This window comes from Acipenser ruthenus, chromosome 26, assembly GCF_902713425.1.
Source record: "Acipenser ruthenus chromosome 26, fAciRut3.2 maternal haplotype, whole genome shotgun sequence".
NCBI classification, from domain to species: domain Eukaryota; kingdom Metazoa; phylum Chordata; class Actinopteri; order Acipenseriformes; family Acipenseridae; genus Acipenser; species Acipenser ruthenus.
The window spans coordinates 14,565,413-14,675,496 of NC_081214.1; the positions used below are offsets into that span (position 1 = coordinate 14,565,413).

General features: G+C 40.7%; 1 protein-coding gene across 1 annotated transcript; it reads right to left on the reverse strand.

The window, feature by feature from the left end:
- Window positions 1–3,527: 3,527 nt before the first annotated feature.
- LOC117430814 (mastermind-like domain-containing protein 1) lies at window positions 3,528–86,572 on the reverse strand. The gene is made up of 5 exons (XM_034051312.3): window positions 86,205–86,572; window positions 40,776–42,428; window positions 8,879–9,025; window positions 8,208–8,298; window positions 3,528–7,875 (listed from the first exon to the last, which is right to left on the reverse strand). The coding sequence occupies exons 1-5, from the start codon at window positions 86,247–86,249 to the stop codon at window positions 6,935–6,937; spliced, it is 2,877 nt and encodes a 958-aa protein (XP_033907203.3). The 5' UTR covers window positions 86,250–86,572; the 3' UTR covers window positions 3,528–6,934.
- Between the last annotated feature and the right edge of the window lie 23,512 nt (window positions 86,573–110,084).

Here is a 110,084-nt window from a genome sequence, read left to right on the forward strand (position 1 = left end):
ACAACTCAAAGTGTTTAATCACTAAAACAATAGTCAACAGTGACTTATTTGTACCCATTAAACACTTACTGATATCAAACAGAGAATGAATACAGTATGAACGAGTCCTGATTTGGGATTTACATTTACAAGCCTCTATCACGCAGTTACACTAATCTAGGTTTAGGCTCCTTGAAATTTCAGGCAGCAAATGCATGGAAGCCAGCAGAAGGATTTCCCTCTCCTGCACCGTTTTTGTGTGAGTTTCCTGTATGATTTGTTACTGTGTTTCAACGATAATAACTTTACACCATGCTGCAGTGTGTCAGCCTAGAGCCTGGAGTCTGGAGTCACAAAGTTTCCTAATGATAGTAAGTGAAGGTAGATAAACATGAGCTGAGCATCACAAAGCCTTTAATCTCAGGACTGCTGGCGATGGCACGAAGAAAACAGAAAGACACAATTCACAAGCCATTCACAGCACATACTAAATAAAAAAAAGCCAGTTGAAGCCATTTAAAAATGATATTCTGGCTTCTCAACACATACTCGCTGGACTACACTGAGTTAATCCATCTCTTATTGTAGGAGAGAGGTCATCACATGCAGTTCAGCAAGTGAAGCTGAGCAAACTGAAATGATGGATCACGTTCCCAAAGCGTTTTCTCCATTCTTAAATCACTTAATTGAATTTAATGTTATAAAATGAAAAACAAAACACACTGAGAGTGCTTAAGAGAGCCTGAAATATATAACTACAATTACCAGTTGTTTTACCTTTTTCAGAAAAATAGGAGTTAATTTAATACTGGAGTAAACGCTTTGAAAATATGGCCCAAAGTCTCCCGAGAACACCCAACTCCTTTCTGACCAGATCCGGGCTGTCACCCTGGCCTCCAGGCAGTGAAAAAGCCTGCTCTATACTATGTGTGTGTGCGCATATTCATTCTTCCCAGTTTGTGACATCACAATAACAGCTTCCATAAACTTTGAATTCAGAGATCCCAACAGCAACAGCAATGGTGAATCTGTAAAACAAAACTAAATGACCTAATTAAATCTATCTTGAATGGTTAATTAGTAATTATGCGTGGCATAAACAGAGAACATGATTGTTCCTCCTGGGTAACTCAAAAAGAATCAGTTTGAGTGAATGATTGTCCCTCGCTGGTTATTATGACCTACTTAGAACCATTCTCTATCCTCTCTGTACCACCTGTAAGTGATTTCAAATTTAGGCTTGCTAAACTCTTAAACTCTCCAATAGCCAAAAGTAATTTACCTGCCGTCTAATTTGAACTGCTTTGTGCCAATCAGTTCAATTTTTGTTTGTATTGTGCTACAACCATTCCTGCGTCAAGGTGAAGTTCTGTGTTTAATACTCTTACCAATTGAGACTTCTCTGTTTGAAGTTTGGATTTGTCTCACATCAGCTACTGTTTCCTGCTTCCTGTGGTTTTCTTTATGCATTTATTTTTATTTAAGTCTTTCCTGCTTAACCAGGCAGACTGAAGAGATGCAGACCGATTCAATTCTTTGTTTTTCTAGCAGTAACTTACTCCTAATTAAATAAAACCATGGGGCATATTTTTCAAGCTTCCACTACGGCCTTTAACAAACTCCTTAAATTCCACATTATTGTTACAAAGGCTGAGAAACAAACATCATAAGAGTGCTTATAGGCAGAAACAAAAAGGTTTAAAAATGAATTATTCTCTTTATTTTCCTGCAATTCATGTAATTTGATTTACAATTGTTGTCTTGTTTTTATCACATCATTGAAACATTATTATTTTTAAGTTTAGACTCTGTCTGGTTCATTGCCCCAAGCTTAGCTTTTCCACTAGCCTAGCTTCAGTCATCAATGTGAGATTAAAGGTACGACAGCAAGACCAATTTGATTAGTCTTACCTACACCTGTATGAGCTTCCCTGCTGACAATTGCCCTGTGATGAGCACAAGCCAGTTGGCAGCAGTGACACTTGCACAGCTGTAGAAGGTGCGACTAATACATAAATGAATCTCACTAAAGAGGGTAGGAGACACTTCTTTATACAGTGTTGAGGGGATGGAATGGATTACCTAACCACGCTGTTGATGCTGAAGAACTGGGATCCTGCAAGACCCAACCTGACAACGTTCTGAGATGAATCAGTTGCTAGGAAACGGGCGTGCGTAGATCAGGTGAAAGCCTCCTCTCGTGTGGAAACGTTCTTACCTTTCCTTTCCACCTTTATGAGGCCTTCAAGGATATTACTTTGTTATTTGGTTCTAGTTTTGTAAAAAAAAAAAAAAAAAAAAAAAGTGTTTTCCTCCTTAAAAAAAAAAAAAAAAAAAAAAAAAAAATTAGATGGCTACAAAGCAGTTCAGAAGTGGGGAAAAGAAATCCAAAATCCCAAACATCTTTTTTTCAAGGCAGTTTATTTTGGTATGAAGAAAACAAAACGTTTTACTCTTGTGTTTTTTAAGCCAGGAATACAATACAAAATATCTGCTGGAAGTACAGGTGTGACTAATTGAATAGAAACACGCAAGGATACCATAAAACCCTGCACCAGTACAGTGCAGGGTTTTTTTTTTCTTTTTCCTTAGAAAAGAAAACAATTAAAATGTACAAACAAGAGAACTGCAGAATTTTCAAATTTGAAAATCATAAAACACATTGGAGACAGTTTGATACGTGTAAAGGAAAATGTTGTGTTGAACCCCAACCAGAAAACAAAATCCAACGTGCTGCGACAGCAAGCTGTGAAAGCAGGACTCAATTACCTGGGCAGTACTAATATGCATGGCTGAGGAGTGGCAACAACTAAAAAGATAGCTGTTCTGGTTTTAAATGTGTTCCAAAGCCATTGAACCAGAGACATGAAGGGTTCATCCTTATAAAATAGCCCTGCTAAATGTGTGCAGTTCATTTCAAAGCTTTACATTTACAGTTGCATGGCAATGGCTTACCATCATATTCACCATTGCAACTCCTGTACACAATGGGTTCTGGTAGTCAATAGGAGACAGATCATGGGAGGATATTTTGACTTTGACTGGGTTCCCCCACAGCAAATTCAATCAGAGATGTTCTTTTATGTTCTTTTTGTCAATTAAATGACACAAATAGGCCTGAATATTTTCTGCCTTGAAGACAGGTGGCTGGTTGCTGTGTCTCAGTTATTTGCATTGGAAAAATGAAATATGCTCCAGAGTTTACTGGCTGAAGAGAGTAGGTAAATATTTGCATATCTACTTACAAATTCACCTCTGAATTTTAGGGGGATTTGAGTGTGTAGGTGTGTGTGTGTGTATGCCAGTAAAAAATAGCCCGTGGATTCAAATGTTTACCAGAACCATCGATCTTTCTCAAAGCCCAAGGAATCCTTCTCGTCGCCACTCTGCGCACACGCATTGTGTTATGTCAAAAACATAACAAATATTTCAACATTGTAATACACAGTATTACCAAAACTAACAATATTGTCTGCATATTTTATAACAAATTAAAATAAATGAATTTCCAATTATAAAAACAGAGAATTTGTTTTTTAAGCTATAGGTTTTTTTTTTTTTTTTTTTTTTTATTTACAAACGATTTCAGCCAAGAAGTATATACACTGTACTTCTCTTACACACATAGCTTAAGAAAAAAAAAACATAATTTACAAAATAGTTTAATATTTACAATCATCTGTTAAATGTCCACAATAAATGTCATTGCAGCGGGTAGCACACTTCTATACTGGCTTTGACCAGTCACCTGTGAACTCAAGCGTGTCGAGATTACAAGTACGTTTTACATTGCCATGGTGAATTTGGTGCTGTAGACAAGTTGTTATAGCAACAGTTTCCAAGCATCACCCTTTAATGCCCTTTCCTGTGGAATCGCCTGTTTCCGACAACTAAAGTGTCCCCCCTGCAACCTACTTTAATTCATACATATCTTTTCAAAGAATGGTCTTTCTTCACATAGATTATATTGTTGTTGCTTGTCAAAAACTGTTTGGAGGATAAAAGGATTTAAAAAAAGTATAAAAAAATCCTTACCGCTCATTAGCATAATCCCCCCCCTTCTTTATTTTCATCTATTTTTCCTTGCACAGCACTACAGGTTAACACAAGTACTTGGTTTCCTGTCCCCCATTCGCTTGCTTCCTGTGTAACAAGAAATAGGATCCCCCTTCTGTCCCTGCTTGTACAGGCAGCAAGTGTAAGACTCGGGAGGGGTCCTATTACCTGCAACACAGGATGGAAGTGAAACTTATAGTGCTGTGCCAGGATGAATGGGCTTTACCTGAAAAACAGTAAGGACACAGTGAGCCTGTTAATGCTACTGGGAGGTAAGAAATGTTTTTTAAGCCTTGTTGTTTTTGCAGGTTGAAGAGTTCTGAAATGTTAGACCTTCACATTGAGATCCATTCCTCCTTGTTTGCTCTCAAAAAGCAAGATGCTGATCAACAAACAACCATCCCGACTGTGCTCATCTTTCCTATCTAACGGGGGAAGCATTATACAGAACCCTGCCGTAAAAAAACTTTAAAAGCCCATGAGGGTCTGATCCTATTCCAAATCTACTCAACACACCTTTATATAAAGGATAATCCCTCACTAAAACTTCAAGGAGAGCCATTCTTCTGGTATCACGCTATCCTGCCAACGATCTTGGAGGATATGTGTTTACTTGAAACTTCGGGCTGTGTAACAACCATAGAGAATTGGATAGGGGATCTTGAGTGTTGAGTTTCAAAGAATGGCTGACTTGTGTCTCTTTGTTTTCCCCTTTAGCAGTTTGGCAGCGATCTGTATCATCTTCTCATAACCTCAGCAAAGCCAGTTCAGTGACTTGCAATGAAACTTCAATGCAGAACCCACCTGCAGCTCATTGGGGTTTCCTGATCCAAACCAAAGGGCAGTGAAACATCACGTCAAACTTGCATTCATACACACAACAAAATGAACGGGCTAGTAGTAGCATTAACCCTTTGCTGCCCAGTGTCCAATATATTTGACAATAGGCAATAAATAGGAATTGGAACATACCCAGGGCAGTAAAAGGTTAATATGCTGCACAGCAGTCATTACCGGTAGAAAACTGACCTTCGGCACGGCACAACTGTCGCTGGGCATTAATGCTTAAATAAAAGCTTGCAAAACTGGTGGGAGAATAATGGATAATTTGATACATTGTGGCTTCGACAACTAACTTTTTATAATAATGCCTTTTTTTAATTATCTTCCTGGGAGATAAAAAGTGTAAATGCTATTCTAGTATATGATTCATTGGTGCCCCAATCAAAGTATAGTCTGCATCCTCCAGTACATACTTAAAATGATGAAGTTAGCATGGGTGCCCCCATTTTGTTTTCATTTTCAGTCATGGTATGGAAAATAATAGAAAATAAAATGCCCTTTTCATAAACAAGCATAGAGACTCCCTGTTACTTCGGATTCTTTTTGACAGTAATGTAAATTAAATATCATCACCAAAATGAAGACACAATAGAGCTGTTGTTTAGTAGTCTTGCTACAGCTATGACTACAATTACTGATTAATACAGCAATCATTTCAGCTGTAGGTATCTCAGAAACAAGGCTATTCTGTATGGAGGGATAGGGGAGCATTTCTTCGGTTTCTAATTTTTACTTTTTCAATTTGGACAGACTGAAAAAGGGGGGATTCAAATAGAAGGTACACGAATGTCTGTCTTCTGATTTATAATTAATATCATAAGTAAGCACAGGCATATCAATTTTCGTATTTTTTATTTTTTTATGCGTCAATATTTTGACATCTGTGATGCAAGTTTGGACTGTGAAGTCACACTGCCCTCTAGGGGTTAGGGTCCTCAAGCAGTCCACTCAAGATATCCACATTTGAATTCAGCACACCGACCTGATATTTGAACTGCTATACTTTTTGTATATACTGCATTGTAGCCTATCCAAATGATGCCACTTTCCCATTTAGTCCAATATCCACACGAGTTGCACTTTTTCCCTTCAGAAACGTCTGGCCTCCTTTGTTTACAGTTCACAGAGACGCCTGCAATTGTGGGTTGTTTACTAAAATAACCTCCTGGGCAACATCAAAACACAGTTGGGTTAAGGAGGAAAGGTTTCAAGCTCAACCTGAATGTAGCTTAAAAGACAAAACTGAAAAAGATCCCAAAGTCACACCCTCCCTCCCCTAGCGATTTGTTTTTAACTGTGACCACCAAGCTTACAAACACATGTCTTACTTCTTATTGACAGAGCAACCTTCTCCCAAATGCCTTTTTACTGTTTCATCTTTTTTTTTTATTTTCAGATAGAAGCAGATTTATCCTGCCATAACACCACACAGTCACATCCTGTGTTTCACATGATAACACCCCACCTCAGCCTTACAACCAAGGGGCAGGAAGTGGGGACATATTAGCTGTAACACAAGAAGATGAATGGGGTGAGACAACGAAACTCAAGTACTTGTAGTTATAGTGTTGTTGCAAGATAAATTAGTTTGAAAATAAATTAGAGAAGATCAACAGCATATAAATGAACGAGGGTGAATTATGTTATACTAACAGGAGGCAAGAACATTTTTGTATTTTTTAAAGCCTTGGTTATTACTCAGAAGGAGGACGACTCCAGCCTAGTATTTCAGTCCAGGTTTAACATGTTAAATAAATGTTTAGTGGCAATAATAAATACTTTAAGACTATCCCTGGACTGAAGTGGCTACAGAAGTCTGGATCTGCCCGGGACTGATGGAAATGCGGCCATCTGGAAGTCAACCCAGACACTGTTTTATGGTTCATACACCCATCAGGATTCAATGACACCAGGGGAAGATAAGCTCAGACAGGTGACACATCCATGACACGACCCTGATACAGGCTTTTGAATGTTGACCTTCAAAAGCAATGTCTCATTCATGTGGTTCTAAAAATCTCAAAGTACCCCCATCCCGACCACAGCTGCATTGTTTTTACGAGTGCTGTCCTAGGTACTCGTCGATCACGTTCAAATGATGCATCCACTCTTCACCCATGAAAGAGTCAATGAAGTCCACCTCCCCGCCTGTGGTTTGCAGGGGCCCGCTGTTCTGTTGCTGAACAAACTCGTAGGGAGGCAGCTTGGGGCTCACCCCGCTGTAGGCTGCTGTGTGCTTCCCCGAGGAAGGGTAGCTAGGAGGTGCTAGTCCTTGGGGTGGGTGATGGACTTGACTCAGGCTGGCCATGCTTGGCGGAATTGGCTTCATCCCAGCCATAGCCGTCAACGGTCCTCTGTTCCTTATTGGCTGGTTGGCCAGGGGGTTACCCTGAGCAGGGTTCAGTTTTTGCATGTGCCTGATCAAGCCTGGTGCCATCTGGTTGGGCGGTGCCCCAGTTTGCACAAACTGAGAAGGTAGAGCCGGCCTCATGGGTGCCTTGGAGAACATTGGGCTGCCTGGGAACTGCTGCAAGCTTGGGTCCATTTGGCCGGCGCCGGGCATCCTGGGAACTCCTTGTTGGGCTGCCCACATTTGAGGTGGCATCCCAGAGACGTTGGGTATCCGTGGCATGCCGCTGGCTTGCTGGCTCAGCGATTGTCTTAATTGTTGCTGGAGAGCCGGAGTGTTGGCCAGCTGGTTGAAGCTGGAGGATGGCATCCCAGAGCGCACTGCAGGCTGGGTAGGGATGCCCATTCCCAGCATGCCCCGGCTGCGGTGGGGCATGTTGAAGTCGGAGTGGGCAGGGTGGTACAGGCCAGGCTGGCTGCCCGTGTTGCTGGGGAACACACCCATCGTCCGGCTGCTTTGGGGGATGGTGCCTGGAGGAATGCCCAGCCGGTTAGGAAGCATGGCAGGGTTGTGGGTCATCATGGCTGGGTTGGCTGAAGGGTTGGGCATGGGGTGCCCACAGTCTTGGGGCAGAGGCCTGGCTACTCCTGCAAAAACAGAAAAAGTAGTAAAAACGCACTGCTCTGTTTTGTTAGTGCTTTGCAAATTTGAAGCTTTTAAATTGATTGCAAGCTAAAAATGTTTATTAAATCAATGTATTAAACCTGATGGAGTTAAATATAATAATCAGACCTTTCTCATTCAAATTACAAATCAAAAGAAAGGTAGATTATTACTGCAATTCAATTTGATATGTATAACATATGTGATGAATTGATTCTTCACATGCTCTAATTAAAAGGGGAAAATTAAATGATGCTTTTCACAGACTTGGCTTCAGATTTCAAAACGTGATCACCAATCAGTGGTGTCTGGTTACCTGGAAACGGTGTGAGCTGCTGGCCTCGGAAGCCCTGCTCCTTACACTCCATCCGATTGCCATTCAACTGGTCCAGCTGCCGCTGCTTCTCCTGCAGAGAGACAGGCTAAGCTGAGTTCATTGTGAAAAAATACCTGAAGACAGTGCAGCTTATCTGGAGTGTTTCGCTTGCGATTACTGACCACAGTTCAATGTGTCGGGCCGGGGAGATTCTTGCAATTAGGAAGCAAAAAACTAGTTCTTCTATAAAGAAGGTATTATGAAATTGAGTGGGTTTTTTTCTCAATTAAGAGGGGGAAATAGTACTGGCCACCGTCAGGCAGAGTACCAGAAAGCTTGAAAACGGAGCTAAATATTTTATAAATACAATTGACCTCTAAAATCAATTTTCGAAATTTCTTATTAGCACTATCAACTTATAAAAACTAAAATTAAGAAACTGCTGCTTCCTGCTATGTAATCCCTTCCAGTGCTGTAGGTCACAAGGTCTGACTGCAGATAGACTGCTAATGTAAGAACTACCCACAGCACAGGAAGTGGTAGCAACTTTTAATCTATGATGCTATATATGATATAGTGCATATCCAGAATGAAAAGGGTAGAGGTAAGAAGCTACATTTTAAAACCTTGGTTGCTGCTCCTAAACAGAATTTCAGATTTCAGTTACCGACCTGCAGTAGGTGCTGTTGCTGCTTTCTTATGAGCTGCTGTTTGAGCGCTGCGTGTTTCATGTATCCGTTCCCCATCCCTGCTCTGGTCCCGGCGCTGGGGATTGAAGAGGGGTCCTGGAGCCGGGGTACCATGCCTGGAGTCTGCTCCTGACAGGGACAAGAGAGGGACGCGTCACTTAACCAGGGAAACATGTACAACATAACATTTCCCTTGAACTTACATTACAAATGCTGGTTTACCTGCTTGCTATTGTTCTCATATTGTATGGATTTTTATGAGCTCAAAAAACATGTAAAACAAAAACTCTAGAGAAACAGCCAAACCTCTAATGGTTTTCTAGGGGCACATATTGCACGAAATCTCCAGGTGAAAACAGGCCTAAACACTGCCAGTCTCAAACAAGCCCGAGGTTGGGAGGGTTCAAAGACCATCAATAACGCAGCCTTCAGAGAGTTCTTCAAATCCTTTTTGTTTGGATTGGCTATGGCTCCTTACCATCAATCCCATTCAACATCCCTACATGGTACAGGCTTCCTTTGTTTTGAGAAAAGCTGTGCATATCCTCTGTGCTAGGAGTCTAGCTGCTATCAGAATACAGATATACAACAGCAGAAAGGAGTCGCATTAACACTGCACTGACAACTGTAAAGTGTGTGTGTGTGTGTGTGTGTGTGTGGGTGTCGAGGGGTGGGGATAAAACATGAAGGGGCGGGTAACAGTAAAGGAAACAGCAGAAAATGTTTCTAAATTTAAACCCTTCTCTCATGACTTGGATTCAGTTTCTACTGACAAACTCTGCACTGGATCAAAAGCAAATGTACCCTAATATTGTCTACCATCTAAACTGTTAATACATAGGGTTAGCAGATTTCCAGAGTGAAAGACAGGATATTTATTTCTGCAATTCATTGTAGGAACTCTAAAGCAGTTAAAATAAGTAAGTATATAATAACACAATCGTAATTTTAAAATTAAACATTAGGTGCATATATTTTTTAAATGGCTATTAATCAAAACAAAATAGGGACTAAATGAAAAAGGCCGACTTGGCTGATGGCACTTTCAATCAGAATTATTAAACAAGTGCGTTTCTTTATTTTGTTTGTGTATAATAAATTACAGTACTGTCAGTGCTAAGCACACAACTACGAATTAAAAAATGTGCTGTTCCTGACCGAGACAAAAAATGAAGGCTGAAAACTGGGCCAATCCCAGTTGTTTTCCCGGGATGTCTGGAAAACCTGTTAATACCTTGTGTTTGGTGTGTCTCTTATTGTTTGGGTGCTTCTGGCTGCTCAAACTGTGCAAAATGATTATGATAACAGAGGCCCTTAGACATGACATATTAACTTATTATAATCACAATCACTAAGACTACTGTTCATATTAAAACGTGTTGTTTTAACTAAGCAGAGGATCTACACACAGGATAAGATGTACTGGAAATCTGACAAACCTGAAACTGTTACCGTTTGATTTCTCACAAGTGATTAATGCTGCAAGTAGAAATATCAATAGCATATCAATCCAGCATAACAAAAACTACAATTCGAAAGAAAAAAAAAATCCTCCCCAGCACTTTGGTTTATAGACTCACTTTGTTTTGCTTCCCTGATCTACATAACAGCAGACCTTGCCGTTGAGCTTTTAACCCCCAGCTGCTGCAGGTATAACAGGAGAACGTGTGTTTAGATCAGAGTGACAGACTTGTATGCTTCCTGCTGAAACCACATTGAGACAAATGGAAACAGCACAGCACTATGAGAGAAGGTAAAATACTGCAGAATTATAGATTGTACACAATTATGTGACGATGCAAATTTATAACAAATCCACTGCAGTTTTTGCACTACAGACTGTGCTGGAGATATTATACTGATCAAGATGAACATCTTTTTAAACTGAGCAGGGCAGCTGTATCACACACATAGAGAAAAATGATGTCATAATCTAAATGGGTTTGCTGGCCTCACTGCACACCCTGAAAAAGGGTGTGCCACTTTCTGATAGACTGGCTGTCTTTCCAGTGAGGATACATTCCAGCTTCAAGCAAAACCAATCCTTCTGAAATTGCACGGATTGTGGGGTGATAGTAAGGTTGAGAAGCATGTTAGTGCTGCACAATGCTTCACTAACGAAAAAAAAACACAAGCAGTTCCATTTACAAATCACAGATTTGTTTTTGTAAACTCTAGACAAAATTACAACAGACAAAAGAAAAAAGGAGGAATTACAAAATAAATTCTATAAAATAAAACACATAAAAAGGTAAAAGAAAGTGCAAAGCACTTCCTGTGTCCCTTGGACTAGTATCCCTCCCTGAACCATCTCCACAAGGTCAAGCCTAGTTCTCACTGAAAACACCTGGAGTGAAGCAGGCTATCTTCAGACACAGGCTTCACTTCACATCGCAATGCTAACAGTCTTACAGGGCTAGCTAGCATTAAAATACAATCGCATGTTCCAAGAGCACCTCTTTTTTTTTTTTAGTAATAAACGATAAACTATATCTAGTGGTATGGACACTCATTCTCCGTTTGCTTGCTTTGTGATGTGGATTACTGTAATGTGCACTGGAGGTGACTAATTTCAGCATGATTCGAAGGTGAAAAGGTGAAAGGCTAGTGAATTCTCGCTGTCTGTGCCCCCAACCACCACCCAAAATAAAGAGCAACAGGAACTGACACCCACGGCAGGTAATAAATCTCTGGACTGCACACACACAAAACTGTGTTTTACACTATATACAGGTTTAATGTATCCTTATTAAAAACCTTGGGCAGCTGATTTTAATGGGAGCATGATTGAGAACATGGGGAGTGGATTCTAACAGCACAGCAGATAAAGCCATGTACACTGCTAAATGTTAGACGGATATCCATCAGGTACAAGTAACTATCTAATCCAAATAGCAAACGTTATTTATTAAAGGCAAATGCAATCTGGAGAACAGGCCGTTCCAAGGTTCTGTTTAGATCTTTCTTGTTTTGTCTTCCCCCTGGGTCAGAATCACCATGTCCTATTTTCCCTGATCCCCAGTATAATGAGATGCCCTGGGGCGGGCTCGTCGGAAGCACAGGGATTCAAGTCAGTGTGTTCCGCACGCACAGCGAGGCCCACAGCACTCATACCATGAAGATCTCCACAGCTAGCTTCACGTGCCGCCACTCTGCTCACTCAGGCGAAGGGGGGAGTTTAATGTGACTCTAATTGTTGTGATGTTCGGCTCCAGGCTATTGCTTGGGAGACCAGAACGGCGGTGGCTGCCGTTTTCTTCTTCAATAATAAATCACGCTCCAACAGGGTAGAAAAGCAACAGAGTTTGATGGGATTTACAAGCGTTTGGATAACGCAGCGCCCCGCTGCCCGGTTCAGCATTTCACCTTCAAACCGCTCACAACTTGGAATACGGTTTTGTCTTTTGCGGTACACCACTCAAGATGCTCAGCTCAGATATGTTGTGTCTATCTCCATCATTCTCTGTTTTTAATCGTGATTTACAGTACCAGGATTAGACTGGATTGACTGCTACTGAAGAGACTCCTAAAAGCGAACATTCTGATGGTTTTCGCAAACATCAGGTGCAAATGGCATTTCTGCCCCTTTGGCAAATGAATGCTAATAAAATGCGATAAAGGGACAGAACTGTGTGAGCGTGTGGTGCTGTAAAATAGGTGGATTTAATTAGGTAATGCAAAGCAATCACGCCCTCAAGTTTATCTTCGATCACCCTGTCTATACAACCTGCCAGCTGTGTCCTGCTGAAAGCAATGAAAGCCGAGAGGTACCATTCAGTGCAGTGTCCTACAATGATCTTCAGTTTTACATTAGAATTCTTTGCCATTGGTTCACGGCTTCCTTACGCAACCATCTTGTTGACTGTCCAGTTGGTTTGCATTACTCGGCGGCAGTGTTACCCGCAGGGACACAAACTAAAAGGCCTGAATTAAATCAAAGTTTATGGTCCCACCATAGCCATACATTTTGATTGAATCCAGACGTAGTTCTATTTTATGATGGTGTTTAAATAGAGCCATTGTAGCCAGTACTTTTCTTCACCTTCCTATATAATCAATGCGCACTGCAGAGAAATTGTGCTTTGTTAAGCCCTCCTTGTCTCTCCCAGTCATACAGGATCAATCTGGTTGCTATCTGGGGATTACTCTGGCTTGCCAAATAGTGCTGGTGCACTCAACAGCACCATTTGGCTTTGTTATTGGGTTACATTCTTCTAAGCACAATGCATGGCTTGCTACTGTGAAGTAGAAATGAATGCTGCTCCACCCCCAGCACTTCCTGCCTGTCAGAATGCACTGCACTTGAGGGAATAGGATGGGATGAATTCAGTATACCGATACTGTCATCTACCACTGCAAGGTTAAGGAGAATGCCACTTTAGCTGTGTGCCATAGGTATTTCACTTCTCTTTGTTCTAAACAAAACTTGTATTGATTGTTTTTACTAATATTAATATTTTTATAACCACTATTATTATTACAACAACAACAACAACAACAACAACAACAACAACAGAAACCCTCCCTGGATATCCAGCACGCTGTTGCTGCAAATCCTGAATTACTGAGCCTGAATCCTCAGCAGTAATGCAGCCAGGGCCTGCTTCAGGGCTGCGCTCATCTCAAGACCTGCCACAACACTAGAACTTCTTCCTAGGACCCTACCTGAACCTTGCACCCTACCTTCTGTACCGCGCATAAGGAACAATGTGGGATTAGGAGTGTTGTGCCAAATGAGCTTCACCCAAGACAAAACAGACAAAAAAACAAAGCAAAATGAGTGATAATGCTGTAATGTTAATTCGGCAAGATGACCTGGCTGTCCCATATTTAAAAACTGCTACAAATGAGACCATGGCCATTGTTTCATTATACAAGCATCTGTAAAATGTGCAATCCTTCTGTACTGAAAAATGACATCATTGGATTCAACTGGGACTTCTAACTAAAACCAAAAAGGTCACATTTCATGAGCAACTCTTTACTCACCAGGCAAAATAAAAAGCTGTTTTTCCTTGATTTGTCATCTCAAACTTCACACCCTGACTGCTGAGGTCATTGATTTAGTTTTCTAGGAAGGCACCGTCATAGCCTTACTCAGCCACAAGATGGCACCCCTGGCTCCGTTTGACACAAAGGCATTTTCTAGTGCTTGGTGGCTAGCATTACCCCAGGGTGGCACACACACACATTGTGCGAGGCCAGGGGCTGGACAGTTCATCTGAGGTTGATGAATAAAAGTCCTTTCATCATCAGTTTGACTGCCTTCTCCCTCCCTTCCTTCAGCACGGGTCCAAAGAAAACAAGGTGTAGCTTTGAAAGTTTCCTCAAAACCAACCGCTTCACTGTAACAAACACTGCCTCCGAACAGCTGCCAGAAACACACTCAATAACAAAGACAGCCACAATGTTTCAGGGTCTTTGGGTTTTAAAATCTTTGGCATGCTGAGGGGTCCCTGACGACTGCTTCCCTAACTCCTAGAGCTCCTGCTATCTGAAACCAGGTATTGGCCTACTGTATCTATTTCTAGATCCCCCATTTCAATGGTTCCCAGTAAAGTACATACATCCTAAAAAAGATACTGAAAGAGAATTATTTGAACTATACATTATTCCAGTTTAGGTGGCATTGCCTAAACCGGTGCCAAAGGACACATTGCACGCTAATTAAACACGCCAATTAAATTCGCTTCAATTTAATAAGCTGCCATCTACTTCGAATGCCAGTTTCAAGTCAGTATTAGTAATGGCCAAGAAAAACATTGTGTATTTTTACTGCAGCAAGCAGGCAGTAACACAGCACACCAGCAGAATCTTTCACTACGTTTCCATCTGTGAAACCAGTCTGTAAAACTCACCTTGATCCAATATCGAACTGGGGCTGCATGGTCAAAGATCGCCTCATGTTTGTTATTTTTATAATGGACATTTATAAATCCACTCCCCTACCTCCAATTTATATATATATATATGGGCCACTATGGTATTCCGCTCTGTGGAGTTCTCGGCAGACCGTTTTTGATGAAACTGGCTGCTCGCGCCCCAGGTTGTAATTTGCTGTCAATTGATCTGCACTTCAAATTAATGAACGGATATCACGATCCTGGAGTATGCGCTTTCGCCCACTGTTGCCCTTTGCTGATGATGTCTTTCCCTCGGAGTTCCATGCCGACATCACCTTAGACACCGTTGCTCGTGAAACATCAGCAAGTTGAGCTATCTTGGTCACTGAAGCTCCTGCCAAACGCGCCCCTCTTTCAAAGTCACTAAGGTCTCCTCTTGCAGCCATGCTAGCCATAATCACAGGCAACCAGGCCTGTCCAGCATTTTTATACATGACCCTAAGCATGCTGGGATGTTATTTGCTTAATTAACGCATGAGCCACACTTGTGTGGAAGCCCTTGCTTTCAATATACTTGGTGTCCCTCATTTACCCAGGTATTATCATTTTTTGTCCACTACCTGTATATAATTGCCTGATATATTTTCTCTGCAGTTTAAAAGTAGCATCCTTCACATTTAGCGTGACTGGGCTAGAGCAAACTCACTCAGTAAGTATCTCAAACTCTTACTGTCCAAATCCCAGTTCAAAACGTATTGATATTGTTCCAGTGCCAAAGGGAATGACCAGAACACATTTCAAAGTGCTTTCAACTCAGTCCCAGTGGGGACAAGGTATCATATAGGGCTGAGCTCTTCCAGTCCAGGTGTTTGTTCCAACCATGTTCCTAGCTGTTTAATTGAACCAATTAAACCCACATCCTGAAGCAGTTTATTCTTCCATTATACCTGTTAATCCTGGTGTACTGGCTACAGGACTGCATCTGAGTAACTATTTTATTTGAATACTCTGCTTTCTCTTAGGACACAGCGTCAGGCATCAGTCTCTATCTCTTTGATATACAGGACAGATTTTCTCATCCTCACAAGACAGAATAGTTGATGTGTTGGTTCCTCCGCTACACTTACTAGTATTTGCAGATCTGTACTTTTCCACGATGCATCCAGTTTGCTGGCTTTCTTATGGAAATTGGTCACAGTTAAAAGCAGAAGCAGGATTCAAGTTACACACACACACACACCATTAGCAGGCACTTTAGATTTGTGTAATCAAACCAAGTAATCTTACATTGCCAGCTCCTGCTCGAAATCCTCTTTAAAAAAGAAGCGCGTGCAGCTGCTGTATTCACACTTTCCATTGTGAGGAATGCCTTGCACTGCAGATATCCAGCATACATAAGTTAGCACATCAAGAAGCTTTGAGCATGCAGGCGCTAAGCAGCTATTATGCTGAACTGTCCAGATGATCTGAATGCTGAATGTGTTTGGATTTTCATCCTGTGTGCTGAAATATTATGGAGCTCACTCTGAATTTCACAGGGATTGCTTCTTTACCAACCAGGGGGTCGAGGGGGCTATGCCGTTTGCTCTAGCATAGATTTACATAAGTTATTTCATAGGGTGAGGGTCCTCAGTTAGAATACCTGATGTCATGGGGGTCTTGAGCCGTAAAGGTTTGGGAACTCCTGCCTTAGATTATATTGCAAAAAGACATACTCTCCGATACATAAAACCTGCATCTCCCTGTTGCTAGTTAGTCAGGTAAGGTAAGCAGCAGACAACAAAGTTGACCAGCAAACACATCTGAAAAGCCGCCTAGCCACCCAGCCTCTCGTATAAACGACTCTTACACGGAGGTCAGGTTCAATTGCAGGCCACATCCTCACCACTGGTATCTGTCACATTCAAGACAGTGTTTTTGCCTCTAATAAATGCAACAAAGACCACGAGTTATCTTGCAGGTGAGCATAACTAAACGTCAGGAGGTTGGCACTGAAGGCTTGACGTGCATTCGCTTTTAATGCAATCAGTCATGGGAGGAGGGGCAGCTCAGTATTGCAAACATCTCTGAGACAAAGACGCACAAAGTTAATGACAATAATACAATATATCTGCAAGCACTGGCTTGTCATGTCTGAGACAACACGCAGTAGATCAACTAGCTAATAATGTCAGAAACAATGTGTCAATGCCAAGGAAGCAATGGGTCTACAACACTGCAGGCTGGGATAGAGATTTTGGGTAAGATTATTGGAGTGATGGATCATTGGGTAGGTTCAACTCGGGATACGGTCACCTGTTAGCACTGTAGCAAGGCGTCTCTAGGTCCTAATGGAGTTCTGTGTGTAGCAGGGATATTGGAAATCTCATAGAATAAGAATAGATGCAATGCCGTTTGGTCAAATGTTATACTTAGAAACTGCAGAATATCCATTTCTTAAGTATGTTACTCAGGAGCCATGCACATTTGTTCTCCTACTCTCAATATTGCCTCAATATTTCTAATGGCATATACAGTAAATGCTAATTGAATAAGGCAGTGCTGTAAGCAGGTTTCATCCATGTTTGACATGTGGTTCTCTTGACAGAAATATGTCAATGTATCAAAGACAGCTCCTTATATTCCTAGATTCTAAGAATCTCAATTCAATGCGCTAAAGAATGTTCTATGAAAGTTATTTCACAATCTGAAAAGCGGTTCTCTTGACACATGCAAAATTCAAAGACATAACATGACTGCCATCTGCATCCTCAGGGGGAGCAATGCCCTAATTGTTAGCCCAATCCTGACTGATATACTGTACACAAAGCTCTGAAGTGTAACCCACTTATGTTTGAACATGCCAGTGCCTCTACTATATTCCTGCTGACTTATAGGGCCATGTTAAAATGACGGCAATATTTTTTGTCCAAAGCCTTCAGAAGAAGAAAAAGCTGACGTGTTTATATTTGTGTTTTGCCTCCCTGAGCTGCAGACTCTTCTGTACCGCAGAAATCAGCAGCAGCAGCATGTCTGTTTTGATCAGTAACAATTAAAAGCATGGAGGAGGCTTGTGTGCCTGCAGCTCAAATAACCTTGAGGGACTGTAAACAAACTGGAGAGCCAACAAGGTGTAGTCGCTGGGGAAGTCCACAGAAGTCTATGGAAGAGCGCAGTAATAGTAGTAATCAGACACAGGCAAATCATTGAGTGTAAAACTAAATCTGCGGGTTTAGAGGATCAGACTAGGACATCATTGAAAACACTAAATGTTTAAACAAGAGACCCACAAGACAATAAAAAGGTGGATAAGGTGATAAGGGATGATAATTAGTAGAAAGAAAATGTATTTTAACTTCAGTGGTGCACAACGGCTTACCATCCTCTTCACCCAAGACTCCTGTCCAACTAATCCAATCTGCAAGGCCAGAATGAATTCAACATGCTGTGCGTGTAAACGAGCAGTACTGTAATCTGATGTTACCAAGGCGGCTGTCCTTTCCAGAGGACCACAGTAATTGGGTTACTGCCGCAGTTCAGTGCTTTTTAATCAGCATCAATCAATTTAATACAAACTATTCTGGAGATGCATGAAACAGAGAGAGAAGGGGGAGGAGGATTACAGAAAACAAATACTAAATCCTAGATGCAAGCTGTCATCATTAGTGCCTAAAATACAGTACTAATAGGTACACTAACTATTAACCTCTAACTGCTAACAGCCAACGCCTCCCATTATTCACATGAACCCCCTTTCTTCATTGGAATATTTCATTCTCCAACCTAATGCTAAATAAATGCTAAATAAATTGCACATATAAAGAAAATGAAAGGAAGCTTGTTGGGCTAAATTGAGTGACAAAGATTGGAATTTGTATAAATAGAGGCGCTGTCTTTGTATCGGGCCCAATCTGCAGCAGCTCCCTCTTTTACGGCTGAATAGACCTGAGCCCATGCAATACTGCCAGAGTCGTGTTGCTTCTAAGGGCTGTCAGTCAGGCGACAGTACAGCGTTTGAAGACTGTAATGGATCCATGAGCATTTGCCATTGTAGGAGTTCGGTGATAGTCCTTAGCTGCTGCTGACAGACACACACACACACACACACACACACACACACACTTAAACTGCAAGCGGCTCTCTTTGGAGCCTCCCTGTACCACTTCTGAGTTACACTGTGAGAATGACTGAAGGCGATGATTCAAAGTGGGTAATGCAAAAATAACCAGAGAAGACTTGACAACACAGTGACGACTTCCTCAACTGACCATGTAATTCCTAGTGGATTCCTCATGAATTACATGTTTCTGTTTTTCCGAACGAAAGAACACACACAATAATGAAACATTGATCCCCTTCGGTAACAATTTTTTAATTACAGTTTTAGAAATCTTAAAGCAGTTTGTGTGAACTCTACGGTGTTCAAGAAGTTGTACTGTCAAAACTTTATAAATAACATTATGTATTATAAAATAGATACATAGATAGGAAACATGGTACAATTATACATGCAGTGACTGAAGGATATATATGTATTTTATTGGTGTAAATAGAAACTACTGAAATGTCTGAACTGAACTAAACGCACAGGAAATAACGAGAGACAGCATTATCAGTACATACAGAATCAATGTTAAAAACAAGCAAAGATCCACTACACAAGACAGCAGGGACCAGTGATAATGCTGCCACTGCTTATGAGAGGTAAGAACATATATGGTTAATACTCCATTAAAAGGATCCACAATCCCAACCTCAATTAATAAAAAAAGCATGGGAAGCAGTATGCCATTTAGCAACCCATACTGTGCACCCTCTCACTATGTAGAAAAACAAAGGAAATAGACACTTTAAAATAGTTATGTAGTAAAACTGAAAGAAACTTCTTTGACAAATGTCACATTCTTATACCACAGAGCTTGGGTGTGAAGCGTGAAACTCTCCCAATGGTTCAGTTAGAAGCAACGAGCATGTGCTCCCTTTAAAATTTAGCCCCCCCCCTCCCCCCTCCCTAAGACCAAAATTGCAATATTAAGAAACCGAAGATGGCAAACATGAGTCGCCCAAACGTTCAATATGTTAACAAAACAACAGCTCATGAATTCAGCTACACTTGATAATTAGAAAGAAAGCTGTGCACATTGTTGATGCATTTTATTGATAGATTACATTTACAAATTAGCTGCAACAACTGATTAGGTTTTAACTGAAACCTGTGATTATATGCATCTATTCAAACCATGATGATTTTTTAAAATCAACAAAATATGTTTAACTTTTGCGGTAAAATGAAGAGGCTTGCGAAAGCGAAAGATTATTTTACAATATTTGAAGAACGTAAAATGCATTTATCATTACCTGCTAAGTCTACTATTGCCCACATACCTTTCAGTCATGTCCGCAGAGGAGAGAGGATGAGAATTCAGTTAGGAAATAAGACAGACTTATCTGTGGGTGTAATTCAGTTCAAAGTGGAATTATATAAGCAGGAAAAAAGATTCAGTGAAGCTATAGATTGCTTAGTTGCTGGGCTTGATCTAAGAAAAGTAAAACTCTGAATGTAGCCCTTTCAATTTCAGTTTAAACATTTTTTTCTTTACATTGTACTTTCATGGAGTGCTGTGTTTATTTCACTTGAGTCCTTAGTGTTATAACTACAGTACTTCACTTGAGTCCTTAGTGTTATAACTACAGTACTCCATGAACACTCAAGTAGTATCCTCTATGTAATTGTCACCTCTGAAGACTTCCAGTTGAAATGTTTGTCAAAGCATTCTGTTTATCCTGCCTGTAAATGAATACAGATATGTTCTGCTTGTGTTCTAGCTACTATCCCAAGCTCTGTCATGTTTTGATTGGCCACTGAAACCGCTAGACTAGCTGGAGTTTGACATGTTTTTTATGGCATTTGATTTATGGCTGTACTCGCAAGCACAGGGTAACAGACTGGTTCCAGTTGGATTCCTCCTGAAACTGCCTTTCCCATCACAAGCAATAGGACAGAGGTGTAACTGCTCAACGACTGGAGGGCCCAAATATCAATTTACTTCCAATGCAGTCTTCCTTTTACCCCCAAAATGCGTTTCTGCAATGGTGACTGCCGGGACTAGTGGCGACTTCAATAAAGAAATCTTATTGTGACAATTGTATTTAGGCCAAAGTAGTGCTGGTATAGTACACCTTGTTATAAGACAGGCCCTTCATACCATGGAGCAGGTTATAAGGCGGGAAGGACATGGTCCCATTTGCCCCATACTAGCCCTTGTGTTGTAAGTTACCCCAAATTGCACAGCCTCTTACCTCTGGCTCCCGGCTGGCGTTATAGAGGTGGAGCACGGTACTGGGGCGCACTATACACGCATATGCTCACCTAGATTATCCTGATTTGTGGTTCTAATATTCCCTTTCACACTCTCTAAATATTGGATCTCAATTTGAATGCAGAATGAAGGTGTTCTTCTCCGTGTTGTTCCAGGGGTTTAGCATTGAACTGAGATCACTTGCCATCTGCAGCTCCTTCCCTCCCGTCCTTGGGACAAGGTCGTCGAGGAGCAGATAATAAAACACTGTCCACGAACAGCAATTCCATCTGTCTCGTTTAAAAACGCTGCTCTCTCAGACTCTGTCTGCCAGCTCAAAAACTAGCAAATCATCTGCCTTCTTCAAATATATGCCTGACATCTTTCCTTTTTACACCTGTCTTAGTTTTACACCTTTCCATAGAAACAGCATTTATAAAGGCTGCAGAGCACAAATAGTGGAATTCTGTATCTACAGTTATAACCAAGGCATTCAAATACTTACTCTCTATTTTCTTAGTAGAAATATTATTTGGGTTTTTTTTTTTTTTTTTTAAATAGTCAAATGCAATACAACACAATAATGCTTTTGCTGCTTCCTGGTTCCTGTATAGCAATATACCTCCAATGATCTAGCTGCATTGAGACCATGTGACCTACAGCAAAAGTGTGTTCAGAAGCCACGCTACACTAAACTCTTTGTTACATGATCTGCAAGCAAACAAGCTCTGTGCCATCGAACAACATCTCAGATGCTATTTATACCAAAACTAGTACTTCACAAGCGAGAATGAATCAATCACAATTCAGTAATCACAGAGTAACAGTCATGTATCCCCCCAGAACACCTTGCAGACTCACTGTCACATTCATGTCATTCTGGCTGCCTATAGTGACCCTGCACCCTGTTGACAGGCAGTCTATGGCATGCGATTGTGGATCAAAGCACACGCACACACATGTGCACCTGTCATGTGCAGAAGCAAAGCTGCTGTTACTCCTGTGTCAACCAGGGGCAGTTTATACAACATTTAACAACAGAAAACACCATACGGTTTTATGCCAGACGTGTAGTCAAATACAGCTGCTTTTCATTAGGGTAGTAAGGCTTTTTTTTTGCAGGTTTGTGCTGTTGCCTAGTGTAGTCAAAAAACAAAAACAGTTGAAGTGGATAGCGGAACAAGTTCACTATGGTTAATGTTAGCTAGCATGAGCAGACTACATCTGCGATCCATCTAACTAGTATCTCATTACTGAGCTGTCGTTTCATCTAGCGACTGTATATTTCACTCTTCTATTTGAAGCTGTTGTTTAAAACCTTGGTGATTTATTATAATAAAATGCTTAGTGCATCTGTCTGTTCCCAGCTACTCTAATCAGAAACCAGGCAGTGTGTGCTTTCCAGTTTGTTTACATGACCTAAGGGCTGCTGCAGATTGGTACACAACCTGCCTTCAAAAACTGAAGTTGAAGTCCAGTTATCCTGCCATAACACTGTAGAATCACTTGCTGTGTAGCCAGTATCAGGACCCTGCCTGAGCCTTCTCTCTGTGCTGTGTAAATGGTTGATTCCTTCTTCCTGCGGCACATGAAGTTGTGTGGTGGCAGGAAATGAAGTCCAAGTGAAAAGAAAACAAACTGATTACAGATCTATAGAAGAATGATAAAGGCTTGTAGGAATGTTTTGCAAATGAGATGTAAGGTTTTTTTTTTTTTTTTTGAAGGCTAGATTATCCCCGTTCAATTGCAGGGAGGAGCCTGGAAATTTCAAAGCTCTGACAAAGGAATTCTGAGCAGCTCCATGTGACTGAGGAGATATTAGCCCAGGGTCAGGAAGCAAGACCCTCCACACCCACCCCCTCCCTCACATCAGCTTTACCATAATACTGCCAAGAACTCTAACTCTCTCTAACTCTCTCTAACTCTCTCTCTCTATAAAATCACAAGCAGCGCATACAAATAATTACGTCCATACAGTGACAGTGCAATTGTTTTTTTTTAGGAATTAAAGTGGCATACTTAGCTTTACTGAGAGGGAGTAGTGGCATGAATGCATTAGCGATTTACCAGCACACAACATTTACAAACCTTTCCGTTTCACAAGTCAAGAGTCAATACCTAATTGATCAACATAAACCCAGGTTTATTGACATGGCAGACTCAAGGCTCCCCTCACAGCAATGGTAGTCCTGACAGTCTAAAAACAGGCACTGTCCTTGGAGCCTTTGTTTTACATAAACCAACAGTGAAAACAGACGGTTGCCACCAGCATTTCAAAACACCAACAACAACACTGACCAAGCAACAGTCCACCCCTCAGATAGAATACCACTGAGCACTACAGTAACTCACTGAATAGCAGTCAGGGGGTGTTCAGATGAGGCTTGTGGGGCTCTCTCTCGCTCTCTCTCTCTCAATGCTGTGAGAGGATGCTCACACTCAGCCGTTTTCCCTCATATTTCATCTTTTTGTACAGTCTTAACAGATTAAGAAGTGTAGTTGCTACAGATTCTGGTTCTAATAGGGACATGACTTATAATCAACTTCAACCAGCAATCCCGCTAGCTGATTTGAAGAGACATCCCTCTTTCAACCGGTAACCAACCACCCAGACAAACACTCACACGGTGACAGCGATTTCACAGAGATAGCACACTATTGTTATCCTGCAATGTTGCAACTACAGCATTCAGACAAAAGGGTACCAGGAGCAAAAGTTCGAGGGGACTAAACCTTTAATATCAGCCCCAAAATATTACCCGGAGAGTAAAAACAAAAACCTGTCAGACAATATGTCTTTGAGTCACTGAGTGACTATTTAAAAGTACAATTGGGCTCACTAAAGCAAAATAAAAAACTGTTTAATTACCACCCTCCCAATATTAAATGGACACAATTTAGATTCTTCTGTAAATATTAATACTAACTTATCGAAGTGATCGCCCATTTGTTCTGCTATGGTTGTTCACTACAGTTCAATGCATGAGTTGAAATACAGGAGCACTGCTTAATGAATATCTTCTATAAATCAGCGTGGAGGGGAGTTTGGATGTGGAGGTAAGGGGCGGGTTTTCAGTGTTCACAATGCAAACACTAAACCCATCCCAGCTTGCTAATAGAACCAGCACTGTGACGTCCACATAGGAAACCATTTCCATTGCTTTCTATAAAACGCCACACAGGTTTACAACCAGGCACAATCATCGAGAACAACTCTGAATAGTTGTTTTTTGACCTTCACTATTCGCAGTCTGTATTTCACACAGGTTTCTTGGGCTTCAGGATGGATTTGGACAAGGACGAGTCATCTAATATTCAGCTTTAAACAGTTTCACAACATAAGCAGCTAATTATGGGATGTAGCGTCTAATTACGAGGTACACAGATACACGCACACACCCAGAGCAATCCCATATGCACTGTCTGTTCCTGTGTGAACATTAGTGTGGTACTGGGAAGCATAATTACACAATACAGAGTGGGTTTAATAAACACAGGCTTACTGTGTCTGTGTCATGTGATGCAGGTGTAGCTGCAGGGTCATTTTCGAGCTTATATTGAAGACAAAGACAAATGGTTTGTCGTTGAATGCATGTTTACTGTTACTTAAATTTGCACTGCTGAGTGATTTATAGCTATGGATGAGTTGGTATCGGAAATACAGATATCACTTCTGTGCTAAAAGTTACTTTCACATACTTAATCATGCAGTATCTGCTACTAACATCATGGATAGACAGTAAACGTTTAAATGACCACTTTCTGTTACTGTGAAGCAATGCATATCGTAAGATTTAAAGGACATAGAGCTAATTCCAGTAAATGGTATTACCATCATTGTATACCTCTCACATTTTCCAATATAAAAGACACGTGTATTTGAAATGTACTGATGGCTCTCCCCAGATATTTCTGGGTCCCCTCTTAAACAAGAAACAGTGAGATCTATGAATTGATTATTCAATATAATTCACTGGGATTACTCTCTTCTGGACTTTAATAATCTCCATTTATATGGCGTATTGATTCCTTTTTTTTATTGTGTTTTTCAAATAAACTATTAAATCAATAACCCTAACCCCAATCATAATGCATGCCCCCTGGTGTAATGTCTAAGTTTGTGGTTTAGATAATTGAAATGCATGTAATTGTGTGAGAGGAGGAGGAGGTGGGTTGATGCTCGCCAATGACAGCTCTGGTAATCGGAGGACCTTGTCAATGCGTTTCCCCTGATTTTTCACTTTGTTTTATTTAAGCACAGCTGTGGTCACTCCTGCTTTTTCTTGGTGTCACAACAACTAAAAAAATCAGAGTTCCAGGAGCCAGCCTAAAGACCTATTCAAACCAACGCAGTGCTGGTCTGAGCTCTGCACTATGATGGACAGCTGACCTGTACAAGTACTGAGGGGGACGTCAAGCTGCCCGTTTCATTCAAAACGGGAAAAAGGAAAACCAAATACTGCACATTTCTGTCTTCTATTATATTGCATGCAACATGTGTTTGGGGTTTTATGGATACAGTAATAGTTTCTTTCTGTTCAATCGATCAATTAAAATCACACAAACAAAATACAAAAGCACTTTCATTAAAACATCTTAAGATTAGTTTAAAAGTTATGAATGCGTTTACTGAACCTAGTTGAGATGACAATCTAGACTGTACAGTGTTGTTAGAAATTATTATACCATGTGACAACAGTAGTTCAATTATTTGAGCACTAGCTATAGCTTTTGGATGGAAATTACTTGAGTATTGTCTCCTTGAAACACTGAAAGAGGAAGACACCTGAACTTTATACCATACTGCTTAAAAACACATATTCCACAACAGTCTTATTGTGCCTGTAAAATCCCTGCCAAACGTCTGAGAATCAGGGATCAAGCTGCCTTCTTGATTAATTGAAGGTACAGCCCAGCACCACAAAGAAACATTTCCAGAGGCCAAACTCAAAGCTTTGTACTCCAAAGTAAAAATGTCTCATTTCAGAAATAACACCCTCTCAAATTAAATGAAAAAAAAAAACCCTCCCCTGTCGTTTCACTTCAATACCTGGTTTGTTAACTTAAAAACCGTTGAAGACCACCTTGTTGTCTCGAGAAGCTAGAAAAACATTTAAAAAACAAATAAAATAAGAAAAAAATCTGTTTGATTTTTTGCTTGGCACTATCCCTTGGGCCATATTTCCAAAGTATTTATTCCAGTCTTTAATTAACCCCTATTTTTTTGAAAGGAGAAAAATACCTATTGGCTTTACATAACTCATATAAAACATCAAAAATAATATAACTGGAGGTATCTTAAGCACTTTCAAGTTGTCTGATTCTCAGTTTGCTACATAACGGTTGGATTTTCAGTTAATTAAAGACTGGAGTAAACGCTTGGAAAATAAGGCCCTCCATCTCCAATTCTTTCAGAACTTTTTGCCCTCAACAGTCAAAAAGTAATTTCCTGTTTTTGTAAAGCACTCAACAGAAGATGGTCACCACATTCCACGTTGTACCGTGCTGAAGCGTATTTAAAAGTGGGCAGGAGGAGGAGGAGAGGAGGGGTGCCGTGCTTATGCAGTCAGCTCTATCCAGACAGAGCTGTTTACATATCTTTCCCACTCTGTCTCTCCTCCAGTAAGGAGCAGCACGTTGCTCTGGTCAGGCTGCATTGTGCTGCAACACTTCCTAACCTGCTTTTTGGTTTCCAGTTCACAGCTGTTGTTGCCGTGCTCAATTGTTAATACAGGAGTGGTGAGGGCTTTCCAGGGTTTCGATTGGCTCAGAACTAGTGACCACAGACCACAAGCAGCCGCCCAACTGGTCAATGACTAAGACTTCCCCTCCCACCCAAAAAACTTCTAGAGAAATGCCAGTTGGGACTTCAGGCAGTTTACAATTTATTTATTGTTTTTAAAAGACGAGCCCCCTAATAAAATACTTGCTGTCAAATACTTTCTTTGGTTTTGTGTCATGTTAAATATTGCTTGCTTTGTGGTATCTTTTTATTAGACCAATTCAGGAGCCATCTTATTTTTTCTATATATATATCTGTTTACTTCCTTCAACATGTGCTGTTAATTACCACGAGTGACTGTTTCCGCACCCATTGACACCTGACATGTTTTAGAAAGTCCCCAGCAAGGTTACCTTTGGAATTCAGTAAGCCTTAGCAAGATGGATGTGCAGCTGATTCGGATGTGCAGCTAACAGTGCCACGGCAAGATGAATGCGCTTCAACCGAGGAAACAACAGCAGCAGCCCTGTGAGAATGTGTGCTAAGCTCTACCCTCACAGCCCCTTAACACACTTGTCTTCGAGTCTTTCCTCAGCCTTATCCACTGAAGCACAGTTCAGGGTTTGTGTGATCATCATAGCGATGGAAGTTTGTTTTGGTCGGTGGGTAGGAGGGATGAGGGGGAGCTTCAGGAAATGATCCCCTCGCAGGCTCCTCAGAAACCAAAGAGTAATTCCACAGCTTCACACCAATTAGCAGTAGTTCTCCCTGCCCCGGCCTGTCCCTTGTCCTTCTACTGTTAATGCAGCCTGGTGCCAGTCTTCCTTTAGCAGTCTGCAGCCAGGGATACAGGAAGAGGCTTGTCTGTCTGCCTGCCTGCCTGCCTGCTTGTCTCTGTCTGTCTCTCTCTGTCTCTCTCTCTCTTCCCCCTCAAATCCGCAGTGTCTTGTTAAATCACCCTCTTGCAGAATATCACTTGGTTCTTATGATTTTTTTTATGTTATATTATTTTTAAACAAGATGCTTGATTTGGACCCTTTAGAAAAACAGATCATTTTTGCTGACTAGTAAACTTGGCCAGCAGCTGCATCCGAGGGCTCCAACTGCATCAGGCTATTTGGTTCTGTTTGTTTGTTTGTTTTTTCTATTTTATTTTTTTACCCCCAACAAAAAAACCCTCAAATACGGCCATCCTTATTCTAGAGTTGAGGTTTTTTAAAGAAACAGTGCAAATACATTAGTGCTGAAACAAAACTAACTCTAAAAGAAGTTTACCATGGGGCACAGAGATGTGTAGTTGATATTGCCAGTACTGTGAATTCACTGTGCCTTACTGTTAACCAGGTGTTTTTTTGGTTTTTTTTTACAACGCTTTACCATGCTGTCCCTATGCTTTACTATGCTTTCACTGTATGCCACAGTACATTTGTATTGGTGGATCTAAATAGGCCCCTGGCACTGCTGATATGGTGAATCTCTGATTTTGTTACCGCAGCAACAACAATGAATTCTTTTACTCCATGTAAACTGGGTGTGTGTGTGTGCGCGCATGTGTGGTGAGGGGGTAGGCCTGGCCAAAGCTTTAACAGGAAGGAGAGCTTTAGCTGGCCTGTCTCTTCAGGAAAATACTGGCTGGATTCTGTGGCTACAGTTTTATTGGGCCCACCTCCCCCCTCCCTTTCCTCTGCAAATAAAAGAAAAGGGAGCTAAACTGAGAAGCTGACCATGCCTTCTTCCACACTCAGACAGGCAGGCAGGCAGGCAGGCCTGGCCTCCATGGTGCCCCTCGCCCACAACTTCAGCTCCAGCAGCCTGGAAGGACAGCACTCGCATATCACATTCACTGTGTTTCACAACAGCTCCTAATTACACATAACGAGAGGCTTGTGCAAAAAAAAAAAAAAAAAAAATAGAAAAATACTAATTTAAAACTACTGCTCCGCCAGTCACAAGCACAGCTCTGTAAATAAGCAATTCAGTGCGGGTTTAACAGGGCAAACTCTACACTGTGTGGGTGGGAGAGGAAGTTTAACCTTTTCATTGCCACACTAATGCCTGACCCTTTAAGATGCCGTTTTCTGCTGCTGAAACCAATTCTAATAATGTACGGTATTCCACCAAAAACACTGGCAGCAACTGAGCATGCTGTGAGTGCTGGCTGGATCCTCCATTCAACATGGAAAAACAGAGGGCTGAGGCACGCGATTAATCCACTGAAGTAGGCACTCTCTCCCCCTCTCCCTCTCTCTCTAGCTGTGGGTTTAAAGCTCCTGTAAACAGGCGCTATGAGACCAACAGGCAGATTAACTCTTTCAGCTTTCATTCCCCTCTCAATGTTAGATTTAATTTAAGTCATATTCCTAAACTCTTAACATTAAGCACTGCTGTAGCTATGATGGTGGTGTACAGACAGAATAGGACTAATCTAGAGCCCTACTCATCTATGTTACTATAAATCACGTATAAGTAATCAAGCACAGATCCAGAAACCAATTACACTTACAGAATTGTCAATGTTCCAGTGTGTACAGATGTTATCCTGTGCACAGAACACACAGCCCAGTTCCAAGAATAAAGAAGCACCACATTCTGTGTTCAACAGAGTACAATCTTGTGGTTTATAATAAGCGAATATATGTTGTGTGTAGTCTCTTTTCTTCTTCTTCTTCTTCTTCTTCTAATAACCTTCTTTAGTCCCCACTAAACAACGTGTTGCTCATTTTACCCTACTAAGTCCCCATTGTACCCCTGAACAGACAACCGTTGCCTTTTCAAATCCACACAAAAGATTTAGAAAGAGATTGTGCATTAGTGCAGTATCCTTTTACCACCAATGCAGAACGATGTGGTGGGACAATTGTTTTCCTGCCATGGTGACTACCCAAATCTGGTTCTGCATTCAATGTAATGCCACCATTGGAATAGAATGAACACACAGCGACATGGACTGGTACCTGGAAGGGTAGTCCGTATCACGTGACCAGCTATAGAAGACCCCCAGACTGCCTGTTACAATATTCCAGCGGTTTGCTTGACCTTTGGACCGTCTTCAGTAGAACAGCTCTTGTGTGACAAACAGAAAAGGGTTGTCTCTTTCCTTAACCTTCGTATTGTGTCACTGTCACCATGGACAACAGAACCAGCCTTCCCTTTTGGGGAAATTATTTGAGTGTTTTTTTAAGGTCAAGATCTCATTCACACCTCTACAAGTAAGATAAAAGTTCATTTTGTAAACAGTTTTTAGTGACTTCCTGTCGAAACATTTGACTAATTTTATAACCAAGTTCCCTTTTTGGAATTACTCGGGTATTATGATTGAGTGTCAATGGTTAAATACTGACGTATGATTGGTTAAAGATGATACTGACATATGATTGGACACTTTTCCTGGTTTGCAGGTAATGATTTATTTCACAAGACTACTCATCTGTTACTTGTTAAGCTGCCACTTTTATTGCCACTTAAAATAGGCAATAAACTCCCAGCTTGCTTGTCTTTGTGACATTTAAAGAGACACAAGTTATTATTCTTAAAAAAAAAAAAAAAACACTATGCAGTAGGCCAATTTTTAAACCAAGATTCCTTCTGTTCACTACACAGACCCCATTAAACCACTCAAATCATCTCCTTTGCAGTATGAAATTATAAATAGCTGGCACCTTCAAAAAGTACAGGAAACTAAAACATAAAAATATGACATTTGAAATTCCAGAAACATTATACATTTATACTGCATATAGACAGATATGGCAGTTAGGAAGGCCAAGAGAGAGATAGAAATGAACATTGCTAAAAGGGCTAAAACCAATTCCGAAATGTTTTTCTAATATTATAATAGCAAGAGAATATTCAAATAGAAACCTCAAAATGGAGCGAGGTAACCAGTGGTGTACCACAGGGATCAGTATTAGGTCCTCTGCTATTCCTAATCTACAATCTACATTAATGACTTAGATTCTGGTATAATAAGCAAACTTGCTAAATTTGCAGATGACACAAAAATAGGAGGAGTGGCAAACACTGTTGCAGCAGCAAAGGTCATTCAAAATTATCTAGACAGCATTCAGAACTGGGCATACACATGGCAAATGACATTTAAATCGAGAAAAGTGTAAGTCACTGCACGCAGGCAACAAAAATGTGCATTATAAATATCATATGTGAGGTACTGAAATTGAAGAAGGAATCTATGAAAAAGACCTAGGAGTTTATGTTAACTCGGAAATGTCTTCATCTAGACAATATGGGGAAGCTATAAAAAAGGCCAAGTGTTGAATTTAAATCAAGGGAAGTAATGTTAAAACTTTACAATGCATTAGTAAGACCTCATCTAGAATATTGTGTTCAGTTCTGGTCACCTCGTTACAAAAAGGATATTGCTGCTCTAGAAAGAGTGCAAAGAAGAGCAACCAGAATTATCCCAGGTTTAAAAGGCACGTCGTATGTAGACAGGCTAAAAGAATTGAATCTGTTCAGTCTTGAACCAAGACTACGCGGTGATCTGATTCAAGCATTCAAAATGCTAAAAGGTATTGACAATGTCGACCCAGGGGACTTTTTTGACCTGAAAAAAGAAACAAGGACCAGGGGTCACAAATGGAGATTAGATAAAGGGGCATTCAGAACAGAAAATAGGAGGCACTTTTTTACACAGAGAATTGTGAGAGTCTGGAACCAACTCCCCAGTAATGTTGTTGAAGCCGACACCCTGGGATCCTTCAAGAAGTTGCTTGATGAGATTCTGGGATCAATAAGCTACTAACAACCAAACGAGCAAGATGGGCCGAATGGCCTCCTCTCGTTTGTAAACATTCTTCTGTTCTTATAAAATCCATCTTTCCAAAATGTTTTAACCCAAGAAAGACCAATTAAACAACAGCAGTAGACATATTCAATACATTAGGCACTTCTTCACAGGCCCATTTGTTGGTTGCTATGGTTACTGTTACTGGTAGAGCTGCCAGTCAAGGCAAGGCCTAGCCCCAAATCCGGTTGTTTGTACTTTGTGGCAGTACCTGTTCCAGTTTAAGTCAACTGAATCCGTCAACAGGAGCCGCAGCTCTTAACACTTAAATGCTCTGGTAATCCTAGGGAGTGCTTAAGCAGTATTCACAGGCCTCTAAAAGGACTTGGTAACAAGCCGGGACAACTCTGTTTATTTACAGGCTTGCGGACGACGAAAACAACCTTTGAGGGAACTGACTGGTTTCTTATTTCTTATTCCCACACTCCTCCGAATACCTTGCTGTGCTTCAGAGACTGGGCTGTACCAAAGGCAAGTCTGGATTTTGTTGCCAAAAATATATTTTACAGACAAACACTGCAAGGCCTGGGGTAAAAAAAAAAAAAAAAGTTACTGCTTGTCCCCTCACGGCGCTGCAAGTGATAGCGCCCACCTCAGTCCTGACCAGAACACTGCTAAAAGCAACTTAGGTTAAATGCCCCTACCACGTTTCATCACAATTGCATAAGCAGGTCTCTAAATACAATGTATGTAATATTGTAAGCGTGACACATATATAGTAGGGGATACAAAATAAACGAGTGGCCTCAATGTCATTTGGTTCAAACCTTTTTTTTTCTTATTATTTTTAATTTAATGAAGCTGCAGTCTGATGTTCTACAGACAGAAATAGTTCAATACTCGCGTCACTGTAGCTTGCCAGATATTAGACATTACTCTGTGTTCAGCAGGCGATAGTCGTTAGGAATGAATACAAAGCATTTAACTACAAGCAGCAGCGTTATTTGTTTGAAACTTGCTCCAACTGTGTTGTAAAGAGTAAAACCACAAAGAAAGCTGAATTAAATCACTCACTTTCAAGTTTAGACACCAGTGAAAAGCCACAAACGACAACTAAAAATCAAAGTGCTCAAGATCACGCACACAGACAGCAGCCTGTTTAATTCACTACAGATGTACTGTAGACGGCAATTCTCTAGGTTTCTAGAATAATAATTAAAACACTAGCTTACACAATATTATTCCATGTAGCATACTATAGTAATGTATTATATGTTAATAGTTTAGTTTAAACATTTTCGCAGTGTGAAGTGTTTATGTTTCTAATGCATATCTTGGTCAGCTGTAGTAAGGTTATTTATTCAATAGTTATTTAAAGCCTATTCAATATACAGTACATATGTTATAGTTTATTATAAAAAAAACTTAACTAATATTCCTGAGTTTCTGTTTACTGCAACAGAAATGTTGGCTGTCCAGTTTGTTTACATCTCATTTTTTTCACATTTCGCTCTCTCTCTCTGCACTCCCCAGCGCCACGACTCTAAATGAAGAGCGAGGAGTATCACGAAAAATAAACTAGATCACCATCCTCTTGATCCACTGCATGTACATGAGCTCGGTAAATCCCCAGATTTTCATACTCAACAACTTAAAGAATGCCCTTACCAAGTTTCATCATAATTGGATAATCGGTACTCAACAGATACATGTAAGATTACCACTTATCTTGGGAGTGCATTTCTGACAATGAGTAGTCCATAATGAATCTGTGAAACCCGCTGGGTCCTGTTTTTGAAACACAATAAAACGATTTCAAGATTTACTGCAGGGCGGAGCAGTTCATTTCTTTCCTCCCACAGTAGGTTCTTACTATTTTTAGAGCAAAATGTTGTAGAACATGTGGCCTGCTTGGTGGGGCATAAGACACCTCCACAAACCTCTTGAGCACATCTGTTGCAGATTCAAAACAAGCTCTAGATCAGTTCAGGACACACTGGAATCAAATTGGAGACCAGCTGCATGGCCTTCAAGGCTGGTCCCCCCCCACCTCCAGCCTTGAAGGGGACTGCGAGATAGCAAGAAGGTCAAAAAGAGTTGTCTACAAGCACGGCTCAATGTTGTATCCCACCCTCGCGCCCTGGTAATGATTTCCCCAGCTGAACCTCCACGGCACTGCTGAAGTGACTGGCAACACCAACAGAGGGGGCGTGCTGCTTTACATTTCCCAAGCAACGTCCGGTGACTCATGCTGTATAAACAGGAGACACAACTCCACAGCCAGGACAACATGAAAACCACCCCCTCCGGAACTGCACAAGCCCAGGTCACCCAGGTTTATTCACTTAGACTTTGCCTTTGGATGTAGTTATTTATTCTTTTACAGTTATGTTTTTTAATTTTTGCTCACCATACAGTGGCACCAAACACTACTGTGACGTTTTCAAATTCATAGCTTGATTCAGCATTGTGTTCAGATTCTTCTCTCTATAGTAAATGTTACTGTCTCTCTTCCCTGCCTATATTGCTATTTGCCAGCACCTATACAATATTAAAAGCTGCATTATAAATATCTGTTCTATTGACTAAGTCTCTTTTTATACGTAGTGTTACTGTTTAAGATGCAAACAGTTTTATAAATATCTAAACAGTATTGTTAACTCAAAAACAATTTGTATATATACTGTATATTGAGGGGAAGTTTGAGTCATGAAAGCAGACCCGGCATTGAGAGAGGACTGATATCTGCTCCTCGGTTTACAGGTACTGAACAAATTATTGATGTCTCACATGGAAAAAGTGATGGCTCTCTCTATTCACCTACAGGATTGGGACAAAGTCAATGAAAGACTAAACAGAACTGGTGAAGAAAAGGTATTGCCACAACACAGCTGTCACCGCCGTGGCCCATTAACTGGCACCTGTGAAAAGGGCTCGAACGGGTTAGTGCTGTCCAGTGCAGACACTAGCTGACCTGGGAGCAGTGACCTAACCTCAGACACCTACAGTATACTATGCAAACAAAGAGTTTAGCCAGGAAATAAGAGTTCCACCAGGCCCTTGCAGTGACAAGGCTCCGACCATCCTGCTAAGAACCAATGCTGTAACTGAAGCATGTGGAAATCGCATTGATGGAAACATCCGAAGAGGGAAAACAGACAGCGCTGGTTACGGGCCACAATGTGGAGCAAATCATGTCTCGTACCTTTCCTCCACCCTTGCTGTTTAATTCCAAAAAGTCATTCTATAATCTCCCTTTAAGAAGTACTGGACCATTCCAGACAACTTCTTTATTTACCCTTTCTAAACGAGGATCAACCAGGACAGCTCAGATTGCTGCGCTACTTGCTTGCCGCAGTTCCATTGGAGCTCTAGAATTCATAACCTCAGCAATTCTGAATAGAAAGCATGCACATACACAGAAACACAGGCACGCACACACACACACACAAAGAACCTTTATTTGAATCTCCTCACAGCTGCACTGCCTGTCATTATCGCTTTACCCCCTGAGCCATGCTACTGAGCAACAGGGGATCGGGAGAGATCAGTCGCAACAAGAAAGGGAAGAAGAAAAAAAAAAAGAAAAAATAAAGAAACAGGCGGGAAGTCTAATTCCAGATCTAAATAGGTCCAGTGGGAGTTCAGAGCATTGAAGTAAACCTGCTAGGTCAGCTATTCAACCAGACTACTCAACCAGGAGAATACTAACCAGTGCAGAAATCTCCTCTAACTGCAGTAAAGCAAAACAGACAAACCTATCCACTGAGGAGGGATGTAGCCTGAAATGTGTGTCTGGTCGAGTTATTAATGGCTTCACTCGAGTGTTAGTTATCAAGGAAACCTACACTGTTTCAAACACTCCATCACACAAACTCTGGCCGCCTCAGTGTAAGCTTGAACTGTGCTTTACCAGAAAGCAAGCTTGGTCAGCAGGCCAGTTTGTTTGCGTTCCCCAGGAGTAGCTCATGCAGTCGAGACACAAGCGCTTCTCTAAATTTATGTAAAAAAGTGTGACATACAAACAGACACCCAAGCACCTTCATATATCAGTTCAGAGTAGACTGGGCAGGGCCCCGATTGCTGGCACTAGGGCATTTTAATTATATACCCATCAAGTGGACTGGGTGAAGGTCTAGTGCGTGTTTCTAACCCTGCACCTGCATATAAAATCACCAGATTTAATACTCTCAGTAACTAAAGAATGTCCAAACCAAGTTACATCCCAATTGGATAAGCAGAATTAGCTCAAATGAACGGCATGTGAATACAGTAAAACATACGCCGTTGTTAACCCCTTCCCTTTAGCAGCAAGGAGAGAAAGAACAGCTGTGGAACAGTCACAATCTGTCAGCATCTACTGGGACCGCTCCCTGTCTCTGATCTGTCAGAGGGAATAATTGCCGGCTGGATTTGTATTTCCAGATCAGCTTCTGTTAATGTCAGCAGCAGGAAAAAAAAAGCTGCAATGTTCCGACGATCTGTACTGCTTCTGATAAACACACACACAAACACAAGCGCAATTCCAAAGCAGAGCTGGTTAATTAGCTAGGCAGAGAGAGGGTTGGATGACAACAGACGACAGACTTGCTGGGCTGGAGCTGGCACTCCCCGTGCATGCATGCAGGTTTCTTAGACAGAGGCCCAGGTGGTCCCTCCAGTCACGATACAAAACATCAGGGCATATTAATCAAGCTCTTTACTCTCAACAACTGGAAGCATTTCTTGCAACAGGAAAATAACTGTTAATGTCCGTCTGACACAGTGGTGTGGTGGTGAACATTTGAAGAGATTCAGTCCATCGTTAAACAATGAGAAGTCACTTTATATAATAACTTGGAATGTGCCTTGGCTTTAACCCTTGGTATAGTCAGGATTTGATAATTAAAATAGAGTAGGAGTGAGTAAACGCTTTATCCCTTAAATGAGAAAAGGGTAAACTCAGTCGACTGCACTACTGGTTTATATATAAACCAAATTAGTCTTGTGGATTGTGTTGTGGCTTGCTAAGAACGAGTCAAATCAAATAGCAGCACAGATGAGAATCAAACTGCACACCGCACTGCTATTGCAGCAAAACAAATAAAACTGCAACAGGGTTAAGTGACCACAGAGTAAGAAGCTGTCTCCTACAGTTCTGTCTGTGTTTGCAGGACAAACATTCCTTTCATTTTTTTTTGTTATGGGGTGTTTTGTTTAACCTAAAATCATAAACCCTGATAATAATTAACCTAGCAAAATTGTGAAGCTTGAAGAAAAGTTCCATGTAACTCTCAGCTCTGCATTTGTTGTTTGAAGCCGTGCTGTTTGTCACCCTACAACCCTTTTTTTTCCAGATTTCACTGTTTGTCACAGCAAGTGTAGAGACCAGAGCCCTAATGTTCAGCAACGAATCACCACAGTGGAAACAGAGGGACTGAGCGAAAAACAGCGAGGCACAAAAGTGAAAGCTGGCACAGTTTTTCTGCCTGCGATGACTCAAGTATGATTTTCTTTTTCTCGTCTTGCTAAACGCAGAGTCATATTAGCAACAGTTTTCTGTAACTGGCTGCCATTCAGAAAAATAAGACAAAACAGGTTAATTCCTGTTTACTAGAAATATACTTCCACCACCACCCCCCCACCCACAAAGCAAACACTTCCCAAAATACCCAGATTCAGATTCAGTCACATGATATCAGTGATGATTACAATGAAGACATACATTTTTTTTCCTTTCAGTGCTTCTGAATATAGCTCATTAAAAATACACTTTGAGAGCCTCTCCTGACAGAGAGAACACCCCTCAATCCTAACCAGAACACCCCCTGCCTGCCCCTCAGTCCTGGGCCTCTCTCAAGGCTGTGCCAAACAGTGTTGTGTTTTTTGTTTTGGATTACACCAATGTCTAAAGGGGGGTTGGGCTGTGATAAACAAACTGCTTTCATGTGTGACCTGATTTGAACCCAGGCCTCCTAGGGTGACAAATTGGCAAGTTCTGCAAATGGGGTTTGAGAAAAAGGTTTAATAAACTGCTTGTGAATATTGCTGTAGTTGGATAATGTTTCCTTTGAATGTATGATGGACTGGTTTCAACTATGAATGAATCGTCTGCAACAGCATACTGATGTTGTGTTAAAGCAAAAAAAAAAAAAAGCAGCTGCTGATGAACGACTTGTGAAAGTACACTAAGAGTCTTCCCTGCCTCACCCCTTCGAAAGAGGAACTGCAAACAAACTTTCCAAAAATGTATACAAGAAAAAAAATTCCACAAGACGACCCTACATCTGTGGAGAAAAACTGTCAAGAAGCCAAACTGTAAACCCTGAATTTATGCCCCCCTTTCTACCCCTAAAAAGCACTGAATTCATTATCCCCTTCATTCACCGAATCAAAAGGCACTCAAATTAGCTGGAGGGGGTTGCTGTCTGCCTTCAAAACAACCCCCGTTCCCTCAAAGGCCCCGACGATGGAATTGAAACCGCCTCGGCCCCTTTGAAATCAAATCTCCCTTTCCTCTTCGGCACGTTAACCAGGGAGATCTACTTAGTGTTAGGTTTTTTTCAGCAGCAGCAATTACACAAATCAGACAGTAGATGTTTAAATCTGTTTATTTGGGTCAATCATACGAGAGAGAGAGAGAGAGAGAGAGAGAGAGAGAGAGAGAGAGAGAGAGAGAGAGAGAGAGAGCGAGAGAGAGAGAGAGCGAGAGAGAGAGAGAGAGAGAGAGAGAGAGAGAGAATGCTATGTTATTAGTGTGAAATGGGGGAGACAGAAACTGAAATGTATTCTGAACACATAAGGGACACGTGTCCTGTTAATTTAGCAACTTAAAGAATGCAAATATGTAGGAAACAAAACTAGAGAAGTTGCTGCTCAATGCATACAGTAGCTACCTGCCACAGCCTGAGAGTATACATATTCTGTGTGTATGTGTATATATATATATTATATATATATATATATATATATATACACACACACACACACAGCAGAACTGTATGATTCATATTCTGTGGTCTTGTGTTCAACGCCTAGCCCCCATGAAGTTTTCTTCCAGTGGAACCCTCTCCCTTAAGCCCTTCAGATTCGTTAAGTCGTCTATGAGAAGTGAAAGCTTGGCCTCTCTCATTAGTTCTGCTGCACGCCATGTTAAGTCTTATCATTCACTGTTGCTGAAGAAGAAGAATATGAAGAAGTTCGTTTCTGACATCACTATTTCATTTGTCTAGAAGACGATGCAGTGTTTGACCCCCAGTCTTTCTTTGGCTTGCCCTTCTTCACATCTTGTTCAAATGTACTTTATCCTTGACTCTTCTGAGAGTGGTACTGCTTCTTTACACATTCTTTATTGTGTAAGACAGTCAAGCAGGTAAGCTTTTCAGCAAGTGCCTTCATCAAACAGTGGTAAAGGTTTCACATTCAGTGTAGGAGATAATGTTTCATTAATCGTAGGCTCTCCATAGCATTGTAAACGTTCAGCTGGCACAGTATTTTTGCAGTTTACGCATGGTTGCACGTGGTCTTTACAAAGCTTTACCATTCTTCAGTCAATTACTACACTTTATTATGCTTTTTTAAGTGTGTACTAAAGTAGACATTAAGGGTGTGCACCTAAGTTGTTTATAACAAGTTCAATCAGTTTTGATTTCCTTTATGGAAAAGGTGCAAACTTTGCAGCAAAAGAAAATAATCAGGCAATTCACAAATCTGCAAAATTGTGGTGCATGAAAGGTGCATGAATTATTATTTAAGATTTTTCTTCCGTTTCTAAAACTGTGTCCTCCCACTTCTTCGGAAGTCTGCTAAAACAACAAAATAAAGTCTACTTTCCCTGGCCCATAACAGCTGCACTCTCCGTTTCTCTGCCTGCCACACAGATCAAATTTCATGCCTTTTGTGTTCTCTCACCAACTGCACCCCCCCCCCCCCCCCCTCCCCACTCACAAAGCTGCACCTCTCCTGAAACACTGGGCCTCTCTCTCTCTCCTCACACATGCACAACATAACCCAAGCTCTATGGCCTTTAAAACACTATTAAGCAACCACACTGCAGTATGTAACACACAACTCATTTCCTCTGCCATAGCCACTCACTCACACTTTGGGTGTGTTTCTTTTTTGTACATTCCTTTCTGTGTCATCCGAGTCAAAAACCCATTCATTGTTCAAACTGTAGTTCAAAAATTTGCCTGGGGACATTCTTCTAGATGAGTTGTTAAACTCTTGTTAAAATATTTTCTTTTTATCTGTCATCAGCATTACCTAATTCTGACAATAATATTGAAATTCATAAAGTATGGCAAAGGACACAACTAAATGTTCTTGAAAGAGTAGGCAGATTTAAATGACATTATCTTAGTGTACTGCAAGCAAAACAATAGGAAACTTGATCCAAAACTTGATCTACCCTGTGTTACAGATATATCTATAGCAGTCAAATCGAAGTGATGAACAATTCTTGAACTCAAGTGAAAGCACCTTAACACTGGCTTAATAAAAAAGTTAAAAAATGATTGAAGTCATTGCAATAAGCACCACTGAGAATGACTGCAAACATCAGAAAATGACAGGGGACCGTAACCTTCTGAAGCAACCTACTCTAACATTTAGCGATTAAAGTTAGCTTTACTTGGAACATATAGAAATTGATATAATAAAATGTACAGGAAATGCCAGCATTTGTAGTGCCTCTACATAAAGTTTTCCTTCATTTGAAATGCAGTGCAAACAGATCTCAATCCATCACATCAAGCAGGTTGCTAAATGAATGAAAAAGCACAACCGGAGAGACACCAGCATTCTTGAAATGTGAATCAGAGAGCAAATATTTAGACGACTTAAGAAAACAATTAGATCTCTTTGAAGCTGGTGTGAGCAGGCGAGTCGTTGCATGCTGCACCCGGGCTGCGTTCACATTTTACTATGCTACAGCTTCTGGGTCGTAATTGCAAGAGATTTTTAATTAAAATGGTCAGTCAGTAGGAATGGGCTAACTGGGCTAATGGGCTAAATTTCTTTTTTGCTCTCTCTCTCTCGGGCACTACATGGGATAAAAGCTTTTGAATTAGAAAACATCTGTGAGGTCATCATTTTGGTGCAGGCTTTGCCTCCGCTTGTTGTCAGTGTTGTTTTGACAAATAAGATCTGAAATGATTATAGAGCTGCAAGTGCAAAAACCCCAGGTGAAGGGTGGGGATTCAAATCTAGAAAGTGCAAGACTGCGACTCCACTACTGTACTGTATATGTTGTAGGGAATAAGACAAAGCAGGTCAAGAATGTCCTCCACATTCAAAGAAAGTGTCAGCCTACCTGTCTGCTGTGTGGTGGCAAGAGCCCTCCAGGCTGCATGTTGTTCCTCTGCATGCGCTGCTGTAGCTGCTGCTGCAGGAATTGGGAATGACTGGCCTGGGGGGGCGGCTGTGGCTGCTGCTGCTGCTGCAAATAGTGAGCCAAGGGAGGCTGACCAGGTCCTCCAGGCATGGGCGCCATCTTCCCGGGAGAATCAGGGTCGAAATGGCTTAACGGCTTGGTGTTGTTAAAGGAGTAATGGTCTTGGTTCATGGTGTTCTTATTCATCATGCCAGGTTGCAGAGCGCTGGCGTGTGGCGCTGCTTGTTGCTGCTGCTGCTGCTGAGCTGACTGAGGCTGAGACATCATCATGTTCAGGTTGTTTGACTGGGTGGAAGTCATGGCCTTGTAAAGCTGCATGTTGCCGGCTGGGTTACTGGCGTTGGTTGCCATGGGGTTTTGAGGGCTGAAGGTATGTTGCTGAATGGTGGGGCTGGAAAGCTTGTCAGGCCTGTAAGGCGGTGATGGCCTTGTGCTTGAGGAAGACAGGTTTGGGAGCATGCTGGCTTGAGGGCTTTGGATGCTGTTGCTAGGAAGGCTTGTGGCTGTCATGTTGGGCAACATGGGGTTCTGAGGGCTGAAGGGGGGCTGGCCCAGAGCTGGACTAGCAAGCTTCTCAGGTCTGTAAGGAGGCGAGGGCCCAGTGGAGGGGGGGTTATTGGAGATCAAGGAATTCTGAGGGCTGTGAATATTGCTGGCCAGAGTGTTTTGCGGGCTGAACGGCTGCTGGTGTGGGGAGGAACTGGGCAGTTTCTCTGTCCTGTATGGTGGAGAAGGTCCCGAAGACTGCATAGGTGGCCAGTTGGATACCTGAGCTGCTTGTTGTTGTTGTTGTTGTTGTTGCTGTTGCTGGTTCGTGGAGCCGTGCTTGCTGGCGGCCATCTGTTTCAACTGCTGGGCGTGCGATACCTCGTGCCAACTCGACAAGGCGGCAGAGAGCATGGGCGAGCGGGCTTGACTCTGGCTTTGATTCTGCCCGCTTGCAGACAAGGCCAATGGCACAGGCTTGGAGGAATGTGGCAGGGTGTATGGCGTGCCAGCTGAAGGGGGACCAACTTGGGGCGAGCCCACAGAGGCCTGACTAAAACCCGGGGAAAACTCCTTGCTGGTCAGGTGGTTCTCCAAGTGTGAGGTGGTCTGAGGGGAACGTTTGGGGGGGCCGTTTGCATCCGGGTGCATAAAGCCTACGCTAACCGGCTCGTCCAAAATCTCATTGAGAGAGGGGTCCAGCTCGTTGAGAGAGGGGTCTGGGTTTTTGGTCAGTTCGTCTAGGAGCTCTTGCAGTTCTTGCTCAACTGACTGGGGGCCATTGGAGTCGTAGGGAAGCATGCTGTTGTGTCTTCCCCCCGGGCTCTGCTTGATCTCCGAGGAGAAAGGAGAGCCCATATCATTGCCATTCATTTGTCCTAAATGGCTGGCTACTGGTGCGCTTGGTGCAAAGGGAGAGTTCTGCAGGTCAGGCCTTGACATGCTGTTGTTGGAACCTTGGCCCATCGCCAATGTAACATCTTCAAGGCAGAGTCTCTTGCTGTTCCCTGGGATCATACCATCTGAGATGCCATTAACTGCAGACAAGCTACCATCCACCAGCTTTCTCTTGATTGACCCTTGTAGCTGGAAGATAAACAAGAGAGATCTGCATTAAAACATGCAACACAGAGATCAGAATACCATCAAAAGACATGTGTATAGTGCAAGAGGAACGGCATCCGAGTGCTTTGTAAATAGCACCTGAATCAATTGCAAAATGTATTGGAAAGAAATTCTGATCTTTTGGGGGGGGGGGTTTGAAGAACAACCAGAAAACATTGGGTTTTTTGACAAAAGCCATAATCAAAGGTAACAAAGAGAATTGTAGAACACAGCTGTGTACCAGATTAAATGGCAGGATCTCAGACCCACTAGTTTCAGTCATTAATAAGAACACCGATTAAATCAATGCCCCCACAATGAATGGCAGCATCACCTGAAAGTGTGTGTTTATTCTCTCATCTGGAAGAGCCACACAACACTAGACTGGTGGTGGGAAATACACTGAGACCAACAAACTCCATTCAAATTTCCAGCTGTGCCACTTTGTGCTACTTCAAAAGTAAAGATGAATCTGTAAAATGAAAACCTTTCTTGGGGCTATTGGTGGAAGTCTTTGGAATTTGGTTTTCACCTTCCCCTTGTCAAGGTTGTTAGCAGGCACGAGGAGCCAGGAAACAGACCTAGGTTACTAAGCGTTTCCTCCAAAACAAAACTCTAAAGCCCAAGATAACTCTAAAGTTAAACAGACTCGACAAAGCTATGCAAAGAGCCTGGCACTCAGCTATTACAAGAACCAAACAGCTGAAATATTCCACATTCCACAAGCTACGCTGCTGAAAGAAGAATCTCTTCTATGCTCCCACAGTACAAACTTAATAGCACAAGTCATTTTATTCAAACTTTTCCAAATGATACTATGCTTCAGAGGAAATACTGGTCTATTAGCAAACCTCAACATTAACGGATGGCTTCACAGATAGAACAATCTTGGACTAGCTTACCTGAGGTAACAATAGGTAGACCAAGGTGACTGCTAGTCAGGTTTGGGGAAACCAGATATTAATAATGTTAGTGAAACACTTAACCCCAAAAAGAAGCCTGGTAAGATCTGGAGCATTTTAACTGTCATTATCTTCCTTTTAACCTGGGCTAACCCAGTCTTTCAAATCTATTTATGTTTTACTTCAACATCATCGGCTATTTCAACCAAAAGGTTGGACAGTTCGGATATGAATCAAATGAAAACTTCCTGATAATCGCTTTATGTGCTGAAGATCACATGGTCCGATTGCAGCCAGGCTACTGAAATGAAACCTCTTTGAAAATGTAACTCTAGAATGGAAACAAGACTCCCATTGTGTAGCAGTTTGAGCCATTCCTGGTTTCACTAGCTGAGCTTGTTACCTATACCCACTGTGACTAATCAAGCACATATTAAAACCTGGAACAGGGGGAACTTCTATGCAACAGGAGTTTTATTTGCCTCCCTGAAACTGCCCACACACCTCTTTTTTTCCCTTCCAATCACAGTAAAATTATCAGCTTCAGAATTACAATACCAGAGGTAGGTTAACCTTGGCACATGGGCATCTATTGTACACTACCAGACTTAGCAGAATATTTTGAGTTCAGCACCCCATGTGTCCTGAGGGGAGTCGCTTGCTTCATAGCTGCTCTCAAGTCACTTAACAGGCAAAGAAAGTGTATTCAGAGTCAGGCTCTGCTTTTTAACAACAACAAGCCCTTACTATTGAGAGCTGTTATTTCAAATACCTTCGTGTTACATTAACCATGGAAAAAAGTACTGCAAACTCTCCAGACCCCCCCTCCCCTCTCCCCTCTGCAGAACTGCACTCTTCCCAAACAGTTCCATGCCCCCTCAATGATTCCAGACCCTCCCCTGAGTTTACTGCACGCGTGGAAAAAATATTCACCCTACTAATCTGGTTTTTATTTTTAGAAAGGGCACACAGCCACTCGCTACTTAACGTTTGATTAAAGACAATAGGGCTCTCCGTTCTCGACCCGGCTTGCTGCCTGTCTGCTCTGTTGTTTCACTGAGAAGTCTGTGTGGTAAGTGTTATGACAACTGTCTCCATACGTTCGTGACTCAGCAGTGATTAAAGTGTCTGTCTGAGGTTATACACATCTAGGAGCAGCTAACCAAGCTCACAGGGAAACACACAGATTCAGGAACTGTACCAAACGACTGCAGTATTCCCCGATATCAGAGTGATGTACCTACTTGAAATGTATCTGATGGCTTGTATTAGATTGAAAAGACGTCTCATTAGGATCAGCTATACCATTTTATTATTCTCATTTAACTATATTATACAAAATATAGGGTGCTTTGTAAGAAGTACAAGATCCCACACATGCCTCTCATGAGGTGGATATCAGCCTGTACCATATCTATTTATTAGAATAGATCATTAAGTTAAAATAATTAAGCAGTACAATTGATCTTAAGACATCGTTCCCATCTGATACCTACCTACTGTACTTGGTGCACTCTGAAACTGATTAGCAACAGGGAGATGCAGCTTTTATATATTCCAGAATGCCAGGAGGTGTTTGCAGTGCCATCAACGCTCAAGCCATTACACAATAAATCTCCAAAATAGCCCCATCTCTCCAGACAACTCATTTGTCGCTCACGTCACTGAGACCAAATCAGAAATCTTCACTGAAAATCAGAATGGTGTAATAGTCATTACACACAAAGTTCAGAACAGCAAGTGTTACTTAATATTCTCTTTGTTTGCAGCTGCCTCTGGTTTGCTTGCTCTCTGGTTTGTTTGCATAGCAGTTTGATCACCACGCACTATTTAGGATCATAAAGCACACTGACTTATCAATCTCATGAACACAATTTTTCCACCAAACAGCGGCTTTTGTTGAAGGACTCTTTTAATGCAAAGCAGGCTGCAGCCCACATGCCAGTCTATGCTGCTGTGACAGAGAGCGGGAAGCGTTACAGCCCCTATTCATCATGGAATTCTGCTGGGAGTTTCGAAAGCAGGGCCTTCAGACTGCCAGACACTGAAACACAATGAAGTTCATTCACTTGTCACTACAGAAAGCTATCGAGCATTACGATATGCACCATATTGGTATTAGATGTATTGTTTATTATGCTGTTTTTTTTTATTTGCAGATTTGATACTGAAAGGTTTATTAGATTATCAACAACATACAATCACTAGCTTCATGACCTCGAAATTGATCTTTGTCGTCATATTTTGTTGAGATTACTTTTTCATGATCATATACTGTATGATCATCGCCATTATTACCATTATTATTTCTTAATTTTTGCCAAGTGGCTTTGGGGAAAAAAAGATTCCTGAGAGATTTGAAGGATCCAAAGCAAGGTGATATGTGCCCATGTGAAAATGGAACCTGTGATGGGGGACTGCCCCGTCTTTATGAACATGGTTGGGACTGACAGGGAGGGGGTTAAAATTCCTCTCTGCCAGGAAAACATGTGAGAATGTGGCTGGAGCCCTAATTGAATAATTAGCAATTATTGATTAATTGGGCTCCAGCCACAGGGGATAAAAGCCAGGGGAGAGGCCCTGGCTAGGGAGGAGAGTTCTAGAAGGAGAGGAAGATAGTGTTTTCTGTGTGTGCTGTTTTCTGTGTGTGCTGTTTTCTGTTTGTTTTGCGACCAGTGACGGCAACGCTCAGCCTGGAAACTTTATTTGTAAGTTTTGTTTTGTGTTTATTTTGTGTTGGAAACCTTTTTGTTTGGCCCTTGTGCCTATTTATTTTGTATTTTTGTTTATTAAAAACTTTATTTTGAACTTTAAAACTGTCTCTGAGTCTCAAACCTCGGTCAATCCTGTCACAGAACCCTTCTTTGAGAGTCAGTAACTGGAGTCTGCATTAGACAGCAAAATGAACACTACCACTCCCGAGACCTTCAATCTCATGTGTTATCTGAGCAGCTGGAATCAAGCCATGTGTTCTTCAATGAAAGCTACACAAGATGCCCCGATGCCCTTCCACAACACAAGGGTTTCAATGATCCCTGCACCTTTTATTGTGTTGCAATAAATGTTTCATCCTAGAACCACAGGGAAACCTCCAGACATTCTCCTGGAGTTCCAGCGTTCCATGAATCCATGTATCGCAATAACACACCCAAACCCACAGCATTCCACAAACTCTAGCATTCACACCGAGCAGCATACTTCCAGCACTGCCTGCTTGGGCTGCTGGGTGCCATGGCAGACTCCACACACACACACACCAACACATGTATTCTTTCTAGAGTGCTTCAAATTACTGAACCCACCAGCAGTAGCCTGTCCTCGGATATCTCAGTACTAGGAGGAGTAGTATAAAAGATTAGTAATTGACCATTGCCAAGCTTGGTTTGAGCTTAGAAAGCTTAACAAATATTTTAAAAAGAACAAAAAAAAAAGTGATTGTGTTTTTCCACCCAACAATTTCAGTGACAGTGATTTTTTTATTTTTATATATAACTAGAAACCCAACATGCAAATACATTAAACAGCTCTCCCGACACATTCATTTTGACCCAATAAACTTAGCAAACCACAAATGAACCACTCAGACATTTCATTCAGGGACTTGCAAGTGGTCTATTTGTTTCTTACTCCTTTTAAAATTGTAATTGGTGGAGTTTTGTTTATTTCAGGGAAAAATAAATTGCACTATTGGCGATTTGGAGTAAGGAGCTTTAAGAATATAACCTATTTTTTTGTTATACTGATCAACATAGAGTTAAAATGACATAAAAACCATGAGGCACTTTCCAATTGCTCTGTTTAATCTGGCTATGTTGCAAGACTGAGATAGTTAGTCGCTTATAGTTTTACCTGAGTAGAACTGCAGTATCCAAGGTCATCTGCTCATTTAGAAAACCTATTCGAATATGTTTTGGTTGGTATAATGTGATTTGATTTGACCAAATTGGGATAATCCGAAATTCCCTTTACATTCAGTGTCGCACAGCTAGAGCGAGGCACACAGAGAAGCAAAGGACTCATTCATCCCTTCCAACAACAATGCTGCTTTAGAAAACCATTGAATAAGCCCCCCCGCCTGGAGATAAAGAGAGCTCCTTTAACATCTCTTACGCGTACATGTGACTTACATTGTAAATGATCCCAGAGGCAGCGACGCGTCTGCAGAGGGTAACAATTTATCAACGAGCTCAGGCTTCTACTTTCAGAAAGGCTTGCTCCTTCAGTCAAAAAAAACACTACAGCAACATTAACACACAAATGAGAATGCAGGTCTCCCTGAATGTTTTCCTTAAATTGTTCATTCCATGTTGATAAATATCTGGGTTTTTTTAAGTCCGAAAGGTAGTAAAATGAGTGCTGGAGAAAAAAAAAATCATATTAAACCCAAACTATAATGTGCCTTAAAACTCCATTAAATATTTTTGGAGCATTTGTAATTAGTGTAAAATCATTTACGATTTTTAATTTAAACTTCTTATATAGTCAGCACTCGTTTATCTGACCCCTCCTGTCACAGGTTCCTCTGATGGATAAACGAGAGTGACGGTTTAATGAAAGTCTGCATGATTACGATGCTGAACCAGGAAACAATAAAACTAAATATCTAACACCGTTATATCAAAGAATCACTAAAAGCACATACGTTTTGTATAAAAAATGATTTTTCCAAACATTCAATTTACAATAACATCCATACAGATTACAGTTATCTGTACATAGAGTTCTGAAAAAAAAAGTATTTCAAATCAGTAAAAAACAGAAAGCCTAGAGCTTGCAACACTGTTGCAAAGACTGAATTATACTTGCATTACAGCTGGTACTTGCTTTTACTTTATTAAATGCAACATTGACAACGATACAGTACAGTAAACTTTTAACTTTGTTCGGTTAAAAAATCTGACAAAACCTACATAATAAAAGCAAAAAATTAAAATATCTGTAGGTTACTCCCACAATTCAGTAGTGTGCATTCGCGATGCTTCGTGTTTGTTTTTAACCCAGGTATAAATGAGAGATGAGAGTTAATAAGAAGCAATGCAGTGCTGGTGTAACAAATACAGACCGAGTCGGAAAACGGTGTGGCAGTTAGAAGTATTTTATAATGGAATCAGTCTGTTACAGTGCTGACTGACGGCTTAATGAAAGTGGCAGATTACTGAGAGGCAAATAAAACGGGTGCTGGCTGTAGTTCTGAATTATATGAGGTTTGGCAGTGCCTAACCTCACAAAGCCCATATCCCAACTCCGATGCTATAATGCTTTACATAAACGCAATGCATTTAGAAACCTGGCATTGCCACAGTTTAAAATGTAAAAATATCCCACCAAATCCACTTTGGCAGGGCATCTTCTGCAATCCCAAGCCCCAGTAGAAGCTTTACGTAACGCAGCAGCGCTACATGGTCATCTGGATCAGAGGTCTGCAGTATGAGCAGCAGTGAAGACCACAGCAGCAATAGGATATCACACACTTACACTGGGGTTACCATCTGTCACCAGCACAGCGCCAGTGTCTTTTCCAAAGGAGAATAATGGGAGATTGTCCAGGGCAACATATATTGCAATATATTTAACTTATTACTGGAATACACAAATTCATCTATTTTTAATATATTATGGATCAAACCTTCTGCATGACAAATGTATGAAACACCCTGTTAAAGCAACATAGCATTTTTAAATGTTGCTTTATCAGGAACACTGATCCCATTTTTTTTGGTCTTTTCTAAAATGACAGATACAGCATTTCTAGACTTAATAGCGCCAAGTCCACCTTTCCGATTGAATAGACTCACTGGAGGTTGGATGTCTTTTGAAACCTGAGAAATCAGTGCATCTCTTCAGAAAAGCTCGACATTTGAGAGGAAGCATGGAGTATTGTCTTACTGTTGCCTCGTCTCACCACACACTGAGCAGGCCTGCTCAGGAGTGCAGCCAAAACACCCCTTCAAATACAAAGCGGGATGTCCCGAGGACATGGAAATACGAACAAAGAGGCAGCAGCTCCAGGGTGCAGCACAAGAACAGGACCAGAGAAACAAAGGTACAATTTTGAAATGTTCCTCATCTCGACGCTGACTGACACTGCAACATGTTCACCCTCTACCCTCTTTAGAGTTACTCCATTCTCCAGTATTGAAAGCTTAGATCTCATTATTTATCTAAAGTTTAGATCCCATTATTTAGTGATAACTTTAGTTTCTTTATCCTACTTACTCCTAATCAAAATGATAACAGCTTTTTATGTTTTGAAGGGTTTTGTCCGATTTGTAATTGAATGCAGATGGTTTCCAAATGCAGCACTGTGGATTAAAGGTTTAAACTGATGCGTCCTGGCTCTTAATCACTTCCTGTGTTGTAGAGCAGTCTTACTCCAATGGTCTATTTAGCTTGTGGGGCTTCCAGCACGGTACGGGATGGGGCAACAGGACACAACACTTTAAAACATTTTACACTATGTTGTATTTGAAAAATATCACAAATTCAAGCAAAAAAAAAAAAAAAAAAAGCAAATCCACTCACAGCTCCTATTATCTTTATAACACTAATGCTGGTGCCTCTTATTGTGCTTAGAATCTGTTTTGCAGTATTTGTATATTACACACAAACTGCTGCATCCTGGTACCTTGCTTGCAATGCTACATGTCTGACTGCAGCTAGACCACTGAGTGAGTTTGAACTACATCATATTAATTGATTGCACCATGAGGCAGCAACTTCTATGTAGCTGTCTTTGAGATATCCATATATCACAAAACATGAGGTATGAAATAGAAGCAAAAAGATCTTCAACTGAAGAAAAGGGGACCCAGAGATATTGCTAGTGCCAACGAGACATTTTATTTCAAACCCTTGGTTAGCACTCTCTGAAGCCTTTCTTTCCGTGGCGGTTAAGGGGAGAGAAGCGATTGCATCCACCGCCAGGAGGAACACAGAGTGCTTTATTCCCAAGGCCAGCCCCTTCAGTGACAAGGCGGAATGACGTCATGGGAGCAGTGTCTCAGCCCTTTGCAAACACAAGCCGAGGTATTCTACAGAGATGAGACTCAAGATACTGAAAAACAAAACAACAGATGCCCTGTCTGCAGAGGCAAGCTCTTAAAGCTGCAGCTGCATCCTTTTCCACCTCAAGCAATGCCAAGGTTTGAAAAATCACCAGCCACAATTCTGCTCGGCTGAAATACATTTTCATTTTTCAAAGGCAACATTATAGATTAAACTGGTGCCATATTTACTTCCTGTGCTGTAGGTCACACGGTCTGGGGGCTGTTAGAGTGAATCTGGTCTACAGCTACCAGGATATTGATACAAACCTTTTATCTATTTTGCTGTAAAAAAAAAATTGCATGCTAAGAAATAAGATACTCAATGCAAGAAAACGGAGACCAGTGATAACGTGGTTAGTGCTGAGAAAATGCATCAAATTAAGAAAACGAGCAGGCAAACTTTTCAGCAAATGCCTTCATCCGTTTAAATTTAAAGTAGGATGTAGGTGGAATATGGAAGCTGTATAGTTTCTTCATGCTTTAGCCGATAACACTACTGGCTTTGTTTTTGAGGGGTAACCAAACCCAACCCCCAACTGTTAATCTTATTAATAGGGTTTTAAATGCACAAACTTTGACTTTTTTTTTTCATTTTTCTTTTCAAATTATTTTTTGTTTGTCAGGATCGCTACCACCATCTGTGTTTGCACCATTCTCAGTCTGACACAATCGTGGAATCTCCTGCTGACGTGGTTGAGTGATTGTAGCACTCAGTCAATCAAAGAACAGTAAACTGCTCAGGGAAAAATAAAAGTTGTATTCTGCAGTACTGCTGGTAGAATATAGAAAAACGAAACAAAACAGACAAATCATTTTATAAATGCTAGTGTTGGCTGAAATGCCAGTTTAAACATTTTACTATAAATGCCTCTGTGATGTTTATAATCATGTACAGAATCTTAATATATTTGACACCACTGTAATTCAATTTAGAATAAATCAAATAAAATGTATTACTGAAAACCTTTACCTAATAAATAATGGACAGTGGTATGCTTAGTCTGAAATGAGGTGGTGTTTATATAGGAGGTGGCTTAGAATACATTTTTAGGTAATTCAGATAAACCCAGTTGTTCATTTAAAAACAGGTTTGCTCTGATCCAAGGAGGAAAGTTTTTGAATGTCACGATAAAGTTGCTGTCTGTTGACTATATCACGCTGAACAACACTAACTGTGCATATTACACTGGGGTACCAAACAATGGCCAGTGACGACCAAACTGAATCACAAACCTCCCTAATGTAAACAAACGCGAGTGATGTGAAAAGTAGTTCATTTTGATCATTACACATTCGATTTTCAGATTTTCAGGATGAATCAAATACGCTTTTTGACTTCAAACCAAAAATTCACAGAATTGCAGATTACATTTCCAAAACCCTCTTAGGTGTAAACTACCATACACTGCCTTACAATACATTGCCTCCTTTAAGCAAAAGGGTGGCATTACTGTATAACAGGCAGGCACTGTATGGGAGTCCTTAATGGATTTAGGTTTTTAAAGCCTTGTGTAAACAGAATGTCAGTTAAATGAGTTTCTTTGACAGTGTGAAGTGCATTACAGACAGCACACTATTTTAATATGAGTACTAACTAACCAGGGGCTTCACACAGTCACGGGCTACACAGAAACTACCCGCAATGGGGTAAATCACCATGGTTACTGCTACATTGATTAGAGGGGGCTGGGGGAGGGGTGATGGGTACGGAGTTAGTCAAAAGGAATACAAACCAAGAAAAATTTCTTCCACACTTCAAAACTCTCCATCAGAATTCCACATTAAAACTATAAGGAACTAAGCCCAGTAGACTTCTTATAACTTGAATGGTTTTCACAACTGGTGCTTATGAATCATGAGTTAATGGGAACTTTCACACATCTTCACATGAACTGTCCCTTTTTGTAAAGCATTACATTATGAGATCACTGGAATATTACAAAGTTGCTTTTATAAGACGATCACTTTTGGTTTTCATTGTGCACATTGTGTACTTTCGCTTCCTCCATTCTTTAACTCCTATTTTTATATTTCATTGTTTTTTAAAAAAAGGAGAAAATAAAATCCTACTGATACTACAAAATGAGAAACAACACATTGAGAGCCCTTAAGAGTATTTGAAATGTAGAACATACTGTACTTTTTTGGTTCTAGTCTTGTAAAATGAACAGGTGTTTTACCTCTTTTTAAAATAAAAAAAAGAAGGGGAGTTAATTAAAGCCTGGCTTAAACACTTTGCATCATGACAAGTGGAATCTCTGTGCTATTCACGTTCATTGAGATTCCAAACCTTATTAAAAGCACACATACAGCACACAGAAAATCCCAAACTATTGCTACAAAACCGAGAATCTAACATGTCTTTGAGGTGGCTATTTTAATGATCTAAAACAGTGGTGGACCTTAATACAGTCACCATTCTACTGCATATTGAAATGTTAATAAATGGGTTAATAAAACCAGCTCTGGGGAAAATCACAGCTGGATTAACGGTACAGAAAGGCTCTATAGAGACCCATCCGTGTTGAAATGTTTTAAAAAGACCCTCTTGAATTACTGCGCGGTTTGCTTTTTGTAAATTAGGTATTTTATATAGGAGTTAATTGAAAGAATAATATGCGAGAACCCTAAGAGATGTGCTGGCACCAGGTTACTCAGATTAACCCTGCTCCTCGCTCTTCTATTAAAAAAATGGAAAGGTCTGTGCTGCCAAGCGTTGAGACATTCCTGAGTGATGACTTGAGCTCTACCATTTCCCATCAGTCTGCTCCACCTCCCGGCCTGGCCGTGTGTTTCTCTGTTTGACGCCACAAGCTGCTCAGGAACAAAACAGCCCCTCCATTCTGTGGAGCGAACCCCCGGAATATCCAGACAGATTACCCCGGTTCCCAGCCCGCTGTTTGAATGGGAGTCCACATGTTCATTTACAACCAAAACGACCGTCTTCAGCAGAGCTAAAGCTTTGTTTATTGTTTAACGATATGCTTAGCATTTATGAAACACCACTGCAAAAAAATGTATAGAGAAAGAGAAACATCATGATTCAAAATTCACATAAAAGAACATCAAAAAAGGTAAAACCTTCACTATTCAGTAAGAGTCATACAAGAGTTTACTATGGGCAACATGAAGGGATTTCCTAATGCGCACTCACTAACTGAAAAGGAAACTGGACTGTTTGGACTATATTACTGTTTAACTGCTCTTTTTTAAACAATCGTACACAGTAAAACCCCCAAAGCACATGAACAGTAGATTTGCCTTTTTAAGGAAGTGAAAAGTACACTTGATTCATAAAAACGCCAGTGGTCAGTCAGACATGTCACTAAATGATGGAAGAGGGAAACTGCTATTTTAAATGATGGAAGAGGGAAACTGCTATTTTAAACCCTGTCTTTGTCGGGCTTTATTAAAGCTGCAGAGTTCCTATTTTCTCTGTGGTCGACTCCAGTGATGTTTTTTTTCCACTACAGTGGCAGTTCTCCAAGGGGATGGAAAAACAACGTGTCTGCTGAGGTCATCTTTACGTAGTTCTTGTAATACACAGCGTATAGGAAAGACTATCCACTAATACACAGCGTATAGGAAAGACTATCCACTAATACACAGCGTATAGGAAAGACTATCCAAGCAGGTGCTTTGATTACGACACCCGCATTGGAAATGTTTTTATACTTTCTTAATGCATTTTAGTAGTCTACTGTAGCTGAGCTCTTTCAACATCGCAGACCTGTACAGAGATGAGTAGACCAGTAAACCAAATCAACCTGCTGAATAATGTTATACGACAGGGGCTCAGGATAATCCTGCACCTGCACTGCATCCGGCTCTTGAGATGTATAGCGGGTGCTGTAACTAGGAAATTATTTATTTATTTAAATGTAGTAGTCGGCTTTTTTTTTTAATTTTATTTTTTTTATTTTTTTTATCATTTTCTCCCAATTTAGCATAGCCAATTATTTTTAGGCTCAGCTGCCTGCTACCACCCCCGCGCTGACTCGGGAGTGGTGAAGGCGAACACACGCTGTCCTCCAAATCGTGTGCTGTCAGCAGACCCACCATGCAGCTACCTCAGAGCTACAGCGTCGGAGGACAACGCAGCTCTGGGCATCTTAAAGGCAAGCCCGCAGGCGCCCAGCCAGACTACAGGAGGTAGGAAATTATGGTTTTACTTATTACAAAAGCAAAGGAGGGAAACCCCACTAGCCAGGAATGTTAGAGTGCATTTATTATGACATTCAGAAAGGAGGGATAGTTGGCACCTAAAACTGTTGGGGCAGTAACTCTGTGTTGCCCTCAGCTCTTTACATCTGACTCCGCTGTCAGAACATTGTTCTGTGTGCCTGCTGTCAAGTGAGGATGCTCAAATCAGAGGGCAGCTGAAGCATATGAAGGTACCGGCCAAAACATTTGTCTATTTGTCTTGTAGTTTTACTCAAGCCTAAGAAAGGGCTGTATCAAAAACATTGGTCTGCAGACAGCTCTGTTTGCAGGCCTTACTTTGGGTTTGTCTGCAGTTTCCTGTCACTGGGAGAGTGGAACTGTCCCCACTCCTTTCAACGCTTTCTTTCCTGTCATTACATCAGCTGCTCCCCCTATTAACTACTACGCTTTACAGAGAGGGAGGGACATGCTTTGACCACAAAGACACTGCTGTGTTTTGAATATGCTCATGCTTAATTGACCTGCAAAACAAACTTTGTTGACCTCAGTTTCCACTTATATAAGAACATAAGAAAAAATTATGAATGAGGGGAGGCCATTTAGTCAACACTTGTCCGGTTCCTAGTAACCGGCTGTCTAAAAACTACGGTCTTAACCAGAAGAGACCTTTTTGTAGTTTATATCCATCAAACCCTATTAAAAGGTGTCATTTGTAAAATACAAATCCACATTTGCTATAACATGTGCTTCTTTCGAAACAAACAAGATCTCCATAGCGTAAGGAAGTGCATGACAGCTGTAACCCCCATACAGCCTGGATGTAGGAGCTCTTGTGTGGGAGACGAGTTGAACACAGCATTGCTAGTCATTCGCACACACACCTCCAGAGCTGAAGTCCTGGATCCTGCAGAGTGAAACACCTTCAATCCCTCCATGTAACAGCACAGTCTTGGGTTATGCATGTGTGTGTGTGTTACGCAGAACATTCTGCTATTAAAATGGCGTTTGCAGAAATTAACAACTCCGCCATCATGGTCAAAATACAGTGTGCTGCCTCTGTCAGGGACATGCATCCCCACAGGGATTAATACTGATCTCCTGAAACATGCCACCGCCTGAAACAAACTGGATTTAAAAGACAAAATACCCTGCGCTGAATGGTACCAGAGAACAGGGGGCCCCTTCAGAGGAAAGTGCACAGTGATTTAGCTTCATATCCGTCATTTTCCAGGCTTACATTTGCGTCGCCATTCAAAGTTATACTTACTGAATCCAACTCCTACTGTAATGCCTAACCAAATGGGCTTTGAATACGTTGGTGAGATATCTCCTTGACAAGAAACCTTTTAAAACAGCCAGTAGGCTTTCAGACACTATTACAACACAGGCACTGACACACAGAGACTCCAGGCACACCACAGAGACAGTCCTGTACCTGGCCTATTAACAGCAGCAGATCAGTGGAATAAATATAGCCCATACACAAGCTTCCCGCTACCACACTGTGCCACTTGAGATGAAAGGGAACAAAGCTATTTCAGGTTGGGTAGTGGCAGCAACTTTTGCCTTATGGTGCTCCAGCACATACACCACTTTTAAAGAAGTGCCAACTAAGGATTTTAAATCCATTTCATTATCTCTTAGTAGAACTAGCAGCATTTACACTGGTCCCCTTATACAGGATGTGTGCTGAAGATATTTGTAGTCTTTGATTGTTCTTTGTGTACTTTCATTTAGGATATGCAACAGATTGATCAATAAATCAATACGCCAGGAAGACTCATTGAGTGCTCTAGTTACTGCACAAATGGGGGATCCATAGGAAGTGTAATAGACGCAACCCTCTGTATGTTCAGATGTTCTTTTGATGCAAGTATAATATATTCAAATGATCTTTAAACCTAAATTAAATGGCTTAATTCTGAATTTGTCGCCCAGTCATTCTGTTGTTGCATTTGAATGAATGCAAAATAGATAGATCTCTCATCTACAGACACACACAGAAAATGAATGTTAAGGGTTTGCCAGGTCGTTCAATCTAATTTAATCCTCAGCTATAAATACACCTAATTCATGGAGCAGCGGAGTTACTTCACACCTAAGTCCTACTGGAGAGGATATACCCCCTCCACCGAGCTGCAGAGACAATTACAGCACAAACTGTCATCCACGTGTTTCAGCTGCTTAGCACTGAATCCACCGAGTGCTTCTGACACTGCCTGGGGAAAACGCTGTTTGCAGACGTTTGACAATCTGCAATATCAGCCTGATTTCTGCTAAACGTGTCTCAATCAAACAGAGCACTGTTACCAAATGACAGTACCCCGTTCAAGTTTTGGTTTAGGCGTACAGTACATATATGGCAGATTGTGCACATTGTTGACTTATTTACGTTCCCTGGCCTAAAGGATATGAGTGTTTCAAACCTGCTGTCACTGCCTCACTCAGTGTCAGCCCCTTGCCACCACTTGCAGAAACAACTGCTGTTTTTTGATAGAATTATATTCAGAAAATCTGCAGTACATTAGCCAAAAGAAGTGACTGGTGGAAATGTCTTGAAGCAAAACGAATTCCGATCATTTTGCTGTGTGATGCAGACAGTGAACGAGGTGTGGCCACCTGATGTTACAGAGAACATCCCAACAGGCAGAACATATGATCCTACCCACAGTGCCTGACTTATGCTACACCCTGTACAATGTCCAGGTGTTTGTTTTAATAAAGCCTATGTAAACCCAATATGAAATGTCCCAGCCTTGTGGCAACATCTGACAGTATTCAGATGTTTCTTGCAATGAATCAGCGGGCAGTTAGCAATTTGTCCGTTTTTCGTTAAGTACGTATATGGAAAACTACAAAGCGGTATGTAATTCAATATGTTAATGTAACATTATTCAGCAGGATTCATTTTACTTGATGAAGCAAAATCAGTTAATTCTATCAGGTGATGAAAACATGTGGCCAGAGCTGTATGTCAATCAACAGCTGATCAGTGGGCTATATGGGCCTGGTAGTTCACCTTCACTGATTAACACCTGCTAAAGAGAGTTTGCATAATCAGCAGTATTGAAATCAGTGTTAAGCTGGTATTTCTGGGATATCTTTTTTTCTTAGCATTCCGTCACAGTCTATAGTTTCATAATCACTTCATCTCCCAATGAACCTGAAATGCTTTCTGACTGTGCAAAAGGAACAGAGCATTAGCTACTGGATGAACAAAAACATTGCAAAACTCAAACCCATGACATGTAATTGAATATATAAAGAACTGGATGGGAAATGTTTATATAAATAAGGGATGTCTCTTAATAAGCGGCTGTGAGCAATCTAGAGTCAGTGGGTACAATGGAGATGTTGATCCAGAGAAATATACAGCATCTACTGGGAACCTCATGCATCATTTTAATAGATAAGTACGAGGAATTATGGAAAGTAATCTGTATTAATTCAGTCTCTCCATTTACAAAAAAATAAAATTAAAAAGTCTCTCTCTCTCGGATCACTGTCACAGCTTGCAAGCGACTTATTTATCCCTCTGACTTTAAAACTTCACTTGTGAATTGGCGTCACTGAACCTAGTGAAGGCTAATCCAAGAACTTGTGGGGATCAAGCATCTGAACAACCAGGTCATGGTGCGGCACCACACACACACACACACACACACACACACACACACACAACCTGGGGAAAGGCTGTCACTGGACTCTGAGGAACACACACTGTGATGCACTGGGAGAGGAAAAAGGATTGACCTTAACACACACAAGACCCCATGAAAGCAATCAGGAGAGTTTGCTATTCATTTCCAAATGACTGCATGGGAAAAGGAGGAGTATTCCATGAAACATAGAATTCACTTCTAGTAAAAGTGCTACCACTTATCCCACAGCAAGTCATAGCCAGCATGTTGTTATTATTTACTCAAATTAATTGTATGACTTGACACAGCAAGAAGCGTGGTATAAACAGAAAATTGGGTTTTTGGAATTGGCCTTGCCAACTTTATCAGACAGCACTACTGTGGTTACAGTCTCCAATCATAACGACTTTTGGCTGTTAGACTCTTTCTTTTTTAAAAAGCACACCTTTATTTGTGTCATTTCTGATCTCTCTTCAGTAGGTTCCATATCTTAAAAGAACTGCTCACCATCAGAATGGCTTATTAAATACATTACTGTATTACTGGCACATTTTCATCTATAGTGCTGTCTTTGAAATATCTGCATATTCCAAAGTGAAGTATACAATACACAGAGAGAGCGAGAAAGAAAGAAAGAAAGAAAGAAAGAAAGAAAGAAAGAAAGAGAGAGCGAGAGAGAGAGAGAGAGCAAGAGAGAGAGAGAGAGAGAGAGAGAGAGAGAGCGAGAGAGAGAGCCGTTTGAAAACTTTCAAGAGCAGGATGTCGTCTTGTGAAAAGTCTGTTTGATCTGGGAAAACAACTACTTACTCATTAACAGTGCAAGAAAACCCAGCGGTGGGTTGTGTCCCTTTTGTAAACAGTTTAGCTTGCTCATCAAAGCACATTAGGTGGAAAGTGCGTGGTGCTTGAGACCTTGTTCATAACCCCGGTGCTCTGATTATCCTGTAGCAGGGCTTTCCTAGCTGTGCAGGGCTTCCTATAGCTCTATTTGTGCCACATAATAAAAACAAATGAGCCTAAATGAAGTGCCTGTGACCCCTGCAATACAGGTCAGCAGGTCCCTTTTTTGCTCACATGCAGAGCATTCTGAAGGTGAATCTTACGTTTAAACTGTCCTCAATCCACACCACACTGCGTGTCGAACGGTTTGCGTTCGTCCGTCATACACAGTGAACACAAACAAGCCTCCTAAAGACAGCTGTATTGCTTTAATCTACACTATTAATCTTTAATCTTTACTATATTTTGAAGCTTTCAGGTTGAATACTATGGGAGTGTTCATGTGTTGAGGCATTGTGCTCAAATCAATAACAGCACAGATGGGAATCCCAGTTCACATTGTTCCTCTATTGTCACCCAACACAGTAAACCGCACCAGGAGATGGGGGCTTCAGAAGTTAAAATGTGTGTTCAATCAGATCTAATAAAGTCTAGAATAAAATAAAAGATTGAAGTCCGCACTTCCACTAAAATCAATTCAAAATTGATCACAGCACTCGCTCACCCAAACACAGCTGTCTGTGTCCTGGTGTTACTTCATGAGTGTTGTAAAAGTTTCTGGGTGGACTGCTGTGTTACTACAAGTCATATCATATGGTACTTAGTTACGTGAAAGAATCATTTCAAAATCAAAACTGCCGATTTTAGATTTAGTAATGAATAAACAGCGATAAGTGATGCTGTTACGCACCAGAAACAGATATTTATTTGAACACACTGATTTTTTAATTCCAGTTTCCATGTTGATTGACTGTTGGTTTTCAGTTTTCTAACTAAATACATAGTTCACTCTGATGAATCCAGGTCTCCTGACAAATCTACAGTCCTCTGTCACAAACCCACAGGCTTCAGCTAAATTGGAAAGTGAATCCATTACAAGATCAAAGGGTCACAGTTAGGTTTTAATTAAACTCTATGATGCAAGCAATACTAAATGCACTAAAACAAAAGCACAAATGAATAACGTTCCGAATGAATTCAGCGACGGATATATCTCCGAACAGCTAAACGTTTAGTAGAAGCAGGACTGAACTGGGAGTCTGGCTCTAGTATAGGCCAAACGGATCATTAGGTTTCCCAGTCTGTATCTGATGCCTGAGAAATCCTGCCCTGTCACAGCACTCCCTGCGTGCTTCCTTTCACCCAAGTTTCATTTTCACACGCGACTCTCCGTCACTCTCGGTTTACTCTTTCACCTTAAATGCCGGGATGGCCCAGTGTGTTTTCCTTTGAAATGTAAATCACCTCTGCTACTAGAGAAACCTGTTTACAAGGAGACGGTTACATCACAAAGGAAACTCTCATTGAGGGAAGTCCCCTCTCCCTCTGCTTCTCTAGTACTGTATGAGCCATGCAATATCCATTTCTTCAAACCGCACTGCTCAAGCGAAAGAGACTACACAACAGAAGAAAAGCCACTTCCGACATGCCTGTTTACGTACTGAAGGGCCCTTACGCTGCGTTTCCCTGAGATGCTGCTAAATAACCAGCACAGATTCACAAGAATTTTGCGATTCTCACAACACCACTAAAGTGGGAAAAAAAAAAAAAAACTCACTGAACTTCCTATGAAGAGCAACAGCACCGACCAGAGAGGGCGCTGCAGAGTATGTGTAGTTTATAAGAAGAGCGCTTCCATTTGCTGTGCAGTGACAGCCATTTATGACCCGAAATAGTTTTCCCATAGCAGCAGGTCACACGTATACTGATATTTTGATCATTTCAATGTTTCCATTATGCTAATGATGTTCACTTTGGCACAAGAGAAACACTGTTAACAACAAAGGCCATAAAAACATTTTCTTGTTACTATAACATTTGCACAAGTTCTTTATTTTGTTGATTTTTTGGGGGGGGGGGTTCCAGACTTTCTTTGACTCATACGATACCCATTTTTTTCCAGTCACAACACATTTTTTCTGTGTTACAGGTAATAGAACCCCCGGAGCCTCACTCTAGTTCTCTCCTGCACAAAGAAATTACCTAACCTCTTACCTGTATCAATGTGAAAGCAAATAGAGAAATATAACCAACACAGTACAACAGGAGAGCGGTATGCCAAGAAAAATGCGACCCTGCCTGCGCCTCCTTCCCGGAGTCAAAGTTAAAATAAAGAAGGACACAGGAGACATGTGAATGTTGCAATGCTAGGAGATGTAAAAAAACAAAAAACAAACAAACAACACACCACACATCTTTCCACTGGAACAAACCCATAACAAATATACAGTATCTGTCCCATAAGCAAAACAAATGGGATTGTAGGCGTTTAAGGAACAGACATTTTCCACACTGCATGGTTTGGATTTGCATGCATGCCGGAACTCGGAACACTGGAAATCCCTTGAGTCCATAATCCATTTCTATCAAGCAAGGTTTCAAGTTTTAAGCCAGCATATTCTTGTACCATTTTATATATAACTATGCCTAATGGTACTGTATCTAAAAGAAACACATTTATTAGGATTTTGTGTACCCCACAAACCCCTAAAATAGTATTGATTTACTACCACTGCAGAACAACTGAATATGAGAATGATTTTAAACCCAGTTTCTGCAACAGTGACTGCCTGTGTATACATACAAATGATGCATGATATTGAACCCTTTTATAATATGAAACTATGTATAGGTCACATGTGCTCCTATGCATCTATTGCTGCATGTGTCACACTGCAGCGTATCACACAACACAGCCTGTTACACACGCTCCACTTCACATACTGCTTGTGCACTTGTACATGCCAGATCAGAGCTACCCATCAGTCACCTGCAGTCAAGCATCTGAAATATGAACGAGGCATTCCACAGTGCAGAGCATATTTGAATAGGGAGGGTGTGCACCCGAGGACAACACTGGAAGGCACACACTTGCAGGTTTATTTGAAAAAGGTTGACGTATTTATAAGGTGGAATTACATTCTCTTCGTGGTAATGGAATCGTCACGGGAAAAGAAAAAATAAATAAAGAAGGCATTTAAACTGTAATCAGGTGGGCACAACCTTTATTTGCATGCGGCAGGCGTGTTGTTTATTAGAGAGGCACACTGTCACACTACAACAGTCAAGTACTCACTCATTGCTACACCTCTGAGATGGCAGGATACTGGAGGGCAAAAGACTGCAGTGCTTACTACCACGAAATGTTCCTGTCAAGACAACTGAGGAAGTCAGCATCTAAGGTGACTTTTTTTTTTTTACGCTTATTCACTGCCAAACATGAACTACTTTATATGTGTAATGACTGCAGTATAGGATACTGACCTTAAGGTTAGGGTTTTGGTGTAGGGAGAGGATTATTCATTGTTTTAGTAACAATAATATGATCGCCAAATCAGAGTGCAGTCCTGTCGGGAATTTCGTCTTACCTTTGTAAGGACAGCGCAATAGACCCATCCTTGTACTTCCCAGACCTCACTTTAAGGACAGGTTTTTATATACACTGTTAAAACACTGGAGGTTTGACAGAAAAATTGGTCTCATGGCTAAAACAAGGAGGTAAAAACTGGAAGAAGCAAAGTATGCAACTATGTAGTGTGGTGATGCGAAGCCCAAAGAACCCACAGTATATACTGAGAACCCCATAGATCACTGTCACCCCCAAATATAAACAGGACCCCTAAAAAAATAACATTAAATGTACATATGTAGTACTTCTAAATGAACAGTTTATGACTCTGTAACACCACCTGATATATGTTACATTGTTGTGAGTGATTACAAGTATGAAGGATATTGGAATGGTCTGAAACCGAGTTAGCGTACCTCGGTCCTGACCTGAACACTCCCTGCCTGCCATTCTGGGCGCCTCTGACAACTGTGTTGAATTGTTTGGTTATTTTGTGGGTTGGGGTCACTACGGAGTTGTGAGGTTATGTGTGTGTGCGTGTGTGTCTCTCGCTCACCCACACACACCAAACCACTACTACTGTCCTGCAGTGCAAACATGTCAATTCACTTCTGAAACTGATTTAGTCATGAATTCATGAAATGAACACAGCAGATATGCAAGTCAGTGGGCAGGTCGTTTGGTGCCTGAACACGTGCTCCGATCGCAGTAGTCAATTTTCACAATCGGGTTTTAGTGGCAAAAGAAGAAAACTTCTTAAAATTTAGCAGTGAGCGACAACTGTGATTCGAGAGAGAGAGAGAGAGAGAGAGAGAGAGAGAGAGAGAGAGAGAGAGAGAGAGAGAGAGAGAGAGAGAGAGAGAGAGAGAGAGAGAGAGAGAGAGAGAGAGAGAGAGAGAGAGAGAGAGAGAGAGAGAGAAACAAAAAGGGTTTCTAATTCAGTACCGCACAGAAATGCTTGTCTCGGGTCTACAAAGCCCAGACAGGTTGAAATCATTGAGAGTTCCCCCGGAGTGCTTGTTTAAGCAGTTGCTTTAGAGCTGCTCCTGCCTGCTAGGGTCGAGATAAGAGTGTCATCTTGGAAATTGCATTCACTTGCCCTGAATAGTACAGTAGTTTTCTGCAATCTCAATACCCACCTGCTGTACTCTGTAGGATCTCAACATACGGCTCTACAGCAAACATTTCCACAGGGAAAGGTAAAATGTAATGCTAAAGTCCTGCTGTCTATTGATACACTGTTCTCAACATGTTAATTGATAACAAGCCACTTTAGTTTACAATGGCACCAGAAATTCTTCAGACAGGTGCTCTAAACTTGAGAACGTTATTATAGTTCAGTCGTCCACAAAATAAAAGGTCTTCTTGTTTCTTGCTGAACTATACAGGAATCTACTCTATTACTACTGTATATTATATCTTACTAATACTAAACTCCTGGACTTTCCTTTAAACATCAAGACATTATCCATTTGATACTAAATTAGTTAAATAAGCATGCAAGAAGGGATTTCATTTTTTGCTTGAAGAGGCTTTTGAGTTCTTCAAAGCTGGCATTTGTATATAACAGATAATCCAATAAACAGGATCAATTCTTCAAATCGATTCTTTAAATAAGCAGGTGTATTGTAATGTGACTACACAGTTTATGCAGGACAACTCATTTGTCTGACTGGTTAGGACTGCACAGCCGGTGTTAAATCTTGGCAGCCTTCAGAGGGCATTTACACAAGGAAAATGCATCACAAGAGATAAATGGAATTGTAAGATTTATCTCACAAGATATGATCTTGAACCCGGCCTTAACCTGCAGCCGCAAAATGGCGCCAGTAGTCAGAGAGTGAAAGCAGCTGCATTAATTCTCCCCTCGGCAGCTTTTAAACTGAGATACGGAGAGTGTAGCCAGTACGAAAGAACAGAAATCTGGAAGATGGATGGATCAGGTGTTGAAGGTACTGTAGAAATACTGGCTATGAATGTGCTTTGACAAAATGTTTGAACACAAATTAAGAAGCCATCAAGAATACGGGGAGGATACCAAGGTGCCTGGCAACTGAGTGTGTACAGTAACATAGAAAACAAAATCCTAAAAGAACTGTGTACATTCAGTGACAAACATTTAGACTACAAGCACTTAGAAAGACATAGTCTAAACATTTGTCATTGAATTTACAGTTTTAGTATTTTTCGTGAATAACCATCTCATCTGCGGTCTTGCCAGCCGCAAAAATGTCTTGCAATATGAAGATGCAACTTTTATATATTGCAGAATACACGTCTGAGCAGACATTTACTCAGCAAATTAGTCATGTGAGGGATGGACTGTTTAAACTAAAGCTACTGTTTCAAATGCTGACCTACCCCTATATGTCGGTCTTTTTGCCACATAATCATAAATGGCAGCTGGACTCAGAAGGCTAGCCACAGGTTGTGTTTTTTGGGATGTCTCAGCAAACCAGAAGACCTCTAGAAATATAAAAACCTGGATTTTAATTCCTTTACAGGGATACCAATCTCACGCAGCTCGTCAGACCTGCAGGTAGGTAGCCAGGTAAATATAAACTAAATCAGAATGAGAATTCATTACCAGTTCAAGTTAAACCATGTAGAACAGCAGTGGGTTTGTTGTAATAAGTGGAATGATCTACTATGTGACACTGCAAGAACCTTGCATTCAGAAAACATCTTTAAAACATCCAATTATTCCAATGTAAAATGCCATTAAAAAACACACAACAGACAAATTAACTTTCAATCTTAGCTTACTTGGCTACCGAGAATTAACAAATTAATTGTGCCTAACCCTACCCAAAACTGTAGTCACTTTCTGCTAAATACAATCTGAAAACAACTTTCCTTGGAATGACTGTAAAGATATTTTATTTACTGTACTGTAATTCTCCATCTGTTTACAGTAACCCTCCTGAATGGGAAAAGCCCTTGAGTTGTCAGAAGGTGTACTGTACTGTAAGTTAACAGCCTAGGGGCAGAGATTCTGTGAACAGGAAGGAAGGAGGCATGCATATCTCAAACAGCCTCTTCCTCCCCTGTCTGAATAGCTCTAAAGGCAGATTAAATCAGCAACTCTTTTGTTACTATACTAAAATAAACAGGTTTTTGAACACCAGCCTCAGCCCCTCCTAAGAGCCGCTACAATGTAGTGGAATAACAGAGCCAAGGCAACACTGTAATGATGTAGCCCTGCATTCTGGGTTACTGTAGTTGCCTCGCTAGCCCATGTTCCATATTAAGATGTGTTTCTCTGAGCTTCAACAGAGCTCATAACATTTTTACCCCTCAGTTGCTGCAGCCCGTTTCATTTCCTAAGCGTTTAAACTTGAGGATTAAACATGGTGGGAATTTGTGTAACCAAATCAGAAGAGCCACCATGAGAAGCCTGCCGTTAGAATGCTGTTACTTTACTATTAAACGTAACTATGAACAAAACAAATATGAGAACAGCAATGAAAAGGAGAACACTACTGTCAACATACTTTTTAAATCTGTACTGTAATAATTGGGAGTCGTGGAAATGTACAGCAACAGACACCATGGTGAAGGACAGAACTTCGTCCCAATAATTAATTACAACATGAGCCCTGGCTAGTTTGAGTAAAGCAATGCAGCACTGTGTTACCAATTCTAACCAGCCTGAACTGTACATTGAAAGCAGGCCTGCTTCACACAGCTGACTTTGCAGTGCCCGTCCTGTGTGTCAAGGGTTACTAGATTTCCAGAGTGACAAACCAGAACATTTCCTTCAATTCAATCACTCTGAAGCAGTATCTAATAACACAATCGTAAAACAAAAAGAAACACTGTGTGTGTATACAGCGATCCAGATAAGCTGCGTACCTGCCGTTTTTACACATTAAAACATCTGACATATGCACTACATTTTAATTTAATGCGTAAAAATACACCTAGAATATTGAACAAACTGTTTAATAACTTAATGCATTTTCTTATTTTATTTATCCGTATGGCTTTATATTGACATTAACATGTTCACTGAGTTTAAGTAATGTTAAAATATAAGCAACGTAATTAATTTGCAGTCAGTATGATGCCTTCCCCATTACCATTAAAGATGGTACAGTATTTATTGAGATTACTCATGACTTCAAGGTAATGTTGCATTTTACCCCCTGAAATTTTATTCTCTCAGTGGTAAAATTAGATAGTAAATTACTCACAGACCCAGTCAGTTATAAACATGGCTGTGTTAATCAAAACACAATAGGGATTCATTTAAAAGGCTAACTTGGCTGCTGGTACTTCCAACCAGAATTATTTAACAAGTAACCCGGAAGCTTCTTTATATTATTTTTGTATAATAAATTACTGTGCTGAAATCTTGTTGAGCACACTGCTACAGTTTTATACAAAATAGCAAAACCGGGACAATTTTACTGTTTCTGACCGAGACAAAAAATTAAGGCCGAAAACTGGGACAGTCCCAGTTTTCCCGGGACGTCTGGTAATTCTGTGTGTCCCCAGATAACTGTCAGAGACAGATCGACAGGAGATCTCAGACTAGCCTGCTACATTGTAATTGAGTCTCAGAGAGCAGCAATAACATACACATTATGAAGCCTCTTTCTCCTTTGGTTGGCGCTCTGGTTTCAATGCTGGAGCGATCGTTTCTCAGGTCATTCCAAGTGCAGAGCTACGGAGGAGGGGCACACTGACTGATGGTGGGGGGTCACAGCCTGACCCTCCGAAGAGAGTTCAATCAATTAAGACAGTTGCAAAATTTAGGCATATATCCAAACAATCATATTGTCTTGCTTATATTTAATAAAAATACTAAAACCTACCCCAAACCTCAGTCAATTAATTATTATTATTATTATTATTATTATTATTATTATTATTATTATTATTATTATTATTATTATTATTATTATCATCATCATCATTAATAAACACAGTATTTACTTAAATGCATACATTTGTAATGGATTTTTATTGAATTGATATTAAATTCATTGATGAATGATTTATTACAATTATTACTGATTCATGTAGTTCAGTATCCGGCTTTGGAATGACAAAGCATGTTAACGTTGTATAGTTCCCATTGTTACAGTCTTGGCAGGAATTATAGTAGAATACCATATATCTATTACAGGATACCTAGATATTCACAGAGTAAGGGGTCAGTGGAAAAATCCCTCCTCCCCACCAAAATCAAACAAACTAAAAATCACAGTCTACAGCAGACAAATAAGAAAAAAAGCTGTCTTCATTTTGAAAGAAGCAAATTTATAAGAAAGCCCAGCTTTAAAATGACCATCCCTCTTTAAACAATAAACAAAGCACAAAGTAGCATTCCTGGAGCAGGAAGCTGAGGAGGTGGAACAAAGCATTTAAAAACACACTGACTGACAGACACCAGGGGCAAAATCACAAAAACAAAGGCCCTTCTTTACTTCACCAAGAGAAGGGATGAAGACACTCATTTTCATCTCGACTGCCACAGAGAGCTCAGTGTGTGAGAAAATACACCGTGTTACTGACTCCGTAACGGTGAGGCGCTGCCAGAATCAGGCAGCAATATAAATTATTAAAGAAAAGAAAAATCTTAGGTAGCAGTTTCGAGAGAGAGCTCATCCTTCTTTTGTTCTACGAATACACCCTGCAGGACAAACAAACCTCGTAGCAGCTGCTAATATGCATAAACCCCTTACAAGTTGCTCTGATACTAAAAATTATTCTCTAGTTTAGTTTATCTATTCATCAGGCCCAAAAATGAGACACCATTCTCCCCCAAATGATACACCCAAAAAACATGTTCAGCTTTCTGAAATATGATTCATTGGGCTAAACAAGAGGGTACAAGAAGCCAAATGTTCATATCAAAATGAGAAAATAATCAGATCCCTAATCATTTTTTCAAGGCACACAATATTACAAGGGTTCCAGTCCTGCTTGAAGTGGATAGAATGGCTTTAAAAGCTCACTGGGCTGTCACAAGTGGTGTGCCGCTGTAATGACTCCAGTTGTTCTTCCACCCCTTAGAGGGTGTTTATTTGTGTCCCCAATGCTCTAATAGGTTCTGACAGCCAAGAAGGCCGCGAGGATGGTGGTTGGTTGGCGAGGAGGGGAGGAAGTAGGTCAGAACAGAGCGGGGATTAGCGACAGAAGGCCCCGTCAGACCGATCTGAGCCAGAGGGCAGTGCAGATACAGAAGGGCAGAGTCTACAAGACCCTCGCAGTGTCAGTGACACAGAACAAAAGAGCCCCCAGGCTGCCTCCACCAGCTCCCCCAGTCCTGCTGTGCGCTCCACCACAAACCACAGAGCCAGATCTACTCTCTGCGGCCAGCAGCCAACAAACACAGCCGCAGCAGCAGCATCTCCATTTTAAATTAGAGCTCGACGAGCAGGATCACATACGCAGTGTAGGAAGTGAACCAGCTAATGGCACGCTGGTATTTAAATTACAATACAGCACAGTATGGAACAGGGGCTATATTGTTGTGTTTGAAATATTTGCACTAAAACCCAAAACACATGGGATAAATGAAAAGATTTGTTGCACACTAAACATGGGACCGCTGACAATGTTGTTTAAGCTCACAAGAGGTAAGAAAACACCACTTAGCATGGTGGTAAATGCTTTATGACTAGGCCCGAAAAGTATGGAAATGTTTGCATGCTTGATTGTTTTTTCCAGCCTTGTTTTTACAAAGGTACAGAAGATCAAGAATATTTTAAAATGACCTAAATGTGCCTATTTTGTGGCATGAACGCCTCTAGACTTCAAGATTTGTATTGGTTTCATTCAAACACCACCTCCCCCCCCCCCCCCCCCCGAAAATGTGAGCTTCTCTTTTGGTTTCCGTGGCGATTCTCCTTGAGAGTAACTCGCACAGCATTGAAAGTGACTGAAAGCGCAAAGATTTCCAGACATGTCTCCAGGAACAGAAATACCTGGAGATCCTTCAGCACTTCACCACTACTGAGGCTATATTATCAATGTTTAAACAGCCAGGACTGCGTGTTTTGAATTATGATGGGAAGAAAGGGCAGGGGAGAATGTAATGTAAAAGGATGACCGGGGTGATGTGGGTGGAAAGTGGCCAATTTAGGTTTGGTTCTGTGCTATTCCTGTGAATATGCTTCTTCTGTTCGACTGGCTGTGTCTGCAGGGGATAATTAAAAGGGATGTGGAGGGTGGTCCTGTCTGCAGCAGTCTGGAGGAGGGAGATTACTGCCTTTGTACCAGTGATATAGAACTGCTTAATAAGAGAGTCATTTTCACACACGGTGTGTCACAACACTTACCCAGGCTGTCTGAAGGCTTCCTTAGAACACAGCTTAAGCTTCTCCGACACAGGAAAAAACAGAACTCAATTCCCCAATCTCAACTAAATCCAAAACGAATACTTTCAAAATCCAGGTAATATAGAAAACATGTTGCCATGTAAGGAAGGGGTAATAAGGAAAGCTTTCTGTTAAAGAGCATATACTCATACACTATCACCCAGTAACCATGCAGGACAAACATGTAAAACTTCCAGCAGTAACCAGCAGCTGTCCATCAACGTAAACAAAAAAAAAAAAAAAATGATCTATTTAAAAGTCCCTTCGCTGTAAAATTCTAAAGTCAGTTGATTGGTGTCTACCCTCTTTTTTCGTCTTTGCAGTCAAGCACCTGCTTGGTATTCAGTTGAAAAACAGTAAATATGCAGTGAATATAAAGTCTAATATACAGCAGTAATGACCTTGTAACGACAGGTCGTTTCCTAGCAATTATTCAATCATTACCATGTAATACCCTGTGATTGAAGGCATTCTCATAAAACACACTCCAGTAATACTCATAGTATTTAGTTCCTATATATATATATATATATATATATATATATATATATATATATAATGTATATTGTGTAAACGATTGTATATAAAAACTAGGTCCTCAGCTGTAAATCGGTATTATTAAAAACAATAAATAAACAATGCTGTTGAATCAGTGAATAACTTGTGCCCCTAGTAACATACTAGCAAACTCTAGTGTTGAAATAAAAGACCCTCTCAACCACCTGGTCAACCGACCACTTTGAATGGCACGATCCCATCTGCTACCTTGAAACCAGACAGTAAAACACAATCTTATTGTGTTCCCAGCATCAAACTGTGGCTGCATCCAGCTCCATCTGCAGCCTACAATCCAATCTGCAACCAGATACGTGAAAGTCAAAGATCACCTGTACGTATCCCGTTTTGTACAATTACTATTTATGCATGTATTCACCCGCCACTGATTTCCCAGCCAGTGGAATGTATTCTCAGCCCTCATGCTCTGCCTAAAGAGCAGAGATTTAAGAAACCTGGCTCCTGCGTCCTTCACACTGGACACTCCCATAACTTCTACCACCAGCACGAGGTGGAGAGGTCAAGTTCTGCCAGCCTGTCCTCACTGGGGCTGACAGAGTCCACACTGAAATCAAACTGGTCTCGATTTGCTGCAGAGGAAAATGAATGAGTCTGATTTCAGTGGCAGATGGAAACGCAGTTTTATTCAGTTGTCACAAGACAGTGATGGAGAGGGAAATGGCATCAGTAGTTAGTAACAACCCCGGACAACAATATCAATGGAGATAGGGTTTCAAAAGTTTCATGTATAATACAGTCAAGTGTTTAAATAAATAAGCAAGGCTCACGGTTGACAAATCACTTTAGGGTGCTTTATTTCCAGGGTGCTTTATTTCCAGACTAGAACAGCCTTTTCACGTTACATCAAAAAGTTCAAATGAAAGACTTTAAAAGAGGCACTGCATTCTTTTGGAACAGTGCATGTGTGAGCGTTGATGTTAGCCTGCATGTGATCTCATCCACTGGGATTGCTACTCTAAAACAGGTCCTGTTGAAGAATGTGACCTTTCTATGGGATCCTCGCAGATGCAAGCTATTCTTCCGGAGGCTGCCCTGCGTGCTGGAGGTTTGGAGCAGGGGAGAGTGGAACAGCAATGGTGTCACCCAGGCGAGGCACAGATAGAGATCCCAGAGGGAACGAAAGCAGGGTCAAGCGCTGTGCACAGGGGAGGAAAGAGGAGCTTCAAGGGAATGCACATTTTGAGCTGTGCACGTATTTTGCTTTGGGGGACACAGACAGACACATTTGGTTTCACTTCTCCCTCTGAATTTGAGCAATTTCAAAAAGCAGCCAATCTGAACACAATACGTATTTAATGCCGTTAAACATTATTGAATTTCTGTCTTTAGAATTTTTGTCCTGAGACAACATTTTTGGCACAGTGTCTACAGTTCACAATGTGTGTTTTGTTATTCCTATCAGATACAACGCTTCCGGTTTTTCAACTTGACTTACTGTGTGGTTTAGCAATTCCCACAAACATGTAATCTCCTTTATTCTCCGGGGCATATATACACTCATTTCTGTGTGCTTAACCTTTTACAAAATTTGTGATTTAACAGAATCCAAATACAATATACAGAATATTGTATAGGATGCTGCATGAGGATACAAGTGGATATCCATCTCACAAGTCTGAAACCACTTCCATATAAAACTATCATACACAAGCCATCCGATACAAAGAGCTTTCAGATGGCCGTCTCACATTCATATCAGGGTATCAATCTCAATGTTCAAACAAGGAAATTGTATTAAAAGAAACGGAAAGGATTAAAACACCTCTCCACAAAGCAAAGCTAACCTACTCCATGAAAACCATTACCTAAGCTGAACCCTTCAGCCTGCTTCCAGATCAATATGAAAGCTGCAGTAGCTACCTGTACAGTAGTTAATGCTTTTCTACTGGACTTGCCTACCTCAAGTGGACTTTTTTTCTTCATGTAGAACATGAAATCTGGATTACAAAGGCAGTGTACTGGATTTGCACCGATTGAAATTCCCACAGTAGGCAACCCGGTACAGCAGGCAATTTACATATCCAACCACATGCCAAATGTAATAACCTGCCAGAGAGGCCTGCTTAAACATTTCCATAGTCAAGCTCATTATTCTTTTAAAAGGGAGATTTTAAGACTCTGCACCAAAGCTTTTCCTCACAATAATAACAAATGTAATATAACACAGAATCCCCCCTCAAGCTGTCCTTCTCTCTGCATGAAGTACACTTCCTTCTTATTGTTACAATCCTTTTTCCTGACCATTGTTAACACAGACTATTCAGTTGAATTAAAGTAATGTGCAGGTTGAAGCTGCCATTGAATTTTGTGTGTAAATGTGTAAATTGGATGGCAGTAGACCCCCACTTGTCCAAACTGACCGATAATCCGATGCTATCGTAATGAAATGCACAAGTATAGCAGCTGCAGAAACTAAGAAAAAGAAAAACATAAAGCACCATCTGGTTTTATCTTTAATAATTTATTTTTATTAATGTTATTATTATTTATTAAACAAGTACCTTACCTCTTTTTTGTACAATATGTATATTCAATGACAGTGGTTTACAATGCATCTGAAAATTTGACAAAATGTGACAAATCAATCCAACCTCTTCTTGAAACTGTCTGAATCATGTAGGTTACCCTAAATTGTATAAATCTGCCGCCCTGGAGATATCAGGCTCCATCTCTAAATTGCTTGTCTGGTTTCAAGTTTTCTACCTACACACACAGGCAGGGCTGCCTCACCCCTGAACTGGGGAGACAGCCCTAGACAGCGAGATGTCTAGCAGCGGATTCACACTGCAATCTCCCATGACTGCTCTAGCAGACATATGACTTTCTCTTAACTGTTCAGGGAGTCATTCGGTTTCCTCCTGCATGGAAACCACACAAATACAGGATTGAATTACTTCAACTCCTGTCGAAATCTGTGAGGCAAATATGTGAAGCCTGTACGCAACCTTACCGCGAGACCCTCTGCAAGGTCATATGTGAATCAGGAACCCACATGCTGAGCCTCGCACTCCCAGTCTGTGTGGGTCAGGTGGGGTCCTAATACCTGCTGCACAGGAAGCCAATTTATAGTGTGGCGGCGGGAAGGATGAAATTGGCTCAACTGTGTTAAAATGAAAACAAAAATTAGGGATGGTTGTGCTAAAGAGAATTCTTTTAAAAGCAAAGTAATCCTTCTAAGTGTTTGTTTTGGGTATAGGCATCTCATGGAGGCTAAAAACTAAACAAAGAGGCAGGTATGTCTTGAAGATTGTAGTGTTAATGTACAGAACCTTCCAGCTGACATACTCCACTGTGCCTGCAGCCCCAGTAACCCCCAAATCTTCATAGAAAAATAATAAAATAAAAAAACACCATACACAAACAATGATGTCATGTTCAGCTGCTGTAAAAACAAATGAAGCCAAACCAAAATTCTTCTACCTCGGTTTTGTTTATTAGAACCTGATGTTAGAGCCCTGGCCAGGCACAGCTGGGGAAAGGTACAGAGAGGGAAAGACTATTAGCAATAGCATGCAAGCACACATGCCCAGGTCAGTCATTGGCACGCCAATCCCACGCTTCTTGTATACTGCCGTGCGTATTGCCCAAGCGGTCAAAATCAAAACCTGCTATCATGAAAGGTTCTTTTCAGAAGCTTTGCTGTTCAATTATTATTATTTTTTAGGCAATATGTTTATGTCAGAAATACTAATCCACCCTCTTTCTCCAACTAAAACAAAAAAGAAAAAGGTAGAGCCAAAAAGAGTGGCATGGAATACCACTTCCCAAACACCCAAAAGCAAGGGCTCCTAGCTGTAAAATTGACGTTTGATAGCATACGACAATACAAAAAACACTGCACCTTTTGACTTACAGTAGTAGTTACTTTTATATTTATCAAATCCTTAATTTCACAGACTGCAAATAGGATATGGTGCTATACAAAGTATGTAGATACTGAATGGGGCCGGAAACACATGTATTTATATACGAGAAAGACCCTCATAAAATACAACAGTATTGGATGGTATTGCTGTTAACCTTTACCACCCTTAAATCACTGTGCATTACACTGAAATAACACTGCCTTTACAACCCTAGATGTATGTATTGTGCGAATACAGAAGAGGTGCTGGCCAGTCAATATGTTGTAAAAGCATTATAGAAGAGAAAAAGCAGCGCACACACCCAGGGGCTGCAATTAAGCCAGCGTCCCTTTTCTGTTGAATGAACCTCGTCTCGGAGCGGGAGACTGTGCCCAGGGCAGCTTCTCCTGTTTGCATTCTCCCTCCTCCTGCAATAACAAAGGAGAACACGGCCGGCAGCAGTCAGCCCTGGAAGCTACAGCAGCAGCAGAGCAGACTAAACACACCAGAGAAATGTAACCCACGTTGACACTGTGAAGCACAGAGCTGGCTCCACAGACCTGGCACTTGCTGGGGTTGATCTTCATGGTTTTTAAGCACCTGCTCGGAGAGCCGCAGCGCCAAAAAAATGAACCAGCTTTCTTATATTTGGTCAAGTCTGCCCGATCAAACAAATGGCATTTCAAGACTGCCTCCAGAACCCACCCCCCGTTTGTTAAATTCAAAAAGAAAAACACCAATTTTCAAGTTTAACAAACAATTAAAACAAACCGTAGAACCTCCTCAGGCCCAGTCAATTTATTCCGCCTACACAAAAAAGCACAAACAAGTCAGTTTAATGTAGGGCTGTCGGCTTCCGTTTAATTTCCTGTTTAAACTTTAGGGTTAAACACATGTAACCTATAGGGAATCAGCAGAAGCCCTCCATTCGAATGTGGATTAGGCAACAGGCACACAACATTAACACTACAGCTGACCTGCACACAGTATATTTCAACACATGGAAACTTTTAAACTCTAAAAATACGAACCTCTCTAGTTTAAAGCTTTAATACTATGGCTTCAACACAGGCCCATTTGTCCACACAGGCAAAGACACCCTTGCATTGCTGGTTTGCTGTAACTTGACTCTGAAGTGTGTCAGAGATCCCCTCCCCCCTCTCTCTAATGCGCAAGACAACCCTATTGTAAGTGTCCAGGTATGAATGATGATGATGATGATGATGATGATGATGTTTTCTTTATATAGGAAGCTTAACTGGGTGAAGCAGGCAGTACAAGAGTTTTAGTACCCCTATTAAAGTATAAACAAACTATTTGGTGCAAGATTAAAACAACAGGTAGGTTGGGTTAGAAACAACCAACATATTTATTATTATTACAAGATAGGCTATTCTTGAAATTCAAAAACACAACTTTAAAAATCAACAAAACACCAACCAACCACTTATGGATGCTTCAGTCACAAGCGTGACTTCCAGTTCCAATGTCATAAAAACAACATTTTAGTGAATGACCCACTATAGGCCGCATTGAATAAAACCACAAACACCAGCCCCTGCTCTTCCTTCCCCCAACCCAAACTCCCCTTTCCTGCCTCCCCACATTGCCATTTTTGGCCCCAATTAACACTCAACACATGCAACATAAAAAGGTGCTTGGCTACATCTGTCCATGGGAGTTTGTGCTGCATAACTGCTTAGCAGCTGAAGAGAAGCAAGCCATTAAAATACATCTGTATAAGAAAGCTGGGCTAAATCTGAGTACGACCTTGCCCGAATACATTAGTAATGAATATTTAATTCCATGTTTTCAGTACAATTGAATAAATCTTAAAAACAGACATTGTTAGCCATCTTAAGTATCCTTTAGCCCCAACTCAGACAGAGTAAAGACAAAATTTCAGTAGAAGTTCAGTCAAAGGTTTTTTTTTCTCTGCCCATTTCATTCGTGGGAAAGGAAGAGCCACTGTTGCAAAGACAATGTAAAGAAAAGGACTCGGATATCATCTCCTGGGATTACAAAACAGGTGAGGGGCAAAGGAGAGAGGAGGAGTTCGAGAGGGTAATGGAATGCAGGGGTTACGAGAGCAGTCAAGCTACTGAAAACTACAGGGCTCTCAGTCACGTCCAGTTTAAAACCAAACTCTAACTATTGTAGTTAATTTACACTAAAATGACCCCGCCCCCACATAAGGTATATAAAGTGAACGTTGCTTAATAACTTCCTGTTCTGCAGGTCACATTCACTCCTAAAACCCTGGTTTTGTTTATTAATGTAAAAACTATGTCCCACAACGACCCCACCACACCCCACTCCACACACTTTTTTCTGTCCTTAAAACAACCTTTAAAACATGGACAGTGATGGATCCAAAGGGATTATGCTTCACCACATCAGTAGGTCAGTGTTACTGAAACACCCTGAACAGGCCTTTTCAAAACACCTTCATCCATGTAACACTATCTTGCTCCCTCATTCATCACTAAAGCTACGAGTGCCACCTCACACAGACTCATAATGCACTTAGTATATTTACGTGCAAGTAAATTGCTGTACAGTGTGCAAATGTTTCAAAAATTAGGTATTGCAATATACAGAACATTGTCTTTTTAAAAATGTTCCATGCTGCAACACTTGTATAGAATCACAGTGCTTGTATAAAACATTTTTTTTAAATTGTTTCGAAGCACCAACCTCTTGACACTAAAGAAAGAAAAATGGTTCATGTCAAATAGAGGGTAAGCTAGTGAAAGCGTACTGTGAGGAGTAATTCCTATCCAGGCTCAATGCTGTAAAACAGCTCCGTAATTTCACAGCCAGACTGGCAGCCTGTTTTGTGTAGCCAGAGTTCCCACATGGTAGTTTTCTCCCCCAGCGTAAATCAGTTAATATCCTCAGTGCATGATCTTATAAAGAAATAAACTGGGAAGTGGCACTGGGCAGGGACAAGCACGACCTGTTCAATCTAGGCTAACTGCACCTTGGGAAGACGACAGATTGGATAGCAAAACCTGGATCCATTTATTGAACATAGCTGACAATCAGGGTAACAGAGGTGTCCGATACGCTTTTAATCATTAGGAAAACAAATCAGTATCATAAAAAGATCAGAGCTCACCATGACCTGAATCCACCCACCTCTAGAAACATACAAGGATAGATTCCTCCATCTATCTCTAGGATTCTTAGAGATTTAAAAAAATGACCTCACCAACTTTGATCACAATTGGATAAGCGATTCTCTAAACAAACTTTATGCTCGAGATTCAGACCAGGTTTGATTCACAGAGTGATGTAGCGGTAAGAAGGTTTCAGGGAGTCCTAAACGATTTAAGACTGTAAACAGGCACCAATAAAATGAGTGTCAAATTGATTTAATACATTTGGAAGTGTAATACAGCTTATATACACACACACCCTTATATGATATTATCATAGGCATGCCTGACACAGAACATTTGATTCAAACACCTTCAAGAAAACAGGGCCATTAAAAATCGGCGGTATTAATAAAAAAAAGTGATGTGTCTGTAAACATTTGCATTTATAGCATAACTGTCAAGCGAAATATACAAAATCTATAATGTTTGCCTTGATGAATTATTTACACATTCTTCCAGTAGCGTCCGTGTAAAAAAGCAGGTTCACACTCCAGCGACGCTACCAAGGTTACTCTCCGAGCAGCCCCCGGGAACTGGTGCATTATCAGCAGCAGAGGATGATGGGAAGGGGTATATTGTGCTGAGACACCACTACTGGTTTCTTGGCTGTAGATGATTTATTTCTCTGCAAACAGGGTGACACATGGCATTGTCTGTGCCCGCTCTCCTTCACATAGTATCTGCAGCAACACATATGCAGAAAGGTAGGGAGGCAGTCTTTTTGTGTTGTTTAGTTACAGCTTTCCTAGTATGTGTAGCTACATTTATAACTACAAGATAATTGTTGGAGAGCTCACAGGGGACTTGACGCTCTGAGCTGCTGTTTCCTAATGCAGAATCCCACCGCCTGCCAGGAAAATGCACAAAAAAAAAAACCCATAGTGCAGACCAACATGCAACTGATCTGCTTAAAGACATAGGCTGGTTCTTTACAGTTCAAATAAAGTCTGTTCACAAAGATGGACTAAGAGCTAAAGGAAAATAGCATTTCTCCACTCATTAACAATCCCTTATTTTTTGCCAATGATCAATTTTTCAGACTTCCTCTCATCCATTCACTGCCTGCCTATGTTACAGGTAAGAGGTCCACACATAGTTTCAACAGCTTTAACCCATTAACCACCAAAGCTGTATCTGTGTAATTTGACATTACATTTAGACTTAACTTTTGCGGTTAGCAAAATGAGTGTAAGTTATCATAACAATATTGGTAACTATGAGAAAATTAAAATAACAGGTACAAAAATGTACAAAGTACCCTGTCCTCAAATGAGGACAATGGCACTTAATGTGGATAATCAATTTAGCCACAAAGATTGCTGTCCAAAGTCAAAGTGAAAAGTCAGGGAAACAAAAACATTTTTCAAGATAAATGTAAAGTACACAGAGTGATAAGTAGTCTGCAAAATCCTTCTTTACTTCAGTAGGTCAGGCAACGAGCCCTTAAACATAAAAACAAATTCTCTGTTCTTCTGCAAAGGCTGTTTTCAACGAAGCTGAATACATTTCTCTTTGGGGAATTACACCATCGTCTGTTTACTTTAAAAATAAAGACCTGTGCAACCCTCTGAGGAATAGCAGGTCAGTCTGAAGCACATCTCAAGCCATAGCGCTGCAGTGAAAACCACCGCTCTGTAGGAAACTCCATTACATTAAGTACAACTAAGGATCTGGATTAAATTAACATTAAACAGACCTCCAGAAAAATGTATTCTGCTGTACGATATAAGCTTATATCAACCCCACGTGAGGTCGGCTTGTACCTTACAGGACCCAGAAGATATGGTGTTGATGAATAGTTCAAATCAGAATTAAACAGTATATCTAATTTGACACAAGCCTCCCGACACAAAGAAATGTCAGATGGCTGGATCACATCAATATCTTGGATGTATTTATTCGACTTTCAGATTCATATTTGAAAAGTAAAGCCTAAACTAGGCCTCCTAAAATGATACAGCAAAGTGTTATCTTTACCACAATGCACAGCTTTAGCAACTAGTTCAATAGCTCATAAAACTGCGTGCCATGGTGGCTCCTGTTAGCCCCTCGCTCCTGTTAAAGCAGATTCCTGCCAAAAGGGACATAGCGGAGAGGTACATCACATTGTGGAGCTTAAAACATGTTTTTCACCGTTTCAAAAATTGGGACTTCAAGTACTTCCCCACGTATGGCTTCCTTTGTGTGCTGGTCAGGACTGTCCAGTACAGTAGCCTCAGCATGTCTCAGCATGGCTGTGAAGATAAGCCTGGAGAAGCACCTGGTCTACTCCAACAACAAGGTCAGCTACTCTAAACAATAGCACTTTCTAGGACATCCCTTTCGTAGTCTTAGTGCCACAGTGTTTCAGAGTTTCCGATAATCAAATTTCTTCCCTCTTTTTAGCTTTATCATCATTATTCCAGTTCACCCTTTTATTGTGCTGAGAATCGTTTAGTTCTTCCCTTGTTTTTGTACACTAATTCAGCATATGCAAATATTTCAAATACAACAATACAGATGAAGGGCTGCATCCTGGCACTTGTGTAGGTCACATGGTCCGGTGGCTGCTACACCACTGGAGTGAGTTTGGACTACAATGCATGAAATAACAAGGGAGCAAGAAGAACTGTCCATCTATAACGTTATCTTCGAAATACAAGCAAAGAAACAAGAGATCAGCTGAACAAAATGAGGACAATATTGCTAGAGCAAGGAAGAGCAAGGAACATGGATTTTAAAAACTTGGTTTACATTTGAGCCAGTACTATAGTAGTTTTGTTCATATGAATGAAGCATCTTAATAGAACTAAGCTGTAAAGTGTGACAAACACTCTCAGAACCTGCGTGTTAAAGGTAGTCCATACTGAAGTTTTTAAAACTACTGTTTCCTTCCCCTATGATACACAAAGTTTAGTGCTGATAAAAGCTGGAGCACAAAGGTTTCCTTCTGTAACAATCAGGCTGAAAACAAAGAGAGATTGTTTTCCAAATGTCTGTTTGGAGAGGAGGTGCACCGTTACTGATAGTCAGTAATGTTCTGTGGTTGTTTTTGACTGCTAAGCAACGTTGTTTTTTCCTAGTCAGGATTTCTGAAAAAAATTTAAAATAAATCAGTGGTGTCGTCTGCTGTCTCCTGCCTGCCCACACACTGTGTGTCACTCACAGCTTGGACATCCCCGTACACAGAAGTTGTATCAAAATAAACTGGGCTTGCCAGTGGTCCGATATTGGTGTCTAACCCATCACAACAAATGTTACTCCAAGGACACAAAAGCAATTTGATGAGTAATTGAACCTTGCTGAGCACTGCTGCTTTAAGAGCATTCTTTGCATGGTCTTAAAATGTGCTGCGCGTTTTCAGAAACCTTTTCGGTTCGTGACTGTGATTCGTTTAAAGATCGATCAGCAAGTTAAAACTGGTTTGGGGGGCAAGACGGCACAGCTGGCCAATTCAGGAACCCTTCACCTCTGCGGTCATTCAAGCTTGCAGGTCGCAAGTGAAGAGAGTTCAGAGGCCTCAGTCTAGTCCTGGGTGGATATCGTTCACAAAAATCGAAATTCTGCAGAATTGCGTTTGCTTGAGGACGGCAGAGCACTGAATGACAGGCAGGGGATGTTCACAGCCTTATTTAAAATTAGGTTGTTTTTTTTTGTATCTTATGAAGGCAATCTTTTTCTGGTGCTGGTTTAATGTCACAGTGTCTGCCTGATGATCTCTCTTTAAGAATATTCTATTTGCAGTTCGGTAGCCTGTTTCAGTGTGGCAGCAAGCAGCTGGATACCTACCTTGTTCAAGGCCATTTCAACCTCTCTCTCTCTCTCTCTCTCTCTCTCAGGAAGGCACCATATGGCACACATTTTCTCACACAAAGAGTAGGAAATAGGAAGAGACCTCAAACCACTGCATTTACCAACTATCATACCTACAGTATTTCAGAAAGCAACTGTACACCAATATAAAAATAGATTCTCTCTTAGCAAAAAGCACCCGGAATGAACTTCATCTCTCCCACCACCTTGTTTCTTTTATTTCCTTTTTTTGTTAGAAGCTGTTCTTGCCTCACGATGAACTTGATCAATTGTTTCAAATAAAATATACAAACATTTGTATTCTGTAAGACAGCATTTTAAATGTGGGATTATGGGAAAAAGTAAATATGGTGGTTACTGTATCTTTTTCACAGAATCCACAACCGTAAAGACACGAGATGTGATTAATTTAGAAATACTAAAAGAAACTTTGTAAATTCAAACTGTTATAGAAGTTGTTGGCTCCAAGCCTTGAAGACTATCACATTTACAAATGGATCTTTTAGTACGTCTACATTTTCAATACTGTGAATGAAGATTGTTTCGAGAATTGCAGCGAAATGACCACAAAGCAAAGGAGAGTGTAAAAAAAAAAAAAATCGATTAAAATTATATATATATTATATATATATATTGTTCCTCCAAACACCTTTTACACAGTATAAAAGAGCAGTGGAAACATAGCATTTCTCACAATACATTTAACACAAATATTTGGAAACGAGAAATTCTAAAGTTCAGCTACTTAGTATTGATTGCCTGTTTAAACTTAATCTGATGTCTTTATTATTACTAAAGACATCCAGTGACTCTGTTCAACACATTCTTCTTTGTTCAGAGACTGCTCTGGTATGCCTTTTCAAATGCCTTCCAAAGTCAACACTCATATTCCCCAGCTCCTTCACAAACAATTACTTCACCCTTTGTGAGTTCTTAGCATTCATCCGTATACTGTATGGCAAGATTCCGGAGATGGAAACATCTTATGATACACTTTGCACATCATTTAACAAGCTCAAATGAGCATGAGTGATATTCCAATGTGTTCAAATGCAAAGCTTTAATAAGACAGAGGGTGAACTCAGAACCACCTGGATTAAGATATGCATCTTAAAAGGAAGTGACACAAAACAGTAGACAGTGTATTATTTTACACCTTCTTAAATCTAAGACTGAAATAATTCATTGAGCACTAAGGTGGCCTGCGATGTTTCTAAGGCCATTAAGAACCCAGAGACGCAATCCTCAAATCGTCACTCATGCAAGTGACTTGCAATACCTACAGTTTCCATAATACTCACAATCTCTTAAGAAAACTTCAAGACAAGGGCAGGCTAGTCTGACACTTCATGTGGTGCAACGACAGGCACGCAGTCCCATGAAATAGGATATTACATTACTGTATAGGTCGATGTATATCATTTCTGCCTAGCACACTTCAAGCTTTTTAAAGGTTGATCACTTTGTAGGCTCATGATCGCTCTGAACCGGTTCAGTAAAGAGACATACCACACAATTACCCGACTCAGTGTAGCAGGGATCATTAGACATAGCAAGTCAGCTAGGGAGATCCTAATTGAGGTTAAAGGAACCTCTATTAAAGCCAGCACTGTCAGATCCCATTATTAATGATGAAGTCCGACACACCAACTTCGCTATCCGGTTCACATGTTATCCGTCAAGGACATCTTCATTAGCAAACCGTGGGGGTTTGTCTTCACTTTAAACTGTCCACTTACTAAAGAAATGTGCTATTTCTTATTTAAGATGCACCAACGCAATAACACTCCAACTGCAGAGCCGTGCGAGTCATTCCACTTTCCACCACAAATTTAATTAAACTTGATTGATCGTGGGTTCTTTGTGTTGTAATAATCGTTAATTTGTACCATATCATGAAAAGAAACCTTAGAAGCAAAATAAACAGGAAACCAACCAAACATTGATGCACAATGGAATGTGTGTTATTTATTTCAGGGGTCGTTTATGCGTTGGTTTTCTTTGCATGGTATCTTTTTGATCGTCATTTATTATATGAACGAACAGGAACAAATAAATAAATAAAAATAAATAAATAAATAATAGTCCCAGCACTAGTTAATCTTTATTCATTTGAAAGTCCTTTCCAATGTCCCCCACCCCCTTTTCAGGAGGCTCATCCAGGTCAGCATTGCGGTTTGAGACGGAGAGGCAGAATTATTCAATACATGACTGGAAATCTATTTGTGTTTGAGAATCTATTAGCCTAATTAAGCTCACAGGAAGAACACGGACTGGTTTAAACTGCTATGAAACAGGAGTCTGATTTCCACCCCTGCTAAATAACAATTACTGAGTCAGTTTAGCATTCCACACCTATACTGTTGACTGGCTTGCCACTACTAAACAGGCATGCTCCTAATACAGTACAACCGCACTTACAGTGCAGCCCTGGGAGGTTATACTGACACCTTCTTGCGCTGTTACACATCAGGAAATAACAAAAAAGGCAGTTATTACATGTTTGTATATACTAAAGGAGGCTTTGGCAATCCCCATCTAATTTTCTGTTATAGAACGTAATTTATAACAAAATTCCAGAATTCGCTCCACTTTTACAGCAGTTGCATAATTTGCTCTGGAATGTATTGAACGAAGCATTTGTTTTCGTACAATAACATAATTGGAGCTCTCGAGTATTTAGTGACCTCTTCATTATTATATATATATATATATATATATATATATATATATATATATATATATATATATATATATATATATATATAATGACAAACGTGTTTTGTTTTTAACCTACTGAGGCGACGCATGCTGCATTGTGTTTATGATTATATTATTACTACTGTATTTGCATACATCTCTCACTTAACCGACCCCCCCCCCCCCCCCCCCAATTCTGTGGAGCGACCCCTTCCTTCATCAACAAACATGGCATCTAACGTTGTTAATTACCTTTCGCCAAAGCCGTTTAGAACGACCTGCTCCTAATGCGTTCTAAACACGCCTCCCTTTCATAGCCTTGATGCCAATTGCCTATTGGCACAAAACGACTCCCTTATTAAAAAACAAAGCACTTGTTTCAGCTGTGGGGAGAGAAGAAGAACAAAAGATCGACTTCTTAAAGGCGTTTGAATCTCCTGGCAGCCGATCAGATAGCATTTTCCCTGCGCCGACTTTAACAAGTGTATGGATGACACCCCACTGTTTGTGTAAAACAAAGGTGGGCTTGTGTCCTCTTAGAAACCCCGTCCCGGGGGGGGGCTGTTAACAAAAGTCTATAATGAATTATAAAAATGTGCAATCTACATAAGCGACGTCGGTCGACTGACATTTTAATTAATGTGCTAAAAAACAACAATACAGTGCATGTTGCATTAATGTATCTGCAACACTAAAGTGATGTCATAATGTAACTGGCACAGTCCACATGGGAAAATAAAGCGTGAATACAGGCATTGACCAGCAAGCTACTATTTGAAGACACACACACACACACACCTTTTAGCTGCGTACAAACAGTTGTCACGTGTGCATTCTTGGTCCGTCTGACACATTCCTGGGTAGTTAGCTGCCCAAAGTTTACTGAACAGGGACAACTTCCACAGCCGCCGAAACAAGACCCAAACGAGAAAAGTGCATGCATTCTGCACACACACACACACCGAGTCTGAGCAAAACAATCACAACTATGTCTGCCTCTGTTAATTCTGTTTTTGTTGAACACGGTGATTGCACACCAACATCTACGTGTTTATATATTCTCTTATTAATTAAGCAGAAATCGATGCAAACTAACAGTGACGCGTGGTACTTTAATTCAAATCGTTCCATGAAAACGGGATAAGAAAAAAACAACTCGTTTTTAACTTGCTGTTTCCAAAAAGCATGGTGCCGCTTTAAGACAAGGCGTTTTGTTGCCAGATCTATAATCCTATTAGCCTCTTTGACAGTCAGCATTAATCCAGGATAAATCAGCCTGCGTCCACTTACTAGTGTCAAAGTGATTTCAACAATCATCTATGTGAATCCACAAATTGTTTAATTACACACTGTAGCCACCCCCCTTCCCCTCTCCTCAATCCCCAGGGTCAAGCAACCGTGTCCATTAAAATTACACACGAAATTAAGCCAACCCGATGTGTTGTGATACATTTTATTTGTCATTGCAAGAGCCTGCGGCGTTTACAATTTATTTTCCTAATATCTCATTTGAAATTCCACTCACTAGTGTAAGGTTTCCCATTAGCCTACTCAATTCCTTTTCAAATGGAACATTTACTCTCTGTGTTAGAAGGTATTCGATCCGAGACTTCTATCAACCGCACATCCTTCCATTACCCAAAGAAATCATGTGGAATTCTGAGTCTAACCTCTTCTGACACTGACGATTTAACTATCGTCCTTATACAAATAATAATAAACACACAGAAACGAATGAAAGCGGCGCAGCCTAATATTTACATTATAGCTGACTACACAGGTGATTAAAGTTTTAATGGATCAAAAATATATATCACACAGCTATCACATGCCGTTCCCTGCAGGTCTTAAAACAAAGAAACCCCCCGATTTGAGGTTTCAAGAACTGAAAAAAAAAACAGTTCCCGAAGAAACTTCCTCTTTGACACGGAAGGAAGGTTAATCAGTATTTTGTACCTTACTTGTAGTTCGGGTCTTACACTATCAGGTTTAACCTATCTATTCACTGTGCGCTGATAGACCGTCCCGCTATAGGCGGCCAGGCACATTACCTCAAACACAACGCTTGCATTTAAAAGTTTAAATGCCGTATTGAAAACGGCATGCCACTATTCTGAAGCGCTTTAGCCAGACATACCTTTCTGTGTGTAAATCAAATGCTTGTGATAATACACTATAACAAGGCTAGATGGAAGAAAATTAAAACCGCTGTAGACTGTGTTAGCAACAATTAAAATCCATTAACTTACTGGCTCCATACGAGGTGCATCTACCCGCTGGGAAACCAACAGCATCTTGAGAGAATGGTAAACCAGTCTTCAGTTTTTAATCCACTTTTGTTTTGATATGGTGAAAAATACTGTCATATATATATATATTTTTAAAAAGGAATAACGGACGCACATGAAAATAAAAACAAAGAAAAAAGATTGGTTCTTTTTATTTTAGGTTTCAAACAAGTTCATCCTAGTTTTGCTTAATGATTCTGTGTCTGTCTCAATCTGCTGGCTACATTAGCAGCTGCCTCTGGCTTCCTTGCGCGGAGGCGGAGTTACTGCGCTGATAGGACCTCGATAAACGCTGTCAGACGGAGGAGGAGACGCGGCTCCCTCTTCCACTGGGTAAAGCAGAGTCTTAAAGGGGAATTACGCTTCTCGCTGCTCTTAGACCGAGAGAGATTCTACGAACTGTAGCGAATCTTCGAACATTACTGGAATAGGCGATAACTAGGAAACTCCGTTTGAGAAAACAGAAAACACACCTCACACGGTAGCCTGATTACCTTTGACAGCTTAACTATTAATTTAGAATGCACGTACCCAGTAGACTTTTTATTGTTTTTTGTTTGGTTTTGTTTTAACCTAAACCTTTTCCACAATATATATATATATATAATTTGTGCTATGTGATTTCCAATGTCATATGAAGCTGTCTCGTATACACGTATGTGGATTTTTAATAACAACTTAATAGCGAATTAATAACATATTTACAATAAATGTAATGGAATTATTGTACAGAGAATGTTAGACATTCGTTTTAAAGCACATTTTCTAAAAATGGATATTCAGTAGGCTGCTATATCACTATATATTCAATTCCTGTTAGCTACTGTATGGGTTATTTTTTCCAATAGGTTTGAGTCAGTCTTATTTTACAGACTTCCTCTGGGCTCCAGCCTTCACACGCATTAGCAGTCTTGTTTTATATCAGCATTCATCTAGGTCTCCCTGGATTAATCTACTTTAAAAGCCTTGTCAGTGTTGTCTACACAGAATGCTTTTTTTGTGCTGTAGTTTTAGTTGCGTTTGTTCGGGTGTTTGCCCGTGCTGTATTTTAACATTGGGGGGGACCCCCCCACTTGCGCAAGGGAATAACTGCTGCTCCAGTTAAAACAGTACACATAGTGGTGTTATTGTTTACATACAAGTAACTTTAAAGTAAGGGGATATCATATTTTTCCACCATTAACACTAGAACGACTAAGGCGGTCATTTTGACCATTTTTAGTAATTTCAATTTAAATTGCTGTGTGTGTGTGTTTAAGATAAGGGGCTGTGCTTTCCTGACATATATGTACTAATTCCCCTGAAAAAAGAAAGAATTGCGTAGGCTGCAAAAATTAGCAAGATAAAATACTGTCATACCTATTCTGACCAGGCACGGTCAAATTGACCGATACATATAAAACATGATAACAATTAAATGTTGTGGTATTAATTGTGTTTATCAGTCGTGACTTGCAGCCGTATTGGTTCTATCAGTCTGCATTCCTCAAATGAGCAGTCTGTTGACATTGCCATTGTTTCAATGAGCACGTTTTTTATAAGCAATTCAGTCTTACCCCAATACACATTGGAAATGGATCGCTGAAGAGAGGCAGGGCAGCAAAGCAGTGTTTGGAATTACTGCAAATTTTACCAAACAAGATTCTGATGCCGCAGAGACATACTATGCTGTAAGTGCACTGCATATTTGGTATCTGTGTGATTTGTGCCAGCACTTAGACTTTGTGTAATGAAGCCCATTGTGTTCAAATGTTTATTTATTCATGTCATTTCAATAGTATGTCTGTATAAAAACGCATAGCTTCAGTTGCTATATCCACATTGTTATGTAGGCAAAATAAACCCATGTATTAAAAAAAATGGATACTTATTTACATCGTTTCAGTTGTACAGTTTTGTATGTATATGATATACCTGTATATACACACATTTATTTTCAAATATTTGTTTATTTCATTTTTTTACCATTTTTTGAGGTTGCACGCTATGTAATATGTCTGTATATAAACACATTTCTGTTCAAGTGTCCATTTATTTACAGTGTTTCGGTTGTGTAGATGCTTTATATGAAGTTTCTGAATAAAACTCTGACTTATATTCAATTGTTTGTCCTTTCATTATAATATTTATGTTGTTTTTAATACGCTGGTCAATTTAGGTCATGGTTGTTCTAGGTATGCCTATAAACACGGTCGTTCTAGTGTTAAGAATATAGTATGCAAATGTTTATCATATGCAATATATTGGGTCTTGTACATTTTTTTTTTACTTCACGGGGCGTGAGCTGGGTTGAAGAGTAAGGCAGAAGAAGCAGCAAGGGGCTGTTAGTAGGACAGAAGGTGGTCACTGACTGAGGGCGACGATGCCGACACATCCCAGGGGTAGAGGACCCAGCAACCGAAATGAGATAGACAAGGTGATCGCTGACTGAGGGCGACGATGCCGACACATCTCAGGGGCGAAGGACCCAGCAACCGAAAACACTAATGAGGGTGAAGACTCGAAGAGCCGCCCCTCAAGAGGAGATTGGAGAGGTACCCAGCATCTGAGACTTCTGTAAGAGGCGCTCGTAAAACCCCTGATAGGCCGAGATGTCACGCTGCCTGGGACCTGAAATAAGGACAAAGCATTGAAGTTAGTATAGGACTCAGCACGAGAGGCCACGTCCCGAAAGAGAGGCAGTACAGAGCAGAGCCTCGACAGGTAAGATAGGCGCAGGAGCTGCGATAGAACAGATTTTGGCCGGGGGTCCGCTCTGACTCACATGGTGAGAACCCCCCTGAAGGTAAGGGAGGCGGATGCCTAACCCTGAGGTCGGGGAAGTGAGACTCACTTGCCCCCCAGAGACGACCGATGCGAAGGCATGTAAGAAGGAGGAGGAGGGGAGGAGGAGGAAAACGAAACACTAGACAGAAAAGGTGCAGGTGATCAGAGCTTAAATAGAAAATAGATGCTAATTAACAGGAAATTAGAAAATTGGGAGATTGAAAGATTGGAAGCACCCAGCTCCACGCCCCCTGAACCACGCAAGCTAACATTTCACGGGGCGTGAGCTGGGTTGAAGAGTAAGGCAGAAGAAGCAGCAAGGGGCTGTTAGTAGGACAGAAGGTGGTCACTGACTGAGGGCGACGATGCCGACACATCCCAGGGGTAGAGGACCCAGCAACCGAAATGAGATAGACAAGGTGATCGCTGACTGAGGGCGACGATGCCGACACATCTCAGGGGCGAAGGACCCAGCAATCGAGGGCAGGATAGACAAGAGGTCGCTGACTGAGGGCGACGATGCCGACACATCCCAGGGGCAGAGGACCCAGCAGCCGAAAACACTAATGAGGGTGAAGACTCGAAGAGCCGCCCCTCAAGAGGAGATTGGAGAGGTACCCAGCATCTGAGACTTCTGTAAGAGGCGCTCGTAAAACCCCTGATAGGCCGAGATGTCACGCTGCCTGGGACCTGAAATAAGGACAAAGCATTGAAGTTAGTATAGGACTCAGCACGAGAGGCCACGTCCCGAAAGAGAGGCAGTACAGAGCAGAGCCTCGACAGGTAAGATAGGCGCAGGAGCTGCGATAGAACAGATTTTGGCCGGGGGTCCGCTCTGACTCACATGGTGAGAACCCCCCTGAAGGTAAGGGAGGCGGATGCCTAACCCTGAGGTCGGGGAAGTGAGACTCACTTGCCCCCCAGAGACGACCGATGCGAAGGCATGTAAGAAGGAGGAGGAGGGGAGGAGGAGGAAAACGAAACACTAGACAGAAAAGGTGCAGGTGATCAGAGCTTAAATAGAAAATAGATGCTAATTAACAGGAAATTAGAAAATTGGGAGATTGAAAGATTGGAAGCACCCAGCTCCACGCCCCCTGAACCACGCAAGCTAACATTTCTGCAACTTTGCGGTGGACTCATTTTGTAAGTCGTGAATTGTTTTTTTCTATTTAGAGAAATTGATAGTCTGTTTCAAGTTTGCAAAAAAAAGAATGTATAATTAATGGTTTGCAAAAAAATATGTATAATTAATGGTAAATGTACCTCTGTTTTACAATAGGAAAACCCATCACATCCCAATTGATTGCACCAGTACCAAAATCTCACAGCGTACCACTTTCAATGTGACAGCGTACCACTTTCTAACATTACACCCATCAAGTTTTGGTACTTGTACTACATTGTGACGATGTACCACTTTCTAACACTACACCAGTAGCTAGCAAGTAAGGTATATCAATACTGTGCTAGTTGGTAGCCCAGCTCAGAACATTGCTCAATAAAGCATGTTTCTTGCTGGTGTTTCTTATTACTTGTAGTGACTGTAGGTCACATGACACACTTACAGTTATAGAAACTTAGCTGTGGCACAGGACGTGATTTCATGGTTGAATTTGGTAATATACGGTTGACTAATTAAACATGACTAAATATTAGCTTACCGCTGACAGCAAATCCCCTCAGCTCTTAATAACAGGACATTAATTAAACACTTTAAAATGTAATTATCCATTCAAAATGCAACTGCTGCTTCTATTGTCGTAACGTAACGTGTACGTGTTAATGAAGCACCAGGTTAGTTAATGAAGCAAGAGGTTAGCAAGGGCGTGAATACGCTCTTAATTATGTAAATAGAGTACATTGAAAACTGGGGCCTAACACTTAACTGTACACAGCATCTAAATCACTTACATGAATAAAATTGGCTATTGTACAAATGACTATGGGTCTATACTAAAGTGTCTGTACAAGGGTTGTGACAAAAAATTAGAAACACCCGCCTTAACACTGTCAACATGGGCGACCAGAACGACAGTGTTTACTCTATCAAAGTCTGTCAGGCTGTTTTAGTATGTGACATCCATGATGACATCTGTCAACTTGATTCTCCAAGCTTTACCTTGGAAACAGAAGCATCTGCCAACTGAACGCCCTATAATAACTATGTGATCTTCTTGTCTGTCGTTCTGGCTTGTTAGAAAATTGATAACGTTTTGTGCTACCACTACCATGATTAATGTGTTATGCAAACATAACCGGGCGAAGACAGCACGCCAACCACGCACAGATCAAGCGAGCGTCTTAATCACTATGCAAAAGAGCCAGGCCCCTCTGGAGGAGGGGTTACATAGCCTAAAACCTCATTGCTGATCACTGACAGGTCAGAATCTGTAACGGCATCACTGGCAATTACAATTGCATCCATGTATTATCATTTACAAATAATTTGACAAATACAGTGATACATACAAGAACACATGGTTGAAATCCAGTTGTATCGATAGGTTACTGCTGGCAATCTCACCCTGAAAGATATACAGTCTCATAGAGCAAGCCACATTAACATGGGAAGGGTGTATTGACCATAAGAATGAACTGGATACATGCAAAATGGGAAGTGCAATCCCACAGATGACCATAGGGGAACCACCAACACATAGAGAAATGATTTCACAGCATCAACTTACACAGGACTATGATTCTCGATTCTCGACATTCCTTCATTGTGGTTGAAGTTCCACTGGACCAGCACAGGTTCGATTATTATTATTATTTCTTAGCAGATGCCCTTATCCAGGGAAACTTACAATTGTTACAACATTATTTTTACATACAATTACCCATTTATACAGTTGGGTTTTTACTGGAGCAATCTAGGTAAAGTACCTTGCTCAAGGGTACAGCAGCAGTGTCCCCACCGGTGATTGAACCCACGACCCTCCGGTCAAGAGTCCAGAGCCCTAACCACTACTCCACACTGCTGCCCTAACATTTGCCTTTAACAGCATTTTATATTCCCAGCCCTTATGTTCTGCCTAGATATTTTTTTTTAATGCGAGTTGGAGAGATAGACTTCACCCTGTCCACAGTCCTAACTGGGACTGACAGAGTCCTATTTGAAATTGATTTGATCTCGATCTGCTGCTGATGGAAAGTCTGAAGTCAATCCCAGTTGCAGATGGAAACGTAATAACCCCTGTTTCAAGGATGCTGACATATTGAGCTGAAATCTGAGTTGGGTAGAAGGAGCAGCACCCAGGCTGCATTAACTCTGCTTCAGCTTTCCAGCTGCAAATGGTAAAGCAAACAGATATACCATCTGCTTTGAGCTACAACAACACGAGTAGGCTTTGGAGGGCCTTAACCAAGTACTTTGCTCAAATTGTCATTTACTCAGCGTGTTTATTGTTAGACTAATGAACGACCGGCTGCAATGCTGAGCATCAAAGCCTTGTCTTACTGTAGTGCAATTAGCATCACAAATGTTTACACAATGGAAAGAAAAATGTTGATCAGCTTGTTAATGGCAAACTCCCCCGGCTCTTGATGTGGGTGAAGTCAGCAGTGATGTGGTTCAGGTCTCTGGGGCTCAGGCTGGTTAGAACTGCGATAGTTATGCTTCACCTCAAGCAGTTTTCTCTCTCATTGACACAGAGAAATGCTTCATACCACTGACATACTCTTTTTTATATGTTTGTTCTCTGTCGTGCTCTCTAGTTGTTTCTGCTTAGATCAGTGTTTACAAGGCTTATTAACTAATATAATGACCACTAGGGGTGTGCAACTGTAATACCTGTCCCTGCTGCAACCGTGGCAAATGTGATGGAAATTCTCTATTCAAAAATCTATTTCAGAGGGGACAGAAATTACAGCTGCACACGTCATGAGGTCATTTTTCAAACCTCTCTGACTTAGTATTTCCAGTTGAAAAGGGACTTTGGTAAGCCTGGCAAATAATAATCTTAGCTAATACAGCAATGTGGCATTAAAGGGTACAGCAATGTGGCATCAAAGGGTACAGCAATGTGGCATTAAAGGGTATAAAACAGGTGATAAATGACACATTAAGAACGTGTAGATGGTATTAATCTCTTTAAATGATCTTACCTTCTTGCTGCAGCCTGCAATATGTTTCATTGTATTGCTTGTACATGCTTGCAATGTTTACCTGGCTTTACAAAACCTATGGAAATATTCATTTATACCAAGAAAGTCCATAATTGTACCTTCATGTAAAAAACTAATTAGTGCAGTGCATCTGTTTAAATAAAGGCTATATTATATAGGAAAAAGGTAATTCCCATCTGATATAGGTTAAACTGCTCCAACTATGCACAAATTTAATTCTGTTTGCAAGTTTTTGACAAGGGGCGAAAAACAATTGAAAAGTAATAAAACAGCATGGAACGCTAATTTGACGACTTCTGCAAGTTTTATATCATCCATAGCTGGTAGAACATTTAGACATAGCAAAAAAAAAACTCCAATTTAGAGACAAATGTGAAGCTTTTCTCAATGTGTTCAATGGTGAAATGAGAACATTGTTTTTGTCTTTGTCCTAAAAAAAAGATGGCTACCCTTTACTAGCCAGTTGCTAAACACTTTCACTTTTTAAAATATTCTTCAATATTTTAAAGGGAGGTACACCTTTACATAACAGAAAACACTGTAGACATTATGTAAAAAAAATATAATTATTGAACCATTTGCACAGGCATGCTTTTGATTTACCTGTTTGATTTATCAGGTATATATATAAAAAAAAAACATAGGTTTGGCACACATGGCCACAGGGGGTGCCACCAACACATCACATGCCCAGGATGGTATAAAACATGAGATGGGCAGTCTTGGCAAACCCAAGCCAGGTCTCTGTTCCAACAATCTTCTTAATTATTCAATTGAACTATTAATTCCCTGATCAGGTCCTCAAGCACTTGACCATTTAATTACACCTATTAAATGTGTACTGAACTGCTCTGCCGACTGCAGTGACCCACTCCTGGTACAGGAGGATGTGGTAATTCGCTGATGGGCACTGTGCTGACCATTGGGCAGCAGTGTGGAGTAGTGGTTAGGGCTCTGGACTGATTGGAGGGTCGTGGGTTCAATCCCCAGTGGAGGACACTGCTGCTGTACCCTTGAGCAAGGTACTTTACCTAGATTGCTCCAATAAAAAAAAACCAACTGTATAAATGGGTAATTGTATGTAAAAATAATGTTGTAACAATTGTAAGTTTCCCTGGATAAGGGCATCTGCTAAGAAATAATAATAATAATCGAACCTGTGCTGGTCCAGTGGAACTTCAACCACAATGAAGGAATGTCGAGAATCGAGAATCATAGTCCTGTGTAAGTTGATGCTGTGAAATCATTTCTCTATGTGTTGGTGGTTCCCCCTATGGTCATCTGTGGGATTGCACTTCCCATTTTGCATGTATCCAGTTCATTCTTATGGTCAATACACCCTTCCCATGTTAATGTGGCTTGCTCTATGAGACTGTATATCTTTCAGGGTGTCTACTTTCTCAAATCGTACAGTATCCCTGGAAAATTGCATTGGAAAAGATGGCATGTGCTTTTCCATGGCCTTGAACAGAGGACAGGTCTCACTGTTCGCAGATACACATCACGGAGGGCCTTTCTATTCTCTGTGTGTAGATTCACAGAATGATGTGGTATACACACATTGATTCATACATTATGCATTTGGCTCCTCAAGCTGCATATCTGTCTGACTTTTAATGCCTGTAGTCTTTTCCTCTCTTGAGAAGGTAACCCTTACACCAGCATGACAAACATTTCTCTAAGACAAAGGAACTCCTGCAGAGAGTGAAGGAGAGAGAGAGAGAGGACAGATAGTGTGCAAGAGAAAGAGAGAGAGGACAGAGGGAGAGCAAAGATGTAGGAAGAGAGAGAAAGGTAGAGGACAGAGGGAAAGCGCAAGAGGGAGAGAGAGCAGGAGAGGGAGAGAGAGCACTGAGGGAAAGAGGAAGAGTGAGAGCAAGTAGAGAGAGAGAGAGTAGCAGGAGAGAGAGAGAGAGAGAGAGAGTGACAGCAGAGAGAGGGAGCATTTTAGAGCGAGAGAAAGAGAGCGAGATGCAAGGTTTTGCTGACCTGAGGCAAGACTTGTCAATTACTTTTCTACAGCCAATAAACAAGGAAACCTGTATCTGTGAACAAAAACCGTGTCTACCCCTGTCTACTCCTTCTATTGCCTAATAGCTATATGGATATAGATACACAGAAAGGTGCATGACAGGTACATGATTTATAGACCCGCTTCTTAACGTTACAGTGTAAAATAGAAATACAGTGAAATTAGGCTTATACATTTTTGGGTGTCACTATTAAGATCAGTAACTCTTTGGAACATCCAAATAGAGACCTATGAAATCAAAAGTAATATTGCCATTGATAGCTACAAATTCAAAGAGCTTCTTTCAATTAGTAGAATTGAAAAAGAAACACTGTCTCACTGCAGACTCAAGGCAAGTGCTCTAATAAGCAGATGCGGCGCTGCACGAAGGCTGTGTCACTACATACAGGACTTCTTTCTTTCCCTCTGAAGCCAGAGAAGTGCATTATAGAATGATGTTCCCTGTGAGATTTGCTGAAGAAAGCCGGCACTTTTCAAAGCAGTCCATTTTCTTTCCAGCTTGTCAGCTTTATTCAAACCTGGTCTCCTTTGTTGTGCTGCGGTTCTTCACCTTGTTAATTCAGGAATATTTCAAATACAACATTTTTGATGATGTACACCATCCTGGTACGTTCCTTTACCACACTATATTTGCACCATATTTTTGCAGTTCTTCCATGCTCTTCCCCATGGTTATACTGTGCATTTACCATAGTTTTCCAGGGTCTGTCATTTTTCTTAATATGCTTTATCATACCTCTCTGGGCTTTACAATGCTTTCACTAGGATTTGCTGTAGGTCACATGGTCTGATTCCAGCTGAAACGCTGGAGTGAGTTTGAGCTACACAGGAAGTGATGAGGTACCAGGGAGCATATATATATATATTGTTGATCTTTGAGTTATCTGAAGTGCTAACCAAGGCTTTAAAATCAATTGTCACGCCTCTTATTTGCATCAGCAGCATTATCACTGGTAACCTATGTGTTGAATATATATATATTGTGACCTTCTTTTTGTAGTAATATTTCCACTTTCCATGATCTTGACCGCTGTCTTCTAGTGTAAAGACAACAGTATTTCCAGTTCAAACAGGACGGTGCCTGTACTTTTATTGATAACAGTGTCCTCTGACAAGAGGTGCGCTGTGTGAAACAATACAAACCAACAAAATAACTCCCCTTTGGAGTCCTAACTCAACCTTTTTTCAGTTCTAACTAAATATTGGACGGCTAAGCCGTTTACCCATACTTAAACCAGTCTTCACAAAATATAATACCTTCTTTCTTTTTACAGTCTCCAGCACACCGATCTCCACATAGCCAGGTCTCTCCTCAGGCCTTGGCCTTAACACAGACTAAGACCAAATATTTTGACCTGCTTTATATACCTGCCTGTCTGATAACCAGGCAGGTGTCCCTCATTCTGGCTCACTCCCATGGTATTCTGGGGGATGTAGTCCTACACCAAACACCTGGACTACATATTTCCTCCCCCTACTCTGCCACTAGTGAATTTAAAAAACAGTGCACACACATACAGGGGGTCCCCATAAGCGCATATTAACCTTATTATAATATTTATATAAAAATGTGTTTATCGGATTATATGCAATCTGAAACTTCTAGAGGAGGCTAGGAGTGAATGATAACAGTTTGGTGAAGACTCGCGCAAAATGAAGGCAGTTATCATCTTCGCCACGTCGAGCGCGACAGAAACACAGACAGATGGGCGGACACGCTCAGTGCATCCCCATCTTTTGAATGAGGACCCTAAAAAAACAACCACAGGAGCCTGCTGATAATGTAGCTATTGCTAACACAATGAAGTTTAAAGCCATGGTTAGCAGTCCTTTAAGACACAGCCTGACTGCTGAATAGTACTGCTGACATCAGCTAAAACCTTTCAGCCACAGCTGCTGGGAGTAAACAATGTGCTGTATACAGTACTTCACAAGGCTGGAGCGAGCAGACGGCTGCAGCACAAAGACAGGGAGCTTCAGCCCTGGAAGATAGAGCCAGTGGTATTGTGCCGATCACTACTCTGCACCTGAGTATACAATACGTGGCTTGTCTAATCAGAATACACAATTCACCTTTTTAATGGTAATGCTACTCATCAAAATGTTGTTAAAAAAAATGGAAGTTGTAATCTAGTGAGAAAATGGGGTTTAAAATACAGAAGCAAAAGGGATCATCAGTCTTCAGCAAGCATTGACAATAGTAGGTTTAACCCTTATAAATGCATAAAACACATTCCATTTTTTTTCTTTAATCTCAGGAATAGATTCTCAAACCTATTTATTCCAAATCATCATTTATGCTTTTTTTATTATTATTATTTCAGAAAGCGCAACCAATAAAGTTACTGAAGCAGAAAAAGCAACGCAGACATTTAACTCTTGCGAGTTGTTGAAAGCTGTTTCTTTCTTCTTTGGTTTTCAAAAATTGCTATTTCAGGAAAGGTTCCATTCTATTTCTTGTAAGGAATACAAAATTCTACTAGAGTAAATGCCAGTCTCTCTTCAGGATCCACATTGTAAAGAAGTCCGGAAGCATTCATATCCCCCTCCAGTGCTGTAAATATAAACCTAGAGCAAACAGTATCATGACAAAGCAGACCTCGTGACCTAATTCACTGTGGACACATGTAAAGATGTAAGTTTGACAGGGGGACAGGGGGACACTTCCCTCTATATACCCCCAGATTCCGATACTCTCAATAGCTTATGCTATGTCCTGACCAATCTCATCAAAACTGAATAAGCACTTCTCTAAATAAATGTAAAAATGTAGGTGTGATATACAGGGCACATACCCAAAAACTGGGTCAAAGCAGAAAAAAAAAAAAACATAGTGGCAGAAGGCACAGGTGTCGTTGTCCATCAGATCAACAATATGAAGGTCACTTTTGAAATCAGGACATAAGATGTGTTGCAGTAAATACCTCTGTTAAGAAAGGGGAACAAGACTAAAAGGCTAAAATATGCACAAGAACACAGAACAAAATATGCACCAGAGTAGAAAAATGCAACACGTCTAAGACTTTTGCACAGCAGTGTATATTCATTATTTTCTAAGATTGGTTCATTCGCCAATTATTCCACGAGGAACTGAGTTCAGCTGGGAAGCCACTTTAGATTCTGTTTGCCCCCAGTGTGCTGAAAACTAGCCTTTTCTCCAGGCACATTCAAAGCCTGCCGCAGCTAGGACACAGCAGAGGTGCCAGGGCTTTCTTAGCTACTTTCATGCTCAAACAGTTCTCATACATTTTAATAAAACTTAATTTACTGCTGACCTTCTGACTGTGAGCGCTATGTGCTCACTGCTCTCCTGCACTTCAATTGGAATTGGAGACTTAGCGGGGGAGAGCACAAAGACCAGTAATTTATAGGGAGGCACTCCGGGACCAGCATTCTCAGAGTCTGAAGTTAGGAGAGGGTTGACTTCCTCTTCACATTGGTTGTCCCGAGAGCTTGTTAGGGTTTTTTGTTTGTTAATCTTTTGCCCACATTGTGATATGCTTTATGCACAATATTCTTTTTTTAAAAAAACACGGAACACCATCTCAAAGTACAATGGTATGACAGCAATTGATTTATTTTTTATAATAACTAAAATGCTCTCTAGACATTTTTGAAAGAAGCCCTCATTACAGCAAACATGTAGTTTCATTTTTTTAAAAAATGATATCGGGTGCTATACTAGGTTAAAGAAATATCTCAGTTTGCATGCCCTGCTTTCAGGTAGTCTTGCACTTCCAGGAGAGTGAATTCTTACACCCTTTCAACTCCTTCTTTCCTCTCATTAACCAACCACCTGGTTTCCTTAATGACTGACACGCTTGGACTCTGAAATGACCTAGGAGTGCAAGTTTAAGAGTAAGTACAAACAGAGCTTCCTTTAGATTTTTGTCTGCCAAGTTGTGCCGTAGTAAACATTTTAAATCATACTATTAGAATATTTACATTTTTGTTTAAGCATTTTACCACTGTGGAACATAACATTGCTATTATAAATAATTTATAATCCTGTAATTGTTTGCTGGAATTGTGAGTTTGAATGGTGAATAATGAACTAAGCCATCCTAATTAAATGTTATTTTTGCATGGTTATGCTATGCATTTACCATAGTTTACCCTGGTTTGCCCTGTTTATTAATTTTCTTTACCATGCATTGCTAGTCTTTACAATGCTAACCTATGCGTTACTATGCTTTCACTGTGCTTTATTACACTTTGCTATGCTTGTACTGTGGGACACTTTGATAAGGGCAGGCCTGTCCATCGGATGGTTCTTGAGTAATATATAGCTCACTGAGCTCCCCAGTATGGCTCTTTTGATTTAGATATGGCTCTCAAAAGACTACAAGGGCAATCGGCAGTCTTTGGTAGAAGCAAGGTCAAAATGCAAATAAAGTGATGTTGTGTTTAAACATGACCACACACACTGAAGCTGTGTCTACTTTCTTATCTTCAATAAAAAAGGTATATTATTTAGTCAGCTATTGCATTTTAGTAAGCTAGACTTAATTTATGTTACAGTCGTTCTTTTTTCAGTGTTTTGTATAACCCTAACTGGTCATCATGGCTGTTTTTTTTGTTTTTTTTCTCCCCAATTTAGTAGTGTCCAATTACTTTGTTTAGCTCAGTTCACCGCTACCACCCCTGCACTGACTCGGGAGGGGCGAAGACGAACACACACTGTCCTCCGAAGCGTGTACCGTTAACCGCCCGCTTTTTTACACACTGCAGACTCACTGTGCTGCCACCCAGAGCTACAGCGTCGGAGGACAACACAGCTTACAGGCAAGCCCGCAGGCGCCCGGCCAGACCACAACAGGGGTCGCTGGTGCGTGGTGAGCTGAAGACATCCTGGCCGACCTAACCCTCCTTCCCCCCGGGCGTCGCTCGGCCAATTGTGCACCGCCTCCTGGGAGCTCCCGTCCTCGGATCTTCAAAGGAATAGCCTGGACTAGAACCGGCGACGTCCATACTATAGGGCGCATCTTGCACTCCACGTGGTTTTACTGGATGCACCACTCGGGAGCCCCCGGTATGGCTGTTTTAACCATCGATTTAAAAAGTGATCTAAGCAAAAGCAGAATTATACAGAACACACACACAATAGGATATTAAACAGTTACAAGCTCCCCAATATAACTGTAAACACAAGCACTAACTCAGTGTCCAGATCACGAGGGCCGATCCTCTCTGACTCTCTCTGCTGTTACTCAAAGGTTATTAAGGGCTGTCATTTTCAGGGAGAGCTTGCTGTGCTTTTTTTATTGGGCAGGGTTAAACTCCTGCAGCAGAACTGATTCACCTCAGATATGTGAAGCTTTCGGTTTCGCACAGAGTAACATTTTGGCTTCAAAGTGGACTGGGACTTTGGCACCACTGGTCAAAGCTTGGTACGGGTCTATAACAGTTATCTTAGCTAACGTATTCTTATTATTATTTAATATCGCTTTGTATATTATTATTATTATTATTATTATTATTATTATTATTATTATTATTTATTTATTTATTTATTTATTTATTTATTTATTTATTAGCAGACACTCTTATCCAGGGCGACTTACAGTCGTAAACAAATACATTTGAAGTATCCTTTTCTGTTTCAATAATAACACCATGGTGACTTTTTACCAAGTTTAAACCACCCTTGTGGTCTCAAAAGCTCTCAAACATATATTATCTCTAAGTACAGCTGGTACACCAGAGTGTAACCACTAATCTGTCCCCCTGCAACACTGCTGGATGTAAGAAATACATCATAGAACAAGTATTTTGTACACCCACTGGGGGCAATGTTGCAGGGGGCCAGGTTAATGGTTACAATCTGGTGTACCAGCTGTACTTAGGGGGTGATTTAAACTGCTGAGTTTTAAAAATTCAGAAGGATGACAACACTGGAACAAAAATGATATACAAAGGAAATTTAAAGAAGAAGAATACGTTAGTTTAGATAACTGTGATGCATATAGTGGAGGCAGGTGTGCTTCAGCGACAGTGCCTGTCGATTAAGGCTGTACTGGAGTTGTCCATCCTCAGCCATAGGGGAGCGCACTACTGCGAGGTATAGCCTTCATCGAGAGGGCGCTATGGCTATGAGAAAATCATTTTTCTCATTATTTTCTTTAAAACAGCACTTTAAAACCTAGATTTACCTTGAACTTGTAACGATTCGTCAGGCACACTTCCGCTGAGAAAAGTTGCAGGAAAATAGTCCCCGAAAATGTTCATAAAAGATCACATACATAATGAGAGAAAAAAACAATTAACTTTTTAGTTGTCAGAGATACTGTCGGTGTGTCTCGGTTTGTTGCTGTTGAAAGACGCTGAGCTCCAGTCAAGCTGTCAGGCTGTGATTGACTGCTTCGGAAGTTGCGGTTACAGGACTGGTCATTGGTGCAAAGTATTGATTGGCTGGTTTTGGTGGATAATAATGATTTCCATTACATGAGAGTAGATGTTAAAACTTCATGCTGATTTGAACTCGGCTCTCGCCAAGATAAGCACCAACTAAGATGCAGCTTTACAGTAAACTAATGTGATCCATCTGCATCTCCATCCATTTGCGTTTCTTTCCATCTGATGATGTAGATATCCTTCTGCCTGTTGATTGCTGAAGTGTTGGCTCCAGGGATCAGCTTATTTTGCCTCCATCAGCACACACAACGGCTGCGATGCTGACTCTGGGTATCAACCACAGTGTGGTCTCCCCAGCGCATCAGCATGATAACCGTCTGGATTGAGCTAAGTAGGGTACATCTCTGGGGTCTTCAAGTTTCGTCGATTATTTGGACCAGTTGTGTCTTGTTTGGTATTTGCTGTCCAATAGATGTGAACTGAGCTTTCATTACAGCAAATCAAAATGAAAAAGCTGGCACTTGTGTGGATTGATTTTAAATTTGATTCACAGTTGATGCCGTGACATAGCAGTGGGAATCTACCATCTGATAGAAGCCTGCTAGTCATAATCTTGGGGTATATGTCTGTGCGGCTGACATTTTAACATGTATCTACTGAAGCATTTGTTCAATTGTGATGAAACTAGCTAAGAACTTTCTTAAGCACAACTTTTATGTATTAGAATACCAGAATCTGTTTGTATGGAGTGTAATCAACATTTATGTAGTATATTGTGGCATTATACAGAAATATGAAAATAAATGTATTTTTAAATCTGAAATTAATACAGAAGTAAAATATAAATAAAACTTGCTTTTTGTAAAATGTAGTCTTAACATGAAATGGTTTAACCCAGTCTAATAAACAGATTTAACAGATTAGGGGAATGGTAGCACATACACGACAACTACTAAATACTACATTTTCAAAACACAAAGTATATGACAAGTGTACTCTCTCTGCCTATCACTTTCCTTTCGATAACAAATCCGGTTATTCTGCAATCACACGACACAGTACAGTTTGAATGAACAAACACCACAGAGGGTCCACAGCTATAGCAGCTTGCTGTCAAACAGAAGAGCTAACCTGGTAGAATTCAGGCAGCAAATAAACTCACTTTTTATTAAAATCCAGGAGCTTAAAAAAGGAAAGACCAAAACACGAGTTAAATAGAGTAATAGCATTAATTAGAGGACACAGCTTGTGTTTCTGAAGAGAATCATGCTTGTCTTCTGTAGGTATTGCTTAATTATTCTGATAATGAAGATGGTACCGAAACAGTTGCTTTTAATTATTTATTAATTAGTGTATGTATTAATTAGCATATGTCTTCAACATTGACTAGTAATGGCAAGTAGAAATGATAGTATTCAACTTCAGAGGGCTACACTGTTATTTTATACTGCATACTGTATAAAACAATGGCTATCTAAACTGAGTGTAACTGTCTATAGCATTGTGGTGTCACTTTACTTTAAATGCCTGGAAAATAAAAGCAAAAAGCAGCAAAATCATTGAAGCGCATAGACTTCAAAAAGCATATCCCAGCCCTCCAAGTGCCCTCCAAACCTCACAGATCAGCAGCTAGTTGACATTTGATTGCAGCTTCCATGGCCCCTCCCCTCTGTTGTTGGCAGTAAAACAGTGTCTACCAGGAGCTTTGTTTCTCTAAGTGTGAGGCGAGCATTTGACTGCGCTAGACAGGACTGACCTTTGAGCCTGGCTCCTTAATTTGCGAAGATTTCATTTATAAAAACAAATTAGACTTAATTGTATTGAAATAATGGAACGGACAAGCTCCAGGAAGCTCTGGAAGTTTGTACACTGACCCACGAATTCCACACGGCCCACTGGGAAATTGAACAGATTAGGAAGGAGCCACTGCATTACAGGTTGGCAGAGTCGCTGGGACTGAGAGTGAATGAAAAACCAGAGGAGGCAGAGTCACTGGGACTGAGAGTGAATGAAAAACATCCTTTGAGGGTGCTTTCATTTTACAGCTATGAACAAAAGCTTTGCATCACCTAGAATTTTAGGATTGAGACATCATAAAAATAAAAATAAACTCTATGAACATAATTTAGATCTTTTGTTTAACAATGTGTAATCAAAGACAGTACAAAATTATATTGTAGAATTCTACCGGAAGCCATATAGTCCATGAGCCAGGACACAAATTTTCGCCGATTGGTACCAAATGGAGGTACCAATCGGGAACCAAATACTTTTCTAAAAGCTTATTATCTGTAGATTCCAAATATGTACGCTGGACATCTATACCTTGTAGCTTTTTGGTAGTAATTTGCTTCCAAATAGAAGCACTATCGAACAATATCGGAAGCTTTTGGTGGATGCTATTCCATCACTGTAGCAATTTGATTATTGAGCCAGTGGGCACAGGCCTTTGAGCTAGAAGAGTGGTGTCTAGTTAACAATGATTTGATGCGTATTGCTTAAGATAGTCGGATTTAAGTATGAGTTGTCAACCCCACACATCCACCAAAAGCTTCCGATATTGTTTGATAGTGCTTCTGTTTGGAAACAAATTACTACCAAAAAGCTACAAGGTATAGATGTCCAGCGTACATATTTGGAATCTACAGATAATAAGCTTTTAGAAAAGTATTGTTTCATTTAGTACCAATCAGCCAAAGTTTGGGTCCTGGCTCATACCAGTGCAAACTTCTGACACGTGTAAATTGATAAAGCTACTCATTTGGAATGTCGAGCATGCATTTCTAGCATGGGTTCTTGTTCACTGGTATGAAGATCATTTGGTACTACTTTTTGGTACCACCTACCCTGTCTGGCCCATGGAGTATTACAGTATTTCATGCTAGATTTCAAAATGTCACATTTTTGTAAGTTCTGTCAGTTTTTCATTAAGTATATGGATGTAATTCAATATGTTCACAAAACATTATTCAGCAGGTTTCATTCGACTTTATGAAGCAAAATTAGTCAATTCGATAGGGTGATGCTAAACTTTTGGCCCTGTGGACCAAAAGAAGTGTGTCCAACAGAGACAGAAAACTATGAGTTTTGTGCCAACATGCAACATGCAACATACAAGCCTGACATATGCACAGACACCTTCCTTATGTCACAATGGAGCTCACACTAGATATAAAAATGTTATGTAACATTCCTACAGACATGCGCCTCAATATATCACAACAGGGCAAGTGGTTCCCTAGACACACTGCCTGACCAGTTTAATAGGACTCCACAAGGGGTTGGAAGGAGTCAAAAGATGTTAAGCCATTCAGTCATTATAATATTTTTATGCAATTGGTGCAGAGAGGGGTGGAGAAGTGTGATGACAAAAGTTCATTCCAAACATTTTGAGCATTGTGTTGGCCATGGAGGATGCCTATAGTCTCTGTCATGCACCCTGAACCATTTTGACACAATTCTGGCACGGTGGATGAGTGCATTACAGTCTTGAAAGCAGTCACTTGCTTGATTTTCAGCACTCATTCTTGGCAGGGTACTGTAAACAATTAAGTGTCAACAGCAAAAGGAACCTCTTAGTATTCTTGATTTCTAGCAATGAGCTCATAAAGGTACATAGGTATGGCAATGGTTGGCATAATAAAGGCATACCAGGCTACCTCACTGTGCCAAGCATGCTGTCTGTGCAGGGAGTGACTAACCAGTCAGCGCAAGAAGTGAGCCTTTTCTTCAGAGCACAATCTAGTTAATGCAGTGTTATGTAACTAGGGATGGACAGCACCCCCTATGAGACACAGTGGAAATTGTGACATGTAACATATTATGTGGGAAGACTACCTCAATATTGAATGGCTCCAAAGAGGAATTTTCCATACCATACAATACATTGCAAAGCTTTCTGGGATGCCTATGCAATGGACATCATGTGGCAAACATACATATTGAATTTCAGTTCTCCCTCAAAGTAATATATTTCATGTACCGTTTTATGTTTTCTCCCCCAGTTCCTTCATAGCCACCTCATATGACTCAGTCAGCTACAACCATCGAGTTCAGTACAACAGTACTAGAGGTACTGGAAGCACATACAGAAGGGTTTCATACCATGCCCCTTGAAGCGAATGCCATCAATCCAGTCACTCATGACACCTGGAAAGAGATATTCCATTCTGTTGTATAAAACAAACTCTGTCCCACATCACACCACCAATTGGCTCGCTAGGGCAGATGAAGGAGATTACTGTGCCTGGCACTGTTGCAGTGGTGTCTCTTTCAAGACAGTCAGAAAAAAAGTATTTCTGTTTCTGCAGTCCCAGACTCAAGGTCCCCCTTGTGCATTCAAGAAATGAATGGGCTTGTAGCCAGTCTATCCAGCAGCGCCCGGCACAATATAATGAACCCTCAGATGAGCTTTGCTCGTTCTAACCTTTGCATCTGTAAGTCGTAAGTACTAGCCAAGGCTTAAAAATCCATTGCATTATAAGCATGAGCAAACCGTAATAGTAAGCCTTTCATTGTAATAATATATATATATATATATATATATATATATATATATATATATATATATATATATATATATATATATATAAAGTGCCTTGCATAAGTATTCACCCCCCTTGGACTTTTCCAGATTTTGTAGTGTTACAACCTGGAATTAAAATGGACTTAATTAGGATTTTTTGTCACTGATCTACACAAAATAGTCCATAATGTCGAAGTGGGGAAAAAAATCTACATATTTTTCAAAATTATTTACAAATAAAAAACTGAAAAGTCTTGATTGCATAAGTATTCACCCCCTTTGCTGTGACACCCCTAAATAAGCTCTGGTGCAACCAATTGCCTTCAGAAGTCACATAATTAGTTGAATGGAGTCCACCTGTGTGCAGTTAAAGTGTCACATGATCTCAGATTAAATACACCTGTTTCTGGAAGGCCCCAGAGTTTGTTAGAGAGCATATCTAAACAAACAGCATCATGAAGACCAAGGAGCTATCAAAACAAGTCCGGGATAAAGTTCTGGAGAAGCACCAATCAGGGTTGGGTTATAAAAAATATCCCACACTTTGAACATCCCCCGGAGCACCGTTAAATCCATTATTAAAAAATGGAAAGAATATGGCACAACCGCGACTCTGCCTAGAGAAGGCCGTCCGCCAAAACTCAGTGACCAGGTAAGGAGGGCATTAGTCAGAGAAGCAAACAAGAGGCCAATGGTAACTCTGAAGGAGCTGGAGAGATTCACAGCTGAGATGGGAGAAACCGTCCATGGGACAACTATAACCCGGACGCTCCACAAAGCTGGGCTTTATGGAAGAGTGGCGAGAAGAAAGCCATTGCTGAAAAAAACCCATATCATATCCCGTTTGGATTTTGCCAAAAGGCATGTGGGAGACACAGCAAACATGTGGAAAAAGGTTCTCTGGTCTGATGAGACCAAAATTGAACTTTTTGGCCTTAGCGCAAAACGCTATGTGTGGCACAAAGCCAACACTGCTCATCACCCTGAGAACACCATCCCCACGGTGAAGCATGGTGGTGGCAGCATCATGTTATGGGGATGCTTTTCATCGGCAGGGACTGGGAAACTGGTCAGGATTGAGGGCAAGATGGATGGAGCCAAATACAGGGAAATTCTAGAGGAAAACCTATTTCAGTCTGCAAGAGACCTGGACTGGGGCGGAGGTTCACCTTCCAGCAGGACAATGACCCTAAACACACAGCCAAAGCTACACTGGAGTGGTTTAAAAACAAGAACCTGAATGTCTTAGAATGGCCCAGTCAAAGCCCAGACCTCAATCTGAATGAGAATCTGTGGCAAGACTTGAAAATTGCTGTTCACCAACGGTCCCCATCCAACTTGAGAGAGCTTGAGCAATTTTGCCAAGAAGAATGGGCAAAAATTGCAGGATCCAGATGTGCAAAGGTGGTAGAGACTTACCCAAAAAGACTCACAGCTGTAATTGCTGCCAAAGGTGCTTCTACCAAGTATTGACTCAGGATACATGCAGGTGAAGGTTGTTTAAAAGAGCAATTCTGCTATCTTATTTGGTTTTAATATTCTTTTATCCACAACTTAAAACCACTCAATCTAAATATTAGGTACAACAGGAAACTAAGTCAAATAAACAATGTTCCTTTTTTATGATAAAAAATTGTGACAATTTTATTTTGGCATCCAGGCCTTGATAAATCAGACTCATTGAGTCTTTACAGAGGGCAGGTTTGTTTACAACATTCAGAGTCAAGGGAAGCACAAACAAACAAAAAAGAAATCTACGAGGCAAAACTGCTCCAAGACACATGAGACATGAAAACTATTGGCAGCATTCTCTGTACTTTTAACTCCAAATCGTAATTAGCATGTAAACATCAATTACAAATCTACGCAAGGTTTATTATCGACCCTATAATAAGTGTCTGAGGCACATAGGTCTGGCTTGGTAACTATTGGGTGTGTTTTACCTTTCTGAAGAAAAAGTAATTCGACATGTAATCTAGACGGACTCCTACTACAGTATCCCTATGCTTCTTAACATATTTTGGGCCAAACAGGTAGCAATCAAAATGGCAACTAGAGTGTAATTTTGATGTCTATTGCTCTGCAGAGCAGGCCGCAGACAGACTCAAAACGGTTGGAGAAGATACTAAGAGACTTTAAAGTTACTGTGAAATGTTCACATAACATTTCTAGTGTCTTGGATAGAGGTTGGGGCAATAATAATAAAATAACCCACGTGTTGTTTGGAGACTGAAAAACCTGATCTTTGGATCCATTTTTATATATATTTTTAAAGCCCATTGTATACTGGATTTGTTCCGTCAATGTACTTGCATAAACAGTATGTCTGCGGTCCAGTTTCTCCCTACATTAAACATAATTGGTTGCTGTCATTTTTACCACATGTAAGTAAAATGGATCAAATCAATGCCTCACCCTTGTACGACAAATATGGACTTGGTGTGCAAGGTGCAAAAGAAATATATTGGATACTGTACTAAATTCCTGATTATTCTTCCTTGGCTACACATCACTCATTGTTTATAGCCTTTATAGGTAGAATCATCTGTCAATTCAATTTAATAGACATTGAGTATTACATCCGTTGTAGGCCCACTTGTGCAATTTTGCTCATTTTAAGGGATTTTCCTTCATTGCAACCATTTTTAATGTGAGCACCAACTTTCAACAACTTCAGTGATCAGTATGTTCTTTAAAATGACGAGATGCAGTAAATAGATGACATTGTTAAAAGATTGCACTCACATTAAAAAATGGATGCAAAGTAGGAAAACTCCTTAAAATGAGTTGGCCTAGGCTATGTAGGATTTGATACACGTGGAAAAAAATAAGAATGTGGCAGTGGACGTTTCTGCAAATATACCCTACAGTGAAATGACTTCAGTAATAAATATTTCTTTTTTTGCCACCCTACAGACCCTTATCGTTTGTTACATTTCTGCAGAAATGGGGCCTCCCTTAGCCAAGCTGACACTGTTGGCTCGTAAAGCAGGCGGACTATTACCAACCACAGTGTAAACAAACCGAAGAAGCCAAGAGCTTTCTCTTTAAACTGATAACTCTTTCAATACCATAACATTTTACTACTGCTCCTGCCTGTCTGTCATTGTGGAGTCTTGGGCAAGAAACCCTGAAAATATGGAAGGTAAGTGTGACAGGCTGACTGAGTGGTCTGACGTCAGGCAGAAGCAGGAAGGAAACTGACACCGAGGAGTACTGCAGGTAAGGTGGCGCTTGCCGTTTTTATTCAGCAAATCACAAAAAATAAATCAAAAGTTTAAACAAAAAGAACACGCTTGCTCACCGAGCGAAAATAAAAGGTTTGAACATAACAAAATCATAAACAAAGGTCAGGCTGGGCAAATAGCCGTCACTGATCCTTTGTGTTTTTACTCTTTACGTTTCTCTCCTCTCTCGTTCTCTCCGCTCCTCAAACACCCCACTCCGAGTGCCGAGAGCTGCAGGCTTTTTATATCATGGCCGAGGGGTTTAACTAATTGGTAATCATCCTATTACCCCTCGGCCACAATCTGCACAAGTTTATTAATTGTCTTGTGGATGCGGCTACCCATCCACGCTAAACAAAACAATCGGCTACGCCGTCCTAATACAAAAGCCCTGCGGCGCTCGCCGTCATATATACAATAATAAATCATAATAATAATAATATGAAATAACAAAGTAAACAAACAAAACAATGTACAGGGCACCTCGCCCTGTTACAGTAAGCCAAGAAGGATTGTTCTTCACTTGAGGAACAGTTTCTTAAAATTATGGAACAGGTGCTCCTTGAAAGTGACTAAAAATGAGGGGGAAAAACACTCTGTAAAACAATCTGTAGCTCCGGACCCCTTTTCGGAGTCAACAAACCCTGGCAGGATGCCAGGCACCATGGCCTGCCCCCCGGCTCAACAGACACAGCCCAGCTAACGAAAACATTCAGAGGCAAGCAACAAACACAGAGCCAGAGATTCACTTTACCCTCTGTTGCTAGCGGCACCAACGCAGATTGTAAATATACTCACATGTGCAC

What these genes read in the sequence shown, in the direction of transcription:
- LOC117430814 (XM_034051312.3), bottom strand. Translation starts at nt 86,249, where the DNA reads ATGCTGTTGGTTTCCCAGCGGGTAGATGCACCTCGTATGGAGCCA. An exon ending in ATGCACCTCGTATGGAGCCA is followed by an intron (nt 42,429 to 86,204) that starts GTAAGTTAATGG and finishes TTTATCTTCCAG; the next exon opens with CTACAAGGGTCAATCAAGAG. An exon ending in TGCCACCACACAGCAGACAG is followed by an intron (nt 9,026 to 40,775) that starts GTAGGCTGACAC and finishes TGTCCCTGTCAG; the next exon opens with GAGCAGACTCCAGGCATGGT.